A 144,179-nucleotide genomic window follows, 5' to 3' on the forward strand; every position below is an offset into this window, starting at 1 on the left:
TCCTAGACCACTGAAATTCCCAAATATAATTTTGGTACAAAAAATGCATCCTACACACCTGAAAGTTAAGAATATGTTAGCAGCCCAAAAAAGGCATTAAAATGCATCTTAGGCCTGCAAAAATATTGAAAACTTTGGAGGCCCAAAAAAGGGGTTTACAGGCATCCTAGACCCCCTAAAGTCCAGAAAATGATGGTGGCCCAAAAACTGTGTCAGAGAGTGCTGAATGTCCCAAAAACATTGGCAGCCTGAAAGGGGCATTAACCCGCATCCTAGACCACTGAAATTCCCAAAAATAATTTTTCCACGAAAAATGCATCTTACATCCGTGAACGTTCAGAATATGTTAGCAGCCCAAAAAAGGCCTTAAAATGCATCTTAGGCCTGCAAAAATGTTGAAAACTTTGGAGGCCAAAAAAAGGGTTTTACAGGCGTCCTAGACCCCCTAAAGTGCAGAAAATAATGGTGGCCCTAAAACTGTGTCAGAGAGCTCTGAATGTCCAAAAAACATTGGCAGCGTGAGAGGGGCATTAACCCGCATCCTAGACCACCGAAATTCTCAAAAATAATTTTGGCACAAAAAATGCATCCTACACCCCTGAAAGTTAAGAATATGTTAGCAGCCCAAAAAAGGCCTTAAAATGCATCTTAGGCCTGCAAAAATGTTGAAAACCTTGGAGGCCCTAAAAAGGGGTTTACAGGCATCCTAGACCCCCTAAAGTCCAGAAAATGTTGGTGGCCCAGAAACAGGGTCAGAGAGCGCTGAATGTCCCAAAAACATGTGTAGCCTGAAAGGGGCATTAACCCGCATCCAAGACCACTGAAATTCCCTAAAATATTTTTTCCACGAAAAATGCATCTTACATCCGTGAACGTTCAGAATATGTTAGCAGCCCAAAAAAGGCATTAAAATGCATCTTAGGCCTGCAAAAATATTGAAAACTTTGGAGGCCCAAAAACGGGGTTTACAGGCATCCTAGACCCCCTTAACTCCAGAAAATGATGGTGCCCAAATACTGTGTCAGAGAGCTCTGAATGTCCCTAACGCATTTGCAGCCTAAAAGGGGCATTAACCCGCACCCTAGACCACTGAAATTCCCAAAAATAATTTTTCCACGAAAAATGCATCTTACATCCGTGAACGTTCAGAATGTTAGCAGCCCAAAAAAGGCCTTAAAATGCATTTTAGGCCTGCAAAAATGTAGAAAACTTTGGAGGCCCAAAAAAAGAGGTTACAGGCATCCTAGACCCCCTAAAGTCCAGAAAATGATGGTGGCCCAAAAACTGCGTCAGAGAGCGCTGAATGTCCCAAAAACATGTGTAGCCTGAAAGGAGCATTAACCCGGATCCTAGACCACTGAAATTTCCAAAAATATTTTTTCCACGAAAAATGCATCTTACATCCGTGAACGTTCAGAATATGTTAGCAGCCCAAAAAAGACCTTAAAATACATCTTAGGCCTGCAAAAATGTTGAAAACTTTGGAGGCCCAAAAATGGGGGTTTACAGGCATCCTAGACCCCCTAAAGTCCAGAAAATGATGGTGGCCCAAAAACTGCGTAAGAGAGTGCTGAATGTCCCAAAAACATTGGCAGCCTGAAAGGGGCATTAACCCGCCTCCTAGACCACTGAAATCCCCAAAAATATTTTTTCCACGAAAAATGCATCTTACATCGGTGAATGTTCAGAATATGTTAGCAGCTCAAAAAAGGCCTTAAAATGCATCTTAGGCCTGCAAAAATGTAGAAAACTTTGGAGGCCCTAAAAAGGGGTTTACAGGCATCCTAGACCCCCTAAATTCCAGAAAATGTTGGTGGGCCAAAAACTGAGTCAGGGAGCTCTGAATGTCCCAAAAACATTTGCATCCTGAAAGGGGCATTAACCAGCATCCTAGACCACTGAAATTCCCAAAAATAATTTTGGCACACAAAATGCATCCTACACCCCTGAAAGTTAAGAATATGTTAGCAGCCGAAAAAAGGCCTTAAAATGCATCTTAGGCCTGCAAAAATTATCAAAACTTTGGAGGCCCTAAAAAGGGGTTTACAGGCATCCTAGACCCCTAAAGTCCAGAAAATGTTGGTGGCCCAGAACCAGGGTCAGAAAGCTCTGAATGTCCCAAAAACATTTGCAGCCTGGAAGGGGCATTAACCCGCATCCTAGACCACTGAAATTCCCAAAAATATTTTTGGCACGAAAAATGCATCCTACACTCCTGAAAGTTAAGAATAAGTTAGCAGCCCAAAAAAGGCCTTAAAATGCATCTTAGGCCTGCAAAAATGTTGAAAACTTTGGAGGCCGAAAAAAAGGTTTTACAGGCATCCTAGACCCCCTAAAGTGCAGAAAATAATGGTGGCCCTAAAACTGTGTCAGAGAGCTCTGAATGTCCCAAAAACATTGGCAGCCTGAAAGGGGCATTAACCCGCATCCTAGACCACTGAAATTCCCAAAAATTATTTTGGCACAAAAAATGCATCCTACACCCCTGAAAGTTAAGAATATGTTAGCAGCCCAAAAAAGGCCTTAAAATGCATTTTAGGCCTGCAAAAATGTTGAAAACCTTGGAGGCCCTAAAAAGGGGTTTACAGGCATCCTAGACCCCCTAAAGTCCAGAAAATGTTGGTGGCCCAGAAACAGGGTCAGAGAGCTCTGAATGTCCCAAAAACATTTGCAGCCTGAAAGGGGCATTAACCCACATCCTAGACCACTGAAATTCCCTAAAATACTTTTCCACGAAAAATGCATCTTACATCCGTGAACGTTCAGAATATGTTAGCAGCCCAAAAAAGGCATTAAAATGCATCTTAGGCCTGCAAAAATATTGAAAACTTTGGAGGCCCAAAAAAGGGGTTTACAGGCATCCTAGACCCCTAAAGTCCAGAAAATGATGGTGGCACAAAAACTGCGTCAGAGAGCGCTGAATGTCCCAAAAACATGTGTAGCCTGAAAGGGGCATTAACCCGCATCCTAGACCACTGAAATTCCCAAAAATATTTTTTCCACGAAAAATGCATCTTACATCCGTGAATGTTCAGAATATGTTAGCAGCCCAAAAAAGACCTTAAAATGCATCTTAGGCCTGCAAAAATGTTGAAAACTTTGGAGGCACAAAAACGGGGTTCACAGGCATCCTAGACCCCCTAAAGTCCAGAAAATGATGGTGGCCCAAACACTGTGTCAGTGAGTGCTGAATGTCCCAAAAACATTGGCAGCCTGAAAGGGGCATTAACCCGCATCCTAGACCACTGAAATTCCCAAAAATAATTTTTCCACGAAAAATGCATCTTACATCCGTGAACGTTCAGAATATGTTAGCAGCCCGAAAAAGGCCTTAAAATGCATCTTAGGCCTGCAAAAATGTAGAAAACTTTGGAGGCCCAAAAAAAGAGGTTACAGGCATCCTAGACCCCCTAAAGTCCAGAAAATGATGGTGGCCCAAAAACTGTGTCAGAGAGCTCTGAATGTCCCAAAAACATTTGCAGTCTGAAAGGGGCATTAACCCGCATACTAGACCACTGAAATTCCCAAAAATAATTTTGGCACAAAAAATGCATCCTACACCACTGAAAGTTACGAATATGTTAGCAGCCCAAAAAAGGCCTTAAAATGCATTTTAGGCCTGCAAAAATGTTGAAAACTTTGGAGGCCCAAAAAAGGGGTTTACAGGCATCCTAGACCCCCTAAAGTCCAGAAAATGTTGGTGGCCGAGAAACAGGGTCAGAGAGCTCTGAATGTCCCAAAAACATGTGCAGCCTGAAAGGGGCATTAACCCGCATCCTAGACCACTGAAATCCCCAAAAATATTTTTCCACGAAAAATGCATCTTACATCGGTGAAGGTTCAGAATATGTTAGCAGCTCAAAAAAGGCCTTAAAATGCATCTTAGGCCTGCAAAAATGTAGAAAACTTTGGAGGCCCTAAAAAGGTGTTTACAGGCATCCTAGACCCCCTAAAGTCCAGAAAATGTTGGTGGGTCAAAAACTGAGTCAGAGAGCTCTGAATGTCCCAAAAACACGTGAAGCCTGAAAGAGGCATTAATCCTAGACGACTGAAATTCCCAAAAATATTTTTTCCACGAAAAATGCATCCTACACCTCTTAAAGTTAAGAATATGTTAGCAGCCCAAAAAAGGCCTTAAAATGAATCTTAGGCCTTCAAAAATGTTGAAAACTTTGGAGGCCGAAAAAAGGGTTTTGCAGGCATCCTAGACCCCCTAAAGTGCAGAAAATAATGGTGGCCCTAAAACTGTGTCAGAGAGCTCTGAATGTCCCAAAAACATTGGCAGCCTGAAAGGGGCATTAACCCGCATCCTAGACCACTGAAATTCCCAAAAATAATTTTGGCACAAAAAATGCATCCTACACCCCTAAACGTTAAGAATATGTTAGCAGCCAAAAAAAGGCCTTAAAATGCAATTTAGGCCTGCAAAAATGTTGAAAACTTTGAAGGCCCAAAAAAGGGGTTTACAGGCATCCTAAACCCCCTAAAGTCCAGAAAATGATGGTGGCCCAAAAGGTGCGTCAGAGAGCTCTGAATGTCCCAAAAACATTTGCACCCTGAAAGGGGCATTAACCCGCATCCTAGACCACTGAAATTCCCAAAAATAATTTTGGCACACAAAATGCATCCTACACCCCTGAAAGTTAAAAATATGTTAGCAGCCCAAAAAAGGCCTTAAAATGCATCTTAGGCTTACAAAAATGTTGAAAACTTTGGAGGCCCTAAAAAGAGGTTTACAGGCATCCTAGACCCCCTAATGTCCAGAAAATGTTGGTGGCCCAGAAACAGGGTCAGAGAGCTCTGAATGTCCCAAACACATTTGCAGCCTGAAAGGGGCATTAACCCGCATCCTAGACCACTGAAATTCCCAAAAATATTTTTTCCACGAAAAATGCATCTTACATCAGTGAATGTTTAGAATATGTTAGCAGCCCAAAAAAGACCTTAAAATGCAGCTTAGGCCTGCAAAAATGTTGAAAACTTTGGAGGCCCTAAAAAGGGGTTTACAGGCATCCTAGACCCCTAAAGTCCAGAAAATGTTGGTGGCCCAGAACCAGGGTCAGAAAGCTCTGAATGTCCCAAAAACATTTGCAGCCTGAAAGGGACAATAACCCGCATCCTAGACCACTGAAATTCCCAAAAATATTTTTGGCACGAAAAATGCATCCTACACCCCTGAAAGTTAAGAATATGTTAGCAGCCCAAAGAAGGCCTTAAAATGCATCTTAGGCCTGCAAAAATGTTGAAAACTTTGGAGGCCGAAAAAAAGGTTTTACAGGCATCCTAGACCCCCTAAAGTGCAGAAAATAATGGTGGTCCTAAAACTGTGTCAGAGAGCTCTGAATGTCCCAAAAACATTGGCAGCCTGAAAGGGGCATTAACCCGCATCCTAGACCACTGAAATTCCCAAAAATTATTTTGGCACAAAAAATGCATCCTACACCCCTGAAAGTTAAGAATATGTTAGCAGCCCAAAAAAGGCCTTAAAATGCAACTTAGGCCTGCAAAAATGTTGAAAACATTGAAGGCCCAAAAAAGGGGTTTACAGGCATCCTAAACCCCCTAAAGTCCAGAAAATGATGGTGGCCCAAAAGGTGCGTCAGAGAGCTCTGAATGTCCCAAAAACATTTGCACCCTGAAAGGGGCATTAACCCGCATCCTAGACCACTGAAATTCCCAAAAATAATTTTGGCACACAAAATGCATCCTACACCCCTGAAAGTTAAGAATATGTTAGCAGCCCAAAAAAGGCCTTAAAATGCATCTTAGGCCTGCAAAAATGTTGAAAACTTTGGAGGCCCAAAAACGGGGTTTACAGGCATCCTAGACCCCCTTAACTCCAGAAAATGATGGTGCCCGAATACTGTGTCAGAGAGCTCTGAATGTCCAAAAAACATTGGCAGTGTGAGAGGGGCATTAACCCGCATCATAGACCACTGAAATTCTCAAAAATAATTTTGGCACAAAAAATGCATCCTACACCCCTGAAAGTTAAGAATATGTTAGCAGCCCAAAAAAGGCCTTAAAATGCATCTTAGGCCTGCAAAAATGTTGAAAACCTTGGAGGCCCTAAAAAGGGGTTTACAGGCATCCTAGACCCCCTAAAGTCCAGAAAATGATGGTGGCCCAAAAACTGCGTCAGAGAGCGCTGAATGTCCCAAAAACATGTGTAGCCTGAAAGGGGCATTAACCCGGATCCTAGACCACTGAAATTTCCAAAAATATTTTTTCCACGAAAAATGCATCTTACATCCGTGAACGTTCAGAATATGTTAGCAGCCCAAAAAAGACCTTAAAATGCATCTTAGGCCTGCAAAAATGTTGAAATCTTTGGAGGCCCAAAAACGGGGTTTACAGGCATCCTAGACCCCCTAAAGTCCAGAAAATGATGTTGGCCCAAAAGGTGAGTCAGAGAGCTCTGAATGTCCCAAAAACATTTGCATCCTGAAAGGGGCATTAACAGGCATCCTAGACCACTGAAATTCCCAAATATAATTTTGGTACAAAAAATGCATCCTACACACCTGAAAGTTAAGAATATGTTAGCAGCCCAAAAAAGGCATTAAAATGCATCTTAGGCCTGCAAAAATATTGAAAACTTTGGAGGCCCAAAAAAGGGGTTTACAGGCATCCTAGACCCCCTAAAGTCCAGAAAATGATGGTGGCCCAAAAACTGTGTCAGAGAGTGCTGAATGTCCCAAAAACATTGGCAGCCTGAAAGGGGCATTAGCCCGCATCCTAGACCACTGAAATTCCCAAAAATAATTTTTCCACGAAAAATGCATCTTACATCCGTGAACGTTCAGAATATGTTAGCAGCCCAAAAAAGGCCTTAAAATGCATCTTAGGCCTGCAAAAATGTTGAAAACTTTGGAGGCCAAAAAAAGGGTTTTACAGGCGTCCTAGACCCCCTAAAGTGCAGAAAATAATGGTGGCCCTAAAACTGTGTCAGAGAGCTCTGAATGTCCAAAAAACATTGGCAGCGTGAGAGGGGCATTAACCCGCATCCTAGACCACCGAAATTCTCAAAAATAATTTTGGCACAAAAAATGCATCCTACACCCCTGAAAGTTAAGAATATGTTAGCAGCCCAAAAAAGGCCTTAAAATGCATCTTAGGCCTGCAAAAATGTTGAAAACCTTGGAGGCCCTAAAAAGGGGTTTACAGGCATCCTAGACCCCCTAAAGTCCAGAAAATGTTGGTGGCCCAGAAACAGGGTCAGAGAGCGCTGAATGTCCCAAAAACATGTGTAGCCTGAAAGGGGCATTAACCCGCATCCTAGACCACTGAAATTCCCTAAAATATTTTTTCCACGAAAAATGCATCTTACATCCGTGAACGTTCAGAATATGTTAGCAGCCCAAAAAAGGCATTAAAATGCATCTTAGGCCTGCAAAAATATTGAAAACTTTGGAGGCCCAAAAACGGGGTTTACAGGCATCCTAGACCCCCTTAACTCCAGAAAATGATGGTGCCCAAATACTGTGTCAGAGAGCTCTGAATGTCCCTAACGCATTTGCAGCCTAAAAGGGGCATTAACCCGCACCCTAGACCACTGAAATTCCCAAAAATAATTTTTCCACGAAAAATGCATCTTACATCCGTGAACGTTCAGAATGTTAGCAGCCCAAAAAAGGCCTTAAAATGCATTTTAGGCCTGCAAAAATGTAGAAAACTTTGGAGGCCCAAAAAAAGAGGTTACAGGCATCCTAGACCCCCTAAAGTCCAGAAAATGATGGTGGCCCAAAAACTGCGTCAGAGAGCGCTGAATGTCCCAAAAACATGTGTAGCCTGAAAGGAGCATTAACCCGGATCCTAGACCACTGAAATTTCCAAAAATATTTTTTCCACGAAAAATGCATCTTACATCCGTGAACGTTCAGAATATGTTAGCAGCCCAAAAAAGACCTTAAAATACATCTTAGGCCTGCAAAAATGTTGAAAACTTTGGAGGCCCAAAAATGGGGGTTTACAGGCATCCTAGACCCCCTAAAGTCCAGAAAATGATGGTGGCCCAAAAACTGCGTAAGAGAGTGCTGAATGTCCCAAAAACATTGGCAGCCTGAAAGGGGCATTAACCCGCCTCCTAGACCACTGAAATCCCCAAAAATATTTTTTCCACGAAAAATGCATCTTACATCGGTGAATGTTCAGAATATGTTAGCAGCTCAAAAAAGGCCTTAAAATGCATCTTAGGCCTGCAAAAATGTAGAAAACTTTGGAGGCCCTAAAAAGGGGTTTACAGGCATCCTAGACCCCCTAAATTCCAGAAAATGTTGGTGGGCCAAAAACTGAGTCAGGGAGCTCTGAATGTCCCAAAAACATTTGCATCCTGAAAGGGGCATTAACCAGCATCCTAGACCACTGAAATTCCCAAAAATAATTTTGGCACACAAAATGCATCCTACACCCCTGAAAGTTAAGAATATGTTAGCAGCCGAAAAAAGGCCTTAAAATGCATCTTAGGCCTGCAAAAATTATCAAAACTTTGGAGGCCCTAAAAAGGGGTTTACAGGCATCCTAGACCCCTAAAGTCCAGAAAATGTTGGTGGCCCAGAACCAGGGTCAGAAAGCTCTGAATGTCCCAAAAACATTTGCAGCCTGGAAGGGGCATTAACCCGCATCCTAGACCACTGAAATTCCCAAAAATATTTTTGGCACGAAAAATGCATCCTACACTCCTGAAAGTTAAGAATAAGTTAGCAGCCCAAAAAAGGCCTTAAAATGCATCTTAGGCCTGCAAAAATGTTGAAAACTTTGGAGGCCGAAAAAAAGGTTTTACAGGCATCCTAGACCCCCTAAAGTGCAGAAAATAATGGTGGCCCTAAAACTGTGTCAGAGAGCTCTGAATGTCCCAAAAACATTGGCAGCCTGAAAGGGGCATTAACCCGCATCCTAGACCACTGAAATTCCCAAAAATTATTTTGGCACAAAAAATGCATCCTACACCCCTGAAAGTTAAGAATATGTTAGCAGCCCAAAAAAGGCCTTAAAATGCATTTTAGGCCTGCAAAAATGTTGAAAACCTTGGAGGCCCTAAAAAGGGGTTTACAGGCATCCTAGACCCCCTAAAGTCCAGAAAATGTTGGTGGCCCAGAAACAGGGTCAGAGAGCTCTGAATGTCCCAAAAACATTTGCAGCCTGAAAGGGGCATTAACCCACATCCTAGACCACTGAAATTCCCTAAAATACTTTTCCACGAAAAATGCATCTTACATCCGTGAACGTTCAGAATATGTTAGCAGCCCAAAAAAGGCATTAAAATGCATCTTAGGCCTGCAAAAATATTGAAAACTTTGGAGGCCCAAAAAAGGGGTTTACAGGCATCCTAGACCCCTAAAGTCCAGAAAATGATGGTGGCACAAAAACTGCGTCAGAGAGCGCTGAATGTCCCAAAAACATGTGTAGCCTGAAAGGGGCATTAACCCGCATCCTAGACCACTGAAATTCCCAAAAATATTTTTTCCACGAAAAATGCATCTTACATCCGTGAATGTTCAGAATATGTTAGCAGCCCAAAAAAGACCTTAAAATGCATCTTAGGCCTGCAAAAATGTTGAAAACTTTGGAGGCACAAAAACGGGGTTCACAGGCATCCTAGACCCCCTAAAGTCCAGAAAATGATGGTGGCCCAAACACTGTGTCAGTGAGTGCTGAATGTCCCAAAAACATTGGCAGCCTGAAAGGGGCATTAACCCGCATCCTAGACCACTGAAATTCCCAAAAATAATTTTTCCACGAAAAATGCATCTTACATCCGTGAACGTTCAGAATATGTTAGCAGCCCGAAAAAGGCCTTAAAATGCATCTTAGGCCTGCAAAAATGTAGAAAACTTTGGAGGCCCAAAAAAAGAGGTTACAGGCATCCTAGACCCCCTAAAGTCCAGAAAATGATGGTGGCCCAAAAACTGTGTCAGAGAGCTCTGAATGTCCCAAAAACATTTGCAGTCTGAAAGGGGCATTAACCCGCATACTAGACCACTGAAATTCCCAAAAATAATTTTGGCACAAAAAATGCATCCTACACCACTGAAAGTTACGAATATGTTAGCAGCCCAAAAAAGGCCTTAAAATGCATTTTAGGCCTGCAAAAATGTTGAAAACTTTGGAGGCCCAAAAAAGGGGTTTACAGGCATCCTAGACCCCCTAAAGTCCAGAAAATGTTGGTGGCCGAGAAACAGGGTCAGAGAGCTCTGAATGTCCCAAAAACATGTGCAGCCTGAAAGGGGCATTAACCCGCATCCTAGACCACTGAAATCCCCAAAAATATTTTTCCACGAAAAATGCATCTTACATCGGTGAAGGTTCAGAATATGTTAGCAGCTCAAAAAAGGCCTTAAAATGCATCTTAGGCCTGCAAAAATGTAGAAAACTTTGGAGGCCCTAAAAAGGTGTTTACAGGCATCCTAGACCCTCTAAAGTCCAGAAAATGTTGGTGGGTCAAAAACTGAGTCAGAGAGCTCTGAATGTCCCAAAAACACGTGAAGCCTGAAAGAGGCATTAATCCTAGACGACTGAAATTCCCAAAAATATTTTTTCCACGAAAAATGCATCCTACACCTCTTAAAGTTAAGAATATGTTAGCAGCCCAAAAAAGGCCTTAAAATGAATCTTAGGCCTTCAAAAATGTTGAAAACTTTGGAGGCCGAAAAAAGGGTTTTGCAGGCATCCTAGACCCCCTAAAGTGCAGAAAATAATGGTGGCCCTAAAACTGTGTCAGAGAGCTCTGAATGTCCCAAAAACATTGGCAGCCTGAAAGGGGCATTAACCCGCATCCTAGACCACTGAAATTCCCAAAAATAATTTTGGCACAAAAAATGCATCCTACACCCCTAAACGTTAAGAATATGTTAGCAGCCAAAAAAAGGCCTTAAAATGCAATTTAGGCCTGCAAAAATGTTGAAAACTTTGAAGGCCCAAAAAAGGGGTTTACAGGCATCCTAAACCCCCTAAAGTCCAGAAAATGATGGTGGCCCAAAAGGTGCGTCAGAGAGCTCTGAATGTCCCAAAAACATTTGCACCCTGAAAGGGGCATTAACCCGCATCCTAGACCACTGAAATTCCCAAAAATAATTTTGGCACACAAAATGCATCCTACACCCCTGAAAGTTAAAAATATGTTAGCAGCCCAAAAAAGGCCTTAAAATGCATCTTAGGCTTACAAAAATGTTGAAAACTTTGGAGGCCCTAAAAAGAGGTTTACAGGCATCCTAGACCCCCTAATGTCCAGAAAATGTTGGTGGCCCAGAAACAGGGTCAGAGAGCTCTGAATGTCCCAAACACATTTGCAGCCTGAAAGGGGCATTAACCCGCATCCTAGACCACTGAAATTCCCAAAAATATTTTTTCCACGAAAAATGCATCTTACATCAGTGAATGTTTAGAATATGTTAGCAGCCCAAAAAAGACCTTAAAATGCAGCTTAGGCCTGCAAAAATGTTGAAAACTTTGGAGGCCCTAAAAAGGGGTTTACAGGCATCCTAGACCCCTAAAGTCCAGAAAATGTTGGTGGCCCAGAACCAGGGTCAGAAAGCTCTGAATGTCCCAAAAACATTTGCAGCCTGAAAGGGACAATAACCCGCATCCTAGACCACTGAAATTCCCAAAAATATTTTTGGCACGAAAAATGCATCCTACACCCCTGAAAGTTAAGAATATGTTAGCAGCCCAAAGAAGGCCTTAAAATGCATCTTAGGCCTGCAAAAATGTTGAAAACTTTGGAGGCCGAAAAAAAGGTTTTACAGGCATCCTAGACCCCCTAAAGTGCAGAAAATAATGGTGGTCCTAAAACTGTGTCAGAGAGCTCTGAATGTCCCAAAAACATTGGCAGCCTGAAAGGGGCATTAACCCGCATCCTAGACCACTGAAATTCCCAAAAATTATTTTGGCACAAAAAATGCATCCTACACCCCTGAAAGTTAAGAATATGTTAGCAGCCCAAAAAAGGCCTTAAAATGCAACTTAGGCCTGCAAAAATGTTGAAAACATTGAAGGCCCAAAAAAGGGGTTTACAGGCATCCTAAACCCCCTAAAGTCCAGAAAATGATGGTGGCCCAAAAGGTGCGTCAGAGAGCTCTGAATGTCCCAAAAACATTTGCACCCTGAAAGGGGCATTAACCCGCATCCTAGACCACTGAAATTCCCAAAAATAATTTTGGCACACAAAATGCATCCTACACCCCTGAAAGTTAAGAATATGTTAGCAGCCCAAAAAAGGCCTTAAAATGCATCTTAGGCCTGCAAAAATGTTGAAAACTTTGGAGGCCCAAAAACGGGGTTTACAGGCATCCTAGACCCCCTTAACTCCAGAAAATGATGGTGCCCGAATACTGTGTCAGAGAGCTCTGAATGTCCAAAAAACATTGGCAGTGTGAGAGGGGCATTAACCCGCATCATAGACCACTGAAATTCTCAAAAATAATTTTGGCACAAAAAATGCATCCTACACCCCTGAAAGTTAAGAATATGTTAGCAGCCCAAAAAAGGCCTTAAAATGCATCTTAGGCCTGCAAAAATGTTGAAAACCTTGGAGGCCCTAAAAAGGGGTTTACAGGCATCCTAGACCCCCTAAAGTCCAGAAAATGATGGTGGCCCAAAAACTGCGTCAGAGAGCGCTGAATGTCCCAAAAACATGTGTAGCCTGAAAGGGGCATTAACCCGGATCCTAGACCACTGAAATTTCCAAAAATATTTTTTCCACGAAAAATGCATCTTACATCCGTGAACGTTCAGAATATGTTAGCAGCCCAAAAAAGACCTTAAAATGCATCTTAGGCCTGCAAAAATGTTGAAATCTTTGGAGGCCCAAAAACGGGGTTTACAGGCATCCTAGACCCCCTAAAGTCCAGAAAATGATGTTGGCCCAAAAGGTGAGTCAGAGAGCTCTGAATGTCCCAAAAACATTTGCATCCTGAAAGGGGCATTAACAGGCATCCTAGACCACTGAAATTCCCAAATATAATTTTGGTACAAAAAATGCATCCTACACACCTGAAAGTTAAGAATATGTTAGCAGCCCAAAAAAGGCATTAAAATGCATCTTAGGCCTGCAAAAATATTGAAAACTTTGGAGGCCCAAAAAAGGGGTTTACAGGCATCCTAGACCCCCTAAAGTCCAGAAAATGATGGTGGCCCAAAAACTGTGTCAGAGAGTGCTGAATGTCCCAAAAACATTGGCAGCCTGAAAGGGGCATTAACCCGCATCCTAGACCACTGAAATTCCCAAAAATAATTTTTCCACGAAAAATGCATCTTACATCCGTGAACGTTCAGAATATGTTAGCAGCCCAAAAAAGGCCTTAAAATGCATCTTAGGCCTGCAAAAATGTTGAAAACTTTGGAGGCCAAAAAAAGGGTTTTACAGGCGTCCTAGACCCCCTAAAGTGCAGAAAATAATGGTGGCCCTAAAACTGTGTCAGAGAGCTCTGAATGTCCAAAAAACATTGGCAGCGTGAGAGGGGCATTAACCCGCATCCTAGACCACTGAAATTCTCAAAAATAATTTTGGCACAAAAAATGCATCCTACACCCCTGAAAGTTAAGAATATGTTAGCAGCCCAAAAAAGGCCTTAAAATGCATCTTAGGCCTGCAAAAATGTTGAAAACCTTGGAGGCCCTAAAAAGGGGTTTACAGGCATCCTAGACCCCCTAAAGTCCAGAAAATGTTGGTGGCCCAGAAACAGGGTCAGAGAGCGCTGAATGTCCCAAAAACATGTGTAGCCTGAAAGGGGCATTAACCCGCATCCTAGACCACTGAAATTCCCTAAAATATTTTTTCCACGAAAAATGCATCTTACATCCGTGAACGTTCAGAATATGTTAGCAGCCCAAAAAAGGCCTTAAAATGCATCTTAGGCCTGCAAAAATATTGAAAACTTTGGAGGCCCAAAAACGGGGTTTACAGGCATCCTAGACCCCCTTAACTCCAGAAAATGATGGTGCCCAAATACTGTGTCAGAGAGCTCTGAATGTCCCTAACGCATTTGCAGCCTAAAAGGGGCATTAACCCGCACCCTAGACCACTGAAATTCCCAAAAATAATTTTTCCACGAAAAATGCATCTTATATCCGTGAACGTTCAGAATGTTAGCAGCCCAAAAAAGGCCTTAAAATGCATTTTAGGCCTGCAAAAATGTAGAAAACTTTGGAGGCCCAAAAAAAGAGGTTACAGGCATCCTAGACCCCCTAAAGTCCAGAAAATGATGGTGGCCCAAAAACTGCGTCAGAGAGCGCTGAATGTCCCAAAAACATGTGTAGCCTGAAAGGAGCATTAACCCGGATCCTAGACCACTGAAATTTCCAAAAATATTTTTTCCACGAAAAATGCATCTTACATCCGTGAACGTTCAGAATATGTTAGCAGCCCAAAAAAGACCTTAAAATACATCTTAGGCCTGCAAAAATGTTGAAAACTTTGGAGGCCCAAAAATGGGGGTTTACAGGCATCCTAGACCCCCTAAAGTCCAGAAAATGATGGTGGCCCAAAAACTGCGTAAGAGAGTGCTGAATGTCCCAAAAACATTGGCAGCCTGAAAGGGGCATTAACCCGCCTCCTAGACCACTGAAATCCCCAAAAATATTTTTTCCACGAAAAATGCATCTTACATCGGTGAATGTTCAGAATATGTTAGCAGCTCAAAAAAGGCCTTAAAATGCATCTTAGGCCTGCAAAAATGTAGAAAACTTTGGAGGCCCTAAAAAGGGGTTTACAGGCATCCTAGACCCCCTAAATTCCAGAAAATGTTGGTGGGCCAAAAACTGAGTCAGGGAGCTCTGAATGTCCCAAAAACATTTGCATCCTGAAAGGGGCATTAACCAGCATCCTAGACCACTGAAATTCCCAAAAATAATTTTGGCACACAAAATGCATCCTACACCCCTGAAAGTTAAGAATATGTTAGCAGCCGAAAAAAGGCCTTAAAATGCATCTTAGGCCTGCAAAAATTATCAAAACTTTGGAGGCCCTAAAAAGGGGTTTACAGGCATCCTAGACCCCTAAAGTCCAGAAAATGTTGGTGGCCCAGAACCAGGGTCAGAAAGCTCTGAATGTCCCAAAAACATTTGCAGCCTGGAAGGGGCATTAACCCGCATCCTAGACCACTGAAATTCCCAAAAATATTTTTGGCACGAAAAATGCATCCTACACTCCTGAAAGTTAAGAATAAGTTAGCAGCCCAAAAAAGGCCTTAAAATGCATCTTAGGCCTGCAAAAATGTTGAAAACTTTGGAGGCCGAAAAAAAGGTTTTACAGGCATCCTAGACCCCCTAAAGTGCAGAAAATAATGGTGGCCCTAAAACTGTGTCAGAGAGCTCTGAATGTCCCAAAAACATTGGCAGCCTGAAAGGGGCATTAACCCGCATCCTAGACCACTGAAATTCCCAAAAATTATTTTGGCACAAAAAATGCATCCTACACCCCTGAAAGTTAAGAATATGTTAGCAGCCCAAAAAAGGCCTTAAAATGCATTTTAGGCCTGCAAAAATGTTGAAAACCTTGGAGGCCCTAAAAAGGGGTTTACAGGCATCCTAGACCCCCTAAAGTCCAGAAAATGTTGGTGGCCCAGAAACAGGGTCAGAGAGCTCTGAATGTCCCAAAAACATTTGCAGCCTGAAAGGGGCATTAACCCACATCCTAGACCACTGAAATTCCCTAAAATACTTTTCCACGAAAAATGCATCTTACATCCGTGAACGTTCAGAATATGTTAGCAGCCCAAAAAAGGCATTAAAATGCATCTTAGGCCTGCAAAAATATTGAAAACTTTGGAGGCCCAAAAAAGGGGTTTACAGGCATCCTAGACCCCTAAAGTCCAGAAAATGATGGTGGCACAAAAACTGCGTCAGAGAGCGCTGAATGTCCCAAAAACATGTGTAGCCTGAAAGGGGCATTAACCCGCATCCTAGACCACTGAAATTCCCAAAAATATTTTTTCCACGAAAAATGCATCTTACATCCGTGAATGTTCAGAATATGTTAGCAGCCCAAAAAAGACCTTAAAATGCATCTTAGGCCTGCAAAAATGTTGAAAACTTTGGAGGCCCAAAAACGGGGTTTACAGGCATCCTAGACCCCCTAAAGTCCAGAAAATGATGGTGGCCCAAACACTGTGTCAGTGAGTGCTGAATGTCCCAAAAACATTGGCAGCCTGAAAGGGGCATTAACCCGCATCCTAGACCACTGAAATTCCCAAAAATAATTTTTCCACGAAAAATGCATCTTACATCCGTGAACGTTCAGAATATGTTAGCAGCCCGAAAAAGGCCTTAAAATGCATCTTAGGCCTGCAAAAATGTAGAAAACTTTGGAGGCCCAAAAAAAGAGGTTACAGGCATCCTAGACCCCCTAAAGTCCAGAAAATGATGGTGGCCCAAAAACTGTGTCAGAGAGCTCTGAATGTCCCAAAAACATTTGCAGTCTGAAAGGGGCATTAACCCGCATACTAGACCACTGAAATTCCCAAAAATAATTTTGGCACAAAAAATGCATCCTACACCACTGAAAGTTACGAATATGTTAGCAGCCCAAAAAAGGCCTTAAAATGCATTTTAGGCCTGCAAAAATGTTGAAAACTTTGGAGGCCCAAAAAAGGGGTTTACAGGCATCCTAGACCCCCTAAAGTCCAGAAAATGTTGGTGGCCGAGAAACAGGGTCAGAGAGCTCTGAATGTCCCAAAAACATGTGCAGCCTGAAAGGGGCATTAACCCGCATCCTAGACCACTGAAATCCCCAAAAATATTTTTCCACGAAAAATGCATCTTACATCGGTGAAGGTTCAGAATATGTTAGCAGCTCAAAAAAGGCCTTAAAATGCATCTTAGGCCTGCAAAAATGTAGAAAACTTTGGAGGCCCTAAAAAGGTGTTTACAGGCATCCTAGACCCCCTAAAGTCCAGAAAATGTTGGTGGGTCAAAAACTGAGTCAGAGAGCTCTGAATGTCCCAAAAACACGTGAAGCCTGAAAGAGGCATTAATCCTAGACGACTGAAATTCCCAAAAATATTTTTTCCACGAAAAATGCATCCTACACCTCTTAAAGTTAAGAATATGTTAGCAGCCCAAAAAAGGCCTTAAAATGCATCTTAGGCCTTCAAAAATGTTGAAAACTTTGGAGGCCGAAAAAAGGGTTTTGCAGGCATCCTAGACCCCCTAAAGTGCAGAAAATAATGGTGGCCCTAAAACTGTGTCAGAGAGCTCTGAATGTCCCAAAAACATTGGCAGCCTGAAAGGGGCATTAACCCGCATCCTAGACCACTGAAATTCCCAAAAATAATTTTGGCACAAAAAATGCATCCTACACCCCTAAACGTTAAGAATATGTTAGCAGCCAAAAAAAGGCCTTAAAATGCAATTTAGGCCTGCAAAAATGTTGAAAACTTTGAAGGCCCAAAAAAGGGGTTTACAGGCATCCTAAACCCCCTAAAGTCCAGAAAATGATGGTGGCCCAAAAGGTGCGTCAGAGAGCTCTGAATGTCCCAAAAACATTTGCACCCTGAAAGGGGCATTAACCCGCATCCTAGACCACTGAAATTCCCAAAAATAATTTTGGCACACAAAATGCATCCTACACCCCTGAAAGTTAAAAATATGTTAGCAGCCCAAAAAAGGCCTTAAAATGCATCTTAGGCTTACAAAAATGTTGAAAACTTTGGAGGCCCTAAAAAGAGGTTTACAGGCATCCTAGACCCCCTAATGTCCAGAAAATGTTGGTGGCCCAGAAACAGGGTCAGAGAGCTCTGAATGTCCCAAACACATTTGCAGCCTGAAAGGGGCATTAACCCGCATCCTAGACCACTGAAATTCCCAAAAATATTTTTTCCACGAAAAATGCATCTTACATCAGTGAATGTTTAGAATATGTTAGCAGCCCAAAAAAGACCTTAAAATGCAGCTTAGGCCTGCAAAAATGTTGAAAACTTTGGAGGCCCTAAAAAGGGGTTTACAGGCATCCTAGACCCCTAAAGTCCAGAAAATGTTGGTGGCCCAGAACCAGGGTCAGAAAGCTCTGAATGTCCCAAAAACATTTGCAGCCTGAAAGGGACAATAACCCGCATCCTAGACCACTGAAATTCCCAAAAATATTTTTGGCACGAAAAATGCATCCTACACCCCTGAAAGTTAAGAATATGTTAGCAGCCCAAAGAAGGCCTTAAAATGCATCTTAGGCCTGCAAAAATGTTGAAAACTTTGGAGGCCGAAAAAAAGGTTTTACAGGCATCCTAGACCCCCTAAAGTGCAGAAAATAATGGTGGTCCTAAAACTGTGTCAGAGAGCTCTGAATGTCCCAAAAACATTGGCAGCCTGAAAGGGGCATTAACCCGCATCCTAGACCACTGAAATTCCCAAAAATTATTTTGGCACAAAAAATGCATCCTACACCCCTGAAAGTTAAGAATATGTTAGCAGCCCAAAAAAGGCCTTAAAATGCAACTTAGGCCTGCAAAAATGTTGAAAACATTGAAGGCCCAAAAAAGGGGTTTACAGGCATCCTAGACCCCCTAAAGTCCAGAAAGTGATGTTGGCCCAAAAGGTGAGTCAGAGATCTCTGAATGTCCCAAAAACATTTGCATCCTGAAAGGGGCATTAACAGGCATCCTAGACCACTGAAATTCCCAAATATAATTTTGGTACAAAAAATGCATCCTACACACCTGAAAGTTAAGAATATGTTAGCAGCCCAAAAAAGGCCTTAAAATGCATCTTAGGCCTGTAAAAATGTTGAAAACCTTGGAGGCCCTAAAAAGTGGTTTACAGGCATCCTAGACCCCCTAAAGTCCAGAAAATGTTGGTGGCCCAGAAACAGGGTCAGAGAGCTCTGAATGTCCCAAAAATATTTGCAGCCTGAAAGGGGCATTAAACCGCATCCTAGACCACTGAAATTCCCAAAAATATTTTTCCACGAAAAATGCATCTTACATCCGTGAACGTTCAGAATATGTTAGCAGCCCAAAAAAGGCCTTAAAATGCATCTTAGGCCTGCAAAAATGTAGAAAACTTTGGAGGCCCAAAAAAAGAGGTTACAGGCATCCTAGACCCCCTAAAGTCCAGAAAATGATGGTGGCCCAAAAACTGTGTCAGAGAGCTCTGAATGTCCCAAAAACATTTGCAGTCTGAAAGGGGCATTAACCGCATCCTAGACCACTGAAATTCCCAAAAATAATTTTGGCACAAAAAATGCATCCTACACCACTGAAAGTTACGAATATGTTAGCAGCCCAAAAAAGGCCTTAAAATGCATTTTAGGCCTGCAAAAATGTTGAAAACTTTGGAGGCCCAAAAAAGGGCTTTACAGGCATCCTAGACCCCCTAAAGTCCAGAAAATGTTGGTGGCCGAGAAACAGGGTCAGAGAGCTCTGAATGTCCCAAAAACATGTGCAGCCTGAAAGGGGCATTAACCCGCATCCTAGACCACTGAAATTCCCTAAAATATTTTTTCCACGAAAAATGCATCTTACATCCGTGAACGTTCAGAATATGTTAGCAGCCCAAAAAAGGCATTAAAATGCATCTTAGGCCTGCAAAAATATTGAAAACTTTGGAGGCCCAAAAACGGGGTTTACAGGCATCCTAGACCCCCTTAACTCCAGAAAATGATGGTGCCCAAATACTGTGTCAGAGAGCTCTGAATGTCCCTAACGCATTTGCAGCCTAAAAGGGGCATTAACCCGCACCCTAGACCACTGAAATTCCCAAAAATAATTTTTCCACGAAAAATGCATCTTACATCCGTGAACGTTCAGAATGTTAGCAGACCAAAAAAGGCCTTAAAATGCATTTAGGCCTGCAAAAATGTAGAAAACTTTGGAGGCCCAAAAAAAGAGGTTACAGGCATCCTAGACCCCCTAAAGTCCAGAAAATGATGGTGGCCCAAAAACTGCGTCAGAGAGCGCTGAATGTCCCAAAAACATGTGTAGCCTGAAAGGGGCATTAACCTGGATCCTAGACCACTGAATTTTCCAAAAATATTTTTTCCACGAAAAATGCATCTTACATCCGTGCACGTTCAGAATATGTTAGCAGCCCAAAAAAGACCTTAAAATGCATCTTAGGCCTGCAAAAATGTTGAAATCTTTGGAGGCCCAAAAACGGGGTTTACAGGCATCCTAGACCCCCTAAAGTCCAGAAAATGATGTTGGCCCAAAAGGTGAGTCAGAGAGCTCTGAATGTCCCAAAAACATTTGCATCCTGAAAGGGGCATTAACAGGCATCCTAGACCACTGAAATTCCCAAATATAATTTTGGTACAAAAAATGCATCCTACACACCTGAAAGTTAAGAATATGTTAGCAGCCCAAAAAAGGCCTTAAAATGCATTTTAGGCCTGCAAAAATGTTGAAAACCTTGGAGGCCCTAAAAAGGGGTTTACAGGCATCCTAGACCCCCTAAAGTCCAGAAAATGTGGTGGCCCAGAAACAGGGTCAGAGAGCTCTGAATGTCCCAAAAACATTTGCAGCCTGAAAGGGGCATTAACCCACATCCTAGACCACTGAAATTCCCTAAAATATTTTTTCCACGAAAAATGCATCTTACATCCGTGAACGTTCAGAATATGTTAGCAGCCCAAAAAAGGCATTAAAATGCATCTTAGGCCTGCAAAAATATTGAAAACTTTGGAGGCCCAAAAACGGGGTTTACAGGCATCCTAGACCCCCTTAACTCCAGAAAATGATGGTGCCCAAATACTGTGTCAGAGAGCTCTGAATGTCCCTAACGCATTTGCAGCCTAAAAGGGGCATTAACCCGCACCCTAGACCACTGAAATTCCCAAAAATAATTTTTCCACGAAAAATGCATCTTACATCCGTGAACGTTCAGAATGTTAGCAGACCAAAAAAGGCCTTAAAATGCATTTAGGCCTGCAAAAATGTAGAAAACTTTGGAGGCCCAAAAAAAGAGGTTACAGGCATCCTAGACCCCCTAAAGTCCAGAAAATGATGGTGGCCCAAAAACTGCGTCAGAGAGCGCTGAATGTCCCAAAAACATGTGTAGCCTGAAAGGGGCATTAACCTGGATCCTAGACCACTGAATTTTCCAAAAATATTTTTTCCACGAAAAATGCATCTTACATCCGTGCACGTTCAGAATATGTTAGCAGCCCAAAAAAGACCTTAAAATGCATCTTAGGCCTGCAAAAATGTTGAAATCTTTGGAGGCCCAAAAACGGGGTTTACAGGCATCCTAGACCCCCTAAAGTCCAGAAAATGATGTTGGCCCAAAAGGTGAGTCAGAGAGCTCTGAATGTCCCAAAAACATTTGCATCCTGAAAGGGGCATTAACAGGCATCCTAGACCACTGAAATTCCCAAATATAATTTTGGTACAAAAAATGCATCCTACACACCTGAAAGTTAAGAATATGTTAGCAGCCCAAAAAAGGCCTTAAAATGCATTTTAGGCCTGCAAAAATGTTGAAAACCTTGGAGGCCCTAAAAAGGGGTTTACAGGCATCCTAGACCCCCTAAAGTCCAGAAAATGTGGTGGCCCAGAAACAGGGTCAGAGAGCTCTGAATGTCCCAAAAACATTTGCAGCCTGAAAGGGGCATTAACCCACATCCTAGACCACTGAAATTCCCTAAAATATTTTTCCACGAAAAATGCATCTTACATCCGTGAACGTTCAGAATATGTTAGCAGCCCAAAAAAGGCATTAAAATGCATCTTAGGCCTGCAAAAATATTGAAAACTTTGGAGGCCCAAAAAAGGGGTTTACAGGCATCCTAGACCCCCTAAAGTCCAGAAAATGATGGTGGCACAAAAACTGCGTCAGAGAGCGCTGAATGTCCCAAAAACATGTGTAGCCTGAAAGGGGCATTAACCCGCATCCTAGACCACTGAAATTCCCAAAAATATTTTTTCCACGAAAAATGCATCTTACATCCGTGAACGTTCAGAATATGTTAGCAGCCCAAAAAAGACCTTAAAATGCATCTTAGGCCTGCAAAAATGTTGAAAACTTTGGAGGCCCAAAAACGGGGTTTACAGGCATCCTAGACCCCCTAAAGTCCAGAAAATGATGGTGGCCCAAAAACTGTGTCAGAGAGTGCTGAATGTCCCAAAAACATTGGCAGCCTGAAAGGGGCATTAACCAGCATCCTAGACCACTGAAATTCCCAAAAATAATTTTTCCACGAAAAATGCATCTTACATCCGTGAACGTTCAGAATATGTTAGCAGCCCAAAAAAGGCCTTAAAATGCATCTTAGGCCTGCAAAAATGTTGAAAACTTTGGAGGCCAAAAAAAGGGTTTTACAGGCATCCTAGACCCCCTAAAGTGCAGAAAATAATGGTGGCCCTAAAACTGTGTCAGAGAGCTCTGAATGTCCAAAAAACATTGGCAGCGTGAGAGGGGCATTAACCCGCATCCTAGACCACTGAAATTCTCAAAAATAATTTTGGCACAAAAAATGCATCCTACACCCCTGAAAGTTAAGAATATGTTAGCAGCCCAAAAAAGGCCTTAAAATGCATCTTAGGCCTGCAAAAATGTTGAAAACCTTGGAGGCCCTAAAAAGGGGTTTACAGGCATCCTAGACCCCCTAAAGTCCAGAAAATGTTGGTGGCCCAGAAACAGGGTCAGAGAGCGCTGAATGTCCCAAAAACATGTGTAGCCTGAAAGGGGCATTAACCCGCATCCTAGACCACTGAAATTCCCTAAAATATTTTTTCCACGAAAAATGCATCTTACATCCGTGAACGTTCAGAATATGTTAGCAGCCCAAAAAAGGCATTAAAATGCATCTTAGGCCTGCAAAAATATTGAAAACTTTGGAGGCCCAAAAACGGGGTTTACAGGCATCCTAGACCCCCTTAACTCCAGAAAATGATGGTGCCCAAATACTGTGTCAGAGAGCTCTGAATGTCCCTAACGCATTTGCAGCCTAAAAGGGGCATTAACCCGCACCCTAGACCACTGAAATTCCCAAAAATAATTTTTCCACGAAAAATGCATCTTACATCCGTGAACGTTCAGCATGTTAGCAGCCCAAAAAAGGCCTTAAAATGCATCTTAGGCCTGCAAAAATGTAGAAAACTTTGGAGGCCCAAAAAAAGAGGTTACAGGCATCCTAGACCCCCCTAAAGTCCAGAAAATGATGGTGGCCCAAAAACTGCGTCAGAGAGCGCTGAATGTCCCAAAAACATGTGTAGCCTGAAAGGGGCATTAACACGGATCCTAGACCACTGAAATTTCCAAAAATATTTTTTCCACGAAAAATGCATCTTACATCCGTGAACGTTCAGAATATGTTAGCAGCTCAAAAAAGGCCTTAAAATGCATCTTAGGCCTGTAAAAATGTAGAAAACTTTGGAGGCCCTAAAAAGGGGTTTACAGGCATCCTAGACCCCCTAAAGTCCAGAAAATGTTGGTGGGCCAAAAACTGAGTCAGGGAGCTCTGAATGTCCCAAAAACATTTGCATACTGAAAGGGGCATTAACCAGCATCCTAGACCACTGAAATTCCCAAAAATAATTTTGGCACACAAAAAGCATCCTACACCCCTGAAAGTTAAGAATATGTTAGCAGCCGAAAAAAGGCCTTAAAATGCATCTTAGGCCTGCAAAAATGATCAAAACTTTGGAGGCCCTAAAAAGGGGTTTACAGGCATCCTAGACCCCTAAAGTCCAGAAAATGTTGGTGGCCCAGAACCAGGGTCAGAAAGCTCTGAATGTCCCAAAAACATTTGCAGCCTGAAAGGGGCATTAACCCGCATCCTAGACCACTGAAATTCCCAAAAATATTTTTGGCACGAAAAATGCATCCTACACTCCTGAAAGTTAAGAATAAGTTAGCAGCCCAAAAAAGGCCTTAAAATGCATCTTAGTCCTGCAAAAATGTTGAAAACTTTGGAGGCCGAAAAAAAGGTTTTACAGGCATCCTAGACCCCCTAAAGTGCAGAAAATAATGGTGGCCCTAAAACTGTGTCAGAGAGCTCTGAATGTCCCAAAAATATTGGCAGCCTGAAAGGGGCATTAACCCGCATCCTAGACCACTGAAATTCCCAAAAATTATTTTGGCACAAAAAATGCATCCTACACCCCTGAAAGTTAAGAATATGTTAGCAGCCCAAAAAAGGCCTTAAAATGCAACGTAGGCCTGCAAAAATGTTGAAAATATTGAAGGCCCAAAAAAGGGGTTTACAGGCATCCTAGACCCCCTAAAGTCCAGAAAATGATGTTGGCCCAAAAGGTGAGTCAGAGAGCTCTGAATGTCCCAAAAACATTTGCATCCTGAAAGGGGCATTAACAGGCATCCTAGACCACTGAAATTCCCAAATATAATTTTGGTACAAAAAATGCATCCTACACACCTGAAAGTTAAGAATATGTTAGCAGCCCAAAAAAGGCCTTAAAATGCATTTTAGGCCTGCAAAAATGTTGAAAACCTTGGAGGCCCTAAAAAGGGGTTTACAGGCATCCTAGACCCCCTAAAGTCCAGAAAATGTTGGTGGCCCAGAAACAGGGTCAGAGAGCTCTGAATGTCCCAAAAACATTTGCAGCCTGAAAGGGGCATTAACCCACATCCTAGACCACTGAAATTCCCTAAAATATTTTTCCACGAAAAATGCATCTTACATCCGTGAACGTTCAGAATATGTTAGAAGCCCAAAAAAGGCATTAAAATGCATCTTAGGCCTGCAAAAATATTGAAAACTTTGGAGGCCCAAAAAAGGGGTTTACAGGCATCCTAGACCCCCTAAAGTCCAGAAAATGATGGTGGCCCAAAAACTGTGTCAGAGAGTGCTGAATGTCCCAAAAACATTGGCAGCCTGAAAGGGGCATTAACCCGCATCCTAGACCACTGAAATTCCCAAAAATAATTTTTCCACGAAAAATGCATCTTACATCCGTGAACGTTCAGAATATGTTAGCAGCCCAAAAAAGGCCTTAAAATGCATCTTAGGCCTGCAAAAATGTTGAAAACTTTGGAGGCCAAAAAAAGGGTTTTACAGGCATCCTAGACCCCCTAAAGTGCAGAAAATAATGGTGGCCCTAAAACTGTGTCAGAGAGCTCTGAATGTCCAAAAAACATTGGCAGCGTGAGAGGGGCATTAACCCGCATCCTAGACCACTGAAATTCTCAAAAATAATTTTGGCACAATAAATGCATCCTACACCCCTGAAAGTTAAGAATATGTTAGCAGCCCAAAAAAGGCCTTAAAATGCATCTTAGGCCTGCAAAAATGTTGAAAACCTTGGAGGCCCTAAAAAGGGGTTTACAGGCATCCTAGACCCCCTAAAGTCCAGAAAATGTTGGTGGCCCAGAAACAGGGTCAGAGAGCGCTGAATGTCCCAAAAACATGTGTAGCCTGAAAGGGCCATTAACCCGCATCCTAGACCACTGAAATTCCCTAAAATATTATTTCCACGAAAAATGCATCTTACATCCGTGAACGTTCAGAATATGTTAGCAGCCCAAAAAAGGCATTAAAATGCATCTTAGGCCTGCAAAAATATTGAAAACTTTGGAGGCCCAAAAACGGGGTTTACAGGCATCCTAGACCCCCTTAACTCCAGAAGATGATGGTGCCCAAATACTGTGTCAGAGAGCTCTGAATTTCCCTAACGCATTTGCAGCCTAAAAGGGGCATTAACCCGCACCCTAGACCACTGAAATTCCCAAAAATAATTTTTCCACAAAAAATGCATCTTACATCCGTGAACGTTCAGAATGTTAGCAGCCCAAAAAAGGCCTTAAAATGCACCTTAGGCCTGCAAAAATGTAGAAAACTTTGGAGGCCCAAAAAAAGAGGTTACAGGCATCCTAGACCCCCTAAAGTCCAGAAAATGATGGTGGCCCAAAAACTGCGTCAGAGAGCGCTGAATGTCCCAAAAACATGTGTAGCCTGAAAGGGGCATTAACCCGGATCCTAGACCACTGAAATTTCCAAAAATATTTTTTCCACGAAAAATGCATCTTACATCCGTGAACGTTCAGAATATGTTAGCAGCCCAAAAAAGACCTTAAAATACATCTTAGGCCTGCAAAAATGTTGAAAACTTTGGAGGCCCAAAAATGGGGGTTTACAGGCATCCTAGACCCCCTAAAGTCCAGAAAATGATGGTGGCCCAAAAACTGCGTAAGAGAGTGCTGAATGTCCCAAAAACATTGGCAGCCTGAAAGGGGCATTAACCCGCCTCCTAGACCACTGAAATCCCCAAAAATATTTTTTCCACAAAAAATGCATCTTACATCGGTGAATGTTCAGAATATGTTAGCAGCTCAAAAAAGGCCTTAAAATGCATCTTAGGCCTGCAAAAATGTAGAAAACTTTGGAGGCCCTAAAAAGGGGTTTACAGGCATCCTAGACCCCCTAAAGTCCAGAAAATGTTGGTGGGCCAAAAACTGAGTCAGGGAGCTCTGAATGTCCCAAAAACATTTGCATCCTGAAAGGGGCATTAACCAGCATCCTAGACCACTGAAATTCCCAAAAATAATTTTGGCACACAAAATGCATCCTACACCCCTGAACGTTAAGAATATGTTAGCAGCCGATAAAAGGCCTTAAAATGCATCTTAGGCCTGCAAAAATGATCAAAACTTTGGAGGCCCTAAAAAGGGGTTTACAGGCATCCTAGACCCCTAAAGTCCAGAAAATATTGGTGGCCCAGAACCAGGGTCAGAAAGCTCTGAATGTCCCAAAAACATTTGCAGCCTGAAAGGGGCATTAACCCGCATCTTAGACCACTGAAATTCCCAAAAATATTTTTGGCACGAAAAATGCATCCTACACTCCTGAAAGTTAAGAATAAGTTAGCAGCCCAAAAAAGGCCTTAAAATGCATCTTAGGCCTGCAAAAATGTTGAAAACTTTGGAGGCCGAAAAAAAGGTTTTACAGGCATCCTAGACCCCCTAAAGTGCAGAAAATAATGGTGGCCCTAAAACTGTGTCAGAGAGCTCTGAATGTCCCAAAAACATTGGCAGCCTGAAAGGGGCATTAACCCGCATCCTAGACCACTGAAATTCCCAACAATTATTTTGGCACAAAAAATGCATCCTACACCCCTGAAAGTTAAGAATATGTTAGCAGCCCAAAAAAGGCCTTAAAATGCAATTTAGGCCTGCAAAAATGTTGAAAACATTGAAGGCCCAAAAAAGGGGTTTACAGGCATCCTAGACCCCCTAAAGTCCAGAAAATGATGTTGGCCCAAAAGGTGAGTATGAGAGCTCTGAATGTCCCAAAAACATTTGCATCCTGAAAGGGGCATTAACAGGCATCCTAGACCACTGAAATTCCCAAATATAATTTTGGTACAAAAAATGCATCCTACACACCTGAAAGTTAAGAATATGTTAGCAGCCCAAAAAAGGCCTTAAAATGCATTTTAGGCCTGCAAAAATGTTGAAAACCTTGGAGGCCCTAAAAAGGGGTTTACAGGCATCCTAGACCCCCTAAAGTCCAGAAAATGTTGGTGGCCCAGAAACAGGGTCAGAGAGCTCTGAATGTCCCAAAAACATTTGCAGCCTGAAAGGGGCATTAACCCACATCCTAGACCACTGAAATTCCCTAAAATATTTTTCCACGAAAAATGCATCTTACATCCGTGAACGTTCAGAATATGTTAGCAGCCCAAAAAAGGCATTAAAATGCATCTTAGGCCTGCAAAAATATTGAAAACTTTGGAGGCCCAAAAAAGGGGTTTACAGGCATCCTAGACCCCCTAAAGTCCAGAAAATGATGGTGGCACAAAAACTGCGTCAGAGAGCGCTGAATGTCCCAAAAACATGTGTAGCCTGAAAGGGGCATTAACCCGCATCCTAGACCACTGAAATTCCCAAAAATATTTTTTCCACGAAAAATGCATCTTACATCCGTGAATGTTCAGAATATGTTAGCAGCCCAAAAAAGACCTTAAAATGCATCTTAGGCCTGCAAAAATGTTGAAAACTTTGGAGGCCCAAAAACGGGGTTTACAGGCATCCTAGACCCCCTAAAGTCCAGAAAATGATGGTGGCCCAAACACTGTGTCAGTGAGTGCTGAATGTCCCAAAAACATTGGCAGCCTGAAAGGGGCATTAACCCGCATCCTAGACCACTGAAATTCCCAAAAATAATTTTTCCACGAAAAATGCATCTTACATCCGTGAACGTTCAGAATATGTTAGCAGCCCAAAAAAGGCCTTAAAATGCATCTTAGGCCTGCAAAAATGTAGAAAACTTTGGAGGCCCAAAAAAAGAGGTTACAGGCATCCTAGACCCCCTAAAGTCCAGAAAATGATGGTGGCCCAAAAACTGTGTCAGAGAGCTCTGAATGTCCCAAAAACATTTGCAGTCTGAAAGGGGCATTAACCCGCATCCTAGACCACTGAAATTCCCAAAAATAATTTTGGCACAAAAAATGCATCCTACACCACTGAAAGTTACGAATATGTTAGCAGCCCAAAAAAGGCCTTAAAATGCATTTTAGGCCTGCACAAATGTTGAAAACTTTGGAGGCCCAAAAAAGGGGTTTACAGGCATCCTAGACCCCGTAAAGTCCAGAAAATGTTGGTGGCCGAGAAACAGGGTCAGAGAGCTCTGAATGTCCCAAAAACATGTGCAGCCTGAAAGGGGCATTAACCCGCATCCTAGACCACTGAAATCCCCAAAAATATTTTTCCACGAAAAATGCATCTTACATCGGTGAAGGTTCAGAATATGTTAGCAGCTCAAAAAAGGCCTTAAAATGCATCTTAGGCCTGCAAAAATGTAGAAAACTTTGGAGGCCCTAAAAAGGTGTTTACAGGCATCCTAGACCCCCTAAAGTCCAGAAAATGTTGGTGGGTCAAAAACTGAGTCAGAGAGCTCTGAATGTCCCAAAAACACGTGAAGCCTGAAAGAGGCATTAATCCTAGACGACTGAAATTCCCAAAAATATTTTTTCCACGAAAAATGCATCCTACACCTCTTAAAGTTAAGAATATGTTAGCAGCCCAAAAAAGGCCTTAAAATGCATCTTAGGCCTTCAAAAATGTTGAAAACTTTGGAGGCCGAAAAAAGGGTTTTGCAGGCATCCTAGACCCCCTAAAGTGCAGAAAATAGTGGTGGCCCTAAAACTGTGTCAGAGAGCTCTGAATGTCCCAAAAACATTGGCAGCCTGAAAGGGGCATTAACCCGCATCCTAGACCACTGAAATTCCCAAAAATAATTTTGGCACAAAAAATGCATCCTACACCCCTAAACGTTAAGAATATGTTAGCAGCCAAAAAAAGGCCTTAAAATGCAATTTAGGCCTGCAAAAATGTTGAAAACTTTGAAGGCCCAAAAAAGGGGTTTACAGGCATCCTAAACCCCCTAAAGTCCAGAAAATGATGGTGGCCCAAAAGGTGCGTCAGAGAGCTCTGAATGTCCCAAAAACATTTGCACCCTGAAAGGGGCATTAACCCGCATCCTAGACCACTGAAATTCCCAAAAATAATTTTGGCACACAAAATGCATCCTACACCCCTGAAAGTTAAAAATATGTTAGCAGCCCAAAAAAGGCCTTAAAATGCATCTTAGGCTTACAAAAATGTTGAAAACTTTGGAGGCCCTAAAAAGAGGTTTACAGGCATCCTAGACCCCCTAATGTCCAGAAAATGTTGGTGGCCCAGAAACAGGGTCAGAGAGCTCTGAATGTCCCAAACACATTTGCAGCCTGAAAGGGGCATTAACCCGAATCCTAGACCACTGAAATTCCCAAAAATATTTTTTCCACGAAAAATGCATCTTACATCAGTGAATGTTCAGAATATGTTAGCAGCCCAAAAAAGACCTTAAAATGCAGCTTAGGCCTGCAAAAATGTTGAAAACTTTGGAGGCCCTAAAAAGGGGTTTACAGGCATCCTAGACCCCTAAAGTCCAGAAAATGTTGGTGGCCCAGAACCAGGGTCAGAAAGCTCTGAGTGTCCCAAAAACATTGGCAGCCTGAAAGGGGCAATAACCCGCATCCTAGACCACTGAAATTCCCAAAAGTATTTTTGGCACGAAAAATGCATCCTACACCCCTGAAAGTTAAGAATATGTTAGCAGCCCAAAGAAGGCCTTAAAATGCATCTTAGGCCTGCAAAAATGTTGAAAACTTTGGAGGCCGAAAAAAAGGTTTTACAGGCATCCTAGACCCCCTAAAGTGCAGAAAATAATGGTGGTCCTAAAACTGTGTCAGAGAGCTCTGAATGTCCCAAAAACATTGGCAGCCTGAAAGGGGCATTAACCCGCATCCTAGACCACTGAAATTCCCAAAAATTATTTTGGCACAAAAAATGCATCCTACACCCCTGAAAGTTAAGAATATGTTAGCAGCCCAAAAAAGGCCTTAAAATACAACTTAGGCCTGCAAAAATGTTGAAAACATTGAAGGCCCAAAAAAGGGGTTTACAGGCATCCTAGACCCCCTAAAGTCCAGAAAGTGATGTTGGCCCAAAAGGTGAGTCAGAGAGCTCTGAATGTCCCAAAAACATTTGCATCCTGAAAGGGGCATTAACAGGCATCCTAGACCACTGAAATTCCCAAATATAATTTTGGTACAAAAAATGCATCCTACACACCTGAAAGTTAAGAATATGTTAGCAGCCCAAAAAAGGCCTTAAAATGCATCTTAGGCCTGTAAAAATGTTGAAAACCTTGGAGGCCCTAAAAAGGGGTTTACAGGCATCCTAGACCCCCTAAAGTCCAGAAAATGTTGGTGGCCCAGAAACAGGGTCAGAGAGCTCTGAATGTCCCAAAAACATTTGCAGCCTGAAAGGGGCATTAACCCGCATCCTAGACCACTGAAATTCCCAAAAATATTTTTCCACGAAAAATGCATCTTACATCCGTGAACGTTCAGAATATGTTAGCAGCCCAAAAAAGGCATTAAAATGCATCTTAGGCCTGCAAAAATATTGAAAACTTTGGAGGCCCAAAAAAGGGGTTTACAGGCATCCTAGACCCCCTAAAGTCCAGAAAATGATGGTGGCACAAAAACTGCGTCAGAGAGCGCTGAATGTCCTTAAAATATGTGTAGCCTGAAAGGGGCATTAACCCGCATCCTAGACCACTGAAATTCCCAAAAATATTTTTTCCACGAAAAATGCATCTTACATCCGTGAACGTTCAGAATATGTTAGCAGCCCAAAAAAGACCTTAAAATGCATCTTAGGCCTGCAAAAATGTTGAAAACTTTGGAGGCCCAAAAACGGGGTTTACAGGCATCCTAGACCCCCTAAAGTCCAGAAAATGATGGTGGCCCAAAAACTGCGTCAGAGAGTGCTGAATGTCCCAAAAACATTGGCAGCCTGAAAGGGGCATTAACCCGCATCCTAGACCACTGAAATTCCCAAAAATAATTTTTCCACGAAAAATGCATCTTACATCCGTGAACGTTCAGAATATGTTAGCAGCCCAAAAAGGCCTTAAAATGCATCTTAGGCCTGCAAAAATGTAGAAAACTTTGGAGGCCCAAAAAAAGAGGTTACAGGCATCCTAGACCCCCTAAAGTCCAGAAAATGATGGTGGCCCAAAAACTGTGTCAGAGAGCTCTGAATGTCCCAAAAACATTTGCAGTCTGAAAGGGGCATTAACCCGCATCCTAGACCACTGAAATTCCCAAAAATAATTTTGGCACAAAAAATGCATCCTACACCACTGAAAGTTACGAATATGTTAGCAGCCCAAAAAAGGCCTTAAAATGCATTTTAGGCCTGCAAAAATGTTGAAAACTTTGGAGGCCCAAAAAAGGGGTTTACAGGCATCCTAGACCCCCTAAAGTCCAGAAAATGTTGGTGGCCGAGAAACAGGGTCAGAGAGCTCTGAATGTCCCAAAAACATGTGCAGCCTGAAAGGGGCATTAACCCGCATCCTAGACCACTGAAATTCCCTAAAATATTTTTTCCACGAAAAATGCATCTTACATCCGTGAACGTTCAGAATATGTTAGCAGCCCAAAAAAGGCATTAAAATGCATCTTAGGCCTGCAAAAATATTGAAAACTTTGGAGGCCCAAAAAAGGGGTTTACAGGCATCCTAGACCCCCTAAAGTCCAGAAAATGATGGTGGCACAAAAACTGCGTCAGAGAGCGCTGAATGTCCCAAAAACATGTGTAGCCTGAAAGGGGCATTAACCCGCATCCTAGACCACTGAAATTCCCAAAAATATTTTTGGCACGAAAAATGCATCCGACACCCCTGAAAGTTAAGAATATGTTAGCAGCCCAAAAAAGGCCTTAAAATGCATCTTAGGCCTGCAAAAATGTTGAAAACTTTGGAGGCCGAAAAAAGGGTTTTGCAGGCATCCTAGACCCCCTAAAGAGCAGAAAATAATGGTGGCCCTAAAACTGTGTCAGAGAGCTCTGAATGTCCCAAAAACATTGGCAGCCTGAAAGGGGCATTAACCCGCATCCTAGACCACTGAAATTCCCAAAAATAATTTTGGCACAAAAAATGCATCCTACACCCCTAAACGTTAAGAATATGTTAGCAGCCAAAAAAAGGCCTTAAAATGCAATTTAGGCCTGCAAAAATGTTGAAAACTTTGAAGGCCCAAAAAAGGGGTTTACAGGCATCCTAAACCCCCTAAAGTCCAGAAAATGATGGTGGCCCAAAAGGTGCGTCAGAGAGCTCTGAATGTCCCAAAAACATTTGCACCCTGAAAGGGGCATTAACCCGCATCCTAGACCACTGAAATTCCCAAAAATAATTTTGGCACACAAAATGCATCCTACACCACTGAAAGTTACGAATATGTTAGCAGCCCAAAAAAGGCCTTAAAATGCATTTTAGGCCTGCAAAAATGTTGAAAACTTTGGAGGCCCAAAAAAGGGGTTTACAGGCATCCTAGACCCCCTAAAGTCCAGAAAATGTTGGTGGCCGAGAAACAGGGTCAGAGAGCTCTGAATGTCCCAAAAACATGTGCAGCCTGAAAGGGGCATTAACCCGCATCCTAGACCACTGAAATTCCCTAAAATATTTTTTCCACGTAAAATGCATCTTACATCCGTGAACGTTCAGAATATGTTAGCAGCCCAAAAAAGGCATTAAAATGCATCTTAGGCCTGCAAAAATATTGAAAACTTTGGAGGCCCAAAAACGGGGTTTACAGGCATCCTAGACCCCCTTAACTCCAGAAAATGATGGTGCCCAAATACTGTGTCAGAGAGCTCTGAATGTCCCAAAAACATTTGCAGCCTGAAAGGGGCATTAACCCACATCCTAGACCACTGAAATTCCTCAAAATATTTTTCCACGAAAAATGCATCTTACATCCGTGAACGTTCAGAATATGTTAGCAGCCCAAAAAAGGCATTAAAATGCATCTTAGGCCTGCAAAAATATTGAAAACTTTGGAGGCCCAAAAAAGGGGTTTACAGGCATCCTAGACCCCCTAAAGTCCAGAAAATGATGGTGGCACAAAAACTGCATCAGAGAGCGCTGAATGTCCCAAAAACATGTGTAGCCTGAAAGGGGCATTAACCCGCATCCTAGACCACTGAAATTCCCAAAAATATTTTTGGCACGAAAAATGCATCCGACACCCCTGAAAGTTAAGAATATGTTAGCAGCCCAAAAAAGGCCTTAAAATGCATCTTAGGCCTGCAAAAATGTTGAAAACTTTGGAGGCCAAAAAAAGGGTTTTACAGGCATCCTAGACCCCCTAAAGTGCAGAAAATAATGGTGGCCCTAAAACTGTGTCAGAGAGCTCTGAATGTCCAAAAAACATTGGCAGCGTGAGAGGGGCATTAACCCACATCCTAGACCACTGAAATTCTCAAAAATAATTTTGGCAAAAAAAATGCATCCTACACCCCTGAAAGTTAAGAATATGTTAGCAGCCCAAAAAAGGCCTTAAAATGCATCTTAGGCCTGCAAAAATGTTGAAAACCTTGGAGGCCCTAAAAAGGGGTTTACAGGCATCCTAGACCCCCTAAAGTCCAGAAAATGTTGGTGGCCCAGAAACAGGGTCAGAGAGCGCTGAATGTCCCAAAAACATGTGTAGCCTGAAAGGGGCATTAACCCGCATCCTAGACCACTGAAATTCCCTAAAATATTTTTTCCACGAAAAATGCATCTTACATCCGTGAACGTTCAGAATATGTTAGCAGCCCAAAAAAGGCATTAAAATGCATCTTAGGCCTGCAAAAATATTGAAAACTTTGGAGGCCCAAAAACGGGGTTTACAGGCATCCTAGACCCCCTTAACTCCAGAAAATGATGGTGCCCAAATACTGTGTCAGAGAGCTCTGAATGTCCCTAACGCATTTGCAGCCTAAAAGGGGCATTAACCCGCACCCTAGACCACTGAAATTCCCAAAAATAATTTTTCCACGAAAAATGCATCTTACATCCGTGAACGTTCAGAATGTTAGCAGCCCAAAAAAGGCCTTAAAATGCAACTTAGGCCTGCAAAAATGTTGAAAACTTTGGAGGCCCAAAAAAGGGGTTTACAGGCATCCTAGACCCCCTAAAGTCCAGAAAATGATGGTGGCACAAAAACTGCGTCAGAGAGCGCTGAATGTCCCAAAAACATGTGTAGCCTGAAAGGGGCATTAACCCGCATCCTAGACCACTGAAATCCCCAAAAATATTTTTCCACGAAAAATGCATCTTACATCGGTGAAGGTTCAGAATATGTTAGCAGCTCAAAAAAGGCCTTAAAATGCATCTTAGGCCTGCAAAAATGTAGAAAACTTTGGAGGCCCTAAAAAGGTGTTTACAGGCATCCTAGACCTCCTAAAGTCCAGAAAATGTTGGTGGGTCAAAAACTGAGTCAGAGAGCTCTGAATGTCCCAAAAACACGTGAAGCCTGAAAGAGGCATTAATCCTAGACGACTGAAATTCCCAAAAATATTTTTTCCACGAAAAATGCATCCTACACCTCTTAAAGTTAAGAATATGTTAGCAGCCCAAAAAAGGCCTTAAAATGCATCTTAGGCCTTCAAAAATGTTGAAAACTTTGGAGGCCGAAAAAAGGGTTTTGCAGGCATCCTAGACCCCCTAAAGTGCAGAAAATAATGGTGGCCCTAAAACTGTGTCAGAGAGCTCTGAATGTCCCAAAAACATTGGCAGCCTGAAAGGGGCATTAACCTGCATCCTAGACCACTGAAATTCCCAAAAATAATTTTGGCACAAAAAATGCATCCTACACCCCTGAAAGTTAAAAATATGTTAGCAGCCCAAAAAAGGCCTTAAAATGCATCTTAGGCTTACAAAAATGTTGAAAACTTTGGAGGCCCTAAAAAGAGGTTTACAGGCATCCTAGACCCCCTAATGTCCAGAAAATGTTGGTGGCCCAGAAACAGGGTCAGAGAGCTCTGAATGTCCCAAACACATTTGCAGCCTGAAAGGGGCATTAACCCGCATCCTAGACCACTGAAATTCCCAAAAATATTTTTTCCACGAAAAATGCATCTTACATCAGTGAATGTTCAGAATATGTTAGCAGCCCAAAAAAGACCTTAAAATGCAGCTTAGGCCTGCAAAAATGTTGAAAACTTTGGAGGCCCTAAAAAGGGGTTTACAGGCATCCTAGACCCCTAAAGTCCAGAAAATGTTGGTGGCCCAGAACCAGGGTCAGAAAGCTCTGAATGTCCCAAAAACATTTGCAGCCTGAAAGGGGCATTAACCCGCATCCTAGACCACTGAAATTCCCAAAAATTATTTTGGCACAAAAAATGCATCCTACACCCCTGAAAGTTAAGAATATGTTAGCAGCCCAAAAAAGGCCTTAAAATGCAACTTAGGCCTGCAAAAATGTTGAAAACATTGAAGGCCCAAAAAAGGGGTTTACAGGCATCCTAGACCCCCTAAAGTCCAGAAAGTGATGTTGGCCCAAAAGGTGAGTCAGAGAGCTCTGAATGTCCCAAAAACATTTGCATCCTGAAAGGGGCATTAACAGGCATCCTAGACCACTGAAATTCCCAAATATAATTTTGGTACAAAAAATGCATCCTACACACCTGAAAGTTAAGAATATGTTAGCAGCCCAAAAAAGGCCTTAAAATGCATCTTAGGCCTGTAAAAATGTTGAAAACCTTGGAGGCCCAAAAAAGGGGTTTACAGGCATCCTAGACCCCCTAAAGTCCAGAAAATGTTGGTGGCCCAGAAACAGGGTCAGAGAGCTCTGAATGTCCCAAAAACATTTGCAGCCTGAAAGGGGCATTAACCCGCATCCTAGACCACTGAAATTCCCAAAAATATTTTTCCACGAAAAATGCATCTTACATCCGTGAACGTTCAGAATATGTTAGCAGCCCAAAAAAGGCATTAAAATGCATCTTAGGCCTGCAAAAATATTGAAAACTTTGGAGGCCCAAAAAAGGGGTTTACAGGCATCCTAGACCCCCTAAAGTCCAGAAAATGATGGTGGCACAAAAACTGCGTCAGAGAGCGCTGAATGTCCTTAAAATATGTGTAGCCTGAAAGGGGCATTAACCCGCATCCTAGACCACTGAAATTCCCAAAAATATTTTTTCCACGAAAAATGCATCTTACATCCGTGAACGTTCAGAATATGTTAGCAGCCCAAAAAAGACCTTAAAATGCATCTTAGGCCTGCAAAAATGTTGAAAACTTTGGAGGCCCAAAAACGGGGTTTACAGGCATCCTAGACCCCCTAAAGTCCAGAAAATGATGGTGGCCCAAAAACTGCGTCAGAGAGTGCTGAATGTCCCAAAAACATTGGCAGCCTGAAAGGGGCATTAACCCGCATCCTAGACCACTGAAATTCCCAAAAATAATTTTTCCACGAAAAATGCATCTTACATCCGTGAACGTTCAGAATATGTTAGCAGCCCAAAAAAGGCCTTAAAATGCATCTTAGGCCTGCAAAAATGTAGAAAACTTTGGAGGCCCAAAAAAGGGGTTTACAGGCATCCTAGACCCCCTAAAGTCCAGAAAATGATGGTGGCCCTAAAACTGTGTCAGAGAGCTCTGAATGTCCCAAAAACATTGGCAGCCTGAAAGGGGCATTAACCCGCATCCTAGACCACTGAAATTCCCAAAAATAATTTTGGCACAAAAAATGCATCCTACACCACTGAAAGTTACGAATATGTTAGCAGCCCAAAAAAGGCCTTAAAATGCATTTTAGGCCTGCAAAAATGTTGAAAACTTTGGAGGCCCAAAAAAGGGGTTTACAGGCATCCTAGACCCCCTAAAGTCCAGAAAATGATGGTGTCACAAAAACTGCGTCAGAGAGCGCTGAATGTCCCAAAAAACATGTGTAGCCTGAAAGGGGCATTAACCCGCATCCTAGACCACTGAAATTCCCAAAAATATTTGTTCCACGAAAAATGCATCTTACATCCGTGAACGTTCAGAATATGTTAGCAGCCCAAAAAAGACCTTAAAATGCATCTTAGGCCTGCAAAAATGTTGAAAACTTTGGAGGCCCAAAAACGGGGTTTACAGGCATCCTAGACCCCCTAAAGTGCAGAAAATAATGGTGGCCCTAAAACTGTGTCAGAGAGCTCTGAATGTCCCAAAAACATTGGCAGCCTGAAAGGGGCATTAACCCGCATCCTAGACCACTGAAATTCCCAAAAATAATTTTGGCACAAAAAATGCATCCTACACCCCTAAACGTTAAGAATATGTTAGCAGCCCAAAAAAGGCCTTAAAATGCAATTTAGGCCTGCAAAAATGTTGAAAACTTTGAAGGCCCAAAAAAGGGGTTTACAGGCATCCTAAACCCCCTAAAGTCCAGAAAATGATGGTGACCCAAAAGGTGCGTCAGAGAGCTCTGAATGTCCCAAAAACATTTGCACCCTGAAAGGGGCATTAACCTGCATCCTAGACCACTGAAATTCCCAAAAATAATTTTGGCACACAAAATGCATCCTACACCCCTGAAAGTTAAGAATATGTTAGCAGCCCAAAAAAGGCCTTAAAATGCATCTTAGGCCTGCAAAAATGTTGAAAACTTTCGAGGCCCTAAAAAGAGGTTTACAGGCATCCTAGACCCCCTAATGTCCAGAAAATGTTGGTGGCCCAGAAACAGGGTCAGAGAGCTCTGAATGTCCCAAAAACATTTGCACCCTGAAAGGAGCATTAACCCGCATCCTAGACGACTGAAATTCCCAAAAATATTTTTGGCACGAAAAATGCATCCGACACCCCTGAAAGTTAAGAATATGTTAGCAGCCCAAAAAAGGCCTTAAAATGCATTTTAGGCCTGCAAAAATGTTGAAAACTTTGGAGGCCAAAAAAAGGGTTTTACAGGCATCCTAGACCCCCTAAAGTGCAGAAAATAATGGTGGCCCTAAAACTGTGTCAGAGAGCTCTGAATGTCCAAAAAACATTGGCAGCGTGAAAGGGGCATTAACCCGCATCCTAGACCACTGAAATTCTCAAAAATAATTTTGGCACAAAAAATGCATCCTACACCCCTGAAAGTTAAGAATATGTTAGCAGCCCAAAAAAGGCCTTAAAATGCATCTTAGGCCTGCAAAAATGTAGAAAACCTTGGAGGCCCTAAAAAGGGGTTTACAGGCATCCTAGTCCCCCTAAAGTCCAGAAAATGTTGGTGGGCCAAAAACAGAGTCAGAGAGCTCTGAATGTCCCAAAAACATGTGAAGCCTGAAAGGGGCATTAACCCATGACCTCTGAAATTCCCAAAAAATAATTTTGGCACGAAGAATGCATCGTACAGCCCTGAAAGTTCAGAATATGTTACCAGTCCAAAAAGGGCCTTGAAATGCATCTCAGGCTTGCAAAAATGTTGAAAACTTTGGAGGCCCAAAAAAGGGGTTTACAGGCATCCTAGACCCCCTAAAGTCAAAAAAATGTTGGTGGCCGAGAAACAGGGTCAGAGAGCTCTGAATGTCCCAAAAAGATGTGCAGCCTGAAAGGGGCATTAACCCGCCTCCTAGACCACTGAAATCCCCTAAAATATTTTTTCCACGAAAAATGCATCTTACATCCGTGAACGTTCAGAATATGTTAGCAGCCCAAAAAAGACATTAAAATGCATCTTAGGCCTGCAAAAATATTGAAAACTTTGGAGGCCCAAAAACGGGGTTTACAGGCATCCTAGACCCCCTTAACTCCAGAAAATGATGGTGCCCAAATACTGTGTCAGAGAGCTCTGAATGTCCCTAACGCATTTGCAGCCTAAAAGGGGCATTAACCCGCACCCTAGACCACTGAAATTCCCAAAAATAATTTTTCCACGAAAAATGCATCTTACATCCGTGAACGTTCAGAATGTTAGCAGCCCAAAAAAGGCCTTAAAATGCAATTTAGGCCTGCAAAAATGTTGAAAACTTTGGAGGCCCAAAAAAGGGGTTTACAGGCATCCTAGACCCCCTAAAGTCCAGAAAATGATGGTGGCACAAAAACTGCGTCAGAGAGCGCTGAATGTCCCAAAAACATGTGTAGCCTGAAAGGGGCATTAACCCGCATCCTAGACCACTGAAATTCCCAAAAATATTTTTTCCACGAAAAATGCATCTTACATCCGTGAATGTTCAGAATATGTTAGCAGCCCAAAAAAGACCTTAAAATGCATCTTAGGCCTGCAAAAATGTTGAAAACTTTGGAGGCCCAAAAACGGGGTTTACAGGCATCCTAGACCCCCTAAAGTCCAGAAAATGATGGTGGCCCAAACACTGTGTCAGAGAGTGCTGAATGTCCCAAAAACATTGGCAGCCTGAAAGGGGCATTAACCCGCATCCTAGACCACTGAAATTCCCAAAAATAATTTTTCCACGAAAAATGCATCTTACATCCGTGAACGTTCAGAATATGTTAGCAGCCCAAAAAAGGCCTTAAAATGCATCTTAGGCCTGCAAAAATGTAGAAAACTTTGGAGGCCCAAAAAAAGAGGTTACAGGCATCCTAGACCCCCTAAAGTCCAGAAAATGATGGTGGCCCAAAAACTGTGTCAGAGAGCTCTGAATTTTCCAAAAACATTTGCAGTCTGAATGGGGCATTAACCCGCATCCTAGACCACTGAAATTCCCAAAAATAATTTTGGCACAAAAAATGCATCCTACACCACTGAAAGTTACGAATATGTTAGCAGCCCAAAAAAGGCCTTAAAATGCATTTTAGGCCTGCAAAAATGTTGAAAACTTTGGAGGCCCAAAAAAGGGGTTTACAGGCATCCTAGACCCCCTAAAGTCCAGAAAATGTTGGTGGCCGAGAAACAGGGTCAGAGAGCTCTGAATGTCCCAAAAACATGTGCAGCCTGAAAGGGGCATTAACCCGCATCCTAGACCACTGAAATCCCCAAAAATATTTTTCCACGAAAAATGCATCTTACATCGGTGAAGGTTCAGAATATGTTAGCAGCTCAAAAAAGGCCTTAAAATGCATCTTAGGCCTGCAAAAATGTAGAAAACTTTGGAGGCCCTAAAAAGGTGTTTACAGGCATCCTAGACCCCCTAAAGCCCAGAAAATGTTGGTGGGTCAAAAACTGAGTCAGAGAGCTCTGAATGTCCCAAAAACACGTGAAGCCTGAAAGAGGCATTAATCCTAGACGACTGAAATTCCCAAAAATATTTTTTCCACGGAAAATGCATCCTACACCTCTTAAAGTTAAGAATATGTTAGCAGCCCAAAAAAGGCCTTAAAATGCATCTTAGGCCTTCAAAAATGTTGAAAACTTTGGAGGCCGAAAAAAAGGTTTTGCAGGCATCCTAGACCCCCTAAAGTGCAGAAAATAATGGTGGCCCTAAAACTGTGTCAGAGAGCTCTGAATGTCCCAAAAACATTGGCAGCCTGAAAGGGGCATTAACCCGCATCCTAGACCACTGAAATTCCCAAAAATAATTTTGGCACAAAAAATGCACCCTACACCCTAAACGTTAAGAATATGTTAGCAGCCCAAAAAAGGCCTTAAAATGCAATTTAGGCCTGCAAAAATGTTGAAAACTTTGAAGGCCCAAAAAAGGGGTTTACAGGCATCCTAAACCCCCTAAAGTCCAGAAAATGATGGTGGCCCAAAAGGTGCGTCAGAGAGCTCTGAATGTCCCAAAAACATTTGCACCCTGAAAGGGGCATTAACCCGCATCCTAGACCACTGAAATTCCCAAAAATAATTTTGGCACACAAAATGCATCCTACACCCCTGAAAGTTAAAAATATGTTAGCAGCCCAAAAAAGGCCTTAAAATGCATCTTAGGCTTACAAAAATGTTGAAAACTTTGGAGGCCCTAAAAAGAGGTTTACAGGCATCCTAGACCCCCTAATGTCCAGAAAATGTTGGTGGCCCAGAAACAGGGTCAGAGAGCTCTGAATGTCCCAAACACATTTGCAGCCTGAAAGGGGCATTAACCCGCATCCTAGACCACTGAAATTCCCAAAAATATTTTTTCCACGAAAAATGCATCTTACATCAGTGAATGTTCAGAATATGTTAGCAGCCCAAAAAAGACCTTAAAATGCAGCTTAGGCCTGCAAAAATGTTGAAAACTTTGGAGGCCCTAAAAAGGGGTTTACAGGCATCCTAGACCCCTAAAGTCCAGAAAATGTTGGTGGCCCAGAACCAGGGTCAGAAAGCTCTGAATGTCCCAAAAACATTTGCAGCCTGAAAGGGTCATTAACCCGCATCCTAGACCACTGAAATTCCCAAAAATATTTTTTCCACGAAAAATGCATCTTACATCAGTGAATGTTAAAAATATGTTAGCAGCCCAAAAAAGGCCTTAAAATGCATCTTAGGCCTGTAAAAATGTTGAAAACCTTGGAGGCCCTAAAAGGGGTTTACAGGCATCCTAGACCCCCTAAAGTCCAGAAAGTGATGTTGGCCCAAAAGGTGAGTCAGAGAGCTCTGAATGTCCCAAAAACATTTGCATCCTGAAAGGGGCATTAACAGGCATCCTAGACCACTGAAATTCCCAAATATAATTTTGGTACAAAAAATGCATCCTACACACCTGAAAGTTAAGAATATGTTAGCAGCCCAAAAAAGGCCTTAAAATGCATCTTAGGCCTGTAAAAATGTTGAAAACCTTGGAGGCCCTAAAAGGGGTTTACAGGCATCCTAGACCCCCTAAAGTCCAGAAAATGTTGGTGGCCCAGAAACAGGGTCAGAGAGCTCTGAATGTCCCAAAAACATTTGCAGCCTGAAAGGGGCATTAACCCGCATCCTAGACCACTGAAATTCCCAAAAATATTTTTCCACGAAAAATGCATCTTACATCCGTGAACGTTCAGAATATGTTAGCAGCCCAAAAAAGGCATTAAAATGCATCTTAGGCCTGCAAAAATATTGAAAACTTTGGAGGCCCAAAAAAGGGGTTTACAGGCATCCTAGACCCCCTAAAGTCCAGAAAATGATGGTGGCACAAAAACTGCGTCAGAGAGCGCTGAATGTCCTTAAAATATGTGTAGCCTGAAAGGGGCATTAACCCGCATCCTAGACCACTGAAATTCCCAAAAATATTTTTTCCACGAAAAATGCATCTTACATCCGTGAACGTTCAGAATATGTTAGCAGCCCAAAAAAGACCTTAAAATGCATCTTAGGCCTGCAAAAATGTTGAAAACTTTGGAGGCCCAAAAACGGGGTTTACAGGCATCCTAGACCCCCTAAAGTCCAGAAAATGATGGTGGCCCAAAAACTGTGTCAGAGAGCTCTGAATGTCCCAAAAACATTTGCAGTCTGAAAGGGGCATTAACCCGCATCCTAGACCACTGAAATTCCCAAAAATAATTTTGGCACAAAAAATGCATCCTACACCACTGAAAGTTACGAATATGTTAGCAGCCCAAAAAAGGCCTTAAAATGCATTTTAGGCCTGCAAAAATGTTGAAAACTTTGGAGGCCCAAAAAAGGGGTTTACAGGCATCCTAGACCCCCTAAAGTCCAGAAAATGTTGGTGGCCGAGAAACAGGGTCAGAGAGCTCTGAATGTCCCAAAAACATGTGCAGCCTGAAAGGGGCATTAACCCGCATCCTAGACCACTGAAATCCCCAAAAATATTTTTCCACGAAAAATGCATCTTACATCGGTGAAGGTTCAGAATATGTTAGCAGCTCAAAAAAGGCCTTAAAATGCATCTTAGGCCTGCAAAAATGTAGAAAACTTTGGAGGCCCTAAAAAGGTGTTTACAGGCATCCTAGACCTACTAAAGTCCAGAAAATGTTGGTGGGTCAAAAACTGAGTCAGAGAGCTCTGAATGTCCCAAAAACACGTGAAGCCTGAAAGAGGCATTAATCCTAGACGACTGAAATTCCCAAAAATATTTTTTCCACGAAAAATGCATCCTACACCTCTTAAAGTTAAGAATATGTTAGCAGCCCAAAAAAGGCCTTAAAATGCATCTTAGGCCTTCAAAAATGTTGAAAACTTTGGAGGCCGAAAAAAGGGTTTTGCAGGCATCCTAGACCCCCTAAAGTGCAGAAAATAATGGTGGCCCTAAAACTGTGTCAGAGAGCTCTGAATGTCCCAAAAACATTGGCAGCCTGAAAGGGGCATTAACCCGCATCCTAGACCACTGAAATTCCCAAAAATAATTTTGGCACAAAAAATGCATCCTACACCCCTGAAAGTTAAAAATATGTTAGCAGCCCAAAAAAGGCCTTAAAATGCATCTTAGGCTTACAAAAATGTTGAAAACTTTGGAGGCCCTAAAAAGAGGTTTACAGGCATCCTAGACCCCCTAATGTCCAGAAAATGTTGGTGGCCCAGAAACAGGGTCAGAGAGCTCTGAATGTCCCAAACACATTTGCAGCCTGAAAGGGGCATTAACCCGCATCCTAGACCACTGAAATTCCCAAAAATATTTTTTCCACGAAAAATGCATCTTACATCAGTGAATGTTCAGAATATGTTAGCAGCCCAAAAAAGACCTTAAAATGCAGCTTAGGCCTGCAAAAATGTTGAAAACTTTGGAGGCCCTAAAAAGGGGTTTACAGGCATCCTAGACCCCTAAAGTCCAGAAAATGTTGGTGGCCCAGAACCAGGGTCAGAAAGCTCTGAATGTCCCAAAAACATTTGCAGCCTGAAAGGGGCATTAACCCGCATCCTAGACCACTGAAATTCCCAAAAATTATTTTGGCACAAAAAATGCATCCTACACCCCTGAAAGTTAAGAATATGTTAGCAGCCCAAAAAAGGCCTTAAAATGCAACTTAGGCCTGCAAAAATGTTGAAAACATTGAAGGCCCAAAAAAGGGGTTTACAGGCATCCTAGACCCCCTAAAGTCCAGAAAGTGATGTTGGCCCAAAAGGTGAGTCAGAGAGCTCTGAATGTCCCAAAAACATTTGCATCCTGAAAGGGGCATTAACAGGCATCCTAGACCACTGAAATTCCCAAATATAATTTTGGTACAAAAAATGCATCCTACACACCTGAAAGTTAAGAATATGTTAGCAGCCCAAAAAAGGCCTTAAAATGCATCTTAGGCCTGTAAAAATGTTGAAAACCTTGGAGGCCCAAAAAAGGGGTTTACAGGCATCCTAGACCCCCTAAAGTCCAGAAAATGTTGGTGGCCCAGAAACAGGGTCAGAGAGCTCTGAATGTCCCAAAAACATTTGCAGCCTGAAAGGGGCATTAATCCGCATCCTAGACTACTGAAATTCCCAAAAATAATTTTTCCACGAAAAATGCATCTTACATCCGTGAACGTTCAGAATATGTTAGCAGCCCAAAAAAGGCCTTAAAATGCATCTTAGGCCTGCAAAAATGTAGAAAACTTTGGAGGCCCAAAAAAAGAGGTTACAGGCATCCTAGACCCCCTAAAGTCCAGAAAATGATGGTGGCCCAAAAACTGTGTCAGAGAGCTCTGAATGTCCCAAAAACATTTGCAGTCTGAAAGGGGCATTAACCCGCATCCTAGACCACTGAAATTCCCAAAAATAATTTTGGCACAAAAAATGCATCCTACACCACTGAAAGTTACGAATATGTTAGCAGCCCAAAAAAGGCCTTAAAATGCATTTTAGGCCTGCAAAAATGTTGAAAACTTTGGAGGCCCAAAAAAGGGGTTTACAGGCATCCTAGACCCCCTAAAGTCCAGAAAATTATGGTGGCACAAAAACTGCGTCAGAGAGCGCTGAATGTCCCAAAAAACATGTGTAGCCTGAAAGGGGCATTAACCCGCATCCTAGACCACTGAAATTCCCAAAAATATTTTTTCCACGAAAAATGCATCTTACATCCGTGAACGTTCAGAATATGTTAGCAGCCCAAAAAAGACCTTAAAATGCATCTTAGGCCTGCAAAAATGTTGAAAACTTTGGAGGCCCAAAAACGGGGTTTACAGGCATCCTAGACCCCCTAAAGTGCAGAAAATAATGGTGGCCCTAAAACTGTGTCAGAGAGCTCTGAATGTCCCAAAAACATTGGCAGCCTGAAAGGGGCATTAACCCGCATCCTAGACCACTGAAATTCCCAAAAATAATTTTGGCACAAAAAATGCATCCTACACCCCTAAACGTTAAGAATATGTTAGCAGCCCAAAAAAGGCCTTAAAATGCAATTTAGGCCTGCAAAAATGTTGAAAACTTTGAAGGCCCAAAAAAGGGGTTTACAGGCATCCTAAACCCCCTAAAGTCCAGAAAATGATGGTGGCCCAAAAGGTGCGTCAGAGAGCTCTGAATGTCCCAAAAACATTTGCACCCTGAAAGGGGCATTAACCCGCATCCTAGACCACTGAAATTCCCAAAAATAATTTTGGCACACAAAATGCATCCTACACCCCTGAAAGTTAAGAATATGTTAGCAGCCCAAAAAAGGCCTTAAAATGCATCTTAGGCCTGCAAAAATGTTGAAAACTTTGGAGGCCCTAAAAAGAGGTTTACAGGCATCCTAGACCCCCTAATGTCCAGAAAATGTTGGTGGCCCAGAAACAGGGTCAGAGAGCTCTGAATGTCCCAAAAACATTTGCACCCTGAAAGGAGCATTAACCCGCATCCTAGACGACTGAAATTCCCAAAAATATTTTTGGCACGAAAAATGCATCCGACACCCCTGAAAGTTAAGAATATGTTAGCAGCCCAAAAAAGGCCTTAAAATGCATTTTAGGCCTGCAAAAATGTTGAAAACTTTGGAGGCCAAAAAAAGGGTTTTACAGGCATCCTAGACCCCCTAAAGTGCAGAAAATAATGGTGGCCCTAAAACTGTGTCAGAGAGCTCTGAATGTCCAAAAAACATTGGCAGCGTGAGAGGGGCATTAACCCGCATCCTAGACCACTGAAATTCTCAAAAATAATTTTGGCACAAAAAATGCATCCTACACCCCTGAAAGTTAAGAATATGTTAGCAGCCCAAAAAAGGCCTTAAAATGCATCTTAGGCCTGCAAAAATGTAGAAAACCTTGGAGGCCCTAAAAAGGGGTTTACAGGCATCCTAGTCCCCCTAAAGTCCAAAAAATGTTGGTGGCCGAGAAACAGGGTCAGAGAGCTCTGAATGTCCCAAAAACATGTGCAGCCTGAAAGGGGCATTAACCCGCCTCCTAGACCACTGAAATCCCCAAAAATATTTTTTCCACGAAAAATGCATCTTACATCGGTGAACGTTCAGAATATGCTAGCAGCTCAAAAAAGGCCTTAAAATGCATCTTAAGCCTGCAAAAATGTACAAAACCTTGGAGGCCCTAAAAAGGGGTTTACAGGCATCCTAGTCCCCCTAAAGTCCAGAAAATGTTGGTGGGCCAAAAACTGAGTCAGAGAGCTCTGAATGTCCCAAAAACATGTGAAGCCTGAAAGGGGCATTAACCCATGACCTCTGAAATTCCCAAAAAATAATTTTGGCACGAAGAATGCATCATACAGCCCTGAAAGTTCAGAATATGTTACCAGTCCAAAAAGGGCCTTGAAATGCATCTCAGGCCTGCAAAAATGTTGAAAACTTTGGAGGCCCAAAAAAGGGGTTTACAGGCATCCTAGACCCCCTAAAGTCAAAAAAATGTTGGTGGCCGAGAAACAGGGTCAGAGAGCTCTGAATGTCCCAAAAACATGTGCAGCCTGAAAGGGGCATTAACCCGCCTCCTAGACCACTGAAATCCCCAAAAATATTTTTTCCACGAAAAATGCATCTTACATCGGTGAACGTTCAGAATATGCTAGCAGCTAAAAAAAGGCCTTAAAATGCATTTTAGGCCTGCAAAAATGTAGAAAACCTTGGAGGCCCTAAAAAGGGGTTTACAGGCATCCTAGTCCCCTAAAGTCCAGAAAATGTTGGTGGGCCAAAAACTGAGTCAGAGAGCTCTGAATGTCCCAAAAACATGTGAAGCCTGAAAGGGGCATTAACCCGCATCCTAGACGACTGAAATTCCCAAAAATATTTTTGGCACGAAAAAAGGAATCCTACACCCCTAAAAGTTAAGAATATGTTAGCAGCCCAAAAAAGGCCTAAAAATGCAAGTTGGGCCTGCAAAAATGTTGAAAACTTTGAAGGCCCAAAAAAGGGGTTTACAGGCATCATAGACCCCCTAAAGTCCAGAAAATGTTGGTGGCCGACAAACAGAGTCAGAGAGCGCTGAATGTCCCAAAAACATGTGTAGCCTGAAAGGGGCATTAACTCGCATCCTAGACCACTGAAATTCCCAAAAATATTTTTTCCATGAAAAATGCATCTTACATCTGTGAATGTTCAGAATATGTTAGCAGCCCAAAAAAGACCTTAAAATGCATTTTAGGCCTGGAAAAATGTTGAAAACTTTGGAGGCCCAAAAACGGGTTTTACAGGCATCCTAGACCCCCTTAACTCCAGAAAATGATGGTGCCCAAATACTGTGTCAGAGAGCTCTGAATGTCCCTAACGCATTTGCAGCCTAAAAGGGGCATTAACCCGCATCCTAGACCACTGAAATTCCCAAAAATAATTTTGGCACAAAAAATGCATCCTACACCCCTAAAAGTTAAGAATATGTTAGCAGCCCAAAAAAGGCCTTAAAATGCAACTTAGGTCTGCAAAAATGTTGAAAACTTTGAAGGCCCAAAAAAGGGGTTTACAGGCATCCTAGATCCCCTAAAGTCCAGAAAATTATGGTGGCTCAAAAGGTGCGTCAGAGAGCGCTGAATGTCCCAAAAAAATGTGTAGCCTGAAAGGGGCATTAACTCGCATCCTAGACCACTGAAATTCCCAAAAATATTTTTTCCATGAAAAATGCATCTTACATCCGTGAATGTTCAGAATATGTTAGCAGCCCAAAAAAGACCTTAAAATGCATTTTAGGCCTGGAAAAATGTTGAAACCTTTGGAGGCCCAAAAACGGGGTTTACAGGCATCCTAGACCCCCTTAACTCCAGAAAATGATGGTGCCCAAATACTGTGTCAGAGAGTTCTGAATGTCCCTAACGCATTTGCAGCCTAAAAGGGGCATTAACCCGCATCCTAGACCACTGAAATTCCCAAAAATAATTTTGGCACAAAAAATGCATCCTACACCACTGAAAGTTAAGAATATGTTAGAGCCCAAAAAAGGCCTTAAAATGCATCTTAGGCCTGCAAAAATGTTGAAAACTTTGGAAGCCCTAAAAAGGGGTTTACAGGCATCCTAGACCCCCTAAAGTCCAGAAAATGTTGGTGGCCCAAAAACAGGGTCAGAGAGCTCTGAATGTCCCAAAAACATTTGCAGCCTGAAAAGGGCATTAACCCGCATCCTAGACCACTGAAATTCCCAAAAATATTTTTTCCACGAAAAATGCATCTTACATCCGTGAACATTCAGAATGTTAGCAGCCCAAAAAAGGCCTTAAAATGCACCTGAGGCCTGCAAAAATGTAGAAAACTTTGGAGGCCCTAAAAAGGGGTTTACAGGCACCCTAGACCCCCTAAAATCCAGAAAATGTTGGTGGGCCAAAAACTGAGTCAGAGAGCTCTGAATGTCCCAAAAACATGTGAAGCCTGAAAGGGGCATTAACCCGCATCTTAGACGACTGAAATTCCCAAAAATATTTTTGGCACGAAAAATGCATCCTACACCTCTGAAAGTTAAGAATATGTTAGCAGCCCAAAAAAGGCCTTAAAATGCATCTTAGGCCTTCAAAAAAGTTGAAAACTTTGGAGGCCGAAAAAAGGGTTTTACAGGCATCCTAGACCCCCTAAAGTCCAGAAAATGATGTTGGCCCAAAAGGTGAGTCAGAGAGCTCTGAATGTCCCAAAAACATTTGCAGTCTGAAAGGGGCATTAACCCGCATCCTAGACCACTGAAATTCCCTAAAATATTTTTTCCACGAAAAATGCATCTTACATCCGTGAACATTCAGAATGTTAGCAGCCCAAAAAAGGCCTTAAAATGCATCTTAGGCCTGCAAAAATGTAGAAAACTTTGGAGGCCCAAAAAAAAGGGGTTTACAGGCATCCTAGACCCCCTAAAGTCCAGAAAATGTTGGTGGCCCAGAAACAGGGTCAGAGAGCGCTGAATGTCCCAAAAACATGTGTAGCCTGAAAGGGGCATTAACCCGCATCCTAGACCACTGAAATTCCCTAAAATATTTTTTCCACAAAAAATGCATCTTACATCCGTGAACGTTCAGAATATGTTAGCAGCCCAAAAAAGACCTTAAAATGCATCTTAGGCCTGCAAAAATGTTGAAAACTTTGGAGGCCCAAAAACGGGGTTTACAGGCATCCTAGACCCCCTAAAGTCCAGAAAATGATGGTGGCCCAAACACTGTGTCAGAGAGTGCTGAATGTCCCAAAAACATTGACAGCCTGAAAGGGGCATTAACCCGCATCCTAGACCACTGAAATTCCCAAAAATAATTTTTCCACGAAAAATGCATCTTACATCCGTGAACGTTCAGAATATGTTAGCAGCCCAAAAAAGGCCTTAAAATGCATCTTAGGCCTGCAAAAATGTAGAAAACTTTGGAGGCCCAAGAAAAGAGGTTACAGGCATCCTAGACCCCTGAAATTCCCTAAAATATTTTTTCCACAAAAAATGCATCTTACATCCGTGAACGTTCAGAATATGTTAGCAGCCCAAAAAAGACCTTAAAATGCATCTTAGGCCTGCAAAAATGTTGAAAACTTTGGAGGCCCAAAAACGGGGTTTACAGGCATCCTAGACCCCCTAAAGTCCAGAAAATGATGGTGGCCCAAACACTGTGTCAGAGAGTGCTGAATGTCCCAAAAACATTGACAGCCTGAAAGGGGCATTAACCCGCATCCTAGACCACTGAAATTCCCAAAAATAATTTTTCCACGAAAAATGCATCTTACATCCGTGAACGTTCAGAATATGTTAGCAGCCCAAAAAAGGCCTTAAAATGCATCTTAGGCCTGCAAAAATGTAGAAAACTTTGGAGGCCCAAAAAAAGAGGTTACAGGCATCATAGACCCCCTAAAGTCCAGAAAATGTTGGTGGCCGACAAACAGAGTCAGAGAGCGCTGAATGTCCCAAAAACATGTGTAGCCTGAAAGGGGCATTAACTCGCATCCTAGACCACTGAAATTCCCAAAAATATTTTTTCCATGAAAAATGCATCTTACATCTGTGAATGTTCAGAATATGTTAGCAGCCCAAAAAAGACCTTAAAATGCATTTTAGGCCTGGAAAAATGTTGAAAACTTTGGAGGCCCAAAAACGGGTTTTACAGGCATCCTAGACCCCCTTAACTCCAGAAAATGATGGTGCCCAAATACTGTGTCAGAGAGCTCTGAATGTCCCTAACGCATTTGCAGCCTAAAAGGGGCATTAACCCGCATCCTAGACCACTGAAATTCCCAAAAATAATTTTGGCACAAAAAATGCATCCTACACCCCTAAAAGTTAAGAATATGTTAGCAGCCCAAAAAAGGCCTTAAAATGCAACTTAGGTCTGCAAAAATGTTGAAAACTTTGAAGGCCCAAAAAAGGGGTTTACAGGCATCCTAGATCCCCTAAAGTCCAGAAAATTATGGTGGCTCAAAAGGTGCGTCAGAGAGCGCTGAATGTCCCAAAAAAATGTGTAGCCTGAAAGGGGCATTAACTCGCATCCTAGACCACTGAAATTCCCAAAAATATTTTTTCCATGAAAAATGCATCTTACATCCGTGAATGTTCAGAATATGTTAGCAGCCCAAAAAAGACCTTAAAATGCATTTTAGGCCTGGAAAAATGTTGAAACCTTTGGAGGCCCAAAAACGGGGTTTACAGGCATCCTAGACCCCCTTAACTCCAGAAAATGATGGTGCCCAAATACTGTGTCAGAGAGTTCTGAATGTCCCTAACGCATTTGCAGCCTAAAAGGGGCATTAACCCGCATCCTAGACCACTGAAATTCCCAAAAATAATTTTGGCACAAAAAATGCATCCTACACCACTGAAAGTTAAGAATATGTTAGAGCCCAAAAAAGGCCTTAAAATGCATCTTAGGCCTGCAAAAATGTTGAAAACTTTGGAAGCCCTAAAAAGGGGTTTACAGGCATCCTAGACCCCCTAAAGTCCAGAAAATGTTGGTGGCCCAAAAACAGGGTCAGAGAGCTCTGAATGTCCCAAAAACATTTGCAGCCTGAAAAGGGCATTAACCCGCATCCTAGACCACTGAAATTCCCAAAAATATTTTTTCCACGAAAAATGCATCTTACATCCGTGAACATTCAGAATGTTAGCAGCCCAAAAAAGGCCTTAAAATGCACCTGAGGCCTGCAAAAATGTAGAAAACTTTGGAGGCCCTAAAAAGGGGTTTACAGGCACCCTAGACCCCCTAAAATCCAGAAAATGTTGGTGGGCCAAAAACTGAGTCAGAGAGCTCTGAATGTCCCAAAAACATGTGAAGCCTGAAAGGGGCATTAACCCGCATCTTAGACGACTGAAATTCCCAAAAATATTTTTGGCACGAAAAATGCATCCTACACCTCTGAAAGTTAAGAATATGTTAGCAGCCCAAAAAAGGCCTTAAAATGCATCTTAGGCCTTCAAAAAAGTTGAAAACTTTGGAGGCCGAAAAAAGGGTTTTACAGGCATCCTAGACCCCCTAAAGTCCAGAAAATGATGTTGGCCCAAAAGGTGAGTCAGAGAGCTCTGAATGTCCCAAAAACATTTGCAGTCTGAAAGGGGCATTAACCCGCATCCTAGACCACTGAAATTCCCTAAAATATTTTTTCCACGAAAAATGCATCTTACATCCGTGAACATTCAGAATGTTAGCAGCCCAAAAAAGGCCTTAAAATGCATCTTAGGCCTGCAAAAATGTAGAAAACTTTGGAGGCCCAAAAAAAAGGGGTTTACAGGCATCCTAGACCCCCTAAAGTCCAGAAAATGTTGGTGGCCCAGAAACAGGGTCAGAGAGCGCTGAATGTCCCAAAAACATGTGTAGCCTGAAAGGGGCATTAACCCGCATCCTAGACCACTGAAATTCCCTAAAATATTTTTTCCACAAAAAATGCATCTTACATCCGTGAACGTTCAGAATATGTTAGCAGCCCAAAAAAGACCTTAAAATGCATCTTAGGCCTGCAAAAATGTTGAAAACTTTGGAGGCCCAAAAACGGGGTTTACAGGCATCCTAGACCCCCTAAAGTCCAGAAAATGATGGTGGCCCAAACACTGTGTCAGAGAGTGCTGAATGTCCCAAAAACATTGACAGCCTGAAAGGGGCATTAACCCGCATCCTAGACCACTGAAATTCCCAAAAATAATTTTTCCACGAAAAATGCATCTTACATCCGTGAACGTTCAGAATATGTTAGCAGCCCAAAAAAGGCCTTAAAATGCATCTTAGGCCTGCAAAAATGTAGAAAACTTTGGAGGCCCAAAAAAAGAGGTTACAGGCATCCTAGACCCCTGAAATTCCCTAAAATATTTTTTCCACAAAAAATGCATCTTACATCCGTGAACGTTCAGAATATGTTAGCAGCCCAAAAAAGACCTTAAAATGCATCTTAGGCCTGCAAAAATGTTGAAAACTTTGGAGGCCCAAAAACGGGGTTTACAGGCATCCTAGACCCCCTAAAGTCCAGAAAATGATGGTGGCCCAAACACTGTGTCAGAGAGTGCTGAATGTCCCAAAAACATTGACAGCCTGAAAGGGGCATTAACCCGCATCCTAGACCACTGAAATTCCCAAAAATAATTTTTCCACGAAAAATGCATCTTACATCCGTGAACGTTCAGAATATGTTAGCAGCCCAAAAAAGGCCTTAAAATGCATCTTAGGCCTGCAAAAATGTAGAAAACTTTGGAGGCCCAAAAAAAGAGGTTACAGGCATCCTAGACCCCCTAAAGTCCAGAAAATGATGGTGGCCCAAAAACTGTGTCAGAGAGCTCTGAATGTCCCAAAAACATTTGCAGTCTGAAAGGGGCATTAAACCGCATCCTAGACCACTGAAATTCCCAAAAATAATTTTGGCACAAAAAATGCATCCTACACCACTGAAAGTTACGAATATGTTAGCAGCCCAAAAAAGGCCTTAAAATGCATTTTAGGCCTGCAAAAATGTTGAAAACTTTGGAGGCCCAAAAAAGGGGTTTACAGGCATCCTAGACCCCCTAAAGTCCAGAAAATGTTGGTGGCCGAGAAACAGGGTCAGAGAGCTCTGAATGTCCCAAAAACACGTGCAGCCTGAAAGGGGCATTAACCCGCATCCTAGACCACTGAAATCCCCAAAAATATTTTTCCACGAAAAATGCATCTTACATCGGTGAATGTTCAGAATATGTTAGCAGCTCAAAAAAGGCCTTAAAATGCATCTTAGGCCTGCAAAAATGTAGAAAACTTTGGAGGCCCTAAAAAGGTGTTTACAGGCATCCTAGACCCCCTAAAGTCCAGAAAATGTTGGTGGGTCAAAAACTGAGTCAGAGAGCTCTGAATGTCCCAAAAACACGTGAAGCCTGAAAGAGGCATTAATCCTAGACGACTGAAATTCCCTAAAATATTTTTTCCACGAAAAATGCATCTTACATCCGTGAACATTCAGAATGTTAGCAGCCCAAAAAAGGCCTTAAAATGCATCTTAGGCCTGCAAAAATGTAGAAAACTTTGGAGGCCCAAAAAAAAGGGGTTTACAGGCATCCTAGACCCCCTAAAGTCCAGAAAATGTTGGTGGCCCAGAAACAGGGTCAGAGAGCGCTGAATGTCCCAAAAACATGTGTAGCCTGAAAGGGGCATTAACCCGCATCCTAGACCACTGAAATTCCAAAAAATAATTTTGGCACACAAAATGCATCCTACACCCCTGAAAGTTAAAAATATGTTAGCAGCCCAAAAAAGGCCTTAAAATGCATCTTAGGCTTACAAAAATGTTGAAAACTTTGGAGGCCCTAAAAAGAGGTTTACAGGCATCCTAGACCCCCTAATGTCCAGAAAATGTTGGTGGCCCAGAAACAGGGTCAGAGAGCTCTGAATGTCCCAAACACATTTGCAGCCTGAAAGGGGCATTAACCCGCATCCTAGACCACTGAAATTCCCAAAAATATTTTTTTCACGAAAAATGCATCTTACATCAGTGAATGTTCAGAATATGTTAGCAGCCCAAAAAAGACCTTAAAATGCAGCTTAGGCCTGCAAAAATGTTGAAAACTTTGGAGGCCCTAAAAAGGGGTTTACAGGCATCCTAGACCCCTAAAGTCCAGAAAATGTTGGTGGCCCAGAACCAGGGTCAGAAAGCTCTGAATGTCCCAAAAACATTTGCAGCCTGAAAGGGGCATTAACCCGCATCCTAGACCACTGAAATTCCCAAAAATTATTTTGGCACAAAAAATGCATCCTACACCCCTGAAAGTTAAGAATATGTTAGCAGCCCAAAAAAGGCCTTAAAATGCAACTTAGGCCTGCAAAAATGTTGAAAACATTGAAGGCCCAAAAAAGGGGTTTACAGGCATCCTAGACCTCCTAAAGTCCAGAAAGTGATGTTGGCCCAAAAGGTGAGTCAGAGAGCTCTGAATGTCCCAAAAACATTTGCATCCTGAAAGGGGCATTAACAGGCATCCTAGACCACTGAAATGCCCAAATATAATTTTGGTACAAAAAATGCATCCTACACACCTGAAAGTTAAGAATATGTTAGCAGCCCAAAAAAGGCCTTAAAATGCATCTTAGGCCTGTAAAAATGTTGAAAACCTTGGAGGCCCTAAAAAGGGGTTTACAGGCATCCTAGACCCCCTAAAGTCCAGAAAATGTTGGTGGCCCAGAAACAGGGTCAGAGAGCTCTGAATGTCCCAAAAACATTTGCAGCCTGAAAGGGGCATTAACCCGCATCCTAGACCACTGAAATTCCCAAAAATATTTTTCCAGGAAAAATGCATCTTACATCCGTGAACGTTCAGAATATGTTAGCAGCCCAAAAAAGGCATTAAAATGCATCTTAGGCCTGCAAAAATATTGAAAACTTTGGAGGCCCAAAAAAGGGGTTTACAGGCATCCTAGACCCCCTAAAGTCCAGAAAATGATGGTGGCACAAAAACTGCGTCAGAGAGCGCTGAATGTCCTTAAAATATGTGTAGCCTGAAAGGGGCATTAACCCGCATCCTAGACCACTGAAATTCCCAAAAATATTTTTTCCACGAAAAATGCATCTTACATCCATGAACGTTCAGAATATGTTAGCAGCCCAAAAAAGACCTTAAAATGCATCTTAGGCCTGCAAAAATGTTGAAAACTTTGGAGGCCCAAAAACGGGGTTTACAGGCATCCTAGACCCCCTAAAGTCCAGAAAATGATGGTGGCCCAAAAACTGCGTCAGAGAGTGCTGAATGTCCCAAAAACATTGGCAGCCTGAAAGGGGCATTAACCCGCATCCTAGACCACTGAAATTCCCAAAAATAATTTTTCCACGAAAAATGCATCTTACATCCGTGAACGTTCAGAATATGTTAGCAGCCCAAAAAAGGCCTTAAAATGCATCTTAGGCCTGCAAAAATGTAGAAAACTTTGGAGGCCCAAAAAAAGAGGTTACAGGCATCCTAGACCCCCTAAAGTCCAGAAAATGATGGTGGCCCAAAAACTGTGTCAGAGAGCTCTGAATGTCCCAAAAACATTTGCAGTCTGAAAGGGGCATTAACCCGCATCCTAGACTACTGAAATTCCCAAAAATAATTTTGGCACAAAAAATGCATCCTACACCACTGAAAGTTACGAATATGTTAGCAGCCCAAAAAAGGCCTTAAAATGCATTTTAGGCCTGCAAAAATGTTGAAAACTTTGGAGGCCCAAAAAAGGGGTTTACAGGCATCCTAGACCCCCTAAAGTCCAGAAAATGTTGGTGGCCGAGAAACAGGGTCAGAGAGCTCTGAATGTCCCAAAAACATGTGCAGCCTGAAAGGGGTATTAACCCGCATCCTAGACCACTGAAATCCCCAAAAATATTTTTCCACGAAAAATGCATCTTACATCGGTGAAGGTTCAGAATATGTTAGCAGCTCAAAAAAGGCCTTAATATGCATCTTAGGCCTGCAAAAATGTAGAAAACTTTGGAGGCCCTAAAAAGGTGTTTACAGGCATCCTAGACCCCCTAAAGTCCAGAAAATGTTGGTGGGTCAAAAACTGAGTCAGAGAGCTCTGAATGTCCCAAAAACACGTGAAGCCTGAAAGAGGCATTAATCCTAGACGACTGAAATTCCCAAAAATATTTTTTCCACGAAAAATGCATCCTACACCTCTTAAAGTTAAGAATATGTTAGCAGCCCAAAAAAGGCCTTAAAATGCATCTTAGGCCTTCAAAAATGTTGAAAACTTTGGAGGCCGAAAAAAGGGTTTTGCAGGCATCCTAGACCCCCTAAAGTGCAGAAAATAATGGTGGCCCTAAAACTGTGTCAGAGAGCTCTGAATGTCCCAAAAACATTGGCAGCCTGAAAGGGGCATTAACCCGCATCCTAGACCACTGAAATTCCCAAAAATAATTTTGGCACAAAAAATGCATCCTACACCCCTGAAAGTTAAAAATATGTTAGCCGCCCAAAAAAGGCCTTAAAATGCATCTTAGGCTTACAAAAATGTTGAAAACTTTGGAGGCCCTAAAAAGAGGTTTACAGGCATCCTAGACCCCCTAATGTCCAGAAAATGTTGGTGGCCCAGAAACAGGGTCAGAGAGCTCTGAATGTCCCAAACACATTTGCAGCCTGAAAGGGGCATTAACCCGCATCCTAGACCACTGAAATTCCCAAAAATATTTTTTCCACGAAAAATGCATCTTACATCAGTGAATGTTCAGAATATGTTAGCAGCCCAAAAAAGACCTTAAAATGCAGCTTAGGCCTGCAAAAATGTTGAAAACTTTGGAGGCCCTAAAAAGGGGTTTACAGGCATCCTAGACCCCTAAAGTCCAGAAAATGTTGGTGGCCCAGAAACAGGGTCAGAGAGCGCTGAATGTCCCAAAAACATGTGTAGCCTGAAAGGGGCATTAACCCGCATCCTAGACCACTGAAATTCCAAAAAATAATTTTGGCACACAAAATGCATCCTACACCCCTGAAAGTTAAAAATATGTTAGCAGCCCAAAAAAGGCCTTAAAATGCATCTTAGGCTTACAAAAATGTTGAAAACTTTGGAGGCCCTAAAAAGAGGTTTACAGGCATCCTAGACCCCCTAATGTCCAGAAAATGTTGGTGGCCCAGAAACAGGGTCAGAGAGCTCTGAATGTCCCAAACACATTTGCAGCCTGAAAGGGGCATTAACCCGCATCCTAGACCACTGAAATTCCCAAAAATATTTTTTTCACGAAAAATGCATCTTACATCAGTGAATGTTCAGAATATGTTAGCAGCCCAAAAAAGACCTTAAAATGCAGCTTAGGCCTGCAAAAATGTTGAAAACTTTGGAGGCCCTAAAAAGGGGTTTACAGGCATCCTAGACCCCTAAAGTCCAGAAAATGTTGGTGGCCCAGAACCAGGGTCAGAAAGCTCTGAATGTCCCAAAAACATTTGCAGCCTGAAAGGGGCATTAACCCGCATCCTAGACCACTGAAATTCCCAAAAATTATTTTGGCACAAAAAATGCATCCTACACCCCTGAAAGTTAAGAATATGTTAGCAGCCCAAAAAAGGCCTTAAAATGCAACTTAGGCCTGCAAAAATGTTGAAAACATTGAAGGCCCAAAAAAGGGGTTTACAGGCATCCTAGACCTCCTAAAGTCCAGAAAGTGATGTTGGCCCAAAAGGTGAGTCAGAGAGCTCTGAATGTCCCAAAAACATTTGCATCCTGAAAGGGGCATTAACAGGCATCCTAGACCACTGAAATGCCCAAATATAATTTTGGTACAAAAAATGCATCCTACACACCTGAAAGTTAAGAATATGTTAGCAGCCCAAAAAAGGCCTTAAAATGCATCTTAGGCCTGTAAAAATGTTGAAAACCTTGGAGGCCCTAAAAAGGGGTTTACAGGCATCCTAGACCCCCTAAAGTCCAGAAAATGTTGGTGGCCCAGAAACAGGGTCAGAGAGCTCTGAATGTCCCAAAAACATTTGCAGCCTGAAAGGGGCATTAACCCGCATCCTAGACCACTGAAATTCCCAAAAATATTTTTCCAGGAAAAATGCATCTTACATCCGTGAACGTTCAGAATATGTTAGCAGCCCAAAAAAGGCATTAAAATGCATCTTAGGCCTGCAAAAATATTGAAAACTTTGGAGGCCCAAAAAAGGGGTTTACAGGCATCCTAGACCCCCTAAAGTCCAGAAAATGATGGTGGCACAAAAACTGCGTCAGAGAGCGCTGAATGTCCTTAAAATATGTGTAGCCTGAAAGGGGCATTAACCCGCATCCTAGACCACTGAAATTCCCAAAAATATTTTTTCCACGAAAAATGCATCTTACATCCATGAACGTTCAGAATATGTTAGCAGCCCAAAAAAGACCTTAAAATGCATCTTAGGCCTGCAAAAATGTTGAAAACTTTGGAGGCCCAAAAACGGGGTTTACAGGCATCCTAGACCCCCTAAAGTCCAGAAAATGATGGTGGCCCAAAAACTGCGTCAGAGAGTGCTGAATGTCCCAAAAACATTGGCAGCCTGAAAGGGGCATTAACCCGCATCCTAGACCACTGAAATTCCCAAAAATAATTTTTCCACGAAAAATGCATCTTACATCCGTGAACGTTCAGAATATGTTAGCAGCCCAAAAAAGGCCTTAAAATGCATCTTAGGCCTGCAAAAATGTAGAAAACTTTGGAGGCCCAAAAAAAGAGGTTACAGGCATCCTAGACCCCCTAAAGTCCAGAAAATGATGGTGGCCCAAAAACTGTGTCAGAGAGCTCTGAATGTCCCAAAAACATTTGCAGTCTGAAAGGGGCATTAACCCGCATCCTAGACTACTGAAATTCCCAAAAATAATTTTGGCACAAAAAATGCATCCTACACCACTGAAAGTTACGAATATGTTAGCAGCCCAAAAAAGGCCTTAAAATGCATTTTAGGCCTGCAAAAATGTTGAAAACTTTGGAGGCCCAAAAAAGGGGTTTACAGGCATCCTAGACCCCCTAAAGTCCAGAAAATGTTGGTGGCCGAGAAACAGGGTCAGAGAGCTCTGAATGTCCCAAAAACATGTGCAGCCTGAAAGGGGTATTAACCCGCATCCTAGACCACTGAAATCCCCAAAAATATTTTTCCACGAAAAATGCATCTTACATCGGTGAAGGTTCAGAATATGTTAGCAGCTCAAAAAAGGCCTTAATATGCATCTTAGGCCTGCAAAAATGTAGAAAACTTTGGAGGCCCTAAAAAGGTGTTTACAGGCATCCTAGACCCCCTAAAGTCCAGAAAATGTTGGTGGGTCAAAAACTGAGTCAGAGAGCTCTGAATGTCCCAAAAACACGTGAAGCCTGAAAGAGGCATTAATCCTAGACGACTGAAATTCCCAAAAATATTTTTTCCACGAAAAATGCATCCTACACCTCTTAAAGTTAAGAATATGTTAGCAGCCCAAAAAAGGCCTTAAAATGCATCTTAGGCCTTCAAAAATGTTGAAAACTTTGGAGGCCGAAAAAAGGGTTTTGCAGGCATCCTAGACCCCCTAAAGTGCAGAAAATAATGGTGGCCCTAAAACTGTGTCAGAGAGCTCTGAATGTCCCAAAAACATTGGCAGCCTGAAAGGGGCATTAACCCGCATCCTAGACCACTGAAATTCCCAAAAATAATTTTGGCACAAAAAATGCATCCTACACCCCTGAAAGTTAAAAATATGTTAGCCGCCCAAAAAAGGCCTTAAAATGCATCTTAGGCTTACAAAAATGTTGAAAACTTTGGAGGCCCTAAAAAGAGGTTTACAGGCATCCTAGACCCCCTAATGTCCAGAAAATGTTGGTGGCCCAGAAACAGGGTCAGAGAGCTCTGAATGTCCCAAACACATTTGCAGCCTGAAAGGGGCATTAACCCGCATCCTAGACCACTGAAATTCCCAAAAATATTTTTTCCACGAAAAATGCATCTTACATCAGTGAATGTTCAGAATATGTTAGCAGCCCAAAAAAGACCTTAAAATGCAGCTTAGGCCTGCAAAAATGTTGAAAACTTTGGAGGCCCTAAAAAGGGGTTTACAGGCATCCTAGACCCCTAAAGTCCAGAAAATGTTGGTGGCCCAGAACCAGGGTCAGAAAGCTCTGAATGTCCCAAAAACATTTGCAGCCTGAAAGGGGCATTAACCCGCATCCTAGACCACTGAAATTCCCAAAAATTATTTTGGCGCAAAAAATGCATCCTACACCCCTGAAAGTTAAGAATATGTTAGCAGCCCAAAAAAGGCCTTAAAATGCAACTTAGGCCTGCAAAAATGTTGAAAACATTGAAGGCCCAAAAAAGGGGTTTACAGGCATCCTAGACCCCCTAAAGTCCAGAAAGTGATGTTGGCCCAAAAGGTGAGTCAGAGAGCTCTGAATGTCCCAAAAACATTTGCATCCTGAAAGGGGCATTAACAGGCATCCTAGACCACTGAAATTCCCAAATATAATTTTGGTACAAAAAATGCATCCTACACACCTGAAAGTTAAGAATATGTTAGCAGCCCAAAAAAGGCCTTAAAATGCATCTTAGGCCTGTAAAAATGTTGAAAACCTTGGAGGCCCAAAAAAGGGGTTTACAGGCATCCTAGACCCCCTAAAGTCCAGAAAATGTTGGTGGCCCAGAAACAGGGTCAGAGAGCTCTAAATGTCCCAAAAACATTTGCAGCCTGAAAGGGGCATTAACCCGCATCCTAGACCACTGAAATTCCCAAAAATATTTTTCCACGAAAAATGCATCTTACATCCGTGAACGTTCAGAATATGTTAGCAGCCCAAAAAAGGCATTACAATGCATCTTAGGCCTGCAAAAATATTGAAAACTTTGGAGGCCCAAAAAAGGGGTTTACAGGCATCCTAGACCCCCTAACGTCCAGAAAATGATGGTGGCACAAAAACTGCGTCAGAGAGCGCTGAATGTCCTTAAAATATGTGTAGCCTGAAAGGGGCATTAACCCGCATCCTAGACCACTGAAATTCCCAAAAATATTTTTTCCACGAAAAATGCATCTTACATCCGTGAACGTTCAGAATATGTTAGCAGCCCAAAAAAGACCTTAAAATGCATCTTAGGCCTGCAAAAATGTTGAAAACTTTGGAGGCCCAAAAACGGGGTTTACAGGCATCCTAGACCCCCTAAAGTCCAGAAAATGATGGTGGCCCAAAAACTGCGTCAGAGAGTGCTGAATGTCCCAAAAACATTGGCAGCCTGAAAGGGGCATTAACCCGCATCCTAGACCACTGAAATTCCCAAAAATAATTTTTCCACGAAAAATGCATCTTACATCCGTGAACGTTCAGAATATGTTAGCAGCCCAAAAAAGGCCTTAAAATGCATCTTAGGCCTGCAAAAATGTAGAAAACTTTGGAGGCCCAAAAAAAGAGGTTACAGGCATCCTAGACCCCCTAAAGTCCAGAAAATGATGGTGGCCCAAAACTGTGTCAGAGAGCTCTGAATGTCCCAAAATCATTTGCAGTCTGAAAGGGGCATTAACCCGCATCCTAGACCACTGAAATTCCCAAAAATAATTTTGGCACAAAAAATGCATCCTACACCACTGAAAGTTACGAATATGTTAGCAGCCCAAAAAAGGCCTTAAAATGCATTTTAGGCCTGCAAAAATGTTGAAAACTTTGGAGGCCCAAAAAAGGGGTTTACAGGCATCCTAGACCCCCTAAAGTCCAGAAAATGATGGTGGCACAAAAACTGCATCAGAGAGCGCTGAATGTCCCAAAAAACATGTGTAGCCTGAAAGGGGCATTAACCCGCATCCTAGACCACTGAAATTCCCAAAAATATTTTTTCCACGAAAAATGCATCTTACATCCGTGAACGTTCAGAATATGTTAGCAGCCCAAAAAAGACCTTAAAATGCATCTTAGGCCTGCAAAAATGTTGAAAACTTTGGAGGCCCAAAAACGGGGTTTACAGGCATCCTAGACCCCCTAAAGTGCAGAAAATAATGGTGGCCCTAAAACTGTGTCAGAGAGCTCTGAATGTCCCAAAAACATTGGCAGCCTGAAAGGGGCATTAACCCACATCTTGACCACTGAAATTCCCAAAAATAATTTTGGCACAAAAAATGCATCCTACACCCCTAAACGTTAAGAATATGTTAGCAGCCCAAAAAAGGCCTTAAAATGCAATTTAGGCCTGCAAAAATGTTGAAAACTTTGAAGGCCCAAAAAAGGGGTTTACAGGCATCCTAAACCCCCTAAAGTCCAGAAAATGATGGTGGCCCAAAAGGTGCGTCAGAGAGCTCTGAATGTCCCAAAAACATTTGCACCCTGAAAGGGGCATTAACCCGCATCATAGACCACTGAAATTCCCAAAAATAGTTTTGGCACACAAAATGCATCCTACACCCCTGAAAGTTAAGAATATGTTAGCAGCCCAAAAAGGCCTTAAAATGCATCTTAGGCCTGCAAAAATGTTGAAAACTTTGGAGGCCCTAAAAAGAGGTTTACAGGCATCCTAGACCCCCTATTGTCCAAAAAATGTTGGTGGCCCAGAAACAGGGTCAGAGAGCTCTCAATGTCCCAAAAACATTTGCACCCTGAAAGGAGCATTAACCCGCATCCTAGACGACTGAAATTCCCAAAAATATTTTTGGCACGAAAAATGCATCCGACACCCCTGAAAGTTAAGAATATGTTAGCAGCCCAAAAAAGGCCTTAAAATGCATTTTAGGCCTGCAAAAATGTTGAAAACTTTGGAGGCCAAAAAAAGGGTTTTACAGGCATCCTAGACCCCCTAAAGTGCAGAAAATAATGGTGGCCCTAAAACTGTGTCAGAGAGCTCTGAATGTCCAAAAAACATTGGCAGCGTGAGAGGGGCATTAACCCGCATCCTAGACCACTGAAATTCTCAAAAATAATTTTGGCACAAAAAATGCATCCTACACCCCTGAAAGTTAAGAATATGTTAGCAGCCCAAAAAAGGCCTTAAAATGCATCTTAGGCCTGCAAAAATGTAGAAAACCTTGGAGGCCCTAAAAAGGGGTTTACAGGCATCCTAGTCCCCCTAAAGTCCAGAAAATGTTGGTGGGCCAAAAACTGAGTCAGAGAGCTCTGAATGTCCCAAAAACATGTGAAGCCTGAAAGGGGCATTAACCCATGACCTCTGAAATTCCCAAAAAATAATTTTGGCACGAAGAATGCATCGTACAGCCCTGAAAGTTCAGAATATGTTACCAGTCCAAAAAGGGCCTTGAAATGCATCTCAGGCCTGCAAAAATGTTGAAAACTTTGGAGGCCCAAAAAAGGGGTTTACAGGCATCCTAGACCCCCTAAAGTCCAGAAAATGATGGTGGCCCAAAAACTGCGTCAGAGAGTGCTGAATGTCCCAAAAACATTGGCAGCCTGAAAGGGGCATTAACCCGCATCCTAGACCACTGAAATTCCCAAAAATAATTTTTCCACGAAAAATGCATCTTACATCCGTGAACGTTCAGAATATGTTAGCAGCCCAAAAAAGGCCTTAAAATGCATCTTAGGCCTGCAAAAATGTAGAAAACTTTGGAGGCCCAAAAAAAGAGGTTACAGGCATCCTAGACCCCCTAAAGTCCAGAAAATGATGGTGGCCCAAAAACTGTGTCAGAGAGCTCTGAATGTCCCAAAAACATTTGCAGTCTGAAAGGGGCATTAACCCGCATCCTAGACTACTGAAATTCCCAAAAATAATTTTGGCACAAAAAATGCATCCTACACCCCTAAAAGTTAAGAATATGTTAGCAGCCCAAAATAGGCCTTAAAATGAAACTTAGGCTTGCAAAAATGTTGAAAACTTTGAAGGCCCAAAAAAGGGGTTTACAGGCATCCTAGACCCCCTAAAGTCCAGAAAATGATGGTGGCCCATAAGGTGCGTCAGAGAGCTCTGAATGTCCCAAAAACATTTGCATTCTGAAAGGGGCATTAACCCGCATCCTAGACCACTGAAATTCCCAAAAATATTTTTTCCATGAAAAATGCATCTTACATCCGTGAACGTTCAGAATGTTAGCAGCCCAAAAAAGGCCTTAAAATGAATTTTAGGCCTGGAAAAATGTTGAAAACTTTGGAGGCCCAAAAACAGGGTTTACAGGCATCCTAGACCCCCTTAACTCCAGAAAATGATGGTGCCCAAATACTGTGTCAGAGAGCTCTGAATGTCCCTAACGCATTTGCAGCCTAAAAGGGGCATTAACCCGCACCCTAGACCACTGAAATTCCCAAAAATAATTTTTCCACGAAAAATGCATCTTACATCCGTGAACGTTCAGAATGTTAGCAGCCCAAAAAAGGCCTTAAAATGCATTTTAGGCCTGCAAAAATGTTGAAAACTTTGGAGGCCCAAAAAAGGGGTTTACAGGCATCCTAGACCCCCTAAAGTCCAGAAAATGTTGGTGGCCGAGAAACAGGGTCAGAGAGCTCTGAATGTCCCAAAAACATGTGCAGCCTGAAAGGGGCATTAACCCGCATCCTAGATCACTGAAATCCCCAAAAATATTTTTTCCACGAAAAATGCATCTTACATCGGTGAAGGTTCAGAATATGTTAGCAGCTCAAAAAAGGCCTTAAAATGCATCTTAGGCCTGCAAAAATGTTGAAAACTTTGGAGGCCGAAAAAAAGGTTTTACAGGCATCCTAGACCCCCTAAAGTGCAGAAAATAATGGTGGCCCTAAAACTGTGTCAGAGAGCTCTGAATGTCCCAAAAACATTGGCAGCCTGAAAGGGGCATTAACCCGCATCCTAGACCACTGAAATTCCCAAAAAATTATTTTGACACAAAAAATGCATCCTACACCTCTGAAAGTTAAGAATATGTTAGCAGCCCAAAAAAGGCTTTAAAATGCAACTTAGGCCTGCAAAAATGTTGAAAACTTTGAAGGCCCAAAAAGGGGTTTACAGGCATCCTAGACCCCCTAAAGTCCAGAAAATGTTGGTGGCCCAGAAACAGGGTCAGAACGCGCTGAATGTCCCAAAAACATGTGTAGCCTGAAAGGGGCATTAACCCGCCTCCCAGACCACTGAAATCCCCAAAAATATTTTTTCCACGAAAAATGCATCTTACATCGGTGAATGTTCAGAATATGTTAGCAGCTCAAAAAAGGCCTTAAAATGCATTTTAGGCCTGCAAAAATGTAGAAAACTTTGGAGGCCCTAAAAAGGGGTTTACAGGCATCCTAGACCCCCTAAAGTCCAGAAAATGTTGGTGGGCCAAAAACTGAGTCAGAGAGCTCTGAATGTCCCAAAAACATTTGCATCCTGAAAGGGGCATTAACCCGCATCCTAGACCACTGAAATTCCCAAAAATAATTTTGGCACAAAAAATGCATCCTACACCCCTGAAAGTTAAGAATATGTTAGCAGCCCAAAAAAGGCCTTAAAATGCATCTTAGGCCTGCAAAAATGTAGAAAACTTTGGAGGCCCAAAAAAGAGGTTTACAGGCATCCTAAACCCCCTAAAGTCCAGAAAATGTTGGTGGCCGACAAACAGAGTCAGAGAGCGCTGAATGTCCCAAAAACATGTTTAGCCTGAAAGGGGCATTAACTCGCATCCTAGACCACTGAAATTCCCAAAAATATTTTTTCCATGAAAAATGCATCTTACATCCGTGAATGTTCAGAATATGTTAGCAGCCCAAAAAAGACCTTAAAATGCATTATAGGCCTGGAAAAATGTTGAAAACTTTGGAGGCCCAAAAACAGGGTTTTACAGGCATCCTAGACCCCCTAAAGTGCAGAATATAATGGTGGCCCTAAAACTGTGTCAGAGAGCTCTGAATGTCCCAAAAACATTGGCAGCCTGAAAGGGGCATTAACAGGCATCCTAGACCACTGACATTCCCAAATATAATTTTGGCACAAAAAATGCATCCTACCCCCCTGAAAGTTAAGAATATGTTAGCAGCCCAAAAAAGGCCTTAAAATGCATCTTAGGCCTGCAAAAATGTTGAAAACCTTGGAGGCCCTAAAAAGGGGTTTACAGGCATCCTAGACCCCCTAAAGTCCAGAAAATGTTGGTGTCCCAGAAACAGGGTCAGAGAGCGCTGAATGTCCCAAAAACATGTGTAGCCTGAATGGGGCATTAACCCGCATCCTAGACCACTGAAATTCCCAAAAATATTTTTTCCACGAAAAATGCATCTTACATCCGTGAACGTTCAGAATATGTTAGCAGCCCAAAAAAGGCATTAAAATGCATCTTAGGCCTGCAAAAATATTGAAAACTTTGGAGGCCCAAAAAAGGGGTTTACAGGCATCCTAGACCCCCTAAAGTCCAGAAAATGATGGTGGCCCAAAAACTGCGTCAGAGAGCGCTGAATGTCCCAAAACATGTGTAGCCTGAAAGGGGCATTAACCCGCATCCTAGACCACTGAAATTCCCAAAAATATTTTTTCCACGAAAAATGCATCTTACATCCGTGAACGTTCAGAATATGTTAGCAGCCCAAAAAAGACCTTAAAATGCATCTTAGGCCTGCAAAAATGTTGAAAACTTTGGAGGCCCAAAAACGGGGTTTACAGGCATCCTAGACCCCCTAAAGTCCAGAAAATGATGGTGGCCCAAAAACTGCGTCAGAGAGTGCTGAATGTCCCAAAAACATTGGCAGCCTGAAAGGGGCATTAACCCGCATCCTAGACCACTGAAATTCCCAAAAATAATTTTTCCACGAAAAATGCATCTTACATCCGTGAACGTTCAGAATATGTTAGCAGCCCAAAAAAGGCCTTAAAATGCATCTTAGGCCTGCAAAAATGTAGAAAACTTTGGAGGCCCAAAAAAAGAGGTTACAGGCATCCTAGACCCCCTAAAGTCCAGAAAATGATGGTGGCCCAAAACTGTGTCAGAGAGCTCTGAATGTCCCAAAATCATTTGCAGTCTGAAAGGGGCATTAACCCGCATCCTAGACCACTGAAATTCCCAAAAATAATTTTGGCACAAAAAATGCATCCTACACCACTGAAAGTTACGAATATGTTAGCAGCCCAAAAAAGGCCTTAAAATGCATTTTAGGCCTGCAAAAATGTTGAAAACTTTGGAGGCCCAAAAAAGGGGTTTACAGGCATCCTAGACCCCCTAAAGTCCAGAAAATGATGGTGGCACAAAAACTGCATCAGAGAGCGCTGAATGTCCCAAAAAACATGTGTAGCCTGAAAGGGGCATTAACCCGCATCCTAGACCACTGAAATTCCCAAAAATATTTTTTCCACGAAAAATGCATCTTACATCCGTGAACGTTCAGAATATGTTAGCAGCCCAAAAAAGACCTTAAAATGCATCTTAGGCCTGCAAAAATGTTGAAAACTTTGGAGGCCCAAAAACGGGGTTTACAGGCATCCTAGACCCCCTAAAGTGCAGAAAATAATGGTGGCCCTAAAACTGTGTCAGAGAGCTCTGAATGTCCCAAAAACATTGGCAGCCTGAAAGGGGCATTAACCCACATCCTAGACCACTGAAATTCCCAAAAATAATTTTGGCACAAAAAATGCATCCTACACCCCTAAACGTTAAGAATATGTTAGCAGCCCAAAAAAGGCCTTAAAATGCAATTTAGGCCTGCAAAAATGTTGAAAACTTTGAAGGCCCAAAAAAGGGGTTTACAGGCATCCTAAACCCCCTAAAGTCCAGAAAATGATGGTGGCCCAAAAGGTGCGTCAGAGAGCTCTGAATGTCCCAAAAACATTTGCACCCTGAAAGGGGCATTAACCCGCATCCTAGACCACTGAAATTCCCAAAAATAGTTTTGGCACACAAAATGCATCCTACACCCCTGAAAGTTAAGAATATGTTAGCAGCCCAAAAAGGCCTTAAAATGCATCTTAGGCCTGCAAAAATGTTGAAAACTTTGGAGGCCCTAAAAAGAGGTTTACAGGCATCCTAGACCCCCTATTGTCCAAAAAATGTTGGTGGCCCAGAAACAGGGTCAGAGAGCTCTCAATGTCCCAAAAACATTTGCACCCTGAAAGGAGCATTAACCCGCATCCTAGACGACTGAAATTCCCAAAAATATTTTTGGCACGAAAAATGCATCCGACACCCCTGAAAGTTAAGAATATGTTAGCAGCCCAAAAAAGGCCTTAAAATGCATTTTAGGCCTGCAAAAATGTTGAAAACTTTGGAGGCCAAAAAAAGGGTTTTACAGGCATCCTAGACCCCCTAAAGTGCAGAAAATAATGGTGGCCCTAAAACTGTGTCAGAGAGCTCTGAATGTCCAAAAAACATTGGCAGCGTGAGAGGGGCATTAACCCGCATCCTAGACCACTGAAATTCTCAAAAATAATTTTGGCACAAAAAATGCATCCTACACCCCTGAAAGTTAAGAATATGTTAGCAGCCCGAAAAAGGCCTTAAAATGCATCTTAGGCCTGCAAAAATGTAGAAAACCTTGGAGGCCCTAAAAAGGGGTTTACAGGCATCCTAGTCCCCCTAAAGTCCAGAAAATGTTGGTGGGCCAAAAACTGAGTCAGAGAGCTCTGAATGTCCCAAAAACATGTGAAGCCTGAAAGGGGCATTAACCCATGACCTCTGAAATTCCCAAAAAATAATTTTGGCACGAAGAATGCATCGTACAGCCCTGAAAGTTCAGAATATGTTACCAGTCCAAAAAGGGCCTTGAAATGCATCTCAGGCCTGCAAAAATGTTGAAAACTTTGGAGGCCCAAAAAAGGGGTTTACAGGCATCCTAGACCCCCTAAAGTCCAGAAAATGATGGTGGCCCAAAAACTGCGTCAGAGAGTGCTGAATGTCCCAAAAACATTGGCAGCCTGAAAGGGGCATTAACCCGCATCCTAGACCACTGAAATTCCCAAAAATAATTTTTCCACGAAAAATGCATCTTACATCCGTGAACGTTCAGAATATGTTAGCAGCCCAAAAAAGGCCTTAAAATGCATCTTAGGCCTGCAAAAATGTAGAAAACTTTGGAGGCCCAAAAAAAGAGGTTACAGGCATCCTAGACCCCCTAAAGTCCAGAAAATGATGGTGGCCCAAAAACTGTGTCAGAGAGCTCTGAATGTCCCAAAAACATTTGCAGTCTGAAAGGGGCATTAACCCGCATCCTAGACTACTGAAATTCCCAAAAATAATTTTGGCACAAAAAATGCATCCTACACCACTGAAAGTTACGAATATGTTAGCAGCCCAAAAAAGGCCTTAAAATGCATTTTAGGCCTGCAAAAATGTTGAAAACTTTGGAGGCCCAAAAAAGGGGTTTACAGGCATCCTAGACCCCCTAAAGTCCAGAAAATGTTGGTGGCCGAGAAACAGGGTCAGAGAGCTCTGAATGTCCCAAAAACATGTGCAGCCTGAAAGGGGTATTAACCCGCATCCTAGACCACTGAAATCCCCAAAAATATTTTTCCACGAAAAATGCATCTTACATCGGTGAAGGTTCAGAATATGTTAGCAGCTCAAAAAAGGCCTTAATATGCATCTTAGGCCTGCAAAAATGTAGAAAACTTTGGAGGCCCTAAAAAGGTGTTTACAGGCATCCTAGACCCCCTAAAGTCCAGAAAATGTTGGTGGGTCAAAAACTGAGTCAGAGAGCTCTGAATGTCCCAAAAACACGTGAAGCCTGAAAGAGGCATTAATCCTAGACGACTGAAATTCCCAAAAATATTTTTTCCACGAAAAATGCATCCTACACCTCTTAAAGTTAAGAATATGTTAGCAGCCCAAAAAAGGCCTTAAAATGCATCTTAGGCCTTCAAAAATGTTGAAAACTTTGGAGGCCGAAAAAAGGGTTTTGCAGGCATCCTAGACCCCCTAAAGTGCAGAAAATAATGGTGGCCCTAAAACTGTGTCAGAGAGCTCTGAATGTCCCAAAAACATTGGCAGCCTGAAAGGGGCATTAACCCGCATCCTAGACCACTGAAATTCCCAAAAATAATTTTGGCACAAAAAATGCATCCTACACCCCTGAAAGTTAAAAATATGTTAGCCGCCCAAAAAAGGCCTTAAAATGCATCTTAGGCTTACAAAAATGTTGAAAACTTTGGAGGCCCTAAAAAGAGGTTTACAGGCATCCTAGACCCCCTAATGTCCAGAAAATGTTGGTGGCCCAGAAACAGGGTCAGAGAGCTCTGAATGTCCCAAACACATTTGCAGCCTGAAAGGGGCATTAACCCGCATCCTAGACCACTGAAATTCCCAAAAATATTTTTTCCACGAAAAATGCATCTTACATCAGTGAATGTTCAGAATATGTTAGCAGCCCAAAAAAGACCTTAAAATGCAGCTTAGGCCTGCAAAAATGTTGAAAACTTTGGAGGCCCTAAAAAGGGGTTTACAGGCATCCTAGACCCCTAAAGTCCAGAAAATGTTGGTGGCCCAGAACCAGGGTCAGAAAGCTCTGAATGTCCCAAAAACATTTGCAGCCTGAAAGGGGCATTAACCCGCATCCTAGACCACTGAAATTCCCAAAAATTATTTTGGCACAAAAAATGCATCCTACACCCCTGAAAGTTAAGAATATGTTAGCAGCCCAAAAAAGGCCTTAAAATGCAACTTAGGCCTGCAAAAATGTTGAAAACATTCAAGGCCCAAAAAAGGGGTTTACAGGCATCCTAGACCCCCTAAAGTCCAGAAAGTGATGTTGGCCCAAAAGGTGAGTCAGAGAGCTCTGAATGTCCCAAAAACATTTGCATCCTGAAAGGGGCATTAACAGGCATCCTAGACCACTGAAATTCCCAAATATAATTTTGGTACAAAAAATGCATCCTACACACCTGAAAGTTAAGAATATGTTAGCAGCCCAAAAAAGGCCTTAAAATGCATCTTAGGCCTGTAAAAATGTTGAAAACCTTGGAGGCCCAAAAAAGGGGTTTACAGGCATCCTAGACCCCCTAAAGTCCAGAAAATGTTGGTGGCCCAGAAACAGGGTCAGAGAGCTCTAAATGTCCCAAAAACATTTGCAGCCTGAAAGGGGCATTAACCCGCATCCTAGACCACTGAAATTCCCAAAAATATTTTTCCACGAAAAATGCATCTTACATCCGTGAACGTTCAGAATATGTTAGCAGCCCAAAAAAGGCATTACAATGCATCTTAGGCCTGCAAAAATATTGAAAACTTTGGAGGCCCAAAAAAGGGGTTTACAGGCATCCTAGACCCCCTAACGTCCAGAAAATGATGGTGGCACAAAAACTGCGTCAGAGAGCGCTGAATGTCCTTAAAATATGTGTAGCCTGAAAGGGGCATTAACCCGCATCCTAGACCACTGAAATTCCCAAAAATATTTTTTCCACGAAAAATGCATCTTACATCCGTGAACGTTCAGAATATGTTAGCAGCCCAAAAAAGACCTTAAAATGCATCTTAGGCCTGCAAAAATGTTGAAAACTTTGGAGGCCCAAAAACGGGGTTTACAGGCATCCTAGACCCCCTAAAGTCCAGAAAATGATGGTGGCCCAAAAACTGCGTCAGAGAGTGCTGAATGTCCCAAAAACATTGGCAGCCTGAAAGGGGCATTAACCCGCATCCTAGACCACTGAAATTCCCAAAAATAATTTTTCCACGAAAAATGCATCTTACATCCGTGAACGTTCAGAATATGTTAGCAGCCCAAAAAAGGCCTTAAAATGCATCTTAGGCCTGCAAAAATGTAGAAAACTTTGGAGGCCCAAAAAAAGAGGTTACAGGCATCCTAGACCCCCTAAAGTCCAGAAAATGATGGTGGCCCAAAACTGTGTCAGAGAGCTCTGAATGTCCCAAAATCATTTGCAGTCTGAAAGGGGCATTAACCCGCATCCTAGACCACTGAAATTCCCAAAAATAATTTTGGCACAAAAAATGCATCCTACACCACTGAAAGTTACGAATATGTTAGCAGCCCAAAAAAGGCCTTAAAATGCATTTTAGGCCTGCAAAAATGTTGAAAACTTTGGAGGCCCAAAAAAGGGGTTTACAGGCATCCTAGACCCCCTAAAGTCCAGAAAATGATGGTGGCACAAAAACTGCATCAGAGAGCGCTGAATGTCCCAAAAAACATGTGTAGCCTGAAAGGGGCATTAACCCGCATCCTAGACCACTGAAATTCCCAAAAATATTTTTTCCACGAAAAATGCATCTTACATCCGTGAACGTTCAGAATATGTTAGCAGCCCAAAAAAGGCCTTAAAATGCAATTTAGGCCTGCAAAAATGTTGAAAACTTTGAAGGCCCAAAAAAGGGGTTTACAGGCATCCTAAACCCCCTAAAGTCCAGAAAATAATGGTGGCCCAAAAGGTGCGTCAGAGAGCTCTGAATGTCCCAAAAACATTTGCACCCTGAAAGGGGCATTAACCCGCATCCTAGACCACTGAAATTCCCAAAAATAGTTTTGGCACACAAAATGCATCCTACACCCCTGAAAGTTAAGAATATGTTAGCAGCCCAAAAAGGCCTTAAAATGCATCTTAGGCCTGCAAAAATGTTGAAAACTTTGGAGGCCCTAAAAAGAGGTTTACAGGCATCCTAGACCCCCTATTGTCCAAAAAATGTTGGTGGCCCAGAAACAGGGTCAGAGAGCTCTCAATGTCCCAAAAACATTTGCACCCTGAAAGGAGCATTAACCCGCATCCTAGACGACTGAAATTCCCAAAAATATTTTTGGCACGAAAAATGCATCCGACACCCCTGAAAGTTAAGAATATGTTAGCAGCCCAAAAAAGGCCTTAAAATGCATTTTAGGCCTGCAAAAATGTTGAAAACTTTGGAGGCCAAAAAAAGGGTTTTACAGGCATCCTAGACCCCCTAAAGTGCAGAAAATAATGGTGGCCCTAAAACTGTGTCAGAGAGCTCTGAATGTCCAAAAAACATTGGCAGCGTGAGAGGGGCATTAACCCGCATCCTAGACCACTGAAATTCTCAAAAATAATTTTGGCACAAAAAATGCATCCTACACCCCTGAAAGTTAAGAATATGTTAGCAGCCCAAAAAAGGCCTTAAAATGCATCTTAGGCCTGCAAAAATGTAGAAAACCTTGGAGGCCCTAAAAAGGGGTTTACAGGCATCCTAGTCCCCCTAAAGTCCAAAAAATGTTGGTGGCCGAGAAACAGGGTCAGAGAGCTCTGAATGTCCCAAAAACATGTGCAGCCTGAAAGGGGCATTAACCCGCCTCCTAGACCACTGAAATCCCCAAAAATATTTTTTCCACGAAAAATGCATCTTACATCGGTGAACGTTCAGAATATGCTAGCAGCTCAAAAAAGGCCTTAAAATGCATCTTAGTCCTGCAAAAATGTAGAAAACCTTGGAGGCCCTAAAAAGGGGTTTACAGGCATCCTAGTCCCCCTAAAGTCCAGAAAATGTTGGTGGGCCAAAAACTGAGTCAGAGAGCTCTGAATGTCCCAAAAACATGTGAAGCCTGAAAGGGGCATTAACCCATGACCTCTGAAATTCCCAAAAAATAATTTTGGCACGAAGAATGCATCGTACAGCCCTGAAAGTTCAGAATATGTTACCAGTCCAAAAAGGGCCTTGAAATGCATCTCAGGCCTGCAAAAATGTTGAAAACTTTGGAGGCCCAAAAAAGGGGTTTACAGGCATCCTAGACCCCCTAAAGTCAAAAAAATGTTGGTGGCCGAGAAACAGGGTCAGAGAGCTCTGAATGTCCCAAAAACATGTGCAGCCTGAAAGGGGCATTAACCCGCCTCCTAGACCACTGAAATCCCCAAAAATATTTTTTCCACGAAAAATGCATCTTACATCGGTGAACGTTCAGAATATGCTAGCAGCTCAAAAAAGGCCTTAAAATGCATTTTAGGCCTGCAAAAATGTAGAAAACCTTGGAGGCCCTAAAAAGGGGTTTACAGGCATCCTAGTCCCCCTAAAGTCCAGAAAATGTTGGTGGGCCAAAAACTGAGTCAGAGAGCTCTGAATGTCCCAAAAACATGTGAAGCCTGAAAGGGGCATTAACCCGCATCCTAGACGACTGAAATTCCCAAAAATATTTTTGGCACGAAAAAAGGAATCCTACACCCCTAAAAGTTAAGAATATGTTAGCAGCCCAAAAAAGGCCTAAAAATGCAACTTAGGCCTGCAAAAATGTTGAAAACTTTGAAGGCCCAAAAAAGGGGTTTACAGGCATCCTAGACCCCCTAAAGTCCAGAAAATGTTGGTGGCCGACAAACAGAGTCAGAGAGCGCTGAATGTCCCAAAAACATGTGTAGCCTGAAAGGGGCATTAACTCGCATCCTAGACCACTGAAATTCCCAAAAATATTTTTTCCATGAAAAATGCATCTTACATCTGTGAATGTTCAGAATATGTTAGCAGCCCAAAAAAGACCTTAAAATGCATTTTCGGCCTGGAAAAATGTTGAAAACTTTGGAGGCCCAAAAACGGGTTTTACAGGCATCCTAGACCCACTTAACTCCAGAAAATGATGGTGCCCAAATACTGTGTCAGAGAGCTCTGAATGTCCCTAACGCATTTGCAGCCTAAAAGGGGCATTAACCCGCATCCTAGACCACTGAAATTCCCAAAAATAATTTTGGCACAAAAAATGCATCCTACACCCCTAAAAGTTAAGAATATGTTAGCAGCCCAAAAAAGGCCTTAAAATGCAACTTAGGCCTGCAAAAATGTTGAAAACTTTGAAGGCCCAAAAAAGGGGTTTACAGGCATCCTAGATCCCCTAAAGTCCAGAAAATTATGGTGGCTCAAAAGGTGCGTCAGAGAGCGCTGAATGTCCCAAAAACATGTGTAGCCTGAAAGGGGCATTAACTCGCATCTTAGACCACTGAAATTCCCAAAAATATTTTTTCCATGAAAAATGCATCTTACATCCGTGAATGTTCAGAATATGTTAGCAGCCCAAAAAAGACCTTAAAATGCATTTTAGGCCTGGAAAAATGTTGAAACCTTTGGAGGCCCAAAAACGGGGTTTACAGGCATCCTAGACCCCCTTAACTCCAGAAAATGATGGTGCCCAAATACTGTGTCAGAGAGCTCTGAATGTCCCAAAAACATGTGAAGCCTGAAAGGGGCATTAACCCGCATCCTAGACGACTGAAATTCCCAAAAATATTTTTGGCACGAAAAAAGGAATCCTACACCCCTAAAAGTTAAGAATATGTTAGCAGCCCAAAAAAGGCCTAAAAATGCAACTTAGGCCTGCAAAAATGTTGAAAACTTTGAAGGCCCAAAAAAGGGGTTTACAGGCATCCTAGACCCCCTAAAGTCCAGAAAATGTTGGTGGCCGACAAACAGAGTCAGAGAGCGCTGAATGTCCCAAAAACATGTGTAGCCTGAAAGGGGCATTAACTCGCATCCTAGACCACTGAAATTCCCAAAAATATTTTTTCCATGAAAAATGCATCTTACATCTGTGAATGTTCAGAATATGTTAGCAGCCCAAAAAAGACCTTAAAATGCATTTTCGGCCTGGAAAAATGTTGAAAACTTTGGAGGCCCAAAAACGGGTTTTACAGGCATCCTAGACCCACTTAACTCCAGAAAATGATGGTGCCCAAATACTGTGTCAGAGAGCTCTGAATGTCCCTAACGCATTTGCAGCCTAAAAGGGGCATTAACCCGCATCCTAGACCACTGAAATTCCCAAAAATAATTTTGGCACAAAAAATGCATCCTACACCCCTAAAAGTTAAGAATATGTTAGCAGCCCAAAAAAGGCCTTAAAATGCAACTTAGGCCTGCAAAAATGTTGAAAACTTTGAAGGCCCAAAAAAGGGGTTTACAGGCATCCTAGATCCCCTAAAGTCCAGAAAATTATGGTGGCTCAAAAGGTGCGTCAGAGAGCGCTGAATGTCCCAAAAACATGTGTAGCCTGAAAGGGGCATTAACTCGCATCTTAGACCACTGAAATTCCCAAAAATATTTTTTCCATGAAAAATGCATCTTAAATCCGTGAATGTTCAGAATATGTTAGCAGCCCAAAAAAGACCTTAAAATGCATTTTAGGCCTGGAAAAATGTTGAAACCTTTGGAGGCCCAAAAACGGGGTTTACAGGCATCCTAGACCCCCTTAACTCCAGAAAATGATGGTGCCCAAATACTGTGTCAGAGAGCTCTGAATGTCCCTAACGCATTTGCAGCCTAAAAGGGGCATTAACCCGCATCCTAGACCACTGAAATTCCCAAAAATAATTTTGGCACAAAAAATGCATCCTACACCACTGAAAGTTAAGAATATGTTAGAGCCCAAAAAAGGCCTTAAAATGCATCTTAGGCCTTCAAAAATGTTGAAAACTTTGGAGGCCGAAAAAAGGGTTTTACAGGCATCCTAGACCCCCTAAAGTCCAGAAAATGATGTTGGCCCAAAAGGTGAGTCAGAGAGCTCTGAATGTCCCAAAAACATTTGCAGTCTGAAAGGGGCATTAACCCGCATCCTAGACCACTGAAATTCCCTAAAATATTTTTTCCACGAAAAATGCATCTTACATCCGTGAACATTCAGAATGTTAGCAGCCCAAAAAAGGCCTTAAAATGCATCTTAGGCCTGCAAAAATGTAGAAAACTTTGGAGGCCCAAAAAAAAGGGGTTTACAGGCATCCTAGACCCCCTAAAGTCCAGAAAATGTTGGTGGCCCAGAAACAGGGTCAGAGAGCGCTGAATGTCCCAAAAACATGTGTAGCCTGAAAGGGGCATTAACCCGCATCCTAGACCACTGAAATTCCCTAAAATATTTTTTCCACGAAAAAAGCATCTTACATCCGTGAACGTTCAGAATATGTTAGCAGCCCAAAAAAGGAATTAAAATGCATCTTAGGCCTGCAAAAATATTGAAAACTTTGGAGGCCCAAAAAAGGGGTTTACAGGCATCCTAGACCCCCTAAAGTCCAGAAAATGATGGTGGCCCAAAAACTGTGTCAGAGAGCGCTGAATGTCCCAAAAACATGTGTAGCCTGAAAGGGGCATTACCCCGCATCCTAGACCACTGAAATTCCCAAAAATATTTTTGGCACGAAAAATGCATCCTACACCCCTGAAAGTTAAGAATATGTTAGCAGCCCAAAAAAGGCCTTAAAATACATCGTAGGCCTGCAAAAATGTTGAAAACTTTGGAGGCCGAAAAAAAGGTTTTACAGGCATCCTAGACCCCCTAAAGTGCAGAAAATAATGGTGGTCCTAAAACTGTGTCAGTGAGCTCTGAATGTCCCAAAAACATTGGCAGCCTGAAAGGGGCATTAACCCGCATCCTAGACCACTGAAATTCCCAAAAATTATTTTGGCACAAAAAATGCATCCTACACCCCTGAAAGTTAAGAATATGTTAGCAGCCCAAAAAAGGCCTTAAAATGCAACTTAGGCCTGCAAAAATGTTGAAAACATTGAAGGCCCAAAAAAGGGGTTTACAGGCATCCTAGACCCCCTAAAGTCCCGAAAATGATGTTGGCCCAAAAGGTGAGTCAGAGAGCTCTGAATGTCCCAAAAACATTTGCATCCTGAAAGGGGCATTAACAGGCATCCTAGACCACTGAAATTCCCAAATATAATTTTGGTACAAAAAAATGCATCTTACATCCGTGAACGTTCAGAATATGTTAGCAGCCCAAAAAAGGCATTAAAATGCATCTTAGGCCTGCAAAAATATTGAAAACTTTGGAGGCCCAAAAAAGGGGTTTACAGGCATCCTAGACCCCCTAAAGTCCAGAAAATGATGGTGGCACAAAAACTGCGTCAGAGAGCGCTGAATGTCCCAAAAACATGTGTAGCCTGAAAGGGGCATTAACCCGCATCCTAGACCACTGAAATTCCCAAAAATATTTTTTCCACGAAAAATGCATCTTACATCCGTGAATCTTCAGAATATGTTAGCAGCCCAGAAAAGACCTTAAAATGCATCTTAGTCCTGCAAAAATGTTGAAAACTTTGGAGGCTCAAAAACGGGGTTTACAGGCATCCTAGACCCCCTTAACTCCAGAAAATGATGGTGCCCAAATACTGTGTCAGAGAGCTCTGAATGTCCCTAACACATTTGCAGCCTGAAAGGAGCATTAACCCGCATCCTAGACGACTGAAATTCCCAAAAATATTTTTGGCACGAAAAATGCATCCGACACCCCTGAAAGTTAAGAATATGTTAGCAGCCCAAAAAAGGCCTTAAAATGCATCTTAGGCCTGCAAAAATGTTGAAAACTTTGGAGGCCAAAAAAAGGGTTTTACAGGCATCCTAGACCCCCTAAAGTGCAGAAAATAATGGTGGCCCTAAAACTGTGTCAGAGAGCTCTGAATGTCCAAAAAACATTGGCAGCGTGAGAGGGGCATTAACCCGCATCCTAGACCACTGAAATTCTCAAAAATAATTTTGGCACAAAAAATGCATCCTACACCCCTGAAAGTTAAGAATATGTTAGCAGTCCAAAAAAGGCCTTAAAATGCATCTTAGGCCTGCAAAAATGTAGAAAACCTTGGAGGCCCTAAAAAGGGGTTTACAGGCATCCTAGTCCCCCTAAAGTCCAAAAAATGTTGGTGGCCGAGAAACAGGGTCAGAGAGCTCTGAATGTCCCAAAAACATGTGCAGCCTGAAAGGGGCATTAACCCGCCTCCTAGACCACTGAAATCCCCAAAAATATTTTTTCCACGAAAAATGCATCTTACATCGGTGAACGTTCAGAATATGCTAGCAGCTCAAAAAAGGCCTTAAAATGCATCTTAGGCCTGCAAAAATGTAGAAAACCTTGGAGGCCCTAAAAAGGGGTTTACAGGCATCCTAGTCCCCCTAAAGTCCAGAAAATGTTGGTGGGCCAAAAACTGAGTCAGAGAGCTCTGAATGTCCCAAAAACATGTGAAGCCTGAAAGGGGCATTAACCCATGACCTCTGAAATTCCCAAAAAATAATTTTGGCACGAAGAATGCATCGTACAGCCCTGAAAGTTCAGAATATGTTACCAGTCCAAAAAGGGCCTTGAAATGCATCTCAAGCCTGCAAAAATGTTGAAAACTTTGGAGGCCCAAAAAAGGGGTTTACAGGCATCCTAGACCCCCTAAAGTCAAAAAAATGTTGGTGGCCGAGAAACAGGGTCAGAGAGCTCTGAATGTCCCAAAAAAATGTGCAGCCTGAAAGGGGCATTAACCCGCCTCCTAGACCACTGAAATCCCCAAAAATATTTTTTCCACGAAAAATGCATCTTACATCGGTGAACGTTCAGAATATGCTAGCAGCTCAAAAAAGGCCTTAAAATGCATTTTAGGCCTGCAAAAATGTAGAAAACCTTGGAGGCCCTAAAAAGGGGTTTACAGGCATCCTAGTCCCCCTAAAGTCCAGAAAATGTTGGTGGGCCAAAAACTGAGTCAGAGAGCTCTGAATGTCCCAAAAACATGTGAAGCCTGAAAGGGGCATTAACCCGCATCCTAGACGACTGAAATTCCCAAAAATATTTTTGGCACGAAAAAAGGAATTCTACACCCCTAAAAGTTAAGAATATGTTAGCAGCCCAAAAATGGCCTAAAAATGCAACTTAGGCCTGCAAAAATGTTGAAAACTTTGAAGGCCCAAAAAAGGGGTTTACAGGCATCCTAGACCCCCTAAAGTCCAGAAAATGTTGGTGGCCGACAAACAGAGTCAGAGAGCGCTGAATGTCCCAAAAACATGTGTAGCCTGAAAGGGGCATTAACTCGCATCCTAGACCACTGAAATTCCCAAAAATATTTTTTCCATGAAAAATGCATCTTACATCTGTGAATGTTCAGAATATGTTAGCAGCCCAAAAAAGACCTTAAAATGCATTTTAGGCCTGGAAAAATGTTGAAAACTTTGGAGGCCCAAAAACGGGTTTTACAGGCATCCTAGACACCCTTAACTCCAGAAAATGATGGTGCCCAAATACTGTGTCAGAGAGCTCTGAATGTCCCTAACGCATTTGCAGCTTAAAAGGGGCATTAACCCGCATCCTAGACCACTGAAATTCCCAAAAATAATTTTGGCACAAAAAATGCATCCTACACCCCTAAAAGTTAAGAATATGTTAGCAGCCCAAAAAAGGCCTTAAAATGCAATTTAGGCCTGCAAAAATGTTGAAAACTTTGAAGGCCCAAAAAAGGGGTTTACAGGCATCCTAGATCCCCTAAAGTCCAGAAAATTATGGTGGCCCAAAAGGTGCGTCAGAGAGCGCTGAATGTCCCAAAAACATGTGTAGTCTGAAAGGGGCATTAACTCGCATCCTAGACCACTGAAATTCCCAAAAATATTTTTTCCATGAAAAATGCATCTTACATCCGTGAATGTTCAGAATATGTTAGCAGCCCAAAAAAGACCTTAAAATGTTGAAAACTTTGGAAGCCCTAAAAAGGGGTTTACAGGCATCCTAGACCCCCTAAAGTCCAGAAAATGTTGGTGGCCCAAAAACAGGGTCAGAGAGCTCTGAATGTCCCAAAAACATTTGCAGCCTGAAAAGGGCATTAACCCGCATCCTAGACCACTAAAATTCCCAAAAATATTTTTTCCACGAAAAATGCATCTTACATCCGTGAACATTCAGAATGTTAGCAGCCCAAAAAAGGCCTTAAAATGCAGCTTAGGCCTGCAAAAATGTAGAAAACTTTGGAGGTCCTAAAAAGGGGTTTACAGGCATCCTAGACCCCCTAAAATCCAGAAAATGTTGGTGGGCCAAAAACTGAGTCAGAGAGCTCTGAATGTCCCAAAAACATGTGAAGTCTGAAAGGGGCATTAACCCGCATCTTAGACGACTGAAATTCCCAAAAATATTTTTGGCACGAAAAATGCATCCTACACCTCTGAAAGTTAAGAATATGTTAGCAGCCCAAAAAAGGCCTTAAAATGCATCTTAGGCCTTCAAAAATGTTGAAAACTTTGGAGGCCGAAAAAAGGGTTTTACAGGCATCCTAGACCCCCTAAAGTCCAGAAAATGATGTTGGCCCAAAAGGTGAGTCAGAGAGCTCTGAATGTCCCAAAAACATTTGCAGTCTGAAAGGGGCATTAACTCGCATCCTAGACCACTGAAATTCCCAAAAATATTTTTTCCATGAAAAATGCATCTTACATCCGTGAATGTTCAGAATATGTTAGCAGCCCAAAAAAGACCTTAAAATGCATTTTAGGCCTGGAAAAATGTTGAAACCTTTGGAGGCCCAAAAACGGGGTTTACAGGCATCCTAGACCCCCTTAACTCCAGAAAATGATGGTGCCCAAATACTGTGTCAGAGAGCTCTGAATGTCCCTAACGCATTTGCAGCCTAAAAGGGGCATTAACCCGCATCCTAGACCACTGAAATTCCCAAAAATAATTTTGGCACAAAAAATGCATCCTACACCACTGAAAGTTAAGAATATGTTAGAGCCCAAAAAAGGCCTTAAAATGCATCTTAGGCCTGCAAAAATGTTGAAAACTTTGGAAGCCCTAAAAAGGGGTTTACAGGCATCCTAGACCCCCTAAAGTCCAGAAAATGTTGGTGGCCCAAAAACAGGGTCAGAGAGCTCTGAATGTCCCAAAAACATTTGCAGCCTGAAAAGGGCATTAACCCGCATCCTAGACCACTAAAATTCCCAAAAATATTTTTTCCACGAAAAATGCATCTTACATCCGTGAACATTCAGAATGTTAGCAGCCCAAAAAAGGCCTTAAAATGCAGCTTAGGCCTGCAAAAATGTAGAAAACTTTGGAGGTCCTAAAAAGGGGTTTACAGGCATCCTAGACCCCCTAAAATCCAGAAAATGTTGGTGGGCCAAAAACTGAGTCAGAGAGCTCTGAATGTCCCAAAAACATGTGAAGTCTGAAAGGGGCATTAACCCGCATCTTAGACGACTGAAATTCCCAAAAATATTTTTGGCACGAAAAATGCATCCTACACCTCTGAAAGTTAAGAATATGTTAGCAGCCCAAAAAAGGCCTTAAAATGCATCTTAGGCCTTCAAAAATGTTGAAAACTTTGGAGGCCGAAAAAAGGGTTTTACAGGCATCCTAGACCCCCTAAAGTCCAGAAAATGATGTTGGCCCAAAAGGTGAGTCAGAGAGCTCTGAATGTCCCAAAAACATTTGCAGTCTGAAAGGGGCATTAACCCGCATCCTAGACCACTGAAATTCCCTAAAATATTTTTTCCACGAAAAATGCATCTTACATCCATGAACATTCAGAATGTTAGCAGCCCAAAAAAGGCCTTAAAATGCATCTTAGGCCTGCAAAAATGTAGAAAACTTTGGAGGCCCAAAAAAAAGGGGTTTACAGGCATCCTAGACCCCCTAAAGTCCAGAAAATGTTGGTGGCCCAGAAACAGGGTCAGAGAGCGCTGAATGTCCCAAAAACATGTGTAGCCTGAAAGGGGCATTAACCCGCATCCTAGACCACTGAAATTCCCTAAAATATTTTTTCCACGAAAAATGCATCTTACATCCGTGAACGTTCAGAATATGTTAGCAGCCCAAAAAAGGCATTAAAATGCATCTTAGGCCTGCAAAAATATTGAAAACTTTGGAGGCCCAAAAAAGGGGTTTACAGGCATCCTAGACCCCCTAAAGTCCAGAAAATGATGGTGGCCCAAAAACTGCGTCAGAGAGCGCTGAATGTCCCAAAAACATGTGTAGCCTCAAAGGGGCATCACCCCGCATCCTAGACCACTGAAATTCCCAAAAATATTTTTGGCACGAAAAATGCATCCTACACCCCTGAAAGTTAAGAATATGTTAGCAGCCCAAAAAAGGCCTTAAAATACATCTTAGGCCTGCAAAAATGTTGAAAACTTTGGAGGCCGAAAAAAAGGTTTTACAGGCATCCTAGACCCCCTAAAGTGCAGAAAATAATGGTGGTCCTAAAACTGTGTCAGAGAGCTCTGAATGTCCCAAAAACATTGGCAGCCTGAAAGGGGCATTAACCCGCATCCTAGACCACTGAAATTCCCAAAAATTATTTTGGCACAAAAAATGCATCCTACACCCCTGAAAGTTAAGAATATGTTAGCAGCCCAAAAAAGGCCTTAAAATGCAATTTAGGCCTGCAAAAATGTTGAAAACATTGAAGGCCCAAAAAAGGGGTTTACAGGCATCCTAGACCCCCTAAAGTCCCGAAAATGATGTTGGCCCAAAAGGTGAGTCAGAGAGCTCTGAATGTCCCAAAAACATTTGCATCCTGAAAGGGGCATTAACAGGCATCCTAGACCACTGAAATTCCCAAATATAATTTTGGTACAAAAAAATGCATCTTACATCCGTGAACGTTCAGAATATGTTAGCAGCCCAAAAAAGGCATTAAAATGCATCTTAGGCCTGCAAAAATATTGAAAACTTTGGAGGCCCAAAAAGGGGTTTACAGGCATCCTAGACCCCCTAAAGTCCAGAAAATGATGGTGGCACAAAAACTGCGTCAGAGAGCGCTGAATGTCCCAAAAACATGTGTAGCCTGAAAGGGGCATTAACCCGCATCCTAGACCACTGAAATTCCCAAAAATATTTTTTCCACGAAAAATGCATCTTACATCCGTGAATCTTCAGAATATGTTAGCAGCCCAGAAAAGACCTTAAAATGCATCTTAGTCCTGCAAAAATGTTGAAAACTTTGGAGGCTCAAAAACGGGGTTTACAGGCATCCTAGACCCCCTAAAGTCCAGAAAAGGATGGTGGTCCAAAAACTGCATCAGAGAGCTCTGAATGTTCCAAAAACATTTGCAGTCTGAAAGGGGCATTAACCCGCATCCTAGACCACTGAAATTCCCAAAAATATTTTTTCCACGAAAAATGCATCATACATCCGTGAATCTTCAGAATATGTTAGCAGCCCAGAAAAGACCTTAAAATGCATCTTAGTCCTGAAAAAATGTTGAAAACTTTGGAGGCTCAAAAACGGGGTTTACAGGCATCCTAGACCCCCTTAACTCCAGAAAATGATGGTGCCCAAATACTGTGTCAGAGAGCTCTGAATGTCCGTAACACATTTGCAGCCTGAAAGGAGCATTAACCCGCATCCTAGACGACTGAAATTCCCAAAAATATTTTTGGCACGAAAAATGCATCCGACACCCCTGAAAGTTAAGAATATGTTAGCAGCCCAAAAAAGGCCTTAAAATGCATCTTAGGCCTGCAAAAATGTTGAAAACTTTGGAGGCCAAAAAAAGGGTTTTACAGGCATCCTAGACCCCCTAAAGTGCAGAAAATAATGGTGGCCCTAAAACTGTGTCAGAGAGCTCTGAATGTCCAAAAAACATTGGCAGCGTGAGAGGGGCATTAACCCGCATCCTAGACCACTGAAATTCCCTAAAATATTTTTTCCACGAAAAATGCATCTTACATCCGTGAACGTTCAGAATATGTTAGCAGCCCAAAAAAGGCATTAAAATGCATCTTAGGCCTGCAAAAATATTGCAAACTTTGGAGGCCCAAAAAAGGGGTTTACAGGCATCCTAGACCCCCTAAAGTCCAGAAAAGGATGGTGGTCCAAAAACTGCATCAGAGAGCTCTGAATGTTCCAAAAACATTTGCAGTCTGAAAGGGGCATTAACCCACATCCTAGACCACTGAAATACCAAAAATAATTTTGGCACAAAAAATGCATCCTACACCCCTGAAAGTTATGAATATGTTAGCAGCAAAGGCCTTAAAATGCATTTTAGGCCTGCAAAAATGTTGAAAACTTTTGAGGCCCAAAAAAGGGGTTTACAGGCATCCTAGACCCCCTAAAGTCCAGAAAATGTTGGTGGCCGACAAACAGAGTCAGAGAGCTCTGAATGTCCCAAAAACATTGGCAGCCTGAAAGGGACATTAACCCGCATCCTAGACCACTGAAATTCCCAAAAATTATTTTGGCACAAAAAATGCATCCTACACCTCTGAAAGTTAAGAATATGTTAGCAGCCCAAAAAAGGCCTTAAAATGCAACTTAGGCCTGCAAAAATGTTGAAAACTTTGAAGGCCCAAAAAAGGGGTTTACAGGCATCCTAGACCCCCTAAAGTCCAGAAAATGATGTTGGCCCAAAAGGTGAGTCAGAGAGCTCTGAATGTCCCAAAAACATTTGCATCCTGAAAGGGGCATTAACAGGCATCCTAGACCACTGAAATTCCCAAATATAATTTTGGCACAAAAAATGCATCCTACACCCCTGAAAGTTAAGAATATGTTAGCAGCCCAAAAAAGGCCTTAAAATGCATCTTAGGCCTGCAAAAATGTTGACAACTTTGGAGGCCGAAAAAAAGGTTTTACAAGCATCCTAGACCCCCTAAAGTGCAGAAAATAATGGTGGTCCTAAAACTGTGTCAGAGAGCTCTGAATGTCCCAAAAACATTGGCAGCCTGAAAGGGGCATTAACCCGCATCCTAGACCACTGAAATTCCCAAAAATTATTTTGGCACAAAAAATGCATCCTACACCCCTGAAAGTTAAGAATATGTTAGCAGCCCAAAAAAGGCCTTAAAATGCAACTTAGGCCTGCAAAAATGTTGAAAACATTGAAGGCCCAAAAAAGGGGTTTACAGGCATCCTAAACCCCCTAAAGTCCAGAAAATGATGTTGGCCCAAAAGGTGAGTCAGAGAGCTCTGAATGTCCCAAAAACATTTGCATCCTGAAAGGGGCATTAACAGGCATCCTAGACCACTGAAATTCCCAAATATAATTTTGGTACAAAAAATGCATCTTACATCCGTGAACGTTCAGAATATGTTAGCAGCCCAAAAAAGGCCTTAAAATGCAACTTAGGCCTGCAAAAATATTGAAAACTTTGGAGGCCCAAAAAAGGGGTTTACAGGCATCCTAGACCCTCTAAAGTCCAGAAAATGATAGTGGCACAAAAACTGCGTCAGAGAGCGCTGAATGTCCCAAAAACATGTGTAGCCTGAAAGGGGCATTAACCCGCATCCTAGACCACTGAAATTCCCAAAAATATTTTTCCCACGAAAAATGCATCTTACATCCGTGAATCTTCAGAATATGTTAGCAGCCCAGAAAAGACCTTAAAATGCATCTTAGTCCTGCAAAAATGTTGAAAACTTTGGAGGCTCAAAAACGGGGTTTACAGGCATCCTAGACCCCCTAAAGTCCAGAAAAGGATGGTGGTCCAAAAACTGCATCAGAGAGCTCTGAATGTTACAAAAACATTTGCAGTCTGAAAGGGGCATTAACCCGCATCCTAGACCACTGAAATTCCCAAAAATATTTTTTCCACGAAAAATGCATCTTACATCCGTGAATCTTCAGAATATGTTAGCAGCCCAGAAAAGACCTTAAAATGCATCTTAGTCCTGCAAAAATGTTGAAAACTTTGGAGGCTCAAAAACGGGGTTTACAGGCATCCTAGACCCCCTAAAGTCCAGAAAAGGATGGTGGTCCAAAAACTGCATCAGAGAGCTCTGAATGTTCCAAAAACATTTGCAGTCTGAAAGGGGCATTAACCCGCATCCTAGACCACTGAAATTCCCAAAAATATTTTTGGCACGAAAAATGCATCCGACACCCCTGAAAGTTAAGAATTTGTTAGCAGCCCAAAAAAGGCCTTAAAATGCATCTTAGGCCTGCAAAAATGTTGAAAACTTTGGAGGCCAAAAAAAGGGTTTTACAGGCATCCTAGACCCCCTAAAGTGCAGAAAATAATGGTGGCCCTAAAACTGTGTCAGAGAGCTCTGAATGTCCAAAAAACATTGGCAGCGTGAGAGGGGCATTAACCCGCATCCTAGACCACTGAAATTCTCAAAAATAATTTTGGCACAAAAAATGCATCCTACACCCCTGAAAGTTAAGAATATGTTAGCAGCCCAAAAAAGGCCTTAAAATGCATCTTAGGCCTGCAAAAATGTAGAAAACCTTGGAGGCCCTAAAAAGGGGTTTACAGGCATCCTAGTCCCCCTAAAGTCCAAAAAATGTTGGTGGCCGAGAAACAGGGTCAGAGAGCTCTGAATGTCCCAAAAACATGTGCAGCCTGAAAGGGGCATTAACCCGCCTACTAGACCACTGAAATCCCCAAAAATATTTTTTCCACGAAAAATGCATCTTACATCGGTGAACGTTCAGAATATGCTAGCAGCTCAAAAAAGGCCTTAAAATGCATCCTAGGCCTGCAAAAATGTAGAAAACCTTGGAGGCCCTAAAAAGGGGTTTACAGGCATCCTAGTCCCCCTAAAGTCCAGAAAATGTTGGTGGGCCAAAAACTGAGTCAGAGAGCTCTGAATGTCCCAAAAACATGTGAAGCCTGAAAGGGGCATTAACCCATGACCTCTGAAATTCCCAAAAAATAATTTTGGCACGAAGAATGCATCGTACAGCCCTGAAAGTTCAGAATATGTTACCAGTCCAAAAAGGGCCTTGAAATGCATCTCAGGCCTGCAAAAATGTTGAAAACTTTGGAGGCCCAAAAAAGGGGTTTACATGCATCCTAGACCCCCTAAAGTCAAAAAAATGTTGGTGGCCGAGAAACAGGGTCAGAGAGCTCTGAATGTCCCAAAAACATGTGCAGCCTGAAAGGGGCATTAACCCGCCTCCTAGACCACTGAAATCCCCAAATATATTTTTTCCACGAAAAATGCATCTTACATCGGTGAACGTTCAGAATATGCTAGCAGCTCAAAAAAGGCCTTAAAATGCATTTTAGGCCTGCAAAAATGTAGAAAACCTTGGAGGCCCTAAAAAGGGTTTTACAGGCATCCTAGACCCCCTAAAGTGCAGAAAATAATGGTGGCCCTAAAACTGTGTCAGAGAGCTCTGAATGTCCAAAAAACATTGGCAGCGTGAGAGGGGCATTAACCCGCATCCTAGACCACTGAAATTCTCAAAAATAATTTTGGCACAAAAAATGCATCCTACACCCCTGAAAGTTAAGAATATGTTAGCAGCCCAAAAAAGGCCTTAAAATGCATCTTAGGCCTGCAAAAATGTAGAAAACCTTGGAGGCCCTAAAAAGGGGTTTACAGGCATCCTAGTCCCCCTAAAGTCCAAAAAATGTTGGTGGCCGAGAAACAGGGTCAGAGAGCTCTGAATGTCCCAAAAACATGTGCAGCCTGAAAGGGGCATTAACCCGCCTACTAGACCACTGAAATCCCCAAAAATATTTTTTCCACGAAAAATGCATCTTACATCGGTGAACGTTCAGAATATGCTAGCAGCTCAAAAAAGGCCTTAAAATGCATCCTAGGCCTGCAAAAATGTAGAAAACCTTGGAGGCCCTAAAAAGGGGTTTACAGGCATCCTAGTCCCCCTAAAGTCCAGAAAATGTTGGTGGGCCAAAAACTGAGTCAGAGAGCTCTGAATGTCCCAAAAACATGTGAAGCCTGAAAGGGGCATTAACCCATGACCTCTGAAATTCCCAAAAAATAATTTTGGCACGAAGAATGCATCGTACAGCCCTGAAAGTTCAGAATATGTTACCAGTCCAAAAAGGGCCTTGAAATGCATCTCAGGCCTGCAAAAATGTTGAAAACTTTGGAGGCCCAAAAACGGGTTTTACAGGCATCCTAGACCCCCTTAACTCCAGAAAATGATGGTGCCCAAATACTGTGTCAGAGAGCTCTGAATGTCCCTAACGCATTTGCAGCCTAAAAGGGGCATTAACCCGCATCCTAGACGACTGAAATTCCCAAAAATATTTTTGGCACGAAAAAAGGAATCCCACACCCCTAAAAGTTAAGAATATGTAAGCAGCCCAAAAAAGACCTAAAAATGCAACTTAGGCCTGCAAAAATGTTGAAAACTTTGAAGGCCCAAAAAAGGGGTTTACAGGCATCCTAGACCCCCTAAAGTCCAGAAAATGTTGGTGGCCGACAAACAGAGTCAGAGAGCGCTGAATGTCCCAAAAACATGTGTAGCCTGAAAGGGGCATTAACTCGCATCCTAGACCACTGAAATTCCCAAAAATATTTTTTCCATGAAAAATGCATCTTACATCTGTGAATGTTCAGAATATGTTAGCAGCCCAAAAAAGACCTTAAAATGCATTTTAGGCCTGGAAAAATGTTGAAAACTTTGGAGGCCCAAAAACGGGTTTTACAGGCATCCTAGACCCCCTTAACTCCAGAAAATGATGGTGCCCAAATACTGTGTCAGAGAGCTCTGAATGTCCCTAACGCATTTGCAGCCTAAAAGGGGCATTAACCCGCATCCTAGACCACTGAAATTCCCAAAAATAATTTTGGCACAAAAAATGCATCCTACACCCCTAAAAGTTAAGAATATGTTAGCAGCCCAAAAAAGGCCTTAAAATGCAACTTAGGCCTGCAAAAATGTTGAAAACTTTGAAGGCCCAAAAAAGGGGTTTACAGTCATCCTAGATCCCCTAAAGTCCAGAAAATTATGGTGGCCCAAAAGGTGCGTCAGAGAGCGCTGAATGTCCCAAAAACATGTGTAGCCTGAAAGGGGCATTAACTCGCATCCTAGACCACTGAAATTCCCAAAAATATTTTTTCCATGAAAAATGCATCTTACATCCGTGAATGTTCAGAATATGTTAGCAGCCCAAAAAAGACCTTAAAATGCATTTTAGGCCTGGAAAAATGTTGAAACCTTTGGAGGCCCAAAAACGGGGTTTACAGGCATCCTAGACCCCCTTAACTCCAGAAAATGATGGTGCCCAAATACTGTGTCAGAGAGCTCTGAATGTCCCTAACGCATTAGCAGCCTAAAAGGGGCATTAACCCGCATCCTAGACCACTGAAATTCCCAAAAATAATTTTGGCAAAAAAATGCATCCTACACCTCTGAAAGTTAAGAATATGTTAGCAGCCCAAAAAAGGCCTTAAAATGCATCTTAGGCCTTCAAAAATGTTGAAAACATTGAAGGCCCTAAAAAGGGGTTTACAGGCATCCTAGACCCCCTAAAGTCCAGAAAATGTTGGTGGCCCAAAAACAGGGTCAGAGAGCTCTGAATGTCCCAAAAACATTTGCAGCCTGAAAAGGGCATTAACCCGCATCTTAGACGACTGAAATTCCCAAAAATATTTTTGGCACGAAAAATGCATCCTACACCTCTGAAAGTTAAGAATATGTTAGCAGCCCAAAAAAGGCCTTAAAATGCATCTTAGGCCTTCAAAAATGTTGAAAACTTTGGAGGCCGAAAAAAGGGTTTTACAGGCATCCTAGACCCCCTAAAGTCCAGAAAATGATGTTGGCCCAAAAGGTGAGTCAGAGAGCTCTGAATGTCCCAAAAACATTTGCAGTCTGAAAGGGGCATTAACCCGCATCCTAGACCACTGAAATTCCCTAAAATATTTTTTCCACGAAAAATGCATCTTACATCCGTGAACATTCAGAATGTTAGCAGCCCAAAAAAGGCCTTAAAATGCATCTTAGGCCTGCAAAAATGTAGAAAACTTTAGAGGCCCTAAAAAAAGGGGTTTACAGGCATCCTAGACCCCCTAAAGTCCAGAAAATGTTGGTGGCCCAGAAACAGGGTCAGAGAGCGCTGAATGTCCCAAAAACATGTGTAGCCTGAAAGGGGCATTAACCCGCATCCTAGACCACTGAAATTCCCTAAAATATTTTTTCCACGAAAAATGCATCTTACATCCGTGAACGTTCAGAATATGTTAGCAGCCCAAAAAAGGCATTAAAATGCATCTTAGGCCTGCAAAAATATTGAAAACTTTGGAGGCCCAAAAAAGGGGTTTACAGGCATCCTAGACCCCCTAAAGTCCAGAAAATGATGGTGGCCCAAAAACTGCGTCAGAGAGCGCTGAATGTCCCAAAAACATGTGTAGCCTGAAAGGGGCATTACCCCGCATCCTAGAACACTGAAATTCCCAAAAATATTTTTGGCTCGAAAAATGCATCCTACACCCCTGAAAGTTAAGAATATGTTAGCAGCCCAAAAAAGGCCTTGAAATACATCTTAGGCCTGCAAAAATGTTGAAAACTTTGGAGGCCGAAAAAAGGTTTTACAGGCATCCTAGACCCCCTAAAGTGCAGAAAATAATGGTGGTCCTAAAACTGTGTCAGAGAGCTCTGAATGTCCCAAAAACATTGGCAGCCTGAAAGGGGCATTAACCCGCATCCTAGACCACTGAAATTCCCAAAAATTATTTTGGCACAAAAAATGCATCCTACACCCCTGAAAGTTAAGAATATGTTAGCAGCCCAAAAAAGGCCTTAAAATGCATCTTAGGCCTGCAAAAATGTAGAAAACCTTGGAGGCCCTAAAAAGGGGTTTACAGGCATCCTAGTCCCCCTAAAGTCCAGAAAATGTTGGTGGGCCAAAAACTGAGTCAGAGAGCTCTGAATGTCCCAAAAACATGTGAAGCCTGAAAGGGGCATTAACCCGCCTCCTAGACCACTGAAATCCCCAAAATATAATTTTGGCACGAAGAATGCATCGTACAGCCCTGAAAGTTCAGAATATGTTACCAGTCCAAAAAGGGCCTTGAAATGCATCTCAGGCCTGCAAAAATGTTGAAAACTTTGGAGGCCCAAAAAAGGGGTTTACAGGCATCCTAGACCCCCTAAAGTCCAAAAAATGTTGGTGGCCGAGAAACAGGGTCAGAGAGCTCTGAATGTCCCAAAAACATGTGCAGCCTGAAAGGGGCATTAACCCGCCTCCTAGACCACTGAAATCCCCAAAAATATTTTTTCCACGAAAAATGCATCTTACATCGGTGAAGGTTCAGAATATGCTAGCAGCTCAAAAAAGGCCTTAAAATGCATCTTAGGCCTGCAAAAATGTAGAAAACCTTGGAGGCCCTAAAAAGGGGTTTACATTCATCCTAGTCCCCCTAAAGTCCAGAAAATGTTGGTGGGACAAAAACTGAGTCAGAGAGCTCTGAATGTCCCAAAAACATGTGAAGCCTGAAAGGGGCATTAACCCGCATCCTAGACGACTGAAATTCCCAAAAATATTTTTGGCACGAAAAAAGGAATCCTACACCCCTAAAAGTTAAGAATATGTTAGCAGCCCAAAAAAGGCCTTAAAATGCATTTTAGTCCTGCAAAAATGTTGAAAACTTTGGAGGCTCAAAAACGGGGTTTACAGGCATCCTAGACCCCCTTAACTCCAGAAAATGATGGTGCCCAAATACTGTGTCAGAGAGCTCTGAATGTCCCTAACACATTTGCAGCCTGAAAGGAGCATTAACCCGCATCCTAGACGACTGAAATTCCCAAAAATATTTTTGGCACGAAAAATGCATCCGACAGCCCTGAAAGTTAAGAATATGTTAGCAGCCCAAAAAAGGCCTTAAAATGCATCTTAGGCCTGCAAAAATGTTGAAAACTTTGGAGGCCAGAAAAAGGGTTTTACAGGCATCCTAGACCCCCTAAAGTGCAGAAAATAATGGTGGCCCTAAAACTGTGTCAGAGAGCTCTGAATGTCCAAAAAACATTGGCAGCGTGAGAGGGGCATTAACCCGCATCCTAGACCACTGAAATTCTCAAAAATAATTTTGGCACAAAAAATGCATCCTACATCCCTGAAAGTTAAGAATATGTTAGCAGCCCAAAAAAGGCCTTAAAATGCATCTTAGGCCTGCAAAAATGTTGAAAACTTTGGAGGCCCAAAAAAGGGGTTTACAGGCATCCTAGACCCCCTAAAGTCCAAAAAATGTTGGTGGCCGAGAAACAGGGTCAGAGAGCTCTGAATGTCCCAAAAACATGTGCAGCCTGAAAGGGGCATTAACCCGCATCCTAGACCACTGAAATTCCCAAAAATATTTTTCCACGAAAAATGCATCTTACATCCGTGAACGTTCAGAATATGTTAGCAGCCCAAAAAAGGCATTAAAATGCATCTTAGGCCTGCAAAAATATTGAAAACTTTGGAGGCCCAAAAAAGGGGTTTACAGGCATCCTGGACCCCCTAAAGTCCAGAAAATGATGGTGGCACAAAAACTGCGTCAGAGAGCGCTGAATGTCCCAAAAACATGTGTAGCCTGAAAGGGGCATTAACCCGCATCCTAGACCGCTGAAATTCCCAAAAATTATTTTGGCACAAAAAATGCATCCTACACCCCTGAAAGTTAAGAATATGTTAGCAGCCCAAAAAAGGCCTTAAAATGCAACTTAGGCCTGCAAAAATGTTGAAAACATTGAAGGCCCAAAAAAAGGGGTTTACAGGCATCCTAAACCCCCTAAAGTCCAGAAAATGATGTTGGCCCAAAAGGTGAGTCAGAGAGCTCTGAATGTCCCAAAAACATTTGCATCCTGAAAGGGGCATTAACAGGCATCCTAGACCACTGAAATTCCCAAATATAATTTTGGTACAAAAAATGCATCTTACATCCGTGAACGTTCAGAATATGTTAGCAGCCCAAAAAAGGCCTTAAAATGCAACTTAGGCCTGCAAAAATATTGAAAACTTTGGAGGCCCAAAAAAGGGGTTTACAGGCATCCTAGACCCCCTAAAGTCCAGAAAATGATAGTGGCACAAAAACTGCGTCAGAGAGCGCTGAATGTCCCAAAAACATGTGTAGCCTGAAAGGGGCATTAACCCGCATCCTAGACCACTGAAATTCCCAAAAATATTTTTTCCACGAAAAATGCATCTTACATCCGTGAATCTTCAGAATATGTCAGCAGCTCAGAAAAGACCTTAAAATGCATCTTAGTCCTGCAAAAATGTTGAAAACTTTGGAGGCTCAAAAACGGGGTTTACAGGCATCCTAGACCCCCTTAACTCCAGAAAATGATGGTGCCCAAATACTGTGTCAGAGAGCTCTGAATGTCCCTAACACATTTGCAGCCTGAAAGGAGCATTAACCCGCATCCTAGACGACTGAAATTCCCAAAAATATTTTTGGCACGAAAAATGCATCTTACATCGGTGAACGTTCAGAATATGCTAGCAGCTCAAAAAAGGCCTTAAAATGCATCCTAGGCCTGCAAAAATGTAGAAAACCTTGGAGGCCCTAAAAAGGGGTTTACAGGCATCCTAGTCCCCCTAAAGTCCAGAAAATGTTGGTGGGCCAAAAACTGAGTCAGAGAGCTCTGAATGTCCCAAAAACATGTGAAGCCTGAAAGGGGCATTAACCCGCATCCTAGACGACTGAAATTCCCAAAAATATTTTTGGCACGAAAAAAGGAATCCCACACCCCTAAAGGTTAAGAATATGTTAGCAGCCCAAAAAAGACCTAAAAATGCAACTTAGGCCTGCAAAAATGTTGAAAACTTTGAAGGCCCAAAAAAGGGGTTTATAGGCATCCTAGACCCCCTAAAGTCCAGAAAATGATGTTGGCCCAAAAGGTGAGTCAGAGAGCTCTGAATGTCCCAAAAACATTTGCATCCTGAAAGGGGCATTAACAGGCATCCTAGACCACTGAAATTCCCAAATATAATTTTGGCACAAAAAATGCATCCTACACCCCTGAAAGTTAAGAATATGTTAGCAGCCCAAAAAAGGCCTTAAAATGCATCTTAGTCCTGCAAAAATGTTGAAAACTTTGGAGGCCGAAAAAAAGGTTTTACAAGCATCCTAGACCCCCTAAAGTGCAGAAAATAATGGTGGTCCTAAAACTGTGTCAGAGAGCTCTGAATGTCCCAGAAACATTGGCAGCCTGAAAGGGGCATTAACCCGCATCCTAGACCACTGAAATTCCCAAAAATTATTTTGGCACAAAAAATGCATCCTACACCCCTGAAAGTTAAGAATATGTTAGCAGCCCAAAAAAGGCCTTAAAATGCAACTTAGGCCTGCAAAAATGTTGAAAACATTGAAGGCCCAAAAAAGGGGTTTACAGGCATCCTAAACCCCCTAAAGTCCAGAAAATGATGTTGGCCCAAAAGGTGAGTCAGAGAGCTCTGAATGTCCCAAAAACATTTGCATCCTGAAAGGGGCATTAACAGGCATCCTAGACCACTGAAATTCCCAAATATAATTTTGGTACAAAAAATGCATCTTACATCCGTGAACGTTCAGAATATGTTAGCAGCCCAAAAAAGGCCTTAAAATGCAACTTAGGCCTGCAAAAATATTGAAAACTTTGGAGGCCCAAAAAAGAGGTTTACAGGCATCCTAGACCCCCTAAAGTCCAGAAAATGATAGTGGCACAAAAACTGCGTCAGAGAGCGCTGAATGTCCCAAAAACATGTGTAGCCTGAAAGGGGCATTAACCCGCATCCTAGACCACTGAAATTCCCAAAAATATTTTTTCCACGAAAAATGCATCTTACATCCGTGAATCTTCAGAATATGTCAGCAGCCCAGAAAAGACCTTAAAATGCATCTTAGTCCTGCAAAAATGTTGAAAACTTTGGAAGCTCAAAAACGGGGTTTACAGGCATCCTAGACCCCCTTAACTCCAGAAAATGATGGTGCCCAAATACTGTGTCAGAGAGCTCTGAATGTCCCTAACACATTTGCAGCCTGAAAGGAGCATTAACCCGCATCCTAGACGACTGAAATTCCCAAAAATATTTTTGGCACGAAAAATGCATCCGACACCCCTGAAAGTTAAGAATATGTTAGCAGCCCAAAAAAGGCCTTAAAATGCATCTTAGGCCTGCAAAAATGTTGAAAACTTTGGAGGCCAAAAAAAGGGTTTTACAGGCATCCTAGACCGCCTAAAGTGCAGAAAATAATGGTGGCCCTAAAACTGTGTCAGAGAGCTCTGAATGTCCAAAAAAACATTGGCAGCGTGAGAGGGGCATTAACCCGCATCCTAGACCACTGAAATTCTCAAAAATAATTTTGGCACAAAAAATGCATCCTACACCCCTGAAAGTTAAGAATATGTTAGCAGCCCAAAAAAGGCCTTAAAATGCATCTTAGGCCTGCAAAAATGTAGAAAACCTTGGAGGCCCTAAAAAGGGGTTTACAGGCATCCTAGTCCCCCTAAAGTCCAAAAAATGTTGGTGGCCGAGAAACAGGGTCAGAGAGCTCTGAATGTCCCAAAAACATGTGCAGCCTGAAAGGGGCATTAACCCGCCTCCTAGACCACTGAAATCCCCAAAAATATTTTTTCCACGAAAAATGCATCTTACATCGGTGAACGTTCAGAATATGCTAGCAGCTCAAAAAAGGCCTTAAAATGCATCCTAGGCCTGCAAAAATGTAGAAAACCTTGGAGGCCCTAAAAAGGGGTTTACAGGCATCCTAGTCCCCCTAAAGTCCAGAAAATGTTGGTGGGCCAAAAACTGAGTCAGAGAGCTCTGAATGTCCCAAAAACATGTGAAGCCTGAAAGGGGCATTAACCCATGACCTCTGAAATTCCCAAAAAATAATTTTGGCACGAAGAATGCATCGTACAGCCCTGAACGTTCAGAATATGCTAGCAGCTCAAAAAAGGCCTTAAAATGCATTTTAGGCCTGCAAAAATGTAGAAAACCTTGGAGGCCCTAAAAAGGGGTTTACAGGCATCCTAGTCCCCCTAAAGTCCAGAAAATGTTGGTGGGCCAAAAACTGAGTCAGAGAGCTCTGAATGTCCCAAAAACATGTGAAGCCTGAAAGGGGCATTAACCCGCATCCTAGACGACTGAAATTCCCAAAAATATTTTTGGCACGAAAAAAGGAATCCCACACCCCTAAAGGTTAAGAATATGTTAGCAGCCCAAAAAAGACCTAAAAATGCAACTTAGGCCTGCAAAAATGTTGAAAACTTTGAAGGCCCAAAAAAGGGGTTTACAGGCATCCTAGACCCCCTAAAGTCCAGAAAATGTTGGTGGCCGACAAACAGAGTCAGAGAGCGCTGAATGTCCCAAAAACATGTGTAGCCTGAAAGGGGCATTAACTCGCATCCTAGACCACTGAAATTCCCAAAAATATTTTTTCCATGAAAAATGCATCTTACATCTGTGAATGTTCAGAATATGTTAGCAGCCCAAAAAAGACCTTAAAATGCATTTTAGGCCTGGAAAAATGTTGAAAACTTTGGAGGCCCAAAAACGGGTTTTACAGGCATCCTAGACCCCCTTAACTCCAGAAAATGATGGTGCCCAAATACTGTGTCAGAGAGCTCTGAATGTCCCTAACGCATTTGCAGCCTAAAAGGGGCATTAACCCGCATCCTAGACCACTGAAATTCCCAAAAATAATTTTGGCACAAAAAATGCATCCTACACCCCTAAAAGTTAAGAATATGTTAGCAGCCCAAAAAAGGCCTTAAAATGCAACTTAGGCCTGCAAAAATGTTGAAAACTTTGAAGGCCCAAAAAAGGGGTTTACAGGCATCCTAGATCCCCTAAAGTCCAGAAAATTATGGTGGCCCAAAAGGTGCGTCAGAGAGCGCTGAATGTCCCAAAAACATGTGTAGCCTGAAAGGGGCATTAACTCGCATCCTAGACCACTGAAATTCCCAAAAATATTTTTTCCATGAAAAATGCATCTTACATCCGTGAATGTTCAGAATATGTTAGCAGCCCAAAAAAGACCTTAAAATGCATTTTAGGCCTGGAAAAATGTTGAAACCTTTGGAGGCCCAAAAACGGGGTTTACAGGCATCCTAGACCCCCTTAACTCCAGAAAATGATGGTGCCCAAATACTGTGTCAGAGAGCTCTGAATGTCCCTAACGCATTTGCAGCCTAAAAGGGGCATTAACCCGCATCCTAGACCACTGAAATTCCCAAAAATAATTTTGGCACAAAAAATGCATCCTACACCACTGAAAGTTAAGAATATGTTAGCAGCCGAAAAAAGGCCTTAAAATGCATCTTAGGCCTGCAAAAATGTTGAAAACTTTGGAGGCCCAAAAAAGGGGTTTACAGGCATCCTAGACCCCCTAAAGTCCAAAAAATGTTGGTGGCCGAGAAACAGGGTCAGAGAGCTCTGAATGTCCCAAAAACATGTGCAGCCTGAAAGGGGCATTAACCCGCATCCTAGACCACTGAAATTCCCAAAAATATTTTTCCACGAAAAATGCATCTTACATCCGTGAACGTTCAGAATATGTTAGCAGCCCAAAAAAGGCATTAAAATGCATCTTAGGCCTGCAAAAATATTGAAAACTTTGGAGGCCCAAAAAAGGGGTTTACAGGCATCCTGGACCCCCTAAAGTCCAGAAAATGATGGTGGCACAAAAACTGCGTCAGAGAGCGCTGAATGTCCCAAAAACATGTGTAGCCTGAAAGGGGCATTAACCCGCATCCTAGACCGCTGAAATTCCCAAAAATTATTTTGGCACAAAAAATGCATCCTACACCCCTGAAAGTTAAGAATATGTTAGCAGCCCAAAAAAGGCCTTAAAATGCAACTTAGGCCTGCAAAAATGTTGAAAACATTGAAGGCCCAAAAAAAGGGGTTTACAGGCATCCTAAACCCCCTAAAGTCCAGAAAATGATGTTGGCCCAAAAGGTGAGTCAGAGAGCTCTGAATGTCCCAAAAACATTTGCATCCTGAAAGGGGCATTAACAGGCATCCTAGACCACTGAAATTCCCAAATATAATTTTGGTACAAAAAATGCATCTTACATCCGTGAACGTTCAGAATATGTTAGCAGCCCAAAAAAGGCCTTAAAATGCAACTTAGGCCTGCAAAAATATTGAAAACTTTGGAGGCCCAAAAAAGGGGTTTACAGGCATCCTAGACCCCCTAAAGTCCAGAAAATGATAGTGGCACAAAAACTGCGTCAGAGAGCGCTGAATGTCCCAAAAACATGTGTAGCCTGAAAGGGGCATTAACCCGCATCCTAGACCACTGAAATTCCCAAAAATATTTTTTCCACGAAAAATGCATCTTACATCCGTGAATCTTCAGAATATGTCAGCAGCTCAGAAAAGACCTTAAAATGCATCTTAGTCCTGCAAAAATGTTGAAAACTTTGGAGGCTCAAAAACGGGGTTTACAGGCATCCTAGACCCCCTTAACTCCAGAAAATGATGGTGCCCAAATACTGTGTCAGAGAGCTCTGAATGTCCCTAACACATTTGCAGCCTGAAAGGAGCATTAACCCGCATCCTAGACGACTGAAATTCCCAAAAATATTTTTGGCACGAAAAATGCATCTTACATCGGTGAACGTTCAGAATATGCTAGCAGCTCAAAAAAGGCCTTAAAATGCATCCTAGGCCTGCAAAAATGTAGAAAACCTTGGAGGCCCTAAAAAGGGGTTTACAGGCATCCTAGTCCCCCTAAAGTCCAGAAAATGTTGGTGGGCCAAAAACTGAGTCAGAGAGCTCTGAATGTCCCAAAAACATGTGAAGCCTGAAAGGGGCATTAACCCGCATCCTAGACGACTGAAATTCCCAAAAATATTTTTGGCACGAAAAAAGGAATCCCACACCCCTAAAGGTTAAGAATATGTTAGCAGCCCAAAAAAGACCTAAAAATGCAACTTAGGCCTGCAAAAATGTTGAAAACTTTGAAGGCCCAAAAAAGGGGTTTATAGGCATCCTAGACCCCCTAAAGTCCAGAAAATGATGTTGGCCCAAAAGGTGAGTCAGAGAGCTCTGAATGTCCCAAAAACATTTGCATCCTGAAAGGGGCATTAACAGGCATCCTAGACCACTGAAATTCCCAAATATAATTTTGGCACAAAAAATGCATCCTACACCCCTGAAAGTTAAGAATATGTTAGCAGCCCAAAAAAGGCCTTAAAATGCATCTTAGTCCTGCAAAAATGTTGAAAACTTTGGAGGCCGAAAAAAAGGTTTTACAAGCATCCTAGACCCCCTAAAGTGCAGAAAATAATGGTGGTCCTAAAACTGTGTCAGAGAGCTCTGAATGTCCCAGAAACATTGGCAGCCTGAAAGGGGCATTAACCCGCATCCTAGACCACTGAAATTCCCAAAAATTATTTTGGCACAAAAAATGCATCCTACACCCCTGAAAGTTAAGAATATGTTAGCAGCCCAAAAAAGGCCTTAAAATGCAACTTAGGCCTGCAAAAATGTTGAAAACATTGAAGGCCCAAAAAAGGGGTTTACAGGCATCCTAAACCCCCTAAAGTCCAGAAAATGATGTTGGCCCAAAAGGTGAGTCAGAGAGCTCTGAATGTCCCAAAAACATTTGCATCCTGAAAGGGGCATTAACAGGCATCCTAGACCACTGAAATTCCCAAATATAATTTTGGTACAAAAAATGCATCTTACATCCGTGAACGTTCAGAATATGTTAGCAGCCCAAAAAAGGCCTTAAAATGCAACTTAGGCCTGCAAAAATATTGAAAACTTTGGAGGCCCAAAAAAGAGGTTTACAGGCATCCTAGACCCCCTAAAGTCCAGAAAATGATAGTGGCACAAAAACTGCGTCAGAGAGCGCTGAATGTCCCAAAAACATGTGTAGCCTGAAAGGGGCATTAACCCGCATCCTAGACCACTGAAATTCCCAAAAATATTTTTTCCACGAAAAATGCATCTTACATCCGTGAATCTTCAGAATATGTCAGCAGCCCAGAAAAGACCTTAAAATGCATCTTAGTCCTGCAAAAATGTTGAAAACTTTGGAAGCTCAAAAACGGGGTTTACAGGCATCCTAGACCCCCTTAACTCCAGAAAATGATGGTGCCCAAATACTGTGTCAGAGAGCTCTGAATGTCCCTAACACATTTGCAGCCTGAAAGGAGCATTAACCCGCATCCTAGACGACTGAAATTCCCAAAAATATTTTTGGCACGAAAAATGCATCCGACACCCCTGAAAGTTAAGAATATGTTAGCAGCCCAAAAAAGGCCTTAAAATGCATCTTAGGCCTGCAAAAATGTTGAAAACTTTGGAGGCCAAAAAAAGGGTTTTACAGGCATCCTAGACCGCCTAAAGTGCAGAAAATAATGGTGGCCCTAAAACTGTGTCAGAGAGCTCTGAATGTCCAAAAAAACATTGGCAGCGTGAGAGGGGCATTAACCCGCATCCTAGACCACTGAAATTCTCAAAAATAATTTTGGCACAAAAAATGCATCCTACACCCCTGAAAGTTAAGAATATGTTAGCAGCCCAAAAAAGGCCTTAAAATGCATCTTAGGCCTGCAAAAATGTAGAAAACCTTGGAGGCCCTAAAAAGGGGTTTACAGGCATCCTAGTCCCCCTAAAGTCCAAAAAATGTTGGTGGCCGAGAAACAGGGTCAGAGAGCTCTGAATGTCCCAAAAACATGTGCAGCCTGAAAGGGGCATTAACCCGCCTCCTAGACCACTGAAATCCCCAAAAATATTTTTTCCACAAAAAATGCATCTTACATCGGTGAACGTTCAGAATATGCTAGCAGCTCAAAAAAGGCCTTAAAATGCATCCTAGGCCTGCAAAAATGTAGAAAACCTTGGAGGCCCTAAAAAGGGGTTTACAGGCATCCTAGTCCCCCTAAAGTCCAGAAAATGTTGGTGGGCCAAAAACTGAGTCAGAGAGCTCTGAATGTCCCAAAAACATGTGAAGCCTGAAAGGGGCATTAACCCATGACCTCTGAAATTCCCAAAAAATAATTTTGGCACGAAGAATGCATCGTACAGCCCTGAACGTTCAGAATATGCTAGCAGCTCAAAAAAGGCCTTAAAATGCATTTTAGGCCTGCAAAAATGTAGAAAACCTTGGAGGCCCTAAAAAGGGGTTTACAGGCATCCTAGTCCCCCTAAAGTCCAGAAAATGTTGGTGGGCCAAAAACTGAGTCAGAGAGCTCTGAATGTCCCAAAAACATGTGAAGCCTGAAAGGGGCATTAACCCGCATCCTAGACGACTGAAATTCCCAAAAATATTTTTGGCACGAAAAAAGGAATCCCACACCCCTAAAGGTTAAGAATATGTTAGCAGCCCAAAAAAGACCTAAAAATGCAACTTAGGCCTGCAAAAATGTTGAAAACTTTGAAGGCCCAAAAAAGGGGTTTACAGGCATCCTAGACCCCCTAAAGTCCAGAAAATGTTGGTGGCCGACAAACAGAGTCAGAGAGCGCTGAATGTCCCAAAAACATGTGTAGCCTGAAAGGGGCATTAACTCGCATCCTAGACCACTGAAATTCCCAAAAATATTTTTTCCATGAAAAATGCATCTTACATCTGTGAATGTTCAGAATATGTTAGCAGCCCAAAAAAGACCTTAAAATGCATTTTAGGCCTGGAAAAATGTTGAAAACTTTGGAGGCCCAAAAACGGGTTTTACAGGCATCCTAGACCCCCTTAACTCCAGAAAATGATGGTGCCCAAATACTGTGTCAGAGAGCTCTGAATGTCCCTAACGCATTTGCAGCCTAAAAGGGGCATTAACCCGCATCCTAGACCACTGAAATTCCCAAAAATAATTTTGGCACAAAAAATGCATCCTACACCCCTAAAAGTTAAGAATATGTTAGCAGCCCAAAAAAGGCCTTAAAATGCAACTTAGGCCTGCAAAAATGTTGAAAACTTTGAAGGCCCAAAAAAGGGGTTTACAGGCATCCTAGATCCCCTAAAGTCCAGAAAATTATGGTGGCCCAAAAGGTGCGTCAGAGAGCGCTGAATGTCCCAAAAACATGTGTAGCCTGAAAGGGGCATTAACTCGCATCCTAGACCACTGAAATTCCCAAAAATATTTTTTCCATGAAAAATGCATCTTACATCCGTGAATGTTCAGAATATGTTAGCAGCCCAAAAAAGACCTTAAAATGCATTTTAGGCCTGGAAAAATGTTGAAACCTTTGGAGGCCCAAAAACGGGGTTTACAGGCATCCTAGACCCCCTTAACTCCAGAAAATGATGGTGCCCAAATACTGTGTCAGAGAGCTCTGAATGTCCCTAACGCATTTGCAGCCTAAAAGGGGCATTAACCCGCATCCTAGACCACTGAAATTCCCAAAAATAATTTTGGCACAAAAAATGCATCCTACACCACTGAAAGTTAAGAATATGTTAGAGCCCAAAAAAGGCCTTAAAATGCATCTTAGGCCTGCAAAAATGTTGAAAACTTTGGAAGCCCTAAAAAGGGGTTTACAGGCATCCTAGACCCCCTAAAGTCCAGAAAATGTTGGTGGCCCAAAAACAGGGTCAGAGAGCTCTGAATGTCCCAAAAACATTTGCAGCCTGAAAAGGGCATTAACCCGCATCCTAGACCACTAAAATTCCCAAAAATATTTTTCCCACGAAAAATGCATCTTACATCCGTGAACATTCAGAATGTTAGCAGCCCAAAAAAGGCCTTAAAATGCATCTTAGGCCTGCAAAAATGTAGAAAACTTTGGAGGCCCTAAAAAGGGGTTTACAGGCATCCTAGACCCCCTAAAATCCAGAAAATGTTGGTGGGCCAAAAACTGAGTCAGAGAGCTCTGAATGTCCCAAAAACATGTGAAGCCTGAAAGGGGCATTAACCCGCATCTTAGACGACTGAAATTCCCAAAAATATTTTTGGCACGAAAAATGCATCCTACACCTCTGAAAGTTAAGAATATGTTAGCAGCCCAAAAAAGGCCTTAAAATGCATTTTAGGCCTTCAAAAATGTTGAAAACATTGAAGGCCCTAAAAAGGGGTTTACAGGCATCCTAGACCCCCTAAAGTCCAGAAAATGTTGGTGGCCCAAAAACAGGGTCAGAGAGCTCTGAATGTCCCAAAAACATTTGCAGCCTGAAAAGGGCATTAACCCGCATCTTAGACGACTGAAATTCCCAAAAATATTTTTGGCACGAAAAATGCATCCTACACCTCTGAAAGTTAAGAATATGTTAGCAGCCCAAAAAAGGCCTTAAAATGCATCTTAGGCCTGCAAAAATGTAGAAAACTTTAGAGGCCCTAAAAAAAGGGGTTTACAGGCATCCTAGACCCACTAAAGTCCAGAAAATGTTGGTGGCCCAGAAACAGGGTCAGAGAGCGCTGAATGTCCCAAAAACATGTGTAGCCTGAAAGGGGCATTAACCCGCATCCTAGACCACTGAAATTCCCTAAAATATTTTTTCCACGAAAAATGCATCTTACATCCGTGAACGTTCAGAATATGTTAGCAGCCCAAAAAAGGCATTAAAATGCATCTTAGGCCTGCAAAAATATTGAAAACTTTGGAGGCCCAAAGAAGGGGTTTACAGGCATCCTAGACCCCCTAAAGTCCAGAAAATGATGGTGGCCCAAAAACTGCGTCAGAGAGCGCTGAATGTCCCAAAAACATGTGTAGCCTGAAAGGGGCATTACCCCGCATCCTAGACCACTGAAATTCCCAAAAATATTTTTGGCACGAAAAATGCATCCTACACCCCTGAAAGTTAAGAATATGTTAGCAGCCCAAAAAAGGCCTTAAAATGCAACTTAGGCCTGCAAAAATGTTGAAAACATTGAAGGCCCAAAAAAGGGGTTTACAGGCATCCTAAACCCCCTAAAGTCCAGAAAATGATGTTGGCCCAAAAGGTGAGTCAGAGAGCTCTTAATGTCCCAAAAACATTTGCATCCTGAAAGGGGCATTAACAGGCATCCTAGACCACTGAAATTCCCAAATATAATTTTGGTACAAAAAATGCATCTTACATCCGTGAACGTTCAGAATATGTTAGCAGCCCAAAAAAGGCCTTAAAATGCAACTTAGGCCTGCAAAAATATTGAAAACTTTGGAGGCCCAAAAAAGAGGTTTACAGGCATCCTAGACCCCCTAAAGTCCAGAAAATGATAGTGGCACAAAAACTGCGTCAGAGAGCGCTGAATGTCCCAAAAACATGTGTAGCCTGAAAGGGGCATTAACCCGCATCCTAGACCACTGAAATTCCCAAAAATATTTTTTCCACGAAAAATGCATCTTACATCCGTGAATCTTCAGAATATGTCAGCAGCCCAGAAAAGACCTTAAAATGCATCTTAGTCCTGCAAAAATGTTGAAAACTTTGGAAGCTCAAAAACGGGGTTTACAGGCATCCTAGACCCCCTTAACTCCAGAAAATGATGGTGCCCAAATACTGTGTCAGAGAGCTCTGAATGTCCCTAACACATTTGCAGCCTGAAAGGAGCATTAACCCGCATCCTAGACGACTGAAATTCCCAAAAATATTTTTGGCACGAAAAATGCATCAGACACCCCTGAAAGTTAAGAATATGTTAGCAGCCCAAAAAAGGCCTTAAAATGCATCTTAGGCCTGCAAAAATGTTGAAAACTTTGGAGGCCAAAAAAAGGGTTTTACAGGCATCCTAGACCCCCTAAAGTGCAGAAAATAATGGTGGCCCTAAAACTGTGTCAGAGAGCTCTGAATGTCCAAAAAAACATTGGCAGCGTGAGAGGGGCATTAACCCGCATCCTAGACCACTGAAATTCTCAAAAATAATTTTGGCACAAAAAATGCATCCTACACCCCTGAAAGTTAAGAATATGTTAGCAGCCCAAAAAAGGCCTTAAAATGCATCTTAGGCCTGCAAAAATGTAGAAAACCTTGGAGGCCCTAAAAAGGGGTTTACAGGCATCCTAGTCCCCCTAAAGTCCAAAAAATGTTGGTGGCCGAGAAACAGGGTCAGAGAGCTCTGAATGTCCCAAAAACATGTGCAGCCTGAAAGGGGCATTAACCCGCCTCCTAGACCACTGAAATCCCCAAAAATATTTTTTCCACGAAAAATGCATCTTACATCGGTGAACGTTCAGAATATGCTAGCAGCTCAAAAAAGGCCTTAAAATGCATCCTAGGCCTGCAAAAATGTAGAAAACCTTGGAGGCCCTAAAAAGGGGTTTACAGGCATCCTAGTCCCCCTAAAGTCCAGAAAATGTTGGTGGGCCAAAAACTGAGTCAGAGAGCTCTGAATGTCCCAAAAACATGTGAAGCCTGAAAGGGGCATTAACCCATGACCTCTGAAATTCCCAAAAAATAATTTTGGCACGAAGAATGCATCGTACAGCCCTGAACGTTCAGAATATGCTAGCAGCTCAAAAAAGGCCTTAAAATGCATTTTAGGCCTGCAAAAATGTAGAAAACCTTGGAGGCCCTAAAAAGGGGTTTACAGGCATCCTAGTCCCCCTAAAGTCCAGAAAATGTTGGTGGGCCAAAAACTGAGTCAGAGAGCTCTGAATGTCCCAAAAACATGTGAAGCCTGAAAGGGGCATTAACCCGCATCCTAGACGACTGAAATTCCCAAAAATATTTTTGGCACGAAAAAAGGAATCCCACACCCCTAAAGGTTAAGAATATGTTAGCAGCCCAAAAAAGACCTAAAAATGCAACTTAGGCCTGCAAAAATGTTGAAAACTTTGAAGGCCCAAAAAAGGGGTTTACAGGCATCCTAGACCCCCTAAAGTCCAGAAAATGTTGGTGGCCGACAAACAGAGTCAGAGAGCGCTGAATGTCCCAAAAACATGTGTAGCCTGAAAGGGGCATTAACTCGCATCCTAGACAACTGAAATTCCCAAAAATATTTTTTCCATGAAAAATGCATCTTACATCTGTGAATGTTCAGAATATGTTAGCAGCCCAAAAAAGACCTTAAAATGCATTTTAGGCCTGGAAAAATGTTGAAAACTTTGGAGGCCCAAAAACGGGTTTTACAGGCATCCTAGACCCCCTTAACTCCAGAAAATGATGGTGCCCAAATACTGTGTCAGAGAGCTCTGAATGTCCCTAACGCATTTGCAGCCTAAAAGGGGCATTAACCCGCATCCTAGACCACTGAAATTCCCAAAAATAATTTTGGCACAAAAAATGCATCCTACACCCCTAAAAGTTAAGAATATGTTAGCAGCCCAAAAAAGGCCTTAAAATGCAACTTAGGCCTGCAAAAATGTTGAAAACTTTGAAGGCCCAAAAAAGGGGTTTACAGGCATCCTAGATCCCCTAAAGTCCAGAAAATTATGGTGGCCCAAAAGGTGCGTCAGAGAGCGCTGAATGTCCCAAAAACATGTGTAGCCTGAAAGGGGCATTAACTCGCATCCTAGACCACTGAAATTCCCAAAAATATTTTTTCCATGAAAAATGCATCTTACATCCGTGAATGTTCAGAATATGTTAGCAGCCCAAAAAAGACCTTAAAATGCATTTTAGGCCTGGAAAAATGTTGAAACCTTTGGAGGCCCAAAAACGGGGTTTACAGGCATCCTAGACCCCCTTAACTCCAGAAAATGATGGTGCCCAAATACTGTGTCAGAGAGCTCTGAATGTCCCTAACGCATTTGCAGCCTAAAAGGGGCATTAACCCGCATCCTAGACCACTGAAATTCCCAAAAATAATTTTGGCACAAAAAATGCATCCTACACCACTGAAAGTTAAGAATATGTTAGAGCCCAAAAAAGGCCTTAAAATGCATCTTAGGCCTGCAAAAATGTTGAAAACTTTGGAAGCCCTAAAAAGGGGTTTACAGGCATCCTAGACCCCCTAAAGTCCAGAAAATGTTGGTGGCCCAAAAACAGGGTCAGAGAGCTCTGAATGTCCCAAAAACATTTGCAGCCTGAAAAGGGCATTAACCCGCATCCTAGACCACTAAAATTCCCAAAAATATTTTTCCCACGAAAAATGCATCTTACATCCGTGAACATTCAGAATGTTAGCAGCCCAAAAAAGGCCTTAAAATGCATCTTAGGCCTGCAAAAATGTAGAAAACTTTGGAGGCCCTAAAAAGGGGTTTACAGGCATCCTAGACCCCCTAAAATCCAGAAAATGTTGGTGGGCCAAAAACTGAGTCAGAGAGCTCTGAATGTCCCAAAAACATGTGAAGCCTGAAAGGGGCATTAACCCGCATCTTAGACGACTGAAATTCCCAAAAATATTTTTGGCACGAAAAATGCATCCTACACCTCTGAAAGTTAAGAATATGTTAGCAGCCCAAAAAAGGCCTTAAAATGCATTTTAGGCCTTCAAAAATGTTGAAAACATTGAAGGCCCTAAAAAGGGGTTTACAGGCATCCTAGACCCCCTAAAGTCCAGAAAATGTTGGTGGCCCAAAAACAGGGTCAGAGAGCTCTGAATGTCCCAAAAACATTTGCAGCCTGAAAAGGGCATTAACCCGCATCTTAGACGACTGAAATTCCCAAAAATATTTTTGGCACGAAAAATGCATCCTACACCTCTGAAAGTTAAGAATATGTTAGCAGCCCAAAAAAGGCCTTAAAATGCATCTTAGGCCTGCAAAAATGTAGAAAACTTTAGAGGCCCTAAAAAAAGGGGTTTACAGGCATCCTAGACCCACTAAAGTCCAGAAAATGTTGGTGGCCCAGAAACAGGGTCAGAGAGCGCTGAATGTCCCAAAAACATGTGTAGCCTGAAAGGGGCATTAACCCGCATCCTAGACCACTGAAATTCCCTAAAATATTTTTTCCACGAAAAATGCATCTTACATCCGTGAACGTTCAGAATATGTTAGCAGCCCAAAAAAGGCATTAAAATGCATCTTAGGCCTGCAAAAATATTGAAAACTTTGGAGGCCCAAAGAAGGGGTTTACAGGCATCCTAGACCCCCTAAAGTCCAGAAAATGATGGTGGCCCAAAAACTGCGTCAGAGAGCGCTGAATGTCCCAAAAACATGTGTAGCCTGAAAGGGGCATTACCCCGCATCCTAGACCACTGAAATTCCCAAAAATATTTTTGGCACGAAAAATGCATCCTACACCCCTGAAAGTTAAGAATATGTTAGCAGCCCAAAAAAGGCCTTAAAATGCAACTTAGGCCTGCAAAAATGTTGAAAACATTGAAGGCCCAAAAAAGGGGTTTACAGGCATCCTAAACCCCCTAAAGTCCAGAAAATGATGTTGGCCCAAAAGGTGAGTCAGAGAGCTCTTAATGTCCCAAAAACATTTGCATCCTGAAAGGGGCATTAACAGGCATCCTAGACCACTGAAATTCCCAAATATAATTTTGGTACAAAAAATGCATCTTACATCCGTGAACGTTCAGAATATGTTAGCAGCCCAAAAAAGGCCTTAAAATGCAACTTAGGCCTGCAAAAATATTGAAAACTTTGGAGGCCCAAAAAAGAGGTTTACAGGCATCCTAGACCCCCTAAAGTCCAGAAAATGATAGTGGCACAAAAACTGCGTCAGAGAGCGCTGAATGTCCCAAAAACATGTGTAGCCTGAAAGGGGCATTAACCCGCATCCTAGACCACTGAAATTCCCAAAAATATTTTTTCCACGAAAAATGCATCTTACATCCGTGAATCTTCAGAATATGTCAGCAGCCCAGAAAAGACCTTAAAATGCATCTTAGTCCTGCAAAAATGTTGAAAACTTTGGAAGCTCAAAAACGGGGTTTACAGGCATCCTAGACCCCCTTAACTCCAGAAAATGATGGTGCCCAAATACTGTGTCAGAGAGCTCTGAATGTCCCTAACACATTTGCAGCCTGAAAGGAGCATTAACCCGCATCCTAGACGACTGAAATTCCCAAAAATATTTTTGGCACGAAAAATGCATCAGACACCCCTGAAAGTTAAGAATATGTTAGCAGCCCAAAAAAGGCCTTAAAATGCATCTTAGGCCTGCAAAAATGTTGAAAACTTTGGAGGCCAAAAAAAGGGTTTTACAGGCATCCTAGACCCCCTAAAGTGCAGAAAATAATGGTGGCCCTAAAACTGTGTCAGAGAGCTCTGAATGTCCAAAAAAACATTGGCAGCGTGAGAGGGGCATTAACCCGCATCCTAGACCACTGAAATTCTCAAAAATAATTTTGGCACAAAAAATGCATCCTACACCCCTGAAAGTTAAGAATATGTTAGCAGCCCAAAAAAGGCCTTAAAATGCATCTTAGGCCTGCAAAAATGTAGAAAACCTTGGAGGCCCTAAAAAGGGGTTTACAGGCATCCTAGTCCCCCTAAAGTCCAAAAAATGTTGGTGGCCGAGAAACAGGGTCAGAGAGCTCTGAATGTCCCAAAAACATGTGCAGCCTGAAAGGGGCATTAACCCGCCTCCTAGACCACTGAAATCCCCAAAAATATTTTTTCCACGAAAAATGCATCTTACATCGGTGAACGTTCAGAATATGCTAGCAGCTCAAAAAAGGCCTTAAAATGCATCCTAGGCCTGCAAAAATGTAGAAAACCTTGGAGGCCCTAAAAAGGGGTTTACAGGCATCCTAGTCCCCCTAAAGTCCAGAAAATGTTGGTGGGCCAAAAACTGAGTCAGAGAGCTCTGAATGTCCCAAAAACATGTGAAGCCTGAAAGGGGCATTAACCCATGACCTCTGAAATTCCCAAAAAATAATTTTGGCACGAAGAATGCATCGTACAGCCCTGAACGTTCAGAATATGCTAGCAGCTCAAAAAAGGCCTTAAAATGCATTTTAGGCCTGCAAAAATGTAGAAAACCTTGGAGGCCCTAAAAAGGGGTTTACAGGCATCCTAGTCCCCCTAAAGTCCAGAAAATGTTGGTGGGCCAAAAACTGAGTCAGAGAGCTCTGAATGTCCCAAAAACATGTGAAGCCTGAAAGGGGCATTAACCCGCATCCTAGACGACTGAAATTCCCAAAAATATTTTTGGCACGAAAAAAGGAATCCCACACCCCTAAAGGTTAAGAATATGTTAGCAGCCCAAAAAAGACCTAAAAATGCAACTTAGGCCTGCAAAAATGTTGAAAACTTTGAAGGCCCAAAAAAGGGGTTTACAGGCATCCTAGACCCCCTAAAGTCCAGAAAATGTTGGTGGCCGACAAACAGAGTCAGAGAGCGCTGAATGTCCCAAAAACATGTGTAGCCTGAAAGGGGCATTAACTCGCATCCTAGACAACTGAAATTCCCAAAAATATTTTTTCCATGAAAAATGCATCTTACATCTGTGAATGTTCAGAATATGTTAGCAGCCCAAAAAAGACCTTAAAATGCATTTTAGGCCTGGAAAAATGTTGAAAACTTTGGAGGCCCAAAAACGGGTTTTACAGGCATCCTAGACCCCCTTAACTCCAGAAAATGATGGTGCCCAAATACTGTGTCAGAGAGCTCTGAATGTCCCTAACGCATTTGCAGCCTAAAAGGGGCATTAACCCGCATCCTAGACCACTGAAATTCCCAAAAATAATTTTGGCACAAAAAATGCATCCTACACCCCTAAAAGTTAAGAATATGTTAGCAGCCCAAAAAAGGCCTTAAAATGCAACTTAGGCCTGCAAAAATGTTGAAAACTTTGAAGGCCCAAAAAAGGGGTTTACAGGCATCCTAGATCCCCTAAAGTCCAGAAAATTATGGTGGCCCAAAAGGTGCGTCAGAGAGCGCTGAATGTCCCAAAAACATGTGTAGCCTGAAAGGGGCATTAACTCGCATCCTAGACCACTGAAATTCCCAAAAATATTTTTTCCATGAAAAATGCATCTTACATCCGTGAATGTTCAGAATATGTTAGCAGCCCAAAAAAGACCTTAAAATGCATTTTAGGCCTGGAAAAATGTTGAAACCTTTGGAGGCCCAAAAACGGGGTTTACAGGCATCCTAGACCCCCTTAACTCCAGAAAATGATGGTGCCCAAATACTGTGTCAGAGAGCTCTGAATGTCCCTAACGCATTTGCAGCCTAAAAGGGGCATTAACCCGCATCCTAGACCACTGAAATTCCCAAAAATAATTTTGGCACAAAAAATGCATCCTACACCACTGAAAGTTAAGAATATGTTAGAGCCCAAAAAAGGCCTTAAAATGCATCTTAGGCCTGCAAAAATGTTGAAAACTTTGGAAGCCCTAAAAAGGGGTTTACAGGCATCCTAGACCCCCTAAAGTCCAGAAAATGTTGGTGGCCCAAAAACAGGGTCAGAGAGCTCTGAATGTCCCAAAAACATTTGCAGCCTGAAAAGGGCATTAACCCGCATCCTAGACCACTAAAATTCCCAAAAATATTTTTTCCACGAAAAATGCATCTTACATCCGTGAACATTCAGAATGTTAGCAGCCCAAAAAAGGCCTTAAAATGCATCTTAGGCCTGCAAAAATGTAGAAAACTTTGGAGGCCCTAAAAAGGGGTTTACAGGCATCCTAGACCCCCTAAAATCCAGAAAATGTTGGTGGGCCAAAAACTGAGTCAGAGAGCTCTGAATGTCCCAAAAACATGTGAAGCCTGAAAGGGGCATTAACCCGCATCTTAGACGACTGAAATTCCCAAAAATATTTTTGGCACGAAAAATGCATCCTACACCTCTGAAAGTTAAGAATATGTTAGCAGCCCAAAAAAGGCCTTAAAATGCATTTTAGGCCTTCAAAAATGTTGAAAACATTGAAGGCCCTAAAAAGGGGTTTACAGGCATCCTAGACCCCCTAAAGTCCAGAAAATGTTGGTGGCCCAAAAACAGGGTCAGAGAGCTCTGAATGTCCCAAAAACATTTGCAGCCTGAAAAGGGCATTAACCCGCATCTTAGACGACTGAAATTCCCAAAAATATTTTTGGCACGAAAAATGCATCCTACACCTCTGAAAGTTAAGAATATGTTAGCAGCCCAAAAAAGGCCTTAAAATGCATCTTAGGCCTGCAAAAATGTAGAAAACTTTAGAGGCCCTAAAAAAAGGGGTTTACAGGCATCCTAGACCCACTAAAGTCCAGAAAATGTTGGTGGCCCAGAAACAGGGTCAGAGAGCGCTGAATGTCCCAAAAACATGTGTAGCCTGAAAGGGGCATTAACCCGCATCCTAGACCACTGAAATTCCCTAAAATATTTTTTCCACGAAAAATGCATCTTACATCCGTGAACGTTCAGAATATGTTAGCAGCCCAAAAAAGGCATTAAAATGCATCTTAGGCCTGCAAAAATATTGAAAACTTTGGAGGCCCAAAAAAGGGGTTTACAGGCATCCTAGACCCCCTAAAGTCCAGAAAATGATGGTGGCCCAAAAACTGCGTCAGAGAGCGCTGAATGTCCCAAAAACATGTGTAGCCTGAAAGGGGCATTACCCCGCATCCTAGACCACTGAAATTCCCAAAAATATTTTTGGCACGAAAAATGCATCCTACACCCCTGAAAGTTAAGAATATGTTAGCAGCCCAAAAAAGGCCTTAAAATACATCTTATGCCTGCAAAAATGTTGAAAACTTTGGAGGCCGAAAAAAGGTTTTACAGGCATCCTAGACCCCCTAAAGTGCAGAAAATAATGGTGGTCCTAAAACTGTGTCAGAGAGCTCTGAATGTCCCAAAAACATTGGCAGCCTGAAAGGGGCATTAACCCGCATCCTAGACCACTGAAATTCCCAAAAATGATTTTGGCACAAAAAATGCATCCTACACCCCTGAAAGTTAAGAATATGTTAGCAGCCCAAAAAAGGCCTTAAAATGCAACTTAGGCCTGCAAAAATGTTGAAAACATTGAAGGCCCAAAAAAGGGGTTTACAGGCATCCTAGACCCCCTAAAGTCCCGAAAATGATGTTGGCCCAAAAGGTGAGTCAGAGAGCTCTGAATGTCCCAAAAACATTTGCATCCTGAAAGGGGCATTAACAGGCATCCTAGACCACTGAAATTCCCAAATATAATTTTGGTACAAAAAAATGCATCTTACATCCGTGAACGTTCAGAATATGTTAGCAGCCCAAAAAAGGCATTAAAATGCATCTTAGGCCTGCAAAAATATTGAAAACTTTGGAGGCCCAAAAAAGGGGTTTACAGGCATCCTAGACCCCCTAAATTCCAGAAAATGATGGTGGCACAAAAACTGCGTCAGAGAGCGCTATATGTCCCAAAAACATGTGTAGCCTGAAAGGGGCATTAACCCGCATCCTAGACCACTGAAATTCCCAAAAATATTTTTTCCACGAAAAATGCATCTTACATCCGTGAATCTTCAGAATATGTTAGCAGCCCAGAAAAGACCTTAAAATGCATCTTAGTCCTGCAAAAATGTTGAAAACTTTGGAGGCTCAAAAACGGGGTTTACAGGCATCCTAGACCCCCTTAACTCCAGAAAATGATGGTGCCCAAATACTGTGTCAGAGAGCTCTGAATGTCCCTAACACATTTGCAGCCTGAAAGGAGCATTAACCCGCATCCTAGACGACTGAAATTCCCAAAAATATATTTGGCACGAAAAATGCATCCGACACCCCTGAAAGTTAAGAATATGTTAGCAGCCCAAAAAAGGCCTTAAAATGCATCTTAGGCCTGCAAAAATGTTGAAAACTTTGGAGGCCAGAAAAAGGGTTTTACAGGCATCCTAGACCCCCTAAAGTGCAGAAAATAATGGTGGCCCTAAAACTGTGTCAGTGAGCTCTGAATGTCCAAAAAACATTGGCAGCCTGAAAGGGGCATTAACCCGCATCCTAGACCACTGAAATTCCCAAAAATTATTTTGGCACAAAAAATGCATCCTACACCCCTGAAAGTTAAGAATATGTTAGCAGCCCAAAAAAGGCCTTAAAATGCAACTTAGGCCTGCAAAAATGTTGAAAACATTGAAGGCCCAAAAAAGGGGTTTACAGGCATCCTAGACCCCCTAAAGTCCCGAAAATGATGTTGGCCCAAAAGATGAGTCAGAGAGCTCTGAATGTCCCAAAAACATTTGCATCCTGAAAGGGGCATTAACAGGCATCATAGACCACTGAAATTCCCAAATATAATTTTGGTACAAAAAAATGCATCTTACATCCGTGAACGTTCAGAATATGTTAGCAGCCCAAAAAAGGCATTAAAATGCATCTTAGGCCTGCAAAAATATTGAAAACTTTGGAGGCCCAAAAAAGGGGTTTACAGGCATCCTAGACCCCCTAAATTCCAGAAAATGATGGTGGCACAAAAACTGCGTCAGAGAGCGCTATATGTCCCAAAAACATGTGTAGCCTGAAAGGGGCATTAACCCGCATCCTAGACCACTGAAATTCCCAAAAATATTTTTTCCACGAAAAATGCATCTTACATCCGTGAATCTTCAGAATATGTTAGCAGCCCAGAAAATACCTTAAAATGCATCTTAGTCCTGCAAAAATGTTGAAAACTTTGGAGGCTCAAAAACGGGGTTTACAGGCATCCTAGACCCCCTTAACTCCAGAAAATGATGGTGCCCAAATACTGTGTCAGAGAGCTCTGAATGTCCCTAACACATTTGCAGCCTGAAAGGAGCATTAACCCGCATCCTAGACGACTGAAATTCCCAAAAATATATTTGGCACGAAAAATGCATCCGACACCCCTGAAAGTTAAGAATATGTTAGCAGCCCAAATAAGGCCTTAAAATGCATCTTAGGCCTTCAAAAATGTTGAAAACTTTGGAGGCCAGAAAAAGGGTTTTACAGGCATCCTAGACCCCCTAAAGTGCAGAAAATAATGGTGGCCCTAAAACTGTGTCAGAGAGCTCTGAATGTCCAAAAAACATTGGCAGCGTGAGAGGGGCATTAACCCGCATCCTAGACCACTGAAATTCTCAAAAATAATTTTGGCACAAAAAATGCATCCTACATCCCTGAAAGTTAAGAATATGTTAGCAGCCCAAAAAAGGCCTTAAAATGCATCTTAGGCCTGCAAAAATGTTGAAAACTTTGGAGGCCCAAAAAAGGGGTTTACAGGCATCCTAGACCCCCTAAAGTCCAAAAAATGTTGGTGGCCGAGAAACAGGGTCAGAGAGCTCTGAATGTCCCAAAAACATGTGCAGCCTGAAAGGGGCATTAACCCGCCTCCTAGACCACTGAAATCCCCAAAAATATTTTTTCCACGAAAAATGCATCTTACATCGGTGAACGTTCAGAATATGCTAGCAGCTCAAAAAGGCCTTAAAATGCATCTTAGGCCTGCAAAAATGTAGAAAACCTTGGAGGCCCTAAAAAGGGGTTTACAGGCATCCTAGTCCCCCTAAAGTCCAGAAAATGTTGGTGGGCCAAAAACTGAGTCAGAGAGCTCTGAATGTCCCAAAAACATGTGAAGCCTGAAAGGGGCATTAACCCATGACCTCTGAAATTCCCAAAAAATAATTTTGGCACGAAGAATGCATCGTACAGCCCTGAAAGTTCAGAATATGTTACCAGTCCAAAAAGGGCCTTGAAATGCATCTCAGGCCTGCAAAAATGTTGAAAACTTTGGAGGCCCAAAAAAGGGGTTTACAGGCATCCTAGACCCCCTAAAGTCCAAAAAATGTTGGTGGCCGAGAAACAGGGTCAGAGAGCTCTGAATGTCCCAAAAACATGTGCAGCCTGAAAGGGGCATTAACCCGCCTCCTAGACCACTGAAATCCCCAAAAATATTTTTTCCACGAAAAATGCATCTTACATCGGTGAAGGTTCAGAATATGCTAGCAGCTCAAAAAAGGCCTTAAAATGCATCTTAGGCCTGCAAAAATGTAGAAAACCTTGGAGGCCCTAAAAAGGGGTTTACAGGCATCCTAGTCCCCCTAAAGTCCAGAAAATGTTGGTGGGCCAAAAACTGAGTCAGAGAGCTCTGAATGTCCCAAAAACATGTGAAGCCTGAAAGGGGCATTAACCCGCATCCTAGACGACTGAAATTCCCAAAAATATTTTTGGCACGAAAAAAGGAATCCTACACCCCTAAAAGTTAAGAATATGTTAGCAGCCCAAAAAAGGCCTTAAAATGCATTTTAGTCAGGCAAAAATGTTGAAAACTTTGGAGGCTCAAAAACGGGGTTTACAGGCATCCTAGACCCCCTTAACTCCAGAAAATGATGGTGCCCAAATACTGTGTCAGAGAGCTCTGAATGTCCCTAACACATTTGCAGCCTGAAAGGAGCATTAACCCGCATCCTAGACGACTGAAATTCCCAAAAATAATTTTTGGCACGAAAAATGCATCCGACACCCCTGAAAGTTAAGAATATGTTAGCAGCCCAAAAAAGGCCTTAAAATGCATCTTAGGCCTGCAAAAATGTTGAAAACTTTGGAGGCCAGAAAAAGGGTTTTACAGGCATCCTAGACCCCCTAATGTGCAGAAAATAATGGTGGCCCTAAAACTGTGTCAGAGAGCTCTGAATGTCCAAAAAACATTGGCAGCGTGAGAGGGGCATTAACCCGCATCCTAGACCACTGAAATTCTCAAAAATAATTTTGGCACAAAAAATGCATCCTACATCCCTGAAAGTTAAGAATATGTTAGCAGCCCAAAAAAGGCCTTAAAATGCATCTTAGGCCTGCAAAAATGTTGAAAACTTTGGAGGCCCAAAAAAGGGGTTTACAGGCATCCTAGACCCCCTAAAGTCCAAAAAATGTTGGTGGCCGAGAAACAGGGTCAGAGAGCTCTGAATGTCCCAAAAACATGTGCAGCCTGAAAGGGGCATTAACCCGCCTCCTAGACCACTGAAATCCCCAAAAATATTTTTTCCACGAAAAATGCATCTTACATCGGTGAACGTTCAGAATATGCTAGCAGCTCAAAAAGGCCTTAAAATGCATCTTAGGCCTGCAAAAATGTAGAAAACCTTGGAGGCCCTAAAAAGGGGTTTACAGGCATCCTAGTCCCCCTAAAGTCCAGAAAATGTTGGTGGGCCAAAAACTGAGTCAGAGAGCTCTGAATGTCCCAAAAACATGTGAAGCCTGAAAGGGGCATTAACCCATGACCTCTGAAATTCCCAAAAAATAATTTTGGCACGAAGAATGCATCGTACAGCCCTGAAAGTTCAGAATATGTTACCAGTCCAAAAAGGGCCTTGAAATGCATCTCAGGCCTGCAAAAATGTTGAAAACTTTGGAGGCCCAAAAAAGGGGTTTACAGGCATCCTAGACCCCCTAAAGTCCAAAAAATGTTGGTGGCCGAGAAACAGGGTCAGAGAGCTCTGAATGTCCCAAAAACATGTGCAGCCTGAAAGGGGCATTAACCCGCCTCCTAGACCACTGAAATCCCCAAAAATATTTTTTCCACGAAAAATGCATCTTACATCGGTGAAGGTTCAGAATATGCTAGCAGCTCAAAAAAGGCCTTAAAATGCATCTTAGGCCTGCAAAAATGTAGAAAACCTTGGAGGCCCTAAAAAGGGGTTTACAGGCATCCTAGTCCCCCTAAAGTCCAGAAAATGTTGGTGGGCCAAAAACTGAGTCAGAGAGCTCTGAATGTCCCAAAAACATGTGAAGCCTGAAAGGGGCATTAACCCGCATCCTAGACGACTGAAATTCCCAAAAATATTTTTGGCACGAAAAAAGGAATCCTACACCCCTAAAAGTTAAGAATATGTTAGCAGCCCAAAAAAGGCCTTAAAATGCATTTTAGTCCTGCAAAAATGTTGAAAACTTTGGAGGCTCAAAAACGGGGTTTACAGGCATCCTAGACCCCCTTAACTCCAGAAAATGATGGTGCCCAAATACTGTGTCAGAGAGCTCTGAATGTCCCTAACACATTTGCAGCCTGAAAGGAGCATTAACCCGCATCCTAGACGACTGAAATTCCCAAAAATAATTTTTGGCACGAAAAATGCATCCGACACCCCTGAAAGTTAAGAATATGTTAGCAGCCCAAAAAAGGCCTTAAAATGCATCTTAGGCCTGCAAAAATGTTGAAAACTTTGGAGGCCAGAAAAAGGGTTTTACAGGCATCCTAGACCCCCTAAAGTGCAGAAAATAATGGTGGCCCTAAAACTGTGTCAGAGAGCTCTGAATGTCCAAAAAACATTGGCAGCGTGAGAGGGGCATTAACCCGCATCCTAGACCACTGAAATTCTCAAAAATAATTTTGGCACAAAAAACGCATCCTACATCCCTGAAAGTTAAGAATATGTTAGCAGCCCAAAAAAGGCCTTAAAATGCATCTTAGGCCTGCAAAAATGTTGAAAACTTTGGAGGCCCAAAAAAGGGGTTTACAGGCATCCTAGACCCCCTAAAGTCCAAAAAATGTTGGTGGCCGAGAAACAGGGTCAGAGAGCTCTGAATGTCCCAAAAACATGTGCAGCCTGAAAGGGGCATTAACCCGCCTCCTAGACCACTGAAATCCCCAAAAATATTTTTTCCACGAAAAATGCATCTTACATCGGTGAACGTTCAGAATATGCTAGCAGCTCAAAAAGGCCTTAAAATGCATCTTAGGCCTGCAAAAATGTAGAAAACCTTGGAGGCCCTAAAAAGGGGTTTACAGGCATCCTTGTCCCCCTAAAGTCCAGAAAATGTTGGTGGGCCAAAAACTGAGTCAGAGAGCTCTGAATGTCCCAAAAACATGTGAAGCCTGAAAGGGGCATTAACCCATGACCTCTGAAATTCCCAAAAAATAATTTTGGCACGAAGAATGCATCGTACAGCCCTGAAAGTTCAGAATATGTTACCAGTCCAAAAAGGGCCTTGAAATGCATCTCAGGCCTGCAAAAATGTTGAAAACTTTGGAGGCCCAAAAAAGGGGTTTACAGGCATCCTAGACCCCCTAAAGTCCAAAAAATGTTGGTGGCCGAGAAACAGGGTCAGAGAGCTCTGAATGTCCCAAAAACATGTGCAGCCTGAAAGGGGCATTAACCCGCCTCCTAGACCACTGAAATCCCCAAAAATATTTTTTCCACGAAAAATGCATCTTACATCGGTGAAGGTTCAGAATATGCTAGCAGCTCAAAAAAGGCCTTAAAATGCATCTTAGGCCTGCAAAAATGTAGAAAACCTTGGAGGCCCTAAAAAGGGGTTTACAGGCATCCTAGTCCCCCTAAAGTCCAGAAAATGTTGGTGGGCCAAAAACTGAGTCAGAGAGCTCTGAATGTCCCAAAAACATGTGAAGCCTGAAAGGGGCATTAACCCGCATCCTAGACGACTGAAATTCCCAAAAATATTTTTTCCATGAAAAATGCATCTTACATCTGTGAATGTTCAGAATATGTTAGCAGCCCAAAAAAGACCTTAAAATGCATTTTAGGCCTGGAAAAATTTTGAAAACTTTGGAGGCCCAAAAACGGGTTTTACAGGCATCCTAGACCCCCTTAACTCCAGAAAATGATGGTGCCCAAATACTGTGTCAGAGAGCTCTGAATGTCCCTAACGCATTTGCAGCCTAAAAGGGGCATTAACCCGCATCCTAGACCACTGAAATTCCCAAAAATAATTTTGGCACAAAAAATGCATCCTACACCCCTAAAAGTTAAGAATATGTTAGCAGCCCAAAAAAGGCCTTAAAATGCAACTTAGGCCTGCAAAAATGTTGAAAACTTTGAAGGCCCAAAAAAGGGGTTTACAGGCATCCTAGATCCCCTAAAGTCCAGGAAATGTTGGTGGCCGACAAACAGAGTCAGAGAGCGCTGAATGTCCCAAAAACATGTGTAGCCTGAAAGGGGCATTAACTCGCATCCTAGACCACTGAAATTCCCAAAAATATTTTTTCCATGAAAAATGCATCTTACATCCGTGAATGTTCAGAATATGTTAGCAGCCCAAAAAAGACCTTAAAATGCATTTTAGGCCTGGAAAAATGTTCAAACCTTTGGAGGCCCAAAAACGGGGTTTACAGGCATCCTAGACCCCCTTAACTCCAGAAAATGATGGTGCCCAAATACTGTGTCAGAGAGCTCTGAATGTCCCTAATGCATTTGCAGCCTAAAAGGGGCATTAACCCGCATCCTAGACCACTGAAATTCCCAAAAATAATTTTGGCACAAAAAATGCATCCTACACCACTGAAGGTTAAGAATATGTTAGAGCCCAAAAAAGGCCTTAAAATGCATCTTAGGTCTGCAAAAATGTTGAAAACTTTGGAAGCCCTAAAAAGGGGTTTACAGGCATCCTAGACCCCCTAAAGTCCAGAAAATGTTGGTGGCCCAAAAACAGGGTCAGAGAGCTCTGAATGAGCTCTGAATGTCCCAAAAACATTTGCAGCCTGAAAAGGGCATTAACCCGCATCCTAGACCACTGAAATTCCCAAAAATATTTTTTCCACGAAAAATGCATCTTACATCCGTGAACATTCAGAATGTTAGCAGCCCAAAAAAGGCCTTAAAATGCATCTTAGGCCTGCAAAAATGTAGAAAACTCTGGAGGCCCTAAAAAGGGGTTTACAGGCATCCTAGACCCCCTAAAATCCAGAAAATGTTGGTGGGCCAAAAACTGAGTCAGAGAGCTCTGAATGTCCCAAAAACATGTGAAGCCTGAAAGGGGCATTAACCCGCATCTTAGACGACTGAAATTCCCAAAAATATTTTTGGCACGAAAAATGCATCCTACACCTCTGAAAGTTAAGAATATGTTAGCAGCCCAAAAAAGGCCTTAAAATGCATCTTAGGCCTTCAAAAATGTTGAAAACTTTGGAGGCCGAAAAAAGGGTTTTACAGGCATCCTAGACCCCCTAAAGTGCAGAAAATAATGGTGGCCCTAAAACTGTGTCAGAGAGCTCTGAATGTCCCATAAACATTGGCAGCCTGAAAGGGGCATTAACCCGCATCCTAGACCACTGAAATTCCCAAAAATAATTTTGGCACACAAAATGCATCCTACACCCCTGAAAGTTAAGAATATGTTAGCAGCCCAAAAAAGGCCTTAAAATTCATCTTAGGCCTGCAAAAATGTTGAAAACTTTGGAGGCCCTAAAAAGAGGTTTACAGGCATCCTAGACCCCCTAAAGTCCAGAAAATGTTGGTGGCCCAGAAACAGGGTCAGAGAGCTCTGAATGTCCCAAAAACATTTGCAGCCTGAAAGGGGCACTAACCCGCATCCTAGACCACTGAAATTCCCAAAAATATTTTTTCCACGTAAAATGCATCTTACATCCGTGAACGTTCAGAATGTTAGCAGCCCAAAAAAGGCCTTAAAATGCCTCTTAGGCCTGCAAAAATGTAGAAAACTTTGGAGGCCCAAAAAAGAGGTTTACAGGCATCCTAGACCCCCTTAAGTCCAGAAAATGATGGTGCCCAAATACTGTGTCAGAGAGCTCTGAATGTCCCTAACGCATTTGCAGCCTAAAGGGGGCATTAACCCGCATCCTAGACCACTGAAATTCCCAAAAATAATTTTGGCACAAAAAATGCATCCTACACCCCCAAAGGTTAAGATTATGTTAGCAGCCCAAAAAAGGCCTTAAAATGCAACTTAGGCCTGCAAAATGTTCAAAACTTTGAAGGCCCAAAAAAGGGGTTTACAGGCATCCTAGACCCCCTAAAGTCCAGAAAATGATGGTGGCCCAAAAGGTGTGTCAGAGAGCTCTGAATGTCCCAAAAACATTTGCATTCTGAAAGGGGCATTAACCCGCATCCTAGACCACTGAAATTCCCAAAAATAATTTTGGCACAAAAAATGCATCCTACACCACTGAAAGTTAAGAATATGTTAGAGCCCAAAAAAGGCCTTAAAATGCATCTTAGGCCTGCAAAATTGTTGAAAACTTTGGAAGCCCTAAAAAGGGGTTTACAGGCATCCTAGACCCCCTAAAATCCAGAAAATGTTGGTGGGCCAAAAACTGAGTCAGAGAGCTCTGAATGTCCCAAAAAGATGTGAAGCCTGACAGGGGCATTAACCCGCATCCTAGACCACTGAAATTCCCAAAAATATTTTTTCCACGAAAAATGCATCTTACATCCGTGAACATTCAGAATGTTAGCAGCCCAAAAAAGGCCTTAAAATGCATCTTAGGCCTGCAAAAATGTAGAAAACTTTGGAGGCCGAAAAAAGGGTTTTACAGGCATCCTAGACCCCCTAAAGTGCAGAAAATAATGGTGGCCCTAAAACTGTGTCAGAGAGCTCTGAATGTCCCAAAAACATTTGCAGTCTGAAAGGGGCATTAACCCGCATCCTAGACCACTGAAATTCCCAAAAATAATTTTGGCACAAAAAATGCATCCTACACCACTGAAAGTTACGAATATGTTAGCAGCCCAAAAAAGGCCTTAAAATGCATTTTAGGCCTGCAAAAATGTTGAAAACTTTGGAGGCCCAAAAAAGGGGTTTACAGGCATCCTAGACCCCCTAAAGTCCAGAAAATGTTGGTGGCCGAGAAACAGGGTCAGAGAGCTCTGAATGTCCCAAAAACATGTGCAGCCTGAAAGGGGCATTAACCCGCATCCTAGACAACTGAAATCCCCAAAAATATTTTTTCCACGAAAAATGCATTTTACATCGGTGAAGGTTCAGAATATGTTGGCAGCTCAAAAAAGGCCTTAAAATGCATCTTAGGCCTGCAAAAATGTAGAAAACTTTGGAGGCCCTAAAAAGGGGTTTACAGGCATCCTAGACCCCCTAAAGTCCAGAAAATGTTGGTGGGCCAAAAACTGAGTCAGAGAGCTCTGAATGTCCCAAAAACATGTGAAGCCTGAAAGGGGCATTAACCCGCATCCTAGACGACTGAAATTCCCAAAAATATTTTTGGCACGAAAAATGCATCTTACATCTGTGAATGTTCAGAATATGTTAGCAGCCCAAAAAAGACCTTAAAATGCATTTTAGGCCTGGAAAAATGTTGAAAACTTTGGAGGCTCAAAAAAGGTGTTTACAGGCATCCTAGACCCCCTAAAGTCCAGAAAATGTTGGTGGCTCAAAAACTGCGTCAGAGAGCTCTGAATGTCCCAAAAACATTTGCAGTCTGAAAGGGGCATTAACCCGCATCCTAGACCACTGAAATTCCCAAAAATAATTTTGGCACAAAAAATGCATCCTACACCACTGAAAGTTACGAATATGTTAGCAGCCCAAAAAAGGCCTTAAAATGCATTTTAGGCCTGCAAAAATGTTGAAAACTTTGGAGGCCCAAAAAAAGGGTTTACAGGCATCCTAGACCCCCTAAAGTCCAGAAAATGTTGGTGGCCGAGAAACAGGGTCAGAGAGCTCTGAATGTCCCAAAAACATGTGCAGCCTGAAAGGGGCATTAACCCGCATCCTAGACCATTGAAATCCCCAAAAATATTTTTTCCACGAAAAATGCATTTTACATCGGTGAAGGTTCAGAATATGTTGGCAGCTCAAAAAAGGCCTTAAAATGCATCTTAGGCCTGCAAAAATGTAGAAAACTTTGGAGGCCCTAAAAAGGGGTTTACAGGCATCCTAGACCCCCTAAAGTCCAGAAAATGTTGGTGGGCCAATAACTGAGTCAGAGAGCTCTGAATGTCCCAAAAACATGTGAAGCCTGAAAGGGGCATTAACCCGCATCCTAGACGACTGAAATTCCCAAAAATATTTTTGGCACGAAAAATGCATCTTACATCTGTGAATGTTCAGAATATGTTAGCAGCCCAAAAAAGACCTTAAAATGCATTTTAGGCCTGGAAAAATGTTGAAAACTTTGGAGGCCCAAAAACGGGTTTTACAGGCATCCTAGACCCCCTTAACGTCAGAAAATGATGGTGCCCAAATACTGTGTCAGAGAGCTCTGAATGTCCCTAACGCATTTGCAGCCTAAAAGGGGCATTAACCCGCATCCTAGACCACTGAAATTCCCAAAAATAATTTTGGCACAAAAAATGCATCCTACACCCCTAAAAGTTAAGAATATGTTAGCAGCCCAAAAAAGGCCTTAAAATGCAACTTAGGCCTGCAAAAATGTTGAAAACTTTGGAGGCCCAAAAAAGAGATTTACAGGCATCCTAGACCCTCTAAAGTCCAGAAAATGATGGTGGCCCAAAAGGTACGTCAGAGAGCTCTGAATGTCCCAAAAACATTTGCAGTCTGAAAGGGGCATTAACCCGCATCCTAGACCACTGAAATTCCCAAAAATAATTTTGGCACAAAAAATGCATCCTACACCCCTGAAAGTTAAGAATATGTTAGCAGCCCAAAAATGGCCTTAAAATGCAGCTTAGGCCTGCAAAAATGTAGAAAACTTTGGAGGCCCAAAAAAGAGATTTACAGGCATCCTAGACCCTCTAAAGTCCAGGAAATGTTGGTGGCCGACAAACAGAGTCAGAGAGCGCTAAATGTCCCAAAAACATGTGTAGCCTGAAAGGGGCATTAACTCGCATCCTAGACCACTGAAATTCCCAAAAATATTTTTTCCATGAAAAATGCATCTTACATCCGTGAATGTTCAGAATATGTTAGCAGCCCAAAAAAGACCTTAAAATGCATTTTAGGCCTGGAAAAATGTTGAAAACTTTGGAGGCCCAAAAACGGGGTTTACAGGCATCCTAGACCCCCTTAACTCCAGAAAATGATGGTGCCCAAATACTGTGTCAGAGAGCTCTGAATGTCCCCAACGCATTTGCAGCCTAAAAGGGGCATTAACCCGCATCCTAGACCACTGAAATTCCCAAAAATAATTTTGGCACAAAAAATGCATCCTACACCACTGAAAGTTAAGAATATGTTAGAGCCCAAAAAAGGCCTTAAAATGCATCTTAGGCCTGCAAAAATGTTGAAAACTTTGGAAGCCCTAAAAAGGGGTTTACAGGCATCCTAGACCCCCTAAAGTCCAGAAAATGTTGGTGGCCCAAAAACAGGGTCAGAGAGCTCTGAATGTCCCAAAAACATTTGCAGCCTGAAAAGGGCATTAACCCGCATCCTAGACCACTGAAATTCCCAAAAATATTTTTTCCACGAAAAATGCATCTTACATCCGTGAACATTCAGAATGTTAGCAGCCCAAAAAAGGCCTTAAAATGCATCTTAGGCCTGCAAAAATGTAGAAAACTTTGGAGGCCCTAAAAAGGGGTTTACAGGCATCCTAGACGCCCTAAAATCCAGAAAATGTTGGTGGGCCAAAAACTGAGTCAGAGAGCTCTGAATGTCCCAAAAACATGTGAAGCCTGAAAGGGGCATTAACCCGCATCTTAGACGACTGAAATTCCCAAAAATATTTTTGGCACGAAAAATGCATCCTACACCTCTGAAAGTTAAGAATATGTTAGCAGCCCAAAAAAGGCCTTAAAATGCATCTTAGGCCTTCAAAAATGTTGAAAACTTTGGAGGCCGAAAAAAGGGTTTTACAGGCATCCTAGACCCCCTAAAGTACAGAAAATAATGGTGGCCCTAAAACTGTCTCAGAGAGCTCTGAATGTCCCATAAACATTTGCAATCTGAAAGGGGTATTAACCCGCATCCTAGACCACTGAAATTCCCAAAAATAATTTTGGCACACAAAATGCATCCTACACCCCTGAAAGTTAAGAATATGTTAGCAGCCCAAAAAAGGCCTTAAAATGCAGCTTAGGCCTGCAAAAATGTAGAAAACTTTGGAGGCCCAAAAAAGAGATTTACAGGCATCCTAGACCCCCTAAAGTCCAGGAAATGTTGGTGGCCGACAAACAGAGTCAGAGAGCGCTGAATGTCCCAAAAACATGTGTAGCCTGAAAGGGGCATTAACTCGCATCCTAGACCACTGAAATTCCCAAAAATATTTTTTCCATGAAAAATGCATCTTACATCCGTGAATGTTCAGAATATGTTAGCAGCCCAAAAAAGACCTTAAAATGCATTTTAGGCCCGGAAAAATGTTGAAAACTATGGAGGCCCAAAAACGGGGTTTACAGGCATCCTAGACCCCCTTAACTCCAGAAAATGATGGTGCCCAAATACTGTGTCAGAGAGCTCTGAATGTCCCTAACGCATTTGCAGCCTAAAAGGGGCATTAACCCGCATCCTAGACCACTGAAATTCCCAAAAATAATTTTGGCACAAAAAATGCATCCTACACCACTGAAAGTTAAGAATATGTTAGAGCCCAAAAAAGGCCTTAAAATGCATCTTAGGCCTGCAAAAATGTAGAAAACTTTGGAGGCCCTAAAAAGGGGTTTACAGGCATCCTAGACCCCCTAAAATCCAGAAAATGTTGGTGGGCCAAAAACTGAGTCAGAGAGCTCTGAATGTCCCAAAAACATGTGAAGCCTGAAAGGGGCATTAACCCGCATCTTAGACGACTGAAATTCCCAAAAATATTTTTGGCACGAAAAATGCATCCTACACCTCTGAAAGTTAAGAATATGTTAGCAGCCCAAAAAAGGCCTTAAAATGCATCTTAGGCCTTCAAAAATGTTGAAAACTTTGGAGGCCGAAAAAAGGGTTTTACAGGCATCCTAGACCCCCTAAAGTGCAGAAAATAATGGTGGCCCTAAAACTGTGTCAGAGAGCTCTGAATGTCCCAAAAACATTGGCAGCCTGAAAGGGGCATTAACCCGCATCCTAGACCACTGAAATTCCCAAAAATAATTTTGGCACACAAAATGCATCCTACACCCCTGAAAGTTAAGAATATGTTAGCAGCCCAAAAAAGGCCTTAAAATGCATCTTAGGCCTTCAAAAATGTTGAAAACTTTGGAGGCCCTAAAAAGAGGTTTACAGGCATCCTAGACCCCCTAAAGTCCAGAAAATGATGGTGCCCAAATACTGTGTCAGAGAGCTCTGAATGTCCCTAACGCATTTGCAGCCTAAAGGGGCATTAACCCGCATCTTAGACCACTGTAATTCCCAAAAATAATTTTGGCACAAAAAAAGCATCCTACACCCCCAAAGGTTAAGAATATGTTAGCCGCCCAAAAAAGGCCTTAAAATGCAACTTAGGCCTGCAAAATGTTCAAAACTTTGAAGGCCCAAAAAAGGGGTTTACAGGCATCCTAGACCACCTAAAGTCCAGAAAATGATGGTGGCCCAAAAGGTGCGTCAGAGAGCTCTGAATGTCCCAAAAACATTTGCATTCTGAAAGGGGCATTAACCCGCATCCTAGGCCACTGAAATTCCCAAAAATAATTTTGGCACAAAAAATGCATCCTACACCACTGAAAGTTAAGAATATGTTAGCCGCCCAAAAAAGGCCTTAAAATGCATCTTAGGCCTACAAAAATGTAGAAAACTTTGGAGGCCCAAAAAAAAGGTTTACAGGCATCCTAGACCCCCTAAAGTCCAGAAATTGATGGTGGCCGACAAACAGAGTCAGAGAGCGCTGAATGTCCCAAAAACATGTGTAGCCTGAAAGGGGCATTAACTCGCATCCTAGACCACTGAAATTCCCAAAAATATTTTTTCCATGAAAAATGCCTCTTACATCCGTGAATGTTCAGAATATGTTAGCAGCCCAAAAAAGACCTTAAAATGCATTTTAGGCCTGGAAAAATGTTGAAAACTTTGGAGGCCCAAAAACGGGGTTTACAGGCATCCTAGACCCCCTTAACTCCAGAAAATGATGGTGCCCAAATACTGTGTCAGAGAGCTCTGAATGTCCCTAACGCATTTGCAGCCTAAAAGGGGCATTAACCCGCATCCTAGACCACTGAAATTCCCAAAAATAATTTGGCACACAAAATGCATCCTACACCCCTGAAAGTTAAGAATATGTTAGCAGCCCAAAAAAGGCCTTAAAATGCATCTTAGGCCTGCAAAAATGTTGAAAACTTTGGAGGCCCTAAAAAGAGGTTTACAGGCATCCTAGACCCCCTAAAGTCCAGAAAATGTTGGTGGCCCAGAAACAGGGTCAGAGAGCTCTGAATGTCCCAAAAACATTTGCAGCCTGAAAGGGGCATTAAACCGCATCCTAGACCACTGAAGTTCCCAAAAATATTTTTCCACGAAAAATGCATCTTACATCCGTGAACGTTCAGAATGTTAGCAGCCCAAAAAAGGCCTTAAAATGCCTCTTAGGCCTGCAAAAATGTAGAAAACTTTGGAGGCCCAAAAAAGAGGTTTACAGGCATCCGAGACCCCTTAAAGTCCAGAAAATGATGGTGCCCAAATACTGTGTCAGAGAGCTCTGAATGTCCCTAACGCATTTGCAGTCTAAAGGGGGCATTAACCCGCATCCTAGACCACTGAAATTCCCAAAAATAATTTTGGCACAAAAAATGCATCCTACACCCCAAAAGGTTAAGAATATGTTAGCAGCCCAAAAAAGGCCTTAAAATGCAACTTAGGCCTGCAAAATGTTCAAAACTTTGAGGCCCAAAAAAGCGGTTTACAGCCATCCTAGACCCCCTAAAGTCCAGAAAATGATGGTGGCCCAAAAGGTGCGTCAGAGAGCTCTGAATGTCACAAAAACATTTGCATTCTGAAAGGGGCATTAACCCGCATCCTAGATCACTGAAATTCCCCAAAATAATTTTGGCACAAAAAATGCATCCTACACCACTGAAAGTTAAGAATATGTTAGAGCCCAAAAAAGGCCTTAAAATGCATCTTAGGCCTGCAAAAATGTTGAAAACTTTGGAAGCCCTAAAAAGGGGTTTACAGGCATCCTAGACCCCCTAAAGTCCAGAAAATGTTGGTGGCCCAAAAACAGGGTCAGAGAGCTCTGAATGTCCCAAAAACATTTGCAATCTGAAAGGGGCATTAACCCGCATCCTAGACCACTGAAATTCCCAAAAATAATTTTGGCACAAAAAATGCATCCTACACCCCTGAAAGTTAAGAATATGTTAGCAGCCCAAAAAAGGCCTTAAAATGCATCTTAGGCCTGCAAAAATGTTGAAAACTTTGGAAGCCCAAAGAAGGGGTTTACGGGCATCCTAGACCCCCTAAAGTCCAGAAAATGTTGGTGGCCCAAAAACAGGGTCAGAGAGCTCTGAATGTCCCAAAAACATTTGCAGCCTGAAAAGGGCATTAACCCGCATCCTAGACCACTGAAATTCCCAAAAATATTTTTTCCACGAAAAATGCATCTTACATCCGTGAACATTCAGAATGTTAGCAGCCCAAAAAAGGCCTTAAAATGCATCTTAGGCCTGCAAAAATGTAGAAAACTTTGGAGGCCCTAAAAAGGGGTTTACAGGCATCCTAGACCCCCTAAAATCCAGAAAATGTTGGTGGGCCAAAAACTGAGTCAGAGAGCTCTGAATGTCCCAAAAACATGTGAAGCCTGAAAGGGGCATTAACCCGCATCTTAGACGACTGAAATTCCCAAAAATATTTTTGGCACGAAAAATGCATCCTACACCTCTGAAAGTTAAAAATATGTTAGCAGCCCAAAAAAGGCCTTAAAATGCATCTTAGGCCTTCAAAAATGTTGAAAACTTTGGAGGCCCAAAAAAGGGGTTTACAGGCATCCTAGACCCCCTAAAGTCCAGAAAATGTTGGTGGCCGAGAAACAGGGTCAGAGAGCTCTGAATGTCCCAAAAACATGTGCAGCCTGAAAGGGGCATTAACCCGCATCCTAGACAACTGAAATCCCCAAAAATATTTTTTCCACGAAAAATGCATTTTACATCGGTGAAGGTTCAGAATATGTTGGCAGCTCAAAAAAGGCCTTAAAATGCATCTTAGGCCTGCAAAAATGTAGAAAACTTTGGAGGCCCTAAAAAGGGGTTTACAGGCATCCTAGACCCCCTAAAGTCCAGAAAATGTTGGTGGGCCAAAAACTGAGTCAGAGAGCTCTGAATGTCCCAAAAACATGTGAAGCCTGAAAGGGGCATTAACCCGCATCCTAGACGACTGAAATTCCCAAAAATATTTTTGGCACGAAAAATGCATCTTACATCTGTGAATGTTCAGAATATGTTAGCAGCCCAAAAAAGACCTTAAAATGCATTTTAGGCCTGGAAAAATGTTGAAAACTTTGGAGGCTCAAAAAAGGTGTTTACAGGCATCCTAGACCCCCTAAAGTCCAGAAAATGTTGGTGGCTCAAAAACTGCGTCAGAGAGCTCTGAATGTCCCAAAAACATTTGCAGTCTGAAAGGGGCATTAACCCGCATCCTAGACCACTGAAATTCCCAAAAATAATTTTGGCACAAAAAATGCATCCTACACCACTGAAAGTTACGAATATGTTAGCAGCCCAAAAAAGGCCTTAAAATGCATTTTAGGCCTGCAAAAATGTTGAAAACTTTGGAGGCCCAAAAAAAGGGTTTACAGGCATCCTAGACCCCCTAAAGTCCAGAAAATGTTGGTGGCCGAGAAACAGGGTCAGAGAGCTCTGAATGTCCCAAAAACATGTGCAGCCTGAAAGGGGCATTAACCCGCATCCTAGACCATTGAAATCCCCAAAAATATTTTTTCCACGAAAAATGCATTTTACATCGGTGAAGGTTCAGAATATGTTGGCAGCTCAAAAAAGGCCTTAAAATGCATCTTAGGCCTGCAAAAATGTAGAAAACTTTGGAGGCCCTAAAAAGGGGTTTACAGGCATCCTAGACCCCCTAAAGTCCAGAAAATGTTGGTGGGCCAATAACTGAGTCAGAGAGCTCTGAATGTCCCAAAAACATGTGAAGCCTGAAAGGGGCATTAACCCGCATCCTAGACGACTGAAATTCCCAAAAATATTTTTGGCACGAAAAATGCATCTTACATCTGTGAATGTTCAGAATATGTTAGCAGCCCAAAAAAGACCTTAAAATGCATTTTAGGCCTGGAAAAATGTTGAAAACTTTGGAGGCCCAAAAACGGGTTTTACAGGCATCCTAGACCCCCTTAACGTCAGAAAATGATGGTGCCCAAATACTGTGTCAGAGAGCTCTGAATGTCCCTAACGCATTTGCAGCCTAAAAGGGGCATTAACCCGCATCCTAGACCACTGAAATTCCCAAAAATAATTTTGGCACAAAAAATGCATCCTACACCCCTAAAAGTTAAGAATATGTTAGCAGCCCAAAAAAGGCCTTAAAATGCAACTTAGGCCTGCAAAAATGTTGAAAACTTTGGAGGCCCAAAAAAGAGATTTACAGGCATCCTAGACCCTCTAAAGTCCAGAAAATGATGGTGGCCCAAAAGGTACGTCAGAGAGCTCTGAATGTCCCAAAAACATTTGCAGTCTGAAAGGGGCATTAACCCGCATCCTAGACCACTGAAATTCCCAAAAATAATTTTGGCACAAAAAATGCATCCTACACCCCTGAAAGTTAAGAATATGTTAGCAGCCCAAAAATGGCCTTAAAATGCAGCTTAGGCCTGCAAAAATGTAGAAAACTTTGGAGGCCCAAAAAAGAGATTTACAGGCATCCTAGACCCTCTAAAGTCCAGGAAATGTTGGTGGCCGACAAACAGAGTCAGAGAGCGCTAAATGTCCCAAAAACATGTGTAGCCTGAAAGGGGCATTAACTCGCATCCTAGACCACTGAAATTCCCAAAAATATTTTTTCCATGAAAAATGCATCTTACATCCGTGAATGTTCAGAATATGTTAGCAGCCCAAAAAAGACCTTAAAATGCATTTTAGGCCTGGAAAAATGTTGAAAACTTTGGAGGCCCAAAAACGGGGTTTACAGGCATCCTAGACCCCCTTAACTCCAGAAAATGATGGTGCCCAAATACTGTGTCAGAGAGCTCTGAATGTCCCCAACGCATTTGCAGCCTAAAAGGGGCATTAACCCGCATCCTAGACCACTGAAATTCCCAAAAATAATTTTGGCACAAAAAATGCATCCTACACCACTGAAAGTTAAGAATATGTTAGAGCCCAAAAAAGGCCTTAAAATGCATCTTAGGCCTGCAAAAATGTTGAAAACTTTGGAAGCCCTAAAAAGGGGTTTACAGGCATCCTAGACCCCCTAAAGTCCAGAAAATGTTGGTGGCCCAAAAACAGGGTCAGAGAGCTCTGAATGTCCCAAAAACATTTGCAGCCTGAAAAGGGCATTAACCCGCATCCTAGACCACTGAAATTCCCAAAAATATTTTTTCCACGAAAAATGCATCTTACATCCGTGAACATTCAGAATGTTAGCAGCCCAAAAAAGGCCTTAAAATGCATCTTAGGCCTGCAAAAATGTAGAAAACTTTGGAGGCCCTAAAAAGGGGTTTACAGGCATCCTAGACGCCCTAAAATCCAGAAAATGTTGGTGGGCCAAAAACTGAGTCAGAGAGCTCTGAATGTCCCAAAAACATGTGAAGCCTGAAAGGGGCATTAACCCGCATCTTAGACGACTGAAATTCCCAAAAATATTTTTGGCACGAAAAATGCATCCTACACCTCTGAAAGTTAAGAATATGTTAGCAGCCCAAAAAAGGCCTTAAAATGCATCTTAGGCCTTCAAAAATGTTGAAAACTTTGGAGGCCGAAAAAAGGGTTTTACAGGCATCCTAGACCCCCTAAAGTACAGAAAATAATGGTGGCCCTAAAACTGTCTCAGAGAGCTCTGAATGTCCCATAAACATTTGCAATCTGAAAGGGGTATTAACCCGCATCCTAGACCACTGAAATTCCCAAAAATAATTTTGGCACACAAAATGCATCCTACACCCCTGAAAGTTAAGAATATGTTAGCAGCCCAAAAAAGGCCTTAAAATGCAGCTTAGGCCTGCAAAAATGTAGAAAACTTTGGAGGCCCAAAAAAGAGATTTACAGGCATCCTAGACCCCCTAAAGTCCAGGAAATGTTGGTGGCCGACAAACAGAGTCAGAGAGCGCTGAATGTCCCAAAAACATGTGTAGCCTGAAAGGGGCATTAACTCGCATCCTAGACCACTGAAATTCCCAAAAATATTTTTTCCATGAAAAATGCATCTTACATCCGTGAATGTTCAGAATATGTTAGCAGCCCAAAAAAGACCTTAAAATGCATTTTAGGCCCGGAAAAATGTTGAAAACTATGGAGGCCCAAAAACGGGGTTTACAGGCATCCTAGACCCCCTTAACTCCAGAAAATGATGGTGCCCAAATACTGTGTCAGAGAGCTCTGAATGTCCCTAACGCATTTGCAGCCTAAAAGGGGCATTAACCCGCATCCTAGACCACTGAAATTCCCAAAAATAATTTTGGCACAAAAAATGCATCCTACACCACTGAAAGTTAAGAATATGTTAGAGCCCAAAAAAGGCCTTAAAATGCATCTTAGGCCTGCAAAAATGTAGAAAACTTTGGAGGCCCTAAAAAGGGGTTTACAGGCATCCTAGACCCCCTAAAATCCAGAAAATGTTGGTGGGCCAAAAACTGAGTCAGAGAGCTCTGAATGTCCCAAAAACATGTGAAGCCTGAAAGGGGCATTAACCCGCATCTTAGACGACTGAAATTCCCAAAAATATTTTTGGCACGAAAAATGCATCCTACACCTCTGAAAGTTAAGAATATGTTAGCAGCCCAAAAAAGGCCTTAAAATGCATCTTAGGCCTTCAAAAATGTTGAAAACTTTGGAGGCCGAAAAAAGGGTTTTACAGGCATCCTAGACCCCCTAAAGTGCAGAAAATAATGGTGGCCCTAAAACTGTGTCAGAGAGCTCTGAATGTCCCAAAAACATTGGCAGCCTGAAAGGGGCATTAACCCGCATCCTAGACCACTGAAATTCCCAAAAATAATTTTGGCACACAAAATGCATCCTACACCCCTGAAAGTTAAGAATATGTTAGCAGCCCAAAAAAGGCCTTAAAATGCATCTTAGGCCTTCAAAAATGTTGAAAACTTTGGAGGCCCTAAAAAGAGGTTTACAGGCATCCTAGACCCCCTAAAGTCCAGAAAATGATGGTGCCCAAATACTGTGTCAGAGAGCTCTGAATGTCCCTAACGCATTTGCAGCCTAAAGGGGCATTAACCCGCATCTTAGACCACTGTAATTCCCAAAAATAATTTTGGCACAAAAAAAGCATCCTACACCCCCAAAGGTTAAGAATATGTTAGCCGCCCAAAAAAGGCCTTAAAATGCAACTTAGGCCTGCAAAATGTTCAAAACTTTGAAGGCCCAAAAAAGGGGTTTACAGGCATCCTAGACCACCTAAAGTCCAGAAAATGATGGTGGCCCAAAAGGTGCGTCAGAGAGCTCTGAATGTCCCAAAAACATTTGCATTCTGAAAGGGGCATTAACCCGCATCCTAGGCCACTGAAATTCCCAAAAATAATTTTGGCACAAAAAATGCATCCTACACCACTGAAAGTTAAGAATATGTTAGCCGCCCAAAAAAGGCCTTAAAATGCATCTTAGGCCTACAAAAATGTAGAAAACTTTGGAGGCCCAAAAAAAAGGTTTACAGGCATCCTAGACCCCCTAAAGTCCAGAAATTGATGGTGGCCGACAAACAGAGTCAGAGAGCGCTGAATGTCCCAAAAACATGTGTAGCCTGAAAGGGGCATTAACTCGCATCCTAGACCACTGAAATTCCCAAAAATATTTTTTCCATGAAAAATGCCTCTTACATCCGTGAATGTTCAGAATATGTTAGCAGCCCAAAAAAGACCTTAAAATGCATTTTAGGCCTGGAAAAATGTTGAAAACTTTGGAGGCCCAAAAACGGGGTTTACAGGCATCCTAGACCCCCTTAACTCCAGAAAATGATGGTGCCCAAATACTGTGTCAGAGAGCTCTGAATGTCCCTAACGCATTTGCAGCCTAAAAGGGGCATTAACCCGCATCCTAGACCACTGAAATTCCCAAAAATAATTTGGCACACAAAATGCATCCTACACCCCTGAAAGTTAAGAATATGTTAGCAGCCCAAAAAAGGCCTTAAAATGCATCTTAGGCCTGCAAAAATGTTGAAAACTTTGGAGGCCCTAAAAAGAGGTTTACAGGCATCCTAGACCCCCTAAAGTCCAGAAAATGTTGGTGGCCCAGAAACAGGGTCAGAGAGCTCTGAATGTCCCAAAAACATTTGCAGCCTGAAAGGGGCATTAAACCGCATCCTAGACCACTGAAGTTCCCAAAAATATTTTTCCACGAAAAATGCATCTTACATCCGTGAACGTTCAGAATGTTAGCAGCCCAAAAAAGGCCTTAAAATGCCTCTTAGGCCTGCAAAAATGTAGAAAACTTTGGAGGCCCAAAAAAGAGGTTTACAGGCATCCGAGACCCCTTAAAGTCCAGAAAATGATGGTGCCCAAATACTGTGTCAGAGAGCTCTGAATGTCCCTAACGCATTTGCAGTCTAAAGGGGGCATTAACCCGCATCCTAGACCACTGAAATTCCCAAAAATAATTTTGGCACAAAAAATGCATCCTACACCCCAAAAGGTTAAGAATATGTTAGCAGCCCAAAAAAGGCCTTAAAATGCAACTTAGGCCTGCAAAATGTTCAAAACTTTGAGGCCCAAAAAAGCGGTTTACAGCCATCCTAGACCCCCTAAAGTCCAGAAAATGATGGTGGCCCAAAAGGTGCGTCAGAGAGCTCTGAATGTCACAAAAACATTTGCATTCTGAAAGGGGCATTAACCCGCATCCTAGATCACTGAAATTCCCCAAAATAATTTTGGCACAAAAAATGCATCCTACACCACTGAAAGTTAAGAATATGTTAGAGCCCAAAAAAGGCCTTAAAATGCATCTTAGGCCTGCAAAAATGTTGAAAACTTTGGAAGCCCTAAAAAGGGGTTTACAGGCATCCTAGACCCCCTAAAGTCCAGAAAATGTTGGTGGCCCAAAAACAGGGTCAGAGAGCTCTGAATGTCCCAAAAACATTTGCAATCTGAAAGGGGCATTAACCCGCATCCTAGACCACTGAAATTCCCAAAAATAATTTTGGCACAAAAAATGCATCCTACACCCCTGAAAGTTAAGAATATGTTAGCAGCCCAAAAAAGGCCTTAAAATGCATCTTAGGCCTGCAAAAATGTTGAAAACTTTGGAAGCCCAAAGAAGGGGTTTACGGGCATCCTAGACCCCCTAAAGTCCAGAAAATGTTGGTGGCCCAAAAACAGGGTCAGAGAGCTCTGAATGTCCCAAAAACATTTGCAGCCTGAAAAGGGCATTAACCCGCATCCTAGACCACTGAAATTCCCAAAAATATTTTTTCCACGAAAAATGCATCTTACATCCGTGAACATTCAGAATGTTAGCAGCCCAAAAAAGGCCTTAAAATGCATCTTAGGCCTGCAAAAATGTAGAAAACTTTGGAGGCCCTAAAAAGGGGTTTACAGGCATCCTAGACCCCCTAAAATCCAGAAAATGTTGGTGGGCCAAAAACTGAGTCAGAGAGCTCTGAATGTCCCAAAAACATGTGAAGCCTGAAAGGGGCATTAACCCGCATCTTAGACGACTGAAATTCCCAAAAATATTTTTGGCACGAAAAATGCATCCTACACCTCTGAAAGTTAAAAATATGTTAGCAGCCCAAAAAAGGCCTTAAAATGCATCTTAGGCCTTCAAAAATGTTGAAAACTTTGGAGGCCGAAAAAAGGGTTTTACAGGCATCCTAGACCCCCTAAAGTGCAGAATATAATGGTGGCCCTAAAACTGTGTCAGAGAGCTCTGAATGTCCCAAAAACATTGGCAGCCTGAAAGGGGCATTAACCCGCATCCTAGACCACTGAAATTCCCAAAAATAATTTTGGCACACAAAATGCATCCTACACCCCTGAAAGTTAAGAATATGTTAGCAGCCCAAAAAAGGCCTTAAAATGCATCTTAGGCCTGCAAAAATGTGAAAACTTTGGAGGCCCTAAAAAGAGGTTTACAGGCATCCTAGACCCCCTAAAGTCCAGAAAATGATGGTGCCCAAATACTGTGTCAGAGAGCTCTGAATGTCCCTAACGCATTTGCAGCCTAAAGGGGGCATTAACCCGCATCCTAGACCACTGAAATTCCCAAAAATAATTTTGGCACAAAAAATGCATCCTACACCCCCAAAGGTTAAGAATATGTTAGCAGCCCAAAAAAGGCCTTAAAATGCAACTTAGGCCTACAAAAATGTAGAAAACTTTGGAGGCCCAAAAAAAAGGTTTACAGGCATCCTAGACCCCCTAAAGTCCAGAAATTGTTGGTGGCCGACAAACAGAGTCAGAGAGCGCTGAATGTCCCAAAAACATGTGTAGCCTGAAAGGGGCATTAACTCGCATCCTAGACCACTGAAATTAACAAAAATATTTTTTCCATGAAAAATGCCTCTTACATCCGTGAATGTTCAGAATATGTTAGCAGCCCAAATAAGACCTTAAAATGCATTTTAGGCCTGGAAAAATGTTGAAAACTTTGGAGGCCCAAAAACGGGGTTTACAGGCATCCTAGACCCCCTAAAGTCCAGAAAATGATGGTGGCCCAAAAACAGGGTCAGAGAGCTCTGAATGTCCCAAAAACATTTGCAGCCTGAAAGGGGCAATAACCCGCATCCTAGACCACTGAAATTCCCAAAAATAATTTTGGCACGAAAAATGCATCCTACACCCCTGAAAGTTAAGAATATGTTAGCAGCCCAAAAAAGGCCTTAAAATGCATTTTAGGCCTGGAAAAATGTTGAAAACTTTTGAGGCCCAAAAAAGGGGTTTACAGGCATCCTAGACCCCCTGAAGTCCAGAAAATGATGGTGGCCCAAAAGGTGCGTCAGAGAGCTCTGAATGTCCCAAAAACATTTGCATCCTGAAAGGGGCATTAACCCGCATCCTAGACCAATGAAATTCCCAAAAATAATTTTGGCACAAAAAATGCATCCTACACCCCTGAAAGTTAAGAATATGTTAGCAGCCCAAAAAAGGCCTTAAAATGCATCTTAGGCCTGCAAAAATGTAGAAAACTTTGGAGGCCCAAAAAAGAGGTTTACAGGCATCCTAGACCCCCTAAAGTCCAGAAAATGTTGGTGGCCGAAAAACAGAGTGAGAGAGTGCTGAATGTCCCAAAAACATGTGTAGCCTGAAAGGGGCATTAACTCGCATCCTAGACCACTGAAATTCCCAAAAATATTTTTTCCATGAAAAATGCATTATACATCCGTGAATGTTCAGAATATGTTAGCAGCCCAAAAAAGACCTTAAAATGCATTTTAGGCCTGGAAAAATGTTGAAAACTTTGGAGGCCCAAAAACGGGGTTTACAGGCATCCTAGACCCCCTTAACTCCAGAAAATGATGGTGCCCAAATACTGTGTCAGAGAGCTCTGAATGTCCCTAACACATTTGCAGCCTAAAAGGGGCATTAACCCGCATCCTAGACCACTGAACTTCCCAAAAATAATTTTGGCACAAAAAATGCATCCTACACCCCTAAAAGTTAAGAATATGTTAGCAGCCCAAAAAAGGCCTTAAAATGCAACTTATGCCTGCAAAATGTTGAAAACTTTGAAGGCCCAAAAAAGGGGTTTACAGGCATCCTAGACCCCTTAAAGTCCAGAAAATGATGGTGGCCCAAAAACAGGGTCAGAGAGCTCTGAATGTCCCAAAAACATGTGTAGCCTGAAAGGGGCATTAACTCACATCCTAGACCACTGAAATTCCCAAAAATATGTTTTCCATGAAAAATGCATCTTACATCCCTGAATGTTCAGAATATGTTAGCAGCCCAAAAAAGACCTTAAAATGCATTTTAGGCCTGGAAAAATGTTGAAAACTTTGGAGGCCCAAAAACGGGGTTTACAGGCCTCCTAGACCCCCTTAACTCCAGAAAATGATGGTGCCCAAATACTGTGTCAGAGAGCTCTGAATGTCCCTAACGCATTTGCAGCCTAAAAGGGGCATTAACCCGCATCCTAGACCACTGAACTTCCAAAAAATAATTTTGGCACAAAAAATGCATCCTACACCCCTAAAAGTTAAGAATATGTTAGCAGCCCAAAAAAGGCCTTAAAATGCAACTTAGGCCTGCAAAATGTTGAGAACTTTGAAGGCCCAAAAAAGGGGTTTACAGGCATCCTAGACCCCTTAAAGTCCAGCAAATGTTGGTGGCTCAAAAACTGCGTCAGAGAGCTCTGAATGTCCCAAAACATTTGCAGTCTGAAAGGGGCATTAACCCGCATCCTAGACCACTGAAATTCCCAAAAATAATTTTGGCACAAAAAATGCATCCTACACCACTGAAAGTTACGAATATGTTAGCAGCCCAAAAAAGGCCTTAAAATGCATTTTAGGCCTGCAAAAATGTTGAAAACTTTGGAGGCCCAAAAAAGGGGTTTACAGGCATCCTAGACCCCCTAAAGTCCAGAAAATGTTGGTGGGCCAAAAACTGAGTCAGAGAGCTCTGAATGTCCCAAAAACATGTGAAGCCTGAAAGGGGCAACCCGCATCTTAGACGACTGAAATTCCCAAAAATATTTTTGGCACGAAAAATGCATCCTACACCTCTGAAGGTTAAGAATATGTTAGCAGCCCAAAAAAGGCCTTAAAATGCATCTTAGGCCTTCAAAAATGTTGAAAACTTTGGAGGCCGAAAAAAGGGTTTTACAGGCATCCGAGACCCCCTAAAGTGCAGAAAATAATGGTGGCCCTAAAACTGTGTCAGAGAGCTCTGAATGTCCCATAAACATTTGCAGCCTGAAAGGGGCATTAACCCGCATCCTAGACCACTGAAATTCCCAAAAATATTTTTTCCACGTAAAATGCATCTTACATCCGTGAACGTTCAGAATGTTAGCAGCCCAAAAAAGGCCTTAAAATGCCTCTTAGGCCTGCAAAAATGTAGAAAACTTTGGAGGCCCAAAAAAGAGGTTTACAGGCATCCTAGACCCCCTAAAGTCCAGAAAATGATGGTGCCCAAATACTGTGTCAGAGAGCTCTGAATGTCCCTAACGCATTTGCAGCCTAAAGGGGGCATTAACCCGCATCCTAGACCACTGAAATTCCCAAAAATAATTTTGGCACAAAAAATGCATCCTACACCCCCAAAGGTTAAGAATATGTTAGCAGTCCAAAAAAGGCCTTAAAATGCAACTTAGGCCTGCAAAATGTTCAAAACTTTGAAGGCCCAAAAAAGGGGTTTACAGGCATCCTAGACCCCCTAAAGTCCAGAAAATGATGGTGGCCCAAAAGGTGCGTCAGAGAGCTCTGAATGTCCCAAAAACATTTGCATTCTGAAAGGGGCATTAACCCGCATCCTAGACCACTGAAATTCCCAAAAATAATTTTGGCACCAAAAATGCATCCTACACCACTGAAAGTTAAGAATATGTTAGAGCGAGAAAAAAGGCCTTAAAATGCATCTTAGGCCTGCAAAAATGTTGAAAACTTTGGAAGCCCTAAAAAGGGGTTTACAGGCATCCTAGACCCCCTAAAGTCCAGAAAATGTTGGTGGCCCAAAAACAGGGTCAGAGAGCTCTGAATGTCCCAAAAACATTTGCAGCCTGAAAGGGGCATTAACCCGCATCCCAGACCACTGAAATTCCCAAAAATATTTTTTCCACGAAAAATGCATCTTACATCCGTGAACGTTCAGAATGTTAGCAGCCCAAAAAAGGCCTTAAAATGCATCTTAGGCCTGCAAAAATGTAGAAAACTTTGGAGGCCCAAAAAAAGAGGTTGCAGGCATCCTAGACCCCCTAAAGTCCAGAAAATGATGGTGGCCCAAAAACTGTGTCAGAGAGCTCTGAAAGTCCCAAAATCATTTGCAGCCTGAAAGGGGCATTAACCCGCATCCTAGACCACTGAAATTCCCAAAAATATTTTTTCCACGAAAAATGCATCTTACATCGGTGAAGGTTCAGAATATGTTAGCAGCTCAAAAAAGGCCTTAAAATGCATCTTAGGCCTTCAAAAATGTTGAAAACTTTGGAGGCCGAAAAAAGGGTTTTACAGGCATCCTAGACCCCCCTAAAGTGCAGAAAATGATGGTGGCCCAAAAACTGCATCAGAGAGCTCTGAATGTCCCAAAAACATTTGCAGTCTGAAAGGGGCATTAACCCACATCCTAGACCACTGAAATACCAAAAATAATTTTGGCACAAAAAATGCATCCTACACCCCTGAAAGTTATGAATATTTTAGCAGCAAAGGCCTTAAAATGCATTTTAGGCCTGCAAAAATGTTGAAAACTTTTGAGGCCCAAAAAAGGGGTTTACAGGCATCCTAGACCCCCTAAAGTCCAGAAAATGATGGTGCCCAAATACTGTGTCAGAGAGCTCTGAATGTCCCTAACGCATTTGCAGCCTAAAAGGGGCATTAACCCGCATCCTAGACCACTGAAATTCCCAAAAATAATTTTGGCACGAAAAATGCATCCTACACCCCTGAAAGTTAAGAATATGTTAGCAGCCCAAAAAAGGCCTTAAAATGCATCTTAGGCCTGCAAAAATGTTGAACACTTTGGAGGCCCAAAAATGGTGTTTACAGGCATCCTAGACCCCCTAAAGTCCAGAAAATGTTGGTGGCTCAAAAACTGCGTCAGAGAGCTCTGAATGTCCCAAAAACATTTGCAGTCTGAAAGGGGCATTAACCCGCATCCTAGACCACTGAAATTCCCAAAAATAATTTTGGCACAAAAAATGCATCCTACACCACTGAAAGTTACGAATATGTTAGCAGCCCAAAAAAGGCCTTAAAATGCATTTTAGGCCTGCAAAAATGTTGAAAACTTTGGAGGCCCAAAAAAGGGGTTTACAGGCATCCTAGACCCCCTAAAGTCCAGAAAATGTTGGTGGCCGAGAAACAGGGTCAGAGAGCTCTGAATGTCCCAAAAACATGTGCAGCCTGAAAGGGGCGTTAACCCGCATCCTAGACCACTGAAATCCCCAAAAATATATTTTCCACGAAAAATGCATTTTACATCGGTGAAGGTTCAGAATATGTTGGCAGCTCAAAAAAGGCCTTAAAATGCATCTTAGGCCTGCAAAAATGTAGAAAACTTTGGAGGCCCTAAAAAGGGGTTTACAGGCATCCTAGACCCCCTAAAGTCCAGAAAATGTTGGTGGGCCAAAGACTGAGTCAGAGAGCTCTGAATGTCCCAAAAACACGTGAAGCCTGAAAGGGGCATTAACCCGCTTCCTAGACGACTGAAATTCCCAAAAATATTTTTGGCACGAAAAATGCATCTTACATCTGTGAATGTTCAGAATATGTTAGCAGCCTAAAAAAGACCTTAAAATGCATTTTAGGCCTGGAAAAATGTTGAAAACTTTGGAGGCCCAAAAACGGGTTTTACAGGCATCCTAGACCCCCTTAACTCCAGAAAATGATGGTGCCCAAATACTGTGTCAGAGAGCTCTGAATGTCCCTAACGCATTTGCAGCCTAAAAGGGGCATTAACCCGCATCCTAGACCACTGAAATTCCCAAAAATAATTTTGGCACAAAAAATGCATCCTACACCCCTAAAAGTTAAGAATATATTAGCAGCCCAAAAAAGGCCTTAAAATGCAATTTAGGCCTGCAAAAATGTTGAAAACTTTGAAGGCCCAAAAAAGGGGTTTACAGGCATCCTAGACCCCCTAAAGTCCAGAAAATGATGGTGGCCCAAAAGGTACGTCAGAGAGCTCTGAATGTCCCAAAAACATTTGCAGTCTGAAAGGGGCATTAACCCGCATCCTAGACCACTGAAATTCCCAAAAATAATTTTGGCACAAAAAATGCATCCTACAGCCCTGAAAGTTAAGAATATGTTAGCAGCCCAAAAAAGGCCTTAAAATGCAGCTTAGGCCTGCAAAAATGTAGAAAACTTTGGAGGCCCAAAAAAGAGATTTACATGCATCCTAGACCCCCTAAAGTCCAGGAAATGTTGGTGGCCGACAAACATGGTCAGAGAGCTCTGAATGTCCCAAAAACATTTGCAGCCTGAAAAGGGCATTAACCCGCATCCTAGACCACTGAAATTCCCAAAAATATTTTTTCCACGAAAAATGCATCTTACATCCGTGAACATTCAGAATGTTAGCAGCCCAAAAAAGGCCTTAAAATGCATCTTAGGCCTGCAAAAATTCTGAAAACTTTGGAGGCCGAAAAAAGGGTTTTACAGGCATCCTAGACCCCCTAAAGTGCAGAAAATAATGGTGGCCCTAAAACTGTGTCAGAGAGCTCTGAATGACCCAAAAACATTGGCAGCCTGAAAGGGGCATTAACCCGCATCCTAGACCACTGAAATTCCCAAGAATAATTTTGGCACACAAAATGCATCCTACACCCCTGAAAGTTAAGAATATGTTAGCAGCCCAAAAAAGGCCTTAAAATGCATTTTAGGCCTGCAAAAATGTTGAAAACTTTGGAGGCCCTAAATAGAGGTTTACAGGCATCCTAGACCCCCTAAAGTCCAGAAAATGATGGTGCCCAAATACTGTGTCAGAGAGCTCTGAATGTCCCTAACGCATTTGCAGCCTAAAGGGGGCATTAACCCGCATCCTAGACCACTGAAATTCCCAAAAATAATTTTGGCACAAAAAATGCATCCTACACCCCCAAAGGTTAAGAATATGTTAGCAGCCCAAAAAAGGCCTTAAAATGCAACTTAGGCCTGCAAAATGTTCAAAACTTTGAAGGCCCAAAAAAGGGGTTTACAGGCATCCTAGACCCCCTAAAGTCCAGAAAATGATGGTGGCCCAAAAGGTGCGTCAGAGAGCTTTGAATGTCCCAAAAACATTTGCATTCTGAAAGGGGCATTAACCCGCATCCTAGACCACTGAAATTCCCAAAAATAATTTTGGCACAAAAAATGCATCCTACACCACTGAAAGTTAAGAATATGTTAGAGCCCAAAAAAGGCCTTAAAATGCATCTTAGGCCTGCAAAAATGTTGAACACTTTGGAGGCCCAAAAAAGGTGTTTACAGGCATCCTAGACCCCCTAAAGTCCAGAAAATGTTAGTGGCCCAAAAACTGCGTCAGAGAGCTCTGAATGTCCCAAAAACATTTGCAGCCTGAAAGGGGCATTAACCCGCCTCCTAGACCACTGAAATCCCCAAAAAATAATTTTGGCACGAAGAATGCATCGTACAGCCCTGAAAGTTCAGAATATGTTACCAGTCCCAAAAGGGCCTTGAAATGCATCTCAGGCCTGCAAAAATGTTGAAAACTTTGGAGGCCCAAAAAAGGGGTTTACAGGCACCCTAGACCCCCTAAAGTCCAAAAAATGTTGGTGGCCGAGAAACAGGGTCAGAGAGCTCTGAATGTCCCAAAAACATGTGCAGCCTGAAAGGGGCATTAACCCGCCTCCTAGACCACTGAAATCCCCAAAAATA

Source organism: Ambystoma mexicanum, chromosome 5q, assembly GCF_040938575.1.
Source record: "Ambystoma mexicanum isolate Mex_15411 chromosome 5q, UKY_AmexF1_1, whole genome shotgun sequence".
NCBI lineage: Eukaryota > Metazoa > Chordata > Amphibia > Caudata > Ambystomatidae > Ambystoma > Ambystoma mexicanum.